This window comes from Prunus avium, chromosome 1, assembly GCF_965620075.1.
Source record: "Prunus avium chromosome 1, drPruAviu1.hap1.1, whole genome shotgun sequence".
Taxonomy (NCBI): domain Eukaryota; kingdom Viridiplantae; phylum Streptophyta; class Magnoliopsida; order Rosales; family Rosaceae; genus Prunus; species Prunus avium.
In genome coordinates, this window is record NC_142284.1 from 10,166,890 (window position 1) to 10,268,814 (window position 101,925).

The 101,925-nt window shown below is 35.6% G+C and overlaps 4 protein-coding genes and 3 long non-coding RNA genes across 7 annotated transcripts; 5 read left to right on the forward strand and 2 right to left on the reverse strand.

Annotated features, from left to right (window-relative positions):
* Positions 1 to 14,708: 14,708 nt before the first annotated feature.
* Positions 14,709 to 15,745, forward strand: LOC110771624 (uncharacterized). Its single transcript, XR_015833041.1, has 4 exons — positions 14,709 to 15,107; positions 15,250 to 15,299; positions 15,381 to 15,458; positions 15,603 to 15,745. It is a non-coding gene; the product is annotated as an uncharacterized LOC110771624 (long non-coding RNA).
* A 19,912-nt stretch (positions 15,746 to 35,657) lies between these two features.
* LOC110763915 (uncharacterized) lies at positions 35,658 to 36,450 on the forward strand. The gene is made up of 2 exons (XM_021966811.2): positions 35,658 to 35,960; positions 35,997 to 36,450. The coding sequence occupies exons 1-2, from the start codon at positions 35,718 to 35,720 to the stop codon at positions 36,279 to 36,281; spliced, it is 528 nt and encodes a 175-aa protein (XP_021822503.2). The 5' UTR covers positions 35,658 to 35,717; the 3' UTR covers positions 36,282 to 36,450.
* Positions 36,451 to 47,807: 11,357 nt separating this feature from the next.
* Positions 47,808 to 49,838, forward strand: LOC148297272 (uncharacterized). Its single transcript, XR_015836457.1, has 2 exons — positions 47,808 to 48,446; positions 49,131 to 49,838. It is a non-coding gene; the product is annotated as an uncharacterized LOC148297272 (long non-coding RNA).
* Positions 49,839 to 67,322: 17,484 nt separating this feature from the next.
* LOC110763927 (Glycosyl hydrolase superfamily protein) lies at positions 67,323 to 68,774 on the reverse strand. The gene is made up of 2 exons (XM_021966826.2): positions 68,634 to 68,774; positions 67,323 to 68,431 (listed from the first exon to the last, which is right to left on the reverse strand). The coding sequence occupies exons 1-2, from the start codon at positions 68,731 to 68,733 to the stop codon at positions 67,422 to 67,424; spliced, it is 1,110 nt and encodes a 369-aa protein (XP_021822518.2). The 5' UTR covers positions 68,734 to 68,774; the 3' UTR covers positions 67,323 to 67,421.
* A 1,752-nt stretch (positions 68,775 to 70,526) lies between these two features.
* Positions 70,527 to 71,048, forward strand: LOC148297273 (uncharacterized). The gene has a single exon (XM_088244868.1). The coding sequence runs from the start codon at positions 70,527 to 70,529 to the stop codon at positions 71,046 to 71,048; it is 522 nt and encodes a 173-aa protein (XP_088100994.1).
* Positions 71,049 to 74,560: 3,512 nt separating this feature from the next.
* On the forward strand, positions 74,561 to 75,374 carry LOC148297274 (uncharacterized). The gene is made up of 2 exons (XR_002529449.2): positions 74,561 to 74,788; positions 74,992 to 75,374. It is a non-coding gene; the product is annotated as an uncharacterized LOC148297274 (long non-coding RNA).
* Positions 75,375 to 83,253: 7,879 nt separating this feature from the next.
* LOC110763921 (shikimate O-hydroxycinnamoyltransferase) lies at positions 83,254 to 86,543 on the reverse strand. Its single transcript, XM_021966819.2, has 2 exons — positions 85,952 to 86,543; positions 83,254 to 84,336 (listed from the first exon to the last, which is right to left on the reverse strand). The coding sequence occupies exons 1-2, from the start codon at positions 86,510 to 86,512 to the stop codon at positions 83,434 to 83,436; spliced, it is 1,464 nt and encodes a 487-aa protein (XP_021822511.2). The 5' UTR covers positions 86,513 to 86,543; the 3' UTR covers positions 83,254 to 83,433.
* Between the last annotated feature and the right edge of the window lie 15,382 nt (positions 86,544 to 101,925).

Here is a 101,925-nt window from a genome sequence, read left to right on the forward strand (position 1 = left end):
AAGACTAGCCCACGACACAACACAAATCAAAGATAGACTATTTTTTCCCCCTCTCCAGTCAAACTCTCTGTCTGTGGCTCTTCTTCTAGTGACTCTTTTGCTCCTCTGGTTTGCAACACAAATTCCCTTTGATCTGCTCTGCCTTGCCTTTCCTTTTCTCTCTCTCTCTCTCTCTGTTTGTCCAAAATTAAAACTCACCCACCCATTACCATCGCAGTAACCCATCAACCCACCTCTCTCTCTCTCTCCCTCTCTCTCTCTGGGGACTTTCGTCGAGCACGTTCAGTGCATCCAAGGGGTCAACAAGCTGCTGGCCAAGGGGTCTACAACTACTCACCTGAGACCTCCACAGCCAAACGCCGGCATCCCAAGGGGTCAATTGAACCCTCTTGTCCCTTGGTGTGTTTGCCCCTGGAAGTATGTATCTAATATAATAAAGATTGGTTGACTATGACTATTGAATCTTCAATTTTTATTAAAGAAATCATTTTTCAGTGTATTTTTTTGTTAATAAAGTTTATAATTGATTTTCTAGTTAAAATCGTTGTATAGAATCATAGGAAAGAAAAAACTAAAATGTAGCAACCTGGGAGTTAACTTATTAGATGACGGATTGAAAGATAATAAAAGGTGGTTTTATTGTAAAAACAATAGTCTGTACATATAATCAACGACTATTTTTAACAAAATACCGTCATCTTTCTATATAATCAACGATGATTTTTAGCAAAATACCGTCATCTTTTAACAAACAACCGTCGTTTTCACAATAAATAATGACGGTTTTTTAAAACCCGTCTTGTTTACCCATAAATAACTATGCTTTTTAACAAAAACCCGTCATCTTTACATCAAAACAGTTTTTAGTAACACTGTCATCTTTACAAATAAACAACTACGGTGAAAAACCGTCTTAGTTTGACGTTCAGAAGATGTCGGTTGATTTAACAACGGTTTTCAAATCATCACAACAATGGTGGATCCGCATCGTCTATTTCGTATTTTGTAGTAGTGATCCCACCCACCCCACTCTCTCCCTCTCTTTCATCTCCCCTATCTTTCTCTCTCACCCAAACCCACCCCTCTGTTTCTCTCTCACCTAGTGTATTGTATCAAATTTAAACTTGAAGATCTAGAAAACATCAAGGCTCTCGAAAACTAGAGCGAGCATCTACCATCAACAACAAAAACCCTAGAACTAGAAAGAGAAAACAAAAGGAGAGATGAACTGGGCAATCAAAGCTACAAAAGTTAAGGAAGACATATTAAAGAATAATAACCCAAAGTAGCACGCTGAGGGCTTCTTCCACTAGTAAAAAAAACCCCTTGCGCGATCAAATTTAGTGCGACGAAACACAATTCATCACTCAAAGTGACTTTGTACGACGAAAATTAAACTTCGTCGCTCAAAGTTTTACGCGACTAAATTTTGTGCAACGAAACACAAATCGTCGCACAAAGTCACTTTGCGCGACAAACCTTTGCGCGCGACAAAGCATCGTCGCTCAAAGTAACTTTGCGCGACGAAACACTGAAATTCGTGCACAAAGTCTTGCGCGATGAAGTGTGGTTCGTCTCATACAGTCTTTACAAAAAGAGTGGTGCTAAATGAACCCTAAAATTAACTGAGTACACCCTACTATCAAACTATTTATTAAATTACTAATTTATCCTAATATAAAATTACCAAAAAGGATATTTTGAATTATGAAATAAATGTAATTTTAATAAGTACACCCTACTCACCATATTCAACTCTAATCAAACATAAACGAAAAACCCTACTCCAAAAACTATGTTATTTCCTTTTATTGACAATAAAAAGATTAAAAAACCTCCAAATACCAAGCGAGTTCATACGTGCTTACTTGGAATTGAAACTGGAATTCGGTAATTGTGTATTGAAATTCTAAAAAATTGAAGAAAAAACCCAATTCAATTTGGGTGAAAACTAAGAAAATAAAGATTGAAACTTTTGGGATTTGAGTTGAAGAATCTGCTTAACTGGGAAAAATAGATAGAAACCCTATTCCATTATGTGGTTGAGCAAGGTACATGTGCTAATTCATTCAAACTCGAATAAGGGAAAGTGATGTAGAGAGAATTCAAACTCGAATCCGGTAAACATCATTTATTCAATTAAAGAACCACATGGCAATGGCGAATAATAAATCACAGAGAAAACAAGGGGCTTTCTACTGCCTTTGAATCAAAGCTCAGCCATGATATCCGAATAATTTAGTATGCCACTTGACCTTGATGAATGCTGTTACCAGATTCGAATGGGTTTGCTGCTATGTAATAGAGTGGATTATGGTGTATCCGGGGTATTTTTGGTAATTAAATAGGGTGTACTTAGTTAATTTTACATTTTGATTTAAATATTAGGGTATACTTAGATCATAGGGTGTACTCAGTTAATTTTAGGGTTCGTTTAGCAGAACTCTTACAAAAATCAAGAAAATAAAAAATTATTTGTAAAAATCTTTGCATGACTTTGCGCGACGAAACAATAAAATTCGGTGCACAAAGTCTTGCGCGACAAAGTGTGTTTTGTCTCGTAAAGTCTTTACAAAAATAAAAAAAATAAAAAATTATTTTTAAAAATCTTTGCATGACTTTGCGCGACGAAACACAAATATTCGGTGCACAAAGTCTTGCGCGACAAAGTGTGTTTCGTCTCGCAAAGTCTTTAAAAAAATAAATAAAATAAATTTTTTTTATAAAAATATTTGCATGAATTTGTGCGACGAAATACTAAACTTCGTCTCACAAAGTCTTTACAAAAATAAATAAAATAAAAAATTTATTTTGTTAGAAAAATATAATATTGTAGTTCGGATTGGGTTTTTGTTAGAAAATATATATTTTAAATTGACGATCAGATTGGTTCATTGTATTCATATAGGGTCAAGGAGTGTAGCTGTAAAAAATCATCAAAATCGAAATTGAAATAACCGTTAAATCGTGATTTTTCGTTTATAACCGTCGAAAAGTTTTGTCTATTACTTGATCTCTGAATGTTTATTTTTTCCGATTTTTGGCGTATATGATCTCGAAGTATAAACAAACAAGTTTGATGGTTGGATCGTTGAAACTAGTTTCGTAGAATGCGTATGCCATCAAAACAATATATTCACTAACAATTAAGAATTTATTTATACTTTCATTAAATACAACATAAGATTTTGTGGTATCCACTAATGTAAATATTTTAAATTGAAGATCAAATTGAGTCATTGTATTCATATAGGTTCAAGGAGTGTAGCTGTAAAAAATCATCAAAATCGGAGTTAAAATAACCGTTAAATCGTGATTTTTGTTTATCACCATCGAAAAGTTTTGTCCTATTACTTAATCTCTGAATGTTTATTTTTTTCCGATTTTTGGCGTATATGATCTCGAAGTGTAAACAAACAAGTTTGACAGTTGGATCATTGAAACTAGTTTCGTAGAATGCGTATGCCATCAAAACAATATATTCACTAACAATTAAGAGTTTATTTATACTTTTATTAAATATAACATAAGATTTTGTGGTATCCACTAATGTAAATATTTTAAATTGACAATCGAATGCAGTCATTGTATTCATATAGGGTCAAGGAGTGTAGCTGTAAAAAATCATCAAAATCATAGTTGAAATAACCATTAAATCTTGATTTTTTGTTTATAACCGTCGAAATGTTTTGTCCCGTTACTTGATCTCTGAATTTTTTTTTTTCCGATTTTTGGCGTATATGATCTCGATGTGTAAACAAACAAGTTTGACGGTTGGATCGTTGAAACTAGTTTTGTAGAATGTGTATGCCATCAAAACAATATATTAACTAACAATTAAGAGTTTATTTATACTTTCATTAAATATAACATAAGATTTTGTGGTATCCACTAGTGTAAATATTTTAAATTGACGATTGAATGTAGTCATTCAATTCATATAGGGTCAAGGAGTGTAGCTGTAAAAAATCATCAAAATCAGAGTTGAAATAACCGTTAAATCTTGATTTTTCGTTTATAACCGTCGAAATGTTTTGTCCCGTTACTTGATTTATGATTTTTTTTTTTCTGATTTTTGGCGTATATGATCTCGATGTGTAAACAAACAAGTTTGACGGTTGGATCGTTGAGTAGCTTTAAATTTGTTTATTTTGTATGTATAACACTTAAGAAATTGAATAGTATATATATTTATTAGTAGCTTTAAATTTTTTTTAAGACTTTGCGCGACCAATATAATAATTCGTTGCGCAAAGTATACTCTAAAAATTTGGGCGGGTACCAAAAATGCGGATTGTTTTATAAAAAAAATTTACGACTTTGCACGACCATTATATAGTAGTTCGTCGCACAAAGTATACTCTAAAAATTTGGCGGGTACCAAAATTGGGAATTTTAAATAAATAAATAAAAATTACGACTTTGCGAGACCAATATATTGTCGTTCGTCGCGCAAAGTATACCCAAAAAATTTGGGTGGGTACCAAAAATGCGAATTGTTTTTAAAAAAAATTTTACGACTTTGCGCGACCATTATATAGTAGTTCGTCGCGCAAAGTATACTCTAAAAATTTGGCGGGTACCAAAAATGGGAATTTAAAATAATAAAAAAGTTACGACTTTGCGGGACCAATATATTGTCGTTCGTCGCGCAAAGTATACCCAAAAAATTTGGGTGGGTACCAAAAATGCGAATTTTTTATAAAATTTTTTTTTACGACTTTGCGCGACCATACTCTAAAAATTTGGGCGGATACCAAAAATGGGATGCGGGAATATTTTGGTCGCGCAAAACTTTGAGCGACCAAAAATTCATCGCGCACCAAAAATTGGAATTTAAAAAAAAAAAAAAATTCGAGACTTTGCGCGACCAATATATTATTTCATCGCGCAAAGTGATACGGCTTTTAAAACCAAAATAACTCCTCCACCATTTTCTCAATGTCTTCTACTCTTACCTCTCCTCTCTCTTTCCCTCTCCCCAAATCCTACCCTTTCTCCCACACTCACTCCTCTCACTTAATCTCTCATCTCTCTCTTCACTATCTCTCACGCTCACTCACTCTCTTATCTCTCTTTTCATCATCTCTCACTCTCACTCACTCTTTCATCTCTCTCACACTATCTTCTCTATTCTCTCACACTCACTTCTCCCTCTCATTCTCACTCACTCAAAATCTTGCCAAAAGGTATATTCTCTCCAAACTTTAAATTCTTTTTCATTAATATGTGTTTTTGGAGTTAGTTTTGAGTTTATGCCAATTTTTTGTTATTTTTTTGTTATTTGACAATATTTGTTTTTTTGTAGGGAATCGTCGAGACTTTGACGGCTAAAGTTGAGGATTTGGACGCTATCGAAACATATCCTCCGCCACTACCACCACAATAGGCTTGTAGATTTTATTATTGTACTTTGTTAAATTATGTGTACATTTTGAATATTATATATATTGGATAATTTGACCACTATTTTTCATATGTAATTTTATTTTGAATATGTCAATTTAAATTAAAGTAATTAAAAAAAATAAAATCATACAATTAAATTAAATTTAAAAAGTAAAAATTTGAAAAAATTAATATAATGAAATTGATATAAGAGAAATAATAAAACAAAATGTCAAAAACCTTGCGCGACAAAATATTTCATCGCGCAAACTATTAAACTAGTTTATTTTAATTAAAAAATTAAAAAAACAAAAATTAAAAAAAATTGAATATTTCGTCTCGCAAATATTTGCGCGACATTAGGATTCGTCGCGCAAAGTAATTAATATTCGTCGCGCAAAGTTGATAGTATTCGCCGCGCAAAGTAGTTAGAATTCGTCGCGCAAAGTGGTTAATTTTTATCGCACAAAGTAGCTTTGAGCGACGTTAGTATTCGTCACGCAAAGTTGTTATTGTTCGTCGCGCAAAGCCTTTCTTCACGATCTTTGTGCGACAGAACTTGCACGACCAAAATTTCGTCGTGCAAACTTTGCGCGACGAAATTGTACTTTGCGCAACAAAATTATTTCGTCACACAAAATGTTTTTTGTAGTAGTGTTCTTTACCGTCTATATACCCATCTCTTCCTCTCTATATCCCTCTCTTACTCCCCTAACTCACACCAACTGACACCCCCCCGTTCCCCCCGCGACGAAATTGTACTTTGCGCAACAAAATTATTTCGTCACGCAAAGTGTTTTTTTGTAGTATTATTCTTTACCGTCTATATACCCATCTCTTCCTCTCTATATCCCTCTCTTACTCCCCTAACTCACACCAACTGACACCCCCCCTTCCATCCAGTCTCTCCTTCTTTCCCTCACACACACACCACCTCCTTACAACGCCAACAATTGCTGCCTATCTTCTTCTTCTTCTTATTATTTTTTTCAATTATTTATTATTTATTTAAATTGATTTTCTAATTTAAATTTTGACAAAAATGGAGGTTGTGACAGAAAATTGGATGGAATTCCAGAAATTTAACGGTAAAGACGAAATTAAATATTTATAATGAGTTCGAGGACTTAAATTGGGGGACAATAATTGAGGGGATTAAGTATTAACGTGATAGTTCATAAAGTAAAAAAGCTGAAAATCAATTGTTGATATGATGGGAGAAAGATTCTAATCGGTATTGGGCACTTATAGTAGTAACTTCAATGAGGAATACATTAGACATGGATCTATCTTTTTCGAAAGTTGTCAACTTAATTATCCATATATATAATTCGAATTTAATATGTAAATATTATGATCAATATAGAATCTTTATTTTCCGAAAGTTATGTCAACTTCATTATCCTTTCGAATTCTATTAACTTGAATTTGATTTCAATTTATTTGAAATAAAACATGCAATATCATAAAAATAGATCATCTTGGAAGTTAAAGGAATTACCCTATAATAGAAAGCGTTGATATTCATTGAATGTAATTCCATAATCAAAATCATTTTAAACATTTTCGTATCACAGAGACCCACAAAATAGTAAATATATGTCTGGAAAACTTTAACCACAAGCATGCAGTTCCAGATTCCAATGCTTGTAAAACATAACCTAAGCATATTCATATAACCATCAATCACGCTAACTGGAGGTCTCTCCATCAAAGCTCATAATTAATTTGAAGAACCCTAATTTTAATTTCGAAAAAACCCTAATTTCGAAACATAGAGAGGATCGAAGAAGACAGAGAAGAAGAAGAGAAACGCAGAAAGAAAAAAAAAACAGCGAAACAAAGAAGGAAAGAAAGAGGAAGGAAGAAGAAAACTAGCCCAGAGGGGGAAAAAAAAGATAAAAGAAAGAGAAGATAACGAAAGAGGGAAAAGGAGAGAAAGAAGAAGATTAAAGGAAGATAGAGAGAGACTGATTCACGTGAAAAGATAAGGAAAGAAAAAGATTCGGACCAAAAGAAACATCACTTTAATAGTAGGGTAGAGTGCTGTTCGCCAACAATGGCTGCTTATCTTCCTTTCTTTTCTTTTTTCAAATTTTTTTATATACATTAGTTATTTTAATTTATTTTGTAATTTAAAATTTTGACAAAATTGGAGCTTATAACAACAACTTGGATGAAATTCCAAATATTTAACTGTAAAGACAAAATTAGATATTTATAATGAGTTCGAGGACTTAAATTGGGGGACAATAATTCATGGGGAGAGTTAAAATGCTGAAAATCAATTCCTAATATGATGAGAGAAGGCTTCTAATCGGTACTTGGGACCTACAATAGTAACTTGAATGAGGAATGCTTTAGTCATGGATCTATCTTTTCCGAAAATTCTCAACTTCATTATATATATATATATATATATTTCAAATTTAATATGTGAATATTATTATCAATATAGAATATTTGTCTTTTCCGAAAGCTATGTCAACTTTATTATCCGTATCAAATTCGATTAATACTGATTTGCTTTCAAGTTATTTGAAATGAAACATTCAATATTATAAGAATGGATCGTCGTCGAAGTTATTGGAATTACCCGAAATTACTAATTAGACTTCGCGCCATCCGTTTTCAAGTTATCAACCAAGTTGCTTTGCTCTCCTCACTTTTAGAAGAGCTTCATTCCCTCCTCCATTGATTGAAAAAAAACCAAAACCAAAACCAAAAAAAAAAAGCACCTTGAATTTCTTGTTAAACCTCAACTGATCCATTGTTGATGATGGAGAATCTACGCACAATAGTTACTTGAGTGAGGAATATTACAAATGGATGATGGATCTCTCCCTTTTGAAAAAGCAAACTTCAACTTCATTGTCCTTAGTAATGAATTTGTTCTGGATTAGTAAATTATATATATATATATATGTGAAGAATCTGATGATCAATATAGAATCTGTATTATGCTCAGGGTATCGGCCGTTATTAAATATTTTCTGCTTTTGCGCATGCCAACAACTATAAAAGGAGAACATGAGGCAATGAGCTGATCATCAAAGCAAACACACACATCCCAACTAAAAACCAATCAGCGAGACAATGACGAATCCAGGTCAAACCAACACCAACCAAGCTCAAAATCCTCCCAACCGCAAAGGTATTAGAGTCAAAGGGACAATAACTGTCAGCGAAAACACCGGCAACGCGAAGGGATTTTCCAACTTCAACAACAGCAGTGACACAAGCGGCGTTGATATCGACGCTGGTGATATTGTCGTCAAGCAGAACACGGGTCAGGCGGAAGCATTTACCAACTTCGGCAACCCCAAGTAAAGGAGGGACATTGAAGAAGGCCATAATAATATGTATATACTAAAATAAGAGCTGATGCAGTATCTGAGGCTCCTTCCTTGACTAGGCCTCCTTAACATGTATGTGTTATTAATATTATTCTAATAAATGAATGGAGCTTGACATTAAATATCAAATTCTACGTTTCACTTCTTAAATTTCTACCACAGTTGGGGTTGCCGAAGTGTAGTTGTGAGGTCCATTTAAATTTCTACCCCAATTTATTTAATACCACACTATATGATAAATGATGTATACAATCAACTTCCAGTGAAATGTACATATGTAAAGTACAAAATGTGGTATTTCTAAGAAACATTGGAAAAGGATAAAAAGGAATCCGGTCAAACACACGCGAAAGCTGAAAATGCTCTATCCTCTCACAAATTGGAACCACTTAACTCAACAACCTGTGCCTTCCGTTGGCTGTGAAGTTGTCAACATTTGGAAAGAACAAGTTTCTTATCTTGATGAAAAGTACCTTTTTTTTTTTTTTTTTTTTTAGCCAAACACTAGGGAGGGAGAGGGGTAGTAGCTAATTGAGGTTTTAAATTTGCAATCCTTGAGGTGCGAACCCTGGTGCCTAGGGGGGGAAGGGAAAGCTTCACCACTGAGGCAACCCCCACTGGCTCACGAAAATTCCTTAAAGCACTAAAAAATTTTGCTGGTAGTGAAACAATGAGGGGGAATGATAGTAACTTTAATGAGGGATAATATATGGATAATACTTGGGTCCAAGTTTGTTCATGTAAATGTTTCCTTTTATGGTCCAATGTTGTTGATTTTGTACTATACGGTCACACATGCTTCTATGAAATTAAGAGTGGGACTTTGCAGGGCCAGCCCCGAGATTTTCAATTCTCGGGCTGATGCCAAACAAAGATCCTATATATGTATACCACACAAGAAAACCTATGTGGGTATAGAATATTATAAACTGAAAGACATAATATCCTTTATTTTATATATATTTCTACATAAGAAAGGATCGAAGACGAAAAATAAAAAGCATTGGAGCACTAAAAAGAACCTACTTATCTTATACATTTCTCTATAAGAATTAATGAAAGACAAAAACAAGAGTGCCGCTAAACAAACCCTAAAATTAACTGAGTACACTCTATGATCTAAGTATACCCTAATATTTAAATCAAAACATAAAATTAACTAAGTAAACCCAATTTAACTATAAAAATACTCATGGTACACTTTAATACACTCTATCACACAACACCTTAATACCAATCCTAAACCAAGTTTCTCTTTCTACATGAATTTGTGCCCTCTTTTTAGATTTTGAGTCAGCATCAAAATCTTTAATTTCGTAAGCTCTGTGGGAGTAGATTAAGTATGATGAGATGGTCAATGTCTTATGGGACCTTGTCCAATGCATTGTTCAATACAAGGCATTGCACAAACCAATGGCACAATAATAGAACCGTAACACAACCGGGACAGAACATCTAAACTCAAACCAAGTCTAGAATAGAGTTCACACACCCAGTACAATAACATAAACAAACTCAAAATAAAACAACACACATAATGCAGTGGCCCACCCCAAATATAATCAGAGCCCAAAAATAAGCATACAGCCCAGTTCATACCCAAAACTAGAATTTTGGCAAACCCTAGCCTAAGCACGCAAAAGCCGCCGCCGCCGTTGACCAGAGAACAGGGAGCGCACCACCTCAGCAGAAAGTGAAAGGAGACTTCACCACCGCACAAAACAGCATAGCTGCACACAAAAGACCCACAAATCTGCCAACAAGACCAGAAGTTCCCTAAACCACGAAGCCATATCAACACAAAGAGATCCACCCATGAATCACCAACTCCACCAAGCTTGAACCTGCCTATGCCCCACAGAAAATGCAGCAACCGATCAAAGCAAGACCAAGGGAAGTGAAAAACCGAAGCCCAAAGTAACAAGAGAGTGGAAGGTGGTGGTGCAAGCACCAGAGCAAGAGCTCTATACACCTTCCGATGGGGACGCGAGAGATCGCGTTTTGGATTAGCTTCTACAACCCGCAAGAGAGGCCAGATCGAAGAGGGAGGAAAGGAATCCAAGGGGTAGATGGAAGATGCTTGGACAAAATTGGATTTAGAGAGAGGTTGATGGAGAATTGGGGACACCTATTTGGCGTTTAATGAAATGAGATATGATTTCGACCAAAAAAAAATAAAAATACAAGGCATTGTTCCCCATTCCACCCTTGTGCATCTAAGTTCATTAGATTTATCGAGACCTAGATGCTTGAGCTTCTTAAATCCTCCAGCTCCAAAGCAAAGTCTGTCTCCTTCAAACACCTCAGATAGTTCAAGATGTACTAGATTGGGCAAATACTGAAGGAATACAAGTGGATCATCCTTTAACCTACTCCATTTCAAATATAATTTTCCGAGGCTATGAAGAGAGGGTATCCAGTGAAAGCCCCAATTTTTGCTAACACCTTTTTTTTTTTGGTAACTATTTTTGCTAGCACCTTAAAACCATATTTTGAGTGAAAATTTTCATGAGGAACAAACTCATAACGATATACCAAGAGATGGTGCATATGTTGGAGTTTGAGGATTTCAACTGGAAGTTTAGTAACCCGAGAATTTTTCAGATCCAAAGTCTCCAGGTTTTGAAGCTTCCCCCAACCCAGTCTCTCCCTCTCTCCCTCTCTCCCTCGCACACACAACACAGCCTCCTCAATTTTCAGTTTTTTATTATTTATTTGTTATTTTAATTTAATATGTGGAACTTCAATAGTAACTTCAATGAGGAATACATTAGACACATGGATCTATCTTTTCCGAAAGCTGTCAACTTCATTATCCATATATATCAAATTCGAATTTAATTTGTGACTATTATGATCAATATAGAATCCGTATTTTCCAAAAGCTATGTCAACTTCATTATCCGTATCGAATTTGATTAATATTGATTTGCTTTCAACTTATTTGAAATGAAACATGCAATATCATAAGAATGGATCATCGTCCAAGTTATAGGAATTACTCGAAATTACTAATTAGACTTTCCACCATCACTTTTCAAGTTATCAACCAAGTTGCTTTGCTCTACTCACTTTTAGAAGAGCTTCATTCCCTCCTCCATTTATTGAAAATAATAATAATAATAAACCTTACGAAATAAGCCTTGAATTCCTTGTTAAACCTCAACTGACACATTGTTGATGATGGAGAATCTACGCACAATAGTTACTCGAGTGAGGAATATTACAAATGGATGATGGATATCACCCTTTTGAAAAAGCAAACATCAACTTCAAAGAAGTAATTAAAAAGATCCTCTAACAAGAAAGGGCACTACGGCCGTACTGTAGTAATATTATTCCAAGAAGATAAAATGTAAATTATATATATATATATATATATATATATATATATATATATTTATGTGAAGAAACTGATGATCAATATAGAATCGGCATTATCGGCCGTTATTAAATATTTTCTGCTTTTGCGCATGCCAACAACTATAAAAGGAGAACATGAGGCAATGAGCTGATCATCAAAGCAAACACACACATCCCAACTAAAAACCAATCAGCGAGACAATGACGAATCCATGTCAAACCAACTCCAACCAAGCTCAAAATCCTCCCAACCGCAAAGGTATTAGAGTCAAAGGGACAATAACTGTCAGCGACAACACCGGCAACGCGAAGGGATTTTCCAACTTCAACAACAGCAGTGACACGAGCGGCGTTGATATCGACGCTGGTGATATTGTCGTCAAGCAGAACACGGGTCAGGCGGAAGCATTTACCAACTTCGGCAACCCCAAGTAAAGGAGGGACCGAATCAATGGCAGTCTTTCGTTGCATGCATGCATGCAATTGAAGAAGGCCATAATAATATGCATGTACTAAAATAAGAGTTGATGCAATACCTGAGGCTCCTTCCTTGACTAGGCCTCCTTATCATGTTCGTGTTATTAATATTATTCTAATAAATGAATAAAGCTTGATATTAAATATCAAATTCTACGTTTCACTTCTTAGATTTTTATTTTTTTTCGGGGTAAATATTTAACGTTTTAGATTGTAATCAATGGAAAAGTTACCAAATACACTGTTAGTAAAGTTTACTCTTGTGACTTAATTATGCGACTCATGTACCGACATTGTCAGTTTCATGGACAATCATAACCATATGATACAGTAAATGGGTGAAGTGTTTGTCGGGTCCATTTAAATTTCTACTACAATTTCATACGAGTGCTGCTATTTCCACCCATTTGTTCTATTTTTCCACCCACTTTATCTTCTCACCCACTATGTAAATTTGAAAAATTAAAATCCTATATTTCCACCCACCATTATTCCTAAAATACCATTTAATTATTAATTCAACCAAACACCATCAACTCCAAGTTAAAAACATAAAAATTTTAACCAAAAAAAAAAAGAGAAAGCACTCTTCATCTTCTTCATGTCTTTTCAACTTCACGACGAGAAATCCCAATGAAACACCATTCCAGTCAACCCCTCAATCCTTTTGGAAGAACTACTCAAATTTACCCTACCATATCAATATTCTCATCAGCCCTTAGCAGTACTGGTGGAAAAATTAAAACAAGGTGTGTAGGAAAATACGACAGATAGTGGAAATAATAGCACTCTTTAATACATATGTAAAGCACAAAATGTGGTATTTCTAAGAAACATTGGAAAAGGATAAGAAGGAATCCGGTCAAACACACGCGAAAGCTGAAAATGCTCTATCCTCTCACAAATTGAATTACCACTTAACTCAACAACCTGTGCCTTCCGTTGGCTGTGAATTTTTCAACATTCGGAAAGAACAAGGTTCTTATCTTGACGAAAAGTACTTTTTTTTTTGGGCCAAACACTAGGGAGGGGGAGGGGGAGTAGCTAATTGAGGTTTTAAATGTGCCATCCTTGAGGTAAGAACCCTGGTGCCTAGGGGGGAAGGGAAAGCCTCACCACGGAGGCAACCCCCACTGGCACACGAAAATTCCTTAATGAGGGGGAATGATCATTAATAAGGGATAATATATGGATAATACTTGGGTCCAAGTTTGTTCACGTAAATATTTCCTTTTATGGTCCAATGTTGTTGATTTTGTACTCTCTGGTCACACATGCTTCTATGAAATTAAGAGTGGGACTTTGCAAGCCCTGAGATTTTCAATGCTCGGGCTGATGCCAAAAACAGATCCTATATATGTATAACACACAAGAAAAACCTATGTGGGTATAGAATATTATAAACTGAAAGACATAATATCATTTATTTTATATATATTTCTACATAAGAAAGGATCGAAGACGAAAAATAAAAAGCATTGGAGTACTAAAAAGAACCTACTTATCTTATACATCTCTCTATAAGAATTAATGGAAGAAAAAAAAACAAGAGTGCTGCTAAACAAACCTTAAAATTAATTGAGTACACTCTATGATCTAAGTACACCCTAATATTTAAATCAAAACATATAATTAACTAAGTAAACCCTATTTAACTATAAAAAATACTCATGGTACACTTTAATACACTCTATCACACAACACCTTAATACCAATCCTAAACCAAGTTTCTCCTTCTACTTTACTTTGTGCTCTATTTTTAGATTTTGAGTCAGCATCAAAATCTTTAATTTCGTAAGCTCTATGGGAGTAGATTAAGTGTGATGAGATGTTCAATGTATTATGGGACCACTACTAGAAAAATGGCTACTAACCACTGATTATTTAGATACAAATTCATAAAAGTGCATTGTGATTTTTTTTTGGATACTAATTCTCCCACCATGCCTATTAAAGGTACTTGGGATAGATATTAGTGTGTAATACAAAAAAGTATTTTTCTTTATTTTTCCTTAATATTTGGGCATTTTTATCAGTCCCAACTTGTTATTATCAGTCCCAACTTATCAAAAGAAGCCGGCTCCATTCACAAATAATAACACAAACAAACTTGGCTGGCTCCCTTCACTCAAAAGCTTTGGCATTTGGCCTTAAATTGGATACTGATTGCTTTTGGTAGTTTCTTCCATTGGATATTTTCACACAGCCCAATGTTAAAACACATTTTTTATTTCTCAACTTCAAACACTTGGACATAAGCAAAAGAGAGAAAAAAGAATGATTTGTTTCACCTCTCTCTCTCTCTCTCTCTCTCTCTCTCTCTCTCTCTCTCTCTTATTCTTTTTGCGTGAATCACAAAGCCATCTGGTCACAAAATACTAGGCTGCGGCTTGAGATCCCGATCTGGAAATTGAAGAGTTGGAGCAGTGTGACTTGGTAAGATGCCTATCTGGAAGTTGATGAGAGAAAATCTGGGACAAATACCGTGATGGTTTCGTTATGGAAGAAGGCGCTGATGAACTGGTAATTGAAAAATCATAATATCATTCTTTTTCAGTGTGCCTTTACTTATTTTGGTTCCAGCATCTGATTTTGACTTTGGTCTGATATATATGGCTGTTACTGAATGCTTTTTGTCTTTTTCTTTTTTAATTTTTGAGGAAAGGCAATGGAGAGCTTGGAAAGCACATTGAACAGAGGAGCTTCAAAATCTTTGTAAGCAATTTTTTATATAATTATTTTGTATAAAATTTGGTTTTAGTTTAGTTACATTAACCTGTTCATTATTTTTTTCAGCTCCTTCACACGATTGGAGCAACCCTAGATCTTAAAGGAGAAAACGCCAGGATCACCTAATGATCCAAAGGAAATACTGTAAGGCTCATTTACAGTTGGATATAATATATATTTCTAATAAAGTTTAGGGTTTTTTTTTAATTTTTTGTCAAAAGAAAGTTTAGGGTTTTCGGTATATGATTCTCTGCTCATATGGGGATTTTCTGAATATATTTTCTTCAGGTTTGTGACTTCAAATGGTTGGTGATCCTCTAAGAAATGGTTGACTTCGAGGACGAGGAATTGTTGCATATATGGCTTGCAGTTTTTGTAGGAGTGATTCGAACCCAAAAATCCATCTTGAAAATTAGGAATTAATATTCAGAGAAATGGAATTGGGGATATATGGCTTGCAGTTGCTCGCATGCATATATTTGGACATATTTTTTTTTTTGGATATATGGAATTGGGGACTGATGGGTTTAATTGTATTATTAGTTAAACATATGTAATAAAGTAATGAGATACTGACATGTCATTAGTCCCTAATTTAGAAGATAGCCTCTCAAATATCATACCCTCTCCCAAGACCCCACGGCTTGGAAGAATTCAATATGGCTGGGCTTGGCTGATAATGTATTTGTTTATTTGAAAATATTGAAGGACTGACTCCCAAAATTGTACCTAATAAGCAATAGCAACCCCAAACTAGGATACTGAAACAAAAATAGTCGCTGCATAGTCTCTATTGCTTAATGGAGACAATTTATTGTCTCTAAAATCAACTTAGGAGACAAATTCATGTCAGTGGCTAGTGTGTGTTTTTTTAGTAGTGGACCTTGTCCAATGCATTGTTCAATACAAGGCATTGTTCCCCATTCCACCCTTGTGCATCTAAGAGCATCCGCAATGATGCTCTCTATTTCTTAGCTAAAATTTAGCTAAAAATATAAGAAAGCTATTTTAGGAGCTCTCTAAAAAATTTCAACTCCAACCATACTCCCTAATTTGGAGAGTCGTAAATGCTATAACTCTTTTTTGATTGGTTCATCTCTATTAAAAAATAAAATAAAAAATAGTTAGCAGTAAATAAAGGTTTGAAATACTCATTAAATAAGGCAGCCTTAAATTATAGGGAGCCACTAGGAGTCTTTTCTCTTTCCTCAGATTTAGGAGCTCCTAGAGGACTCCCTATTTTAGGAGGTGGATAGGGAGCATGGTTGGAGTTGCATTTTTACAATGCCTCCCTAAAATTTGTCTAAGGAGGTGATTTAGGGAGCCCATTGTAGATGCTCTAAGTTCATTAGATTTATCGAGACCTAGATGCTTGAGCTTCTTAAATCCTCCAGCTCCAAAGCAAAGTCTGTCTCTTTCAAACACCTCAGATAGTTCAAGATGTACTAGATTGGGCAAATACTGAAGGAATACAAGTGGATCATCCTTTAACCTACTCCATTTCAAATATAATTTTACGAGGCTATGAAGAGAAGGTATCCAGTGAAAGCCCCTATTTTTGCTAGCACCTTCTTTTTTGGGTAACTATTTTGCTAGCACCTTAAAACCATATTTTGAGTGAAAATTTTCATGAGGAACAAACTCATAACGATATACCAAGAGATGGCGCAGATGTTGGAGTTTGAGGATTTCAACTAGAAGTTCAATAACCCGAGAATTTTTCATATCCAAAGTCTCCAGGTTTTGAAGCTTCCCTATCCAGGTCGGAACTATTTTTACCATAGTATCTCTCAAGCTCATACATTTTAGAGACAACTTCAGGTGGGAAAACATTTGTAGTGTAAAGCCTGTGAGGAAGAAACTCCGCCAGTGCTCGCTTCATTGTTCATGACAGTGGGCACCAAGCAATACGAAAATTTCTCTACATTTGATTATAGTTGAATACGATGAGTAGGGTGTACTTATTAAAATTATATTTGTTTCACAATTCAATATATCCTTTTTGATTATTTTTATTAGGGTAAAATAATAATTTAATAAATAATTTGGTAGTATGATGTACTTAGTTAATTCTAGAGTTCGTTTAACGGCATCATTGAAAGGGATGTGAATTAAAAACCCGGCTTCATCATCGACGCTGTTGTTAGGTTATGACAATATAACTTTTCTTTTATTTATATACCCATTAAATATGACCTAGAAATGAAAAAAATAATAATTTGGGGCCCTCTTTTGAGCCAGGCCCAGGGTGGTCGCACTTTGTTAAGCATAATTCGTAAATAAAGTAAATTACATGGACACATTTGATCCCATATGGCATCTAATTCTTAAATTGAATTTTATTTAAAGATTTTGTTATTAGTACATTATGGTCTAGGGGTTTTGAATTGCATGGGCCTCTATTAATGTGACCCTAATAAAAAATCCCCAATCTCTCTACCTCTCACCCAGCGTATCGTATGAAATTTAAATATGAAGATATAGAAAACACCAAAGCTCTAAAACACTAGAGCGAGCACCCACAACAACAAAACTATAGAACTAGAAAGAGAAAGCGAAACGAGAGATGAACTGGGCAATTAAAGCTTCAAAACTTAAAGAAGACTGAGATTAAAGAATAATAACCCAAGTAGCTCGCTGAGGGCTACTTCCCCTAACTCACACCATCAGACACCCCCAACCCAGTCTCTCCCTCTCTCCCTCGCACACACAACATAACCTCCTTAACAATGGCTGCCTATCTTCCGTTTTTTTAAAATCAATTTTCAGTTTTTTTTATTATTTATTAGTTATTTTAATTTAATATGTGGAACTTCAATTGTAACTTCAATGAGGAATACATTAGACACATGGATCTATCTTTTCCAAAAGCTGTCAACTTCATTATCCGTATCGAATTCGAATTTAATATGTGAATATTATGATCAATATAGAATTTGTATTTTCCAAAAGCTATGTCAACTTCATTATCCGTATCGAATTCGATTAATATTGATTTGCTTTCAACTTATTTGAAATGAAACATGCAATATCATAAGAATGGATCGTCGCCGAAGTTATAGGAATTACCCGAAATTATTAATTAGACTTTCTGCCATCACTTTTCAAGTTATCAACCAAGTTGCTTTGCTCTACTCACTTTTAGAAGAGCTTCATTCCCTCCTCCATTTATTGAAAAAAATAATTATAATAAACCTTACGAAACAAACCTTGAATTCCTTGTTAAACCTAAACTGACCCGTTGTTGATGATGGAGAATCTACGCACTATAGTTACTTGAGTGAGGAATATATACAAATGGACGATGGATCTCTCCCTTTTGAAAAAGCAAACATCAACTTCATTGTCCTTAGTATTGAATTTGTTCTGGATTAGTTTTGTTGAACGAAATTTTTCGGACAAAATTTTTCGAACTTCAACTTCATTGTCCTTCATCATATCGGACGAAATTTTTCGAACTTGCAATTGAGCATCAAACCTGGCTAAGCAATTAGTTAATATTATATTGCTCGTATATGCATTGCCAAGAGTCAAAAAAGTTATTAAAAAGATCCTCTAACAATAAAGGCCACTACGGCCGCACTGTAGTATATTTATATGTGAAGAATCTGATTATCAATATAGAATCTGTATTATGCTCAGGGTATCGGCCGTTATTAAATATCTTCTGCTTTTGCGCATGCCAACAACTATAAAAGAAGACCACGAGGCAATGAATTGATCATCAAAGCAAACACACACATCCCAACTAAAAACTAATCCGCGAGACAATGGCGACTCAAAAATCCACCATCAAAGGTATTAGAGTTACAGGGAAAATATCTGTCAGCGACAACACCGGCAAGTCGAAGGCATTTTCCGACTTCAACAACGGCAGTGGCCCGGGCGGCGTTGATATCGAAGCTGGTAGTATTGATGTCATGAAGAACACGGGCGACTCGGAAGCATTTACCAACTACGGCAACCAGGGCAGCCAAAAGAAGTAGCCCCAAGCAAATGAGGTACAGATCAACTGATGATATGTATTGTACTAAAGTATCTACACTAAAATAAGAGCTTATGCAATATCTGAGGCTCCTTCTTTGGCTAGGCCTCCTTATCATGTATGTGTTATCAATAATATTCTAATAAATGAATGCAGCTTATCAAATTCTACGTTTAACTTCTTAGATTTTTATTTTTTATTTTGGTCGATATTTAACTTCTTATATTATAGCAATGGAGAATACACTGTTAGTAAAACTTTAATCTTGTGACTTAATTTTCCCATTCATGTACCCGCGCTGCCTGTCTCGTGGACAATCACAACCAAATTAGTTTATCTACTTAAGAGTTGTTAACAAAGAGATCGAGTAAAGCTTCATGATACAGTTAATGGTTGGAGTGTGGTTGTTAGTTAGGTCCATTTAAATTTGTACCACAATTTAATGGATTTGGAACCTTGCTTGGATTTTCTTTGCTATGATCTGCTTGACTTCTTTCCTCAAAACGCCACCTTATTAAATTTTAATCCAAGGAATTTAAAGTTGACATATCATCCTTAAGTAAAAATCTAATGCCCTCATAATTAAAAATGATTTTAAAAAGTCCCTAATTAACCTAACGTGAAACTTAACCTCTTGGAACCGTTTGCTCTTTTTTCTCCTTCATTTCTATGCAACGTCTGCCCCCAAAACTTCTTGCACAATCAATCCAAAAACTCAATCTTTCTCATCGAAAACTCATTGATGGCAATGTTGTTTTGAGTAATCTTCATGAGCAGTGTATTCTTATATATTTTATGTTTTCTATTGTAACTTGATTTTATTTATGTGGGTTTGTGGCTTTGGATTGGATTCAAAAAAAATTAAGAGCATAAAAAAAACATGAAATAAATAATAGGTTAGACAGAAAGAAAAACTATTTATCAAGAAGACCTTGGTGAGAGCTTTTTATGGTTTATCTCTCATTTTTATCTCTCATTTTTTAGAGTTTTATTTGTATTGTTATGACTTGGTTTTTTCAAGCTTTGTCTCTTTTTGATTATTATGAGTTTGCAATTTTTAGTTGGGATGCCTCTACCAAAGTTTCTTCGATCACGCGTGATCGTTAGTGGAGGCGCACAGATTGCCTTAATTTTGATGTTAGATTGCTCCGTTATTATAATGGCCTTTTGTAGCTAGTGGCTTTTTTGGCTGAATTAGGAATGCAATCCTAGAATTTCTCAACAAAAAAAAAGACCAGTTTTTATTTCAAGAAGAAAAAAAATAGCTACAGTCCATGTTCACCATCTGTAATTGGTATCTATAGTTGCAACACGGTTAGGAAGAGAACAGATCAGGGAAAGAGAAGATATCACGAGGTGGGGAGATTGATGTTGTAGAGGTTTTCAGGGGAAGAAAAAATTAGAGTTGAGGATCCAGATCCCAATTTAAAACCACACTACATGATTAATGATGGACACAATCAACATCCAATGACATCAAATGATGTACACAAGTTAATACCCCACTTCCTGAATCTCTCTCTCACATGTCCCTTCATTTTGTTAAAACCCCTTTCCCTCCCAAACCCCACATCACAGAATCAGACCAAACCAAACATCTAACCTCCAAACCCAAACACAGTCAAGTTCGATAAAGTGGGTAGGGAATTTTTGTCGTAGTTTTGTAAAAGAAATGAGAAGGTAGGTGAGCTAAAAGCGAAGAGGCTTGGAAGTTGGGGGGGTGCGGAATTGGGGGACAAATGGGGTAGTTGGAATTTTTCTGAATTATTATTTGTTTTAAAAATTATTAGTAGGGGCAGAAATGAGGCAGAGATGTTATTGGTCAAGATGCAGAGAGGGAGAGAGGTGGTGTTGTTGGAGCTATGCTATTGTATATATATAGCTTTCATTGACCGTATTTGAGGGACACTTTTGTAGGGCCCACTCCGAATTGTATTCTACTAATCCAAACCGCCTATTTTTTAGATAATTATAAAAAATAATCTCTACAAAAGATCACTTGAATCCAATATCATTTAATCACTCAATTGAGTTATTGAAATTTTAGTACTTTCTTGAAGCACTGTGTTCGTTGATTTTGTAGGACATAATTGGATGTCGAAACGGTTTCCGAGTTGTCTAATTTTTTGTAAGGATGATATATGAATATAGACTTAAAAAAACAGATGGTTTGGATCGTTGAAAAAAACTTTGAAGGTGACCCTAAAGGGTGTCCCTCAAATAAAATTATTTAAAGGATCCCTCAATCGAAGGGAACTGTATATATATATATATATATACAGAAATTCTCCTATGCAGACATCCGAACATTATTATCATGTGGAAGCTATGTATTTTGTATTACCTCTCCTTGCTTTCCTGCCTGTTTATAATAGCATTGGCACGATAATAATGTGCGAACATCCAGATAAGAGAATAACTGTATCCTTAATAAAAGGGGATTGTATATATATGCAAACATCCGAACATTATTATCATGCGGAAGTCATGTATTTTGTATTACCCCTCGTTGCTTTCCTGCTTGTTTACAATAGCATCAGCACGATAATAACGTTCAACGCTCTTATGTTTTTTTTTTTAAACTCCTGACCAAGACAACGTGTTTTGGCCAAAAAAGTTAAAAAAGAAAAAGGAAACTTGCCTTACCACGACTTATCACTTGAATTGAAGACGAGGCAATTACTAATTAGCCTTGCGTTGAAGAAACCCAACCCATACCTTGCGTTGAATTAATGAGAATTATTAAGTTAACTAAATTGATTATTATCGCTCAGTGAGGATACTCGAGGCTTGAATTATTAAGTTAACTAAGAGCTCCGACTCAACTCAAGGTCTAGTATTTTGTTTTCTTCTTTGCCATCACTGCCAGCGTTTCTTTTTTTTTCTTTTTTTTTCTTTTTTATTATTTTTTTCTTTTTTTGTTGGTTATTTATTTATAATATGTTTATTATTATAATAATGATAATTGTTTTTATTTTTACTCATTTGGCTCTCTCTGTATTTTGTATGATCAGTACAATAGCATATGACTCGATGATAAATTATGATTTATTTGTTTAATTGATAATTTGATATGCATTTCAATTAGATTAATTAAAATTGATTTTTTAAGATTAATTTTCATTAGATTCTAAAGGTATTTGGTTGTTTAATTATTTTTTATTTTTTTAGCTTTTAGTCTTTTATTTATTGCCCCTTCCCTGAAAAAGTTCTGGATCGGCCTTAGGGTCCCATACAAATTTTGTCTCAATGATCCAAGCCATCTATTTTTTAAGTCTATATTCATAGATCAACTTTGCAAAAAATTAGACAAATCGGAAACCGTTTAGACATCTAATTGTGTCATACAAAATCAATGTACACGGTACTTCAAGAAAGTACTAAAATTTCTATAATTCAATTAAGCGGCCAAATGATGTCAGATTCAAGTGATTTTTTTTTTTTTTTTTTTTTTGTAGAGATGATCTTTCAATGAATATCTACAAAATAGACAATTTGAATTAGTGAAATACAATGTGGAGTAAGCCCTATTTGAGGGATCCCTCAATTGAAGCTATATATAGTCCACTTCCTTTGAGGGACACCCTTTAGGGTATCCTACAAAAAAAAATTTCAACAATCCGAACTGTCTATTCATAGATCCTCCTTTGTAAAAAAATGGATAAATTGCCTTAATTGACAAGGACATTCGTGCCAATTGAGGTTTTTTTTTACTTTTCGTAACCAAGCTGAGTTCCGCTCCTTCAAACAAACTAAAATTGAGCTTTGTTCGACCAAAAACCTTAAGCTTTGTTCTGTTGGGCTTGTACTCAAAGAGCAATGGTGGACCTAGAAATTTTTGAAAGAAGGGGCAATATTCAAATCAACTAAAATTTATACCAAATAAAAATTAATCTAGCGAAAAATCAATATCAATTAATATAATTGAAATACATATCAAGTAAACAAGCAAATCATAATTATGATACAATTGTTTACTGTGTAGCCTATTCCTCTTCAAGTTTGCTACTTATCATACGAAATCAGAAAGAATGAAAACAGAAAAAAATAAAGACATATTATGAAAAAAGAAAAAGAAGAAATGAAACTAAAACCAAATATGTTTTTTTTTTTAAATTATTAGGACCAGATCTTGACTGAATTAAAAAATTATAATAAAACATATTAAGAAAAAAAAATTTGTTAGGTTTTGTTTAGCTATTGTTTTTAGTTTTCATTGACAAACTTGTAATACTATTTGTAATCATACAAGCTCAAAGAATTTAGGCTAGTTTAAGACTGCATTCAAGATTATTACATCATTTGAGATTAATCGTGTCATGGCTTAAATGCAATCAAGCTCAACCAAGCTCTCCAAAAGTAAATCATGCATTGCATGCATTAAAAAACACTAGGGTATGACTAGTCATTGTTGCCAGCGCATTAGCGGTTGTAGATTTTTGTCTTATTACTGCTCCAATCACTAGCAGCCAAGTATTCTTTTAACTGCCCAATTTTATCAAAAAGGCTAGGACTGTGAAATCCCGTTTTAAAAAAAAAAAAAAATATATATATATATATATATATATATATATTAAGTTATAAACTAAACTTATATATATTGTCTTGTGCACTTATAAATATTTATATCTTATTACATATATTATTCCATTATATATATTTATATCTTATTATATTATATTATATATGTGTGTATTACATAAATATCCTATTCTATTATATCAATACTTAGTCATGGTTAGTGTAGTACGTGTCAAAGAAAAACAATGCTTATTAAGCATAGCTATATACTAGCTTTGTCAATTCACCAAGAAAGTTTGGATAGGATTGGAGGAATTGGGAACTACTTTATCTGCAAGGCTAGAATATAACTTGGATGGTAAGTATTAGTAAACCGCCCAACACCATCCAATAGGAAGGGAGTCACTGCCGACATATTCCCTATATATATAGGACTTTATGTGCATAACAAATGAACCAAGAGAGAGGGAGAGAGAGAGAGGGCTTAGCTTGTATTTTCTTAAAATTGGAGAAATGCTTTGGAATCGAGGTAGGGGTTTCTTGGAGGCTTTTACGGGGATTGATATAATTAAATTTTGTGAGCACTATATTATGCTTGATATTATTATTTGATTATTATTGATATTGGGTGTTGAAGTGTTGTTAATTATATTATCTTATTAATATTGACATGATCATATGCAATTGGTGATGGCTAGAATTCTTGGGTTGATAAAGAAAGTATGGAAAAGAGGGTAACGGGAATGATCTTTTGTGTAGTTGAGTCTAACTCTTGGCAGGTACCAGGTCTCAGGGATCCCACAGTGCACATGGTTTGTATTGGGTGATTCGGGACTGGCGAAAGGGAGTTAGACAAGATGACTAATAAAATGGGAATTACGGGACGGTTGAAATGGGTGTTAGTTCATATAAATGGGCATTCGGGACCAAGTGGTATAAGCATGGTATGGGACGTGCAGGTCTGCTTGTCCAGTTATATGAATTAACGGGAGTAGAATTGAAGCTCATTCATGCATTAATATTATTAATATGATATTTCGTTGTGTGATTGCATGTCACTTAATTTAGTTATCTCAATCTATTGTGGTAAGGTCTCAAGGCTAGAATATAACTTGGATGGTAAGTATTAGTAAACCACCAAACACCATCCAATAGGAAGGGAGTCACTGCCGACATATTCCCTATATATATAGGACTTTATGTGCATAACAAATGAACCAAGAGAGAGAGAGAGAGAGAGAGAGAGAGAGAGAGAGAGAGAGAGAGAGAGAGAGAGAGAGAGAGAGAGAGAGAGAGAGAGAGAGAGAGAGAGAGAGAGAGAGAGAGAGGGCTTAGCTTGTATTTTCTTAAAATTGGAGAAATGCTTTGGAATCGAGGTAGGGGTTTCTTGGAGGCTTTTACGGGGATTGATATAATTAAATTTTGTGAGCACTATATTATGCTTGATATTATTATTTGATTATTATTGATATTGGGTGTTGAAGTGTTGTTAATTATATTATCTTATTAATATTGACATGATCATATGCTATTGGTGATGGCTAGAATTCTTGGGTTGATAAAGAAAGTATGGAAAAGAGGGTAACGGGAATGATCTTTTGTGTAGTTGAGTCTAACTCTTGGCAGGTACCTGTTGTGTAGATACAGCTGCACCAAAATGGATTCAGTTGCATCCTCAACTTGTGATACTCGCAAGTGCACGAGCCGTTTGGTAGTATAGCATATGTAAGTGAGAGGTCGATTCCACAGGGATTGGTGATTGAATGATCCAATTTAGTTTCCCTACACAAAATAGAAACAAAAACAAAGAACATAAAACAAGGAAGAAAGAAATAAGTAACTCAAGCAAATAAGTTCCCAAGTTCAATTTAGATTAATGGATTGATTCTAGCTAAAGTATGATTAAGCCATGGTGTGTGGTCATAACCTTGTGTTCCTAATTCCCTAATTTGATCATTTGTTGTCTAACCTAAAATTAAGCATTAGGAACCCATTAAGCATAGAAGAACATTTTAAACACCAAGTATGTATCTAATCCCTGTTGTCGAATGTCCATACATACTCTTCCTATTCATAGTTCAATTCAAATTAAAGCATGGTGTATACTCTTAATTCAAACCAAGATAGCTAACATGCAAGCCTAAATGGTGATCAATCATTCAAACTAGCATATTAACTTATAAGCATAATGAATAAGAACAAAAACCATAATTGAAACTTGGAAACTAATTCAACTTGAAAACTTAAGAAAAGAATTTACATAACAAGAAAAATAAATTACAACTAAGAAAACATTAAAGAAAGCTAGAATTGAGAACTAGAAAGCAAAACTAAGAGAATTTGAGGGAGAGAAGGGAAGGGAGCTCTAGAGAAGTGTTTGAGAGCTCCCCCCCTTGGGGTGTGTTTACAAGCTTAGAGAACCTCCCTATTTATAGGCCTAAGGAAGTGAAAAATCTGAATTCAATATGGCTAATGCATACAACACTTGTTTTATAAAATTTGAAATGGTTGATGCACTTGTATTAGAAAATTTGAATTGGTTGATGCACTTCACCAACAGATCCCACCAGCAGCCCTAGCTCATCTTCATGTCACCATGACCAAGCTTCCAACCAGAAATGATAGCTCATACCTAGCTCACCATGACCAAGCATCCAACCAGCACATGCTGAGGTCAGCATGACCAGCAACTTCAAGGGCTTACAACTTGGGCTTCTCTTAATCAAATTAGGACTTTAAGCACTCGAAATTGAAGTTCAGAATGTCTTCTTTCCAGCCATATATCATTTGGGCCAATCCAAGGTCGGAGGAGGAAGTTAAGGCCAAAACAAATTGCTAACTCATTTTGCGCGCTGATAAAATCCATCCTGAGCATGGCTCTATGTTTGCTAGGTAATAGACTCCATATTTATCCAATGGGGCTGAATGTTGGATATGTTATAGTACACACCCATTGGAACAACTTTCATGAAGAATGCTGCCTCATCCGAGCTGTGTAGGTTGCTGAAACAAAGCTTGCAATATGACCTACGGAACTGGACTGGCAGGGGGCTGTAGCCAAAATGAGTTTGTCTTTTAAGCTCTTCATCCATTCATCCAAATTATGCCTTAACATGCTTGAATTGCATGAATTATGCTCTCTTGCCCTATTTGCCTACAAAACACACAAAGGGAGGCAAATAACTTAGAAATCTAAGAAACTAAGCAAAAGAAGTAAGTAATTAGGGCATGTATATGTATGAAATTATGAGCTTAACAGTACCAGGTCTCAGGGATCCCACAGTGCACATGGTTTGTATTGGGTGATTCGGGACTGGCGAAAGGGAGTTAGACAAGATGACTAACAAAATGGAAATTACGGGACGGTTGAAATGGGTGTTAGTTCATATAAATGGGCATTCGGGACCAAGTGGTATAAGCATGGTATGGGACGTGCAGGTCTGCTTGTCCAGTTATATGAATTAACGGGAGTAGAATTGAAGCTCATTCATGCATTAATATTATTAATATGATATTTCGTTGTGTGATTGCATGTCACTTAATTTAGTTATCTCAATCTACTGTGGTAAGGTCTCAAGGCTAGAATATAACTTGGATGGTAAGTATTAGTAAACCGCCAAACACCATCCAATAGGAAGGGAGTCACTGCCGACATATTCCCTATATATATAGGACTTTATGTGCATAACAAATGAACCAAGAGAGAGAGAGAGAGAGAGAGAGAGAGAGGGCTTAGCTTGTATTTTCTTAAAATTGGAGAAATGCTTTGGAATCGAGGTAGGGGTTTCTTGGAGGCTTTTACGGGGATTGATATAATTAAATTTTGTGAGCACTATATTATGCTTGATATTATTATTTGATTATTATTGATATTGGGTGTTGAAGTGTTGTTAATTATATTATCTTATTAATATTGACATGATCATATGCTATTGGTGATGGCTAGAATTCTTGGGTTGATAAAGAAAGTATGGAAAAGAGGGTAACGGGAATGATCTTTTGTGTAGTTAAGTCTAACTCTTGGCAGGTACCAGGTCTCAGGGATCCCACAGTGCACATGGTTTGTATTGGGTGATTCGGGACTGGCGAAAGGGAGTTAGACAAGATGACTAACAAAATGGAAATTACGGGACGGTTGAAATGGGTGTTAGTTCATATAAATGGGCATTCGGGACCAAGTGGTATAAGCATGGTATGGGACGTGCAGGTCTGCTTGTCCAGTTATATGAATTAACGGGAGTAGAATTGAAGCTCATTCATGCATTAATATTATTAATATGATATTTCGTTGTGTGATTGCATGTCACTTAATTTAGTTATCTCAATCTACTGTGGTAAGGTCTCATGTCCCTACTGAGCGGTGGTTGCTCATCCCTCACCTTGTTTAATTTTTCAGATGAATTAGTGGGCAAGATAAGGACTAAACCAATTGAGGCTGAATTAGATGAGAGTGATAGAGCTTTATTTATTTATTGTAAAGTTGTAAGATTTTGGGATCTATTTTTATAAGAAAAGTTTTATTTTATGTTTTGTATTTCTTTGTATTTTATTTTATTTTTTTCTCACGCACCGGGCGCGGGATTTCCGCCTACCCCCGGGTCCGGGGCGTGACAAGGACTGGTCTGGACTCACCAACTCTCATTTTACATTTTAAGAGAGAGAGAGAGAGAGAGGGAGAGAGAGTTCTAATGAGAGATTGGACATGGGTTCTTGAATTCTTTTTGGGGCTTTCATTGAAATTTCATTTCTAAAATGTTTTCATCTCTCATCTATTTCATTTGCACCATTTTGGAAAACTTGGTTTTCTCTTTGAAACGTACTTCACTCATTGAGAATTTTTTAGAGTAAAACTTATACTCTGCATTCTCTACTTGGTAAGGTCTTAGTTTTCATTATGAGATTTTGAAAATTACTCTTTGAAATATGCTGTGTTTTTTAAAATCTGCACATGTATTCAGTTATGCCTAGTCATCTTCTTCAGTCTGCATTTGGGTTCATTATGAATAGTCATCTTCTTTAATCTAGATCAAATTCTTGGTTGATTTCTTCAAGAGTATGGTTTCTTGAAGGAATTGACCTTTTTATCTCAGAATCTATATTTCATTATGTATGTTCGATCTGAAGTTGAGTCGCTGGTGTCATGGAGTGAAGGAGCTAATGGACTAGGTGCCACTTACATGAAGGACTAGCTACTAATTCAACTAAGTTGGAGAATAAGGTTGCATAGGGAGGTAGTGCTCATTTCCTAAAGAAATTAATGACCACCAGTTTTTCCCAATGGTGGGTTTCATGGTGTACATTTCGGGTGTGTTGTTCTTAATTTCTTGACTAGTCATAATCTGCTTATTATCTATGCTTGGATTTGATGGATGTTCACACACTTTCCACTCTAGTTGCTGTTAACACTGGAGATGCCTAGATTATGGATCATTCTAAGTGCATAGGTTGTCACTAGTACTCTTATAGGTTTGCATGTGTTTATATTTGATCTGTGGTAAATCTGTGGATTGTTTACATATTCATAAGTCTATGACTAGTCATAGACTAGTCATATTGTCTCCAGGATTATTTGATCATTGTTGTCATAGACCTACTTTGTTAAAGTTTTAATTTATCCCCTTCACCTGAGTACCAATTTCAAAACCAAATTGGAATCATAGCTTGACTCAACACAAGGCTTCTTCAAGTATCAATCCAATGACTCCAAACCAAGTCGCTAAAATTCAAATTGGGAGCATCGTGATTCGTGATAGTGTAAGGATTCTTCAAACTATGAAGGATGGCAACTTGGAAATCTGTTTCATCAATGGCTTCATGTAGCTTACAGGGCTGCAAACAAAGAAGAATATGGTTGTGCCATTACTTATATAGTTGGTGAGCAGTCGAGTAGAGGGGCAAATCCAGCCTACATTAATTTCTTTTTACTTCACTTTTATAATAGTTCTTTTTCTGTATACTTAATTTTCCAAGTTGCATTCTAATTTTAGTTTTTTTTTTCCTTTAATCGAGTAAGAAATTAAGTATTTTTTCCCTTTAATACTAAAAATGGAGTGTAAGTTGGAAAATTAAGTATAAAGAAAAAGAAATAATATAAAAATGAAGAAAAAAAATTAAATATAGGGTAAGGATAGAATAGGAAAGAGAAATAAAAAAAATTGATTAAAAAGTATTAAAAAGTAAAAGGGAGTGTAAATGGAGAAAACGGGAGTGGGGAAATCAGCTCCCTTAAATAATAGTATCAAAGCATTATGTCCAAAAGTAAAAACTCAAAGCATTATGTTGATTTCCGCTCTGTATTCTTCTTAAATTAGCATGCTTGTGTCTTTCTATTTGAAGCTATATGTTGAAAATTTATTTTTTAAATGCTAAATATTAATGTCGTTTGCTGTTAATTTATTATGTTTCAATTTCTAATCAATATTTATGATTAACTCAAACAAAACCAAGCTCGACTATTTGTGATTAAATTATTGTAAATTGACTTGGTACAACTCAAGCTCGACTAGTTTTAGCTCGTTTGAGCTTGGCTTGTAAGAAAAACAAAAACAGAACTAAGCTGGAAATCGATAAGTTTTTAAACAAAGCCAAGCTTGATTACCATAATATACTAGGCTTGAATCCTATGCAACTATATATATATAATATATCAGTCCTCTTTTATTGAGAGATTCTTCAAATAATTTTATTTAAGGGACACCCTTTAGGGTCCCTTACAATACTTTTTCAATTATCCAAACTATCTATTTTTTAAGTCTACATTCATATAGATCATCCTTGCAAAAAAACTAGAAAAATTGGAAACCGTTTCGATATCCAGTTGTGTCCTACAAAATCAATGAACACGGTGGTAGAAAGTAATAAAATTTCAATAATTCAATTGAGTGGTGAAATGATATTAGATTCAAGTGATTTTTTTTTTTTAAGAGATGATCTTTGAATGAGTATCTACAAAATAGATAGTTTGGATTAATGAAATACAATACGAAGTGGGCCTATACAAGGGTGCCCCTCAAATACTTATTTGAGGGATCCCTCAACTGAAGCTCCCTATATATATATATATAGCTCCTTTACATTGAGGGATTCTTCAAATAATTTTATTTAAGGGACACCCTTTAGAGTCCCCTACAATACTTTTTCAATGATCCAAACCATCTATTTTTTAAGTCTACATTCATAGATCATCCTTGCAAAAAAATTAAACAAATCGGAAACCATTTCGATATCCAGTTGTATCCTACAAAATCAATGAACACGGTGCTAGAAAGTAATAAAATTTCAATAATTCAATTGAGTGGTCAAATGATATTAGATTCAAGTGATTTTTTGTAGAGATGATCTTTGAATGAGTATCTACAAAATAGATGGTTTGGATTAATGAAATACAATACGAAGTGGGCCTATACAAGGGTGTCCCTCAAATATATTATTTGAGGGATCCTTCAACTGAAGCTCCCTATATATATATCTCATTTATATTGAGGGATTCTTCAAATAATTTTATTTGAGGGACACCCTTTAGAGTCCCCTACAAAAAAAACAAAAAAAAATCAACGATCCAAACCTTCTATATTTCAAGTCTTCAATCATAGATCATCATTACAAAAAAATCAAGAAAATTGAAAATCATTTACGCATTTAATTGGAACCAACAAAATAGATGAACACGGTGCTTTAAAAAAGGACTATAATAGCAACAATCTAATTGAGTAGTCAAATGATTTCAGATTCATGTGATTTTTTGCATAGATGATCTTTAAGGGGATATCTAAAAATTAGATGGTTTAGATAATTGAAATATAATGCATGGTGGACCCTACAAGAGTGTCCTTCAAATAACCTTATTTGAAGAATCCCTCAACTCAAAGTCTATATATGTATGTATATATGCATGCATGATGCGAGGCAATGCTTGTGATAATGCAATCATGTATGTTGTAAAATTCAATGTGATAATGCATTGCTATTTGGTTAAAGAGGTTGTGAAAATTTAAGACTGTCGTTGTCTGGATTAGTTGAGCGAATATTTTACACTTTGAATAAAGTTAGTGGAATATTATTCTCCCTTATACAGGCATTCATTTTCAATCAATATAGCATCCTCCAATCTTATCGCCAGTTTCAGGCACAGAGAGTAGTTTGACAAGATAAGGGTACTTCAAAAGATTCCTCTCATCACATCATCTATACAAGGGATGTGACATATGCATATTTATGCTTATTCTCATAATATAAATATAATGCTAGCTAGCGGACAAGGCAAATTAACCTAAGTATCATGACAATGGAATTCCTCGAAGGTAAACTCGAGACTTACTAATTAAACTTGTCACCTCAGCTCTCATTAAATCACATTAGCATTAGGCTTAAATGTCGAAATGGTCCCTGTGTTTTACCTTATCGGCCAATTTAGTCCCCGTGTTATTAATTTGGCCAATTTAGTCCCTGTGTTTGTATTTGTTAACAAATTTGATCCTTCCGTCAAAATTATGTTAAAACCTGAAAAAAGAACATTTAAAATTAATTTAAAAATTTGTAATTAATTACAAAGATTTAAACTCAAATAATAATAATGCTAAAATGATTAAAGCCCACACAACCTTATCCTCCAATAGCCTCGATTCCTGTAGGGAAAAAAAAAAAAAAAGGTTCTTAGTCGAATTGATGCCTACTCTTTTCTTACTGCAATTTTTCTTCTCTCTTATGTTTTAGATTTTCTCATATTCCACCCTTCATCTCTCTCTCCTCTCCGATCCATTGGCCTGAATGTCATCGACTTTTGCTGCAGCGAGGATGATCAATTGGCGATAGAGCCATCAAGGTTACGGTGACCGGCTATGAAGATCTTCGTGATTTGTCATAGAGGAAGCCGAGAGAGAGAGAGAGAGAGAGAGAGAGAGAGAGAGAGAGAGAGAGAGAGAGAGAGAGAGAGAGAGAGAGAGAGAGAGTTGTTGTGGTTTAGGTGGGGTTGGAATGTTGGTGAGGGTGGCTATGGGTTTGGGGTTGGAGTGGTGGTGGTGAGGGTGGCTGGGTTTGGGAGGTGGTTGAGGTGTGAGCGTGAAATTTAAAAATATATATATATATATATTCCATTTTAAGATTGAATTTAAAATTTTATAATCAATTACAGTTTTTTAATTAATTTTAAATATTTTATATTTTATATTTTTAAGGGAATGAACCACATTGACTAATATATACAAACACAAGGACCAAATTGGCCAAATTGAAAACACAAGGACTAAATTGGCCTATGAGATAAAACACAGGGACCATTTTAACATTTAAGCCTTAGCATTATATTGACTGGAAATACCAAGAAGAATTAATTGAACCTAAGACTAACAAGATGTATGGTCTCAAAGCATCCACAATCTTACTCTTTATTTTTTAGTTAAAATTTAGCTAAAAACACTAGAAAGTTATTTTAGGAGTTCTTTATAAAATTTCAACTCCAACCATGCTCTTTAATTGTTGAGAGTATTTGTCCCACATTGAAAAGTTAAGGGACCTAGCCTAGGTTTATAAGGAGTTGGGCTACTCCCCCCATTGCCAATTAGTTTTGGGGTGGAACCTCAACTTCCTTCATGATATCAGAGCAAGGCTTCACTTGTTGGGCCTAATGGCTACATGTGCTCCCACGTCACCCAATATGTGTTGTCCACGTGTTAGGCTTGAAAGTTCACCACACGTGCGGGGGCGTGTTGAGAGTATTTGTCCCACATTGAAAAGTTAAGGGACCTAGCCTGGGTTTATAACGAGTTGGGTTACTCCCCCCATTGCCATTTGGTTTTGGGATGAAACCTCGACTCCCTAAACTAGAGAGCATGATTGGAGTTTAAATTTTATAGAGAGCTCCTAAAATAACTTTTATATGTTTTTAGCTAAAATTTAACTAAAAAATAGAGAGCATGATTGTGAATGCTCTAAGAGTCCTTTCTCTCTCTTTAGATTTAGGAGCTCCTAGAGGTCTCCCTATTTTAGGAGTTGGATATGAAGCATGATTTAAGGTGGGTTTTCTCACTTCCACCCTAATTTTTTTTTTTAAGGAGGTGGTTTAAGAGCATCCATAATCACGTTCTCTATTTTTTAGTTAAATTTTAGCTAAAAACATATAAAAATTATTTTAGGAGCTCTTTATAAAATTTAAACTCCAATCATGCTTTCTAGTTTAGGGAATCATAAATGCTATAACTATTTTTCAATTGTTCTATCTCTAATAAAAAATAATTATCATTAATTAAAGGTTTGAAATACTCATTAAATAAAGCAGCATTAAATTATAGAGAGCCACTAGGAGTTCTCTCTCTCTCTCTCTCTCTCTCCTCATATTAGGAGCTCCTAGAGGTCTCCTTATTTTAGGAGGTGGATGGGAGCGTTGGAGTTGTATTTTTCCAATTCATCTCTAAAATTTGTCTAAAGATGTGGTTTAGGGAGCCCATTGTAGATGCTCTTAGAAAGTTCATTGTGGATGCTCTCAACTCAAGCTATGAATCAAGAGTTATTGAGTCCAATTTTCCTATTACCAAATCCCATGTGCCCCTAAACATAAATTTAACACTGTTAACAATATTTAAATGCAATAATATTAAAAAACACACAAGTTCCTCCTTGTCATCTCTTTCGTTCACCACCGCCACCTCCAGGTCAGCCCAAATCATGTCGTCCATCTCTAGGACTGGTACCAAAACCATTCACCTTATCTTTTGTGCATCTCATTGTCATTCCTTGCTTTAGTACTTTTCTTATCTAATTTCCATTTGATTCTCAGAGTTGTGGCCAAATCTAAAGAAAAATTTGTTATATTGATTAAAAAAAACTCAATTATTCAAAGCCAAAATTCTCTCTCAAGCTTGGCCAATATTGCATCCATTCAAAATATTCACCATGAGCGACAAACAATAACCCAACAAGTGCTAGTTTGCATGTGGATTTTGGTGTGGTCTTTAATATCATTGAACCCCATGTGAAATTTCCAAGCTTTCCCTTGTGGGTTTTTCTGATTGATCAATTCTTGGTCTTTGCAGTGCTCGAGTGATATTTCCTTGGGCCAAATCTTTAATATGGAAGCACTTTCTCTATGTGGGTTTGAGGGTTTCTTGAAGCAAATTGACACGGTGAGGTGGCGGGTCTGATGAATGGGCGTGGTGGTGGAGATTAGATATAAATTGGGTGTCCCATCATCCTATGGAGGCATAAACAAACCCATGGCAGATCTGATGTACTTGGGGTTTGGAGGAGAAAGAACAAAGAGAAGGCTCCCTTTTTGCTGAACGAAATAGATGAGGCGAGGAAATGGTTTCTTTTTTTAAATAAATTTTATTATGTTGAAATCAACAGTGTTAAGTTTCTGTTAAGTTACAGAACACATGTCAAAAAAAATAAGGAGAAAACAGGGAGGCACATGGGATTTGATAACAGGAAAATTGGACTCAGAGTTTATGGCTCTACAAAAAGCCACAAACACTTTGAAAAGAAACAACTCCATTAAGCTTAGTGAATTTTATTCTGGATAAGTTTTGTTGAATTCATCATCTTACAATTATTCGAACTTACGTAACACGGTTGACGTATGCAATTGAGAATCAAACCTTGCTAATTGCTCATATAGCCAAGTCAAAGAAGGTAAATAGATATTTACCAAAAGGGAAATAAAAAAAAAGTTAAAAAGATCCTCTAACAAGAAAGACCACTACGCCCGTACAGTAGTATATTATTCCAAAGAAGATAGCTATTTATGAAGAATATTATTATCAATATATAGAATCTGTATTCTTATCGTTTGCAAATTGCATATGATATGCGCATGCCAACATCTATAAATGGAGACCATGAGGCAATAAGTAGTTCATCCAAGCAAACACACAAATTCCAACTTAAAACTAATCAGCAAGACAATGACGAGTAAACAAGTGAAAAATCAGGTGAGAGACACTTTTGAGGGAGGCTTCGACACCCTCCACAGGGTTGCCGATGTAGTGACTTTTCCTTTGGCCCCTCTGGACGGTGCCATCCATGGCACGGCCCGAGGGGTCCTCAACTGGCTCACAGATAACCATCCTGAAGATAGATCCAACTCCAAGCAAAAATGTCTTCCCAAACCACAACAACAATACAACAACGGCGGTGGCTACGGAGGCGGCTACGGAAACGGTGGTGGCTACGGAAACGGGAGTGGCTACGGAAACGGTGGTGGCTATGGCGGAGGAAACGGCGGAGGCTACGGGGGTGGTGGATATGGTGGAAATCCTGCTTCTGGAAATCCCAACCGCAGAACTTTCAATTTTAAAGGGAATGAGGTTAGCAACAACGAGGGCCCAGCTTATGGATTTAACAACTTTGGCAACAGGAGTGGCCGCGGCCCCTACAGTGGCGAATCTGAATTCGGCTTTGAGAACAATAAACTGAACGGGAACAAGAACGGCGCTAGGGGATTTAACGACTTTGGCAACGAGCAATGAATAGGAACAAGCTCTAAGCATGCAAGCATGCATGTAATGGAACAAGAATTCAGATTTGTCTAAAATAAGACCTGATCCAATATCTGAGGCTTGTGGCTAGGCCTCTTTTTTATGTGTAAGGCTAATATCAAAAAATAAATTAGACAAAAGTTCTGAAAGGTTAAATTAAGGCCCGGTTCGTTTAAGTTTTGAGAGCCCATTTTCATTTTGAGAGAACAAAAACAAACGAAAAACCTGTTCGGTGGGCAAAAACAGAAAACACGGAGAACGTTTTAAGAAAATAAGAACAACTTCACGTCTACTTGTAGAAAACAGAAAAAAGCTATTTTCATCCTCACAATAAACAAACACTGAAAACACGCTACTTCTCTCGCTCAAATCTTCTCTCCTCATCAGACCAAAACCACCGTCAAACGCTGCCAGCATAGAACCACACGCAGAGCTTGAACCACCACCATCACCCAATCAAAATCACCACCGCCCCATCGAACCTGATTGACATCACCTCCACTCAATCGAACCCAACATAATCTCTACACAATTGAATTGAACCACCATTGTTGAACAACTAATTGCCGAATCAATTTTCAGTCCAAGAAAAGGAAAAGGAGCTGGGAAGCTACTGGAAGGTGAGGTTGCAGTGAGAGAGAGACAGAGAGAGGGTGCGGCGGCATGAAGAGAAAGTGAAAAAGTGGGGGGTTGGTTTGATTCTTCAATTTGAGAGAGAGAGAGAGAGAGAGAGAGAGAGAGAGAATTGGGGTGGGTTTGCAGAGAGTGAAAGAGAAGGTTGAGTTGAGGTTTCATTTTAATTTTTTATAAAGATAATTTTAGTTTTATACTTTAGAATTTTATTCTATTTTTTAAATGATATTCTTTTAGACAATTAAAAAAATACTTTTGAAAAATAATATACATACAATTTTTTTTTTTTTTTGAAACTGACATCTTGATTACATAATGTTGTATTAAAAAAAATTAATGCATTTTAATTAAAGTTACAAATTCTTTGTTTTTGTTATTATCAAATTGTTCTACCAGACACATTTCCACTGTTTTTATTTTCTAAAAATGTTTTCCAATTAATCTACCAGACGCATTTTCGAATCTTGAAAATGCAAATTCATTTTCTTGTTTTCATTCTTAGCAAATATTCTCAGAAAACATTATTCGAAAATGTTACCGAACGGGCCCTAATAGTTTCCTTTGGTATTTTGTTTTAACCTGATAGCATCATAATCTAAAGACGAAAAGAAAGGAAGAAAGTTCAATCACTTCAACAGCTTTTTACAAAACACACTCTCGAAAAAGTATAAATATCCCGATATTTTCTTCGAAATTTCCATGTTTTTGAACTACCAATATTTTCGATACTATCGATATTTTAGACCTTGATCGTGATAGTGCAAGGATTCTTCAAACTGTGAGGGATAGCAACTTGGAAATCTGTTTCATCAATGGCTTCATGTAACTTACAAGGCTGCAAACAAAGAAGAATACGGTTGTGCCATTGACTTGTATAGTTGGTGAGCAGCAGAGTAGAGGAGCAAATCCAGCTCCTCCAAGGCCTTTTCCGACAAGGAAATTTGCAACTGCACCTCCTTGCACCTGAATGGGTCCGCAGTAGCTTGTTTAGAAGAGTTTTGCTTGGAATGAAAGATCTTTTAAATAATAGTATCAAAACATTATGTCCAAAAGTAAAAACTCAAAGCATTATTTTGATTTCCGCTCTGTATTCTTCTTAAATTATCATGCTTGTGTCTTTCTATTTGAAGCTATATGTTGAAAATTTATTTTTTAAATGCTAAATATTAATGTCGTTTGCTGTTAATTTATTATGTTTCAATTTCTAATCACTATTTATGATTAACTCAAACAAAACCAAGCTCGACTATTTGTGATTGTAAATTGACTTGGTACAACTCAAGCTCGACTAGTTTTAGCTCGTTTGAGCTTGGCTTGTAAAAGAAACAAAAACAGAACTAAGCTGGAACTTGATAAGTTTTTAAACAAAGCCAAGCTTGATTACCCATGTTTTACTCGGCTCAAATACTATGCAACCATATATATATAATATATTAGTCCCCTTTTATTGAGAGATTCCTCAAATAATTTTATTTAAGGGACATCCCTTAGGGTCCTCTACAAAAAAAAAAAAAAAAAAATCAATGATCCCAACCTTCTATGTTTCAAGTTTTCAATCATCGATCATCATTGCAAAAAATCAGGAAAATTGAAAATCATTTACGCTTCAAATTGGGACCAACAAAATAGACGAACACGGTGCTTCAAGAAAAGATTATAATAACAACAATCTAATTGAGTGGTCAAATGATTTCAGATTCATGTGATTTTTTGCAGATATGATCTTTAAGGTAATATCTAAAAATTAGATGGTTCAAATAATTGAAATACAATGTATGGTGGACCCTACAAGGCAGTGGCAGTTCTAGGATTCAAAAGCCGGTTGGGCAAAATTTACATACTAAACTCCACAGTACGATGAATTTCATTAATTAACATGAAAAGATACACCTAGTCGGGGGGACATAATGAGCCTTACCCTCAAATGCATCTCTATCTATAAATAAAAGTTCAACAAATACAAAAGCAAAAGTAAAAGTAAATACAATGCAATACAAAACAACACTATTCAAATTCGTTGTTCTCTTGGGATTCCGATTGTGATCCGACATAATAAAAGATAGCCTATGAATAATATGTAAAAAGAATTTTAATCAAACATACCAACAAAAAATCAAACAAATTCTCATAATAACATCTCAACAATACCAAACCAAAAATTATAATTCATCCATAGCTAAACCTAAAATACTCAATTTTAACAAAATCCCAAATCAAAGCCCTAGAATAATTCAGCCCTAAACCTATAATTAAAGATATATAGCAAAGGAGAGAATGAGAATAATACTTGTTGCTGACAAAAGGAGAGGAGAAGATGTTGCCAAGTTGCCCACCCAAGATAATAGAAGATTTAGCCAATAGCCAATAGAGGGAGAATTTGATCCAAAAAAAAAATAAGGGGGGAGAAACTTGCTGCGGTCGAGTAGCAAAGAGAGAGAGAGAGAGAGAGAGAGAGAGAGAGAGAGAGAGAAACAAGAAGTCTAATAGCCAAAAGAGAAGGAGAGAGAATATATGAGACCACCTGGATGGGCAACATATGTGTAGGGTACGCTTTTAATTTTTATTATTATTTTGAGATGGACTTATAACACATGTAGGTATTTTTTATTTTGAAAAAATTTGGGTTGGGCAGGCACCCAACCTGCCCTGTGCATAGCACCGCCCATGCTACAAGGTGTCCTTCAAATAAGCTTATTTGAAGGATTCCTTGACAGGACCCGCCCCGAATTCCTCGGAACCCGAGACGAGTACTGTGGAAATTCCCGACGTCATACCGATGCCGGGCCCATTTACTAAGAACTGAGACTTTCTGCCGAAATTTCGGCAGAGTCTCTCCTGAAAATTGGACTTTCCCCAAATTTCAACCTGTTAAAAAAAATTCACAATTTAATCCCAACTGGCAGCATGCTTAAGTTATCAACATGCAAACACATAATAGGCCTCCGACCTTCAGATAATTCGAAACAGCACCAACAATGTTCTTAAGTCATTTAATACATAAACCATGTAATTAATGACCTCAAACAACTTTACTAATACCACATAAAACATTAAACCGGATTCAAATCCAACAATCACATCGAAAACCACATATAATGCAAATACTTTATAACAATAAAGAATTCAACTAATAAATATAAAAAGAAATTAATTAACCCTTAAATTCAAACGCATAAGATCTCCATCACAAAACCATAAAAATAAACTCAAAGACCCCCCTATAATCAACATAAATCAATGACGGTCAAGACTCGTCCAAAAGGGTCGTCCTAGTACTTCTCGAAGAGTGGAACTACCTCGGAAGACTCACGGTCAACCGAGGGTCAAACTGCCCAAACTTGGTCAATCGGGCCCAAGGGGCCCACGACCTCCATTTTATGATCCGAAAGTTCCTATGGGTTCCACAAGGTCTAGGAAACATGTCCCACAAGTTTGGTTCAGATCGGATGGTTGGATCGCTCACGATTACACGATCGGACGGTTATCGTAAAACACAAACTTTAAGTTATTAAATCGGAACATCCGGGGCTCCGATTCATGATCCGTCGAATCCTACACGATCCTAGGAATACCCAGATCAACCTATATTAATTTGGAAGTGATCCAACGGTTCTAACATATCGAATCCGGAAATCACACAATATATAAAATCCGTTCGGGGTTCAAACGTTATCCGAATTGAGATCCGTAAAATCCTACGCGCTCGTGACAACCAGGGGATTGTATTGGGATAAAATTCCCCTCTGATACAGTGCCCACGCGCCACCACACGCGCTGGCAGCGCGTGGGTACCCAAAGCGATATCGCATCGCCGGAAAATCTTAGAATCTCGGGCCAAGACTCCTACCCTAGGTAATACACCTAATTTGGAGTCACTTTTGTTCTTGGGCATTACCCAAAAATTCGACGGAAGTGGCTAAAAACGGAGGTCGAAACTGGCAGATTTTTCAATCGCTTAATTAACTACCATAACGCAGAAATTTGTCAATTCCTACCCAACCATCAGCTAGAGCATGAAAAATAGGTGGAAAAGCATACCTTAATCGACCGGTGGCCGGAGGAGGGAGAAACCGCCAGCTAAAAATCTGTTAAAACTGGGTCAAAACCGATCGGATTTTTGCATTTTCCGGCCATCTCCGATGGTTCTAGCGGCAGAGATTAGTCGGAATAGGAAGAGGGAAGTGAGCTTGATGTTTTGGTACTAATATCATGCGATTTGGTGGTCGGTGGAGGTGGTGGCGAAGCAAAAACCGTTCGGATGAACAGTAACAACAAAGGGGGGGAGGGGGGGGGTTTCTACGCGCAGGGGAGAGAGAGAGAGAAAAGTTAGGGATTTTCTGATTATTGTAAGATCCCACATCGACCAACAGAGAGGAGGTTGATGTGCCTTATATGTACATGCCCGCATCCATCTAGCACGAGGCCTTTTGGGAGCTCACTGGCTTCGAAGTCGTAGGAACTCCGAAGTTAAGTGAGTTGGGGGCCAGAGCAATCCCAGGATGGGTGACCCACTGGGAAGTTGGTAGTGAACTCCTAGAAACAAAACCGTGAGGGCAGAGAGGGAGGCCCAAAGCGGACAATATCGTGCTAGGGGAGTTGGGTCGTGACATCCCTCAACTCAAGGTCTATATGTGTGTGTGTGTGTGTGTGTGTGTGTACATATATACAAAGAGCTTCTATTAAAGAATCCATCAAATTAGCTTATTTGAGCGATAGCTTTGTAGGGCCCACTTTGCATTGTATTTCACTAATCCAAATCGTTTATGTTTTAGATAATTATTGAAAAATCATCTCTACAAAAAATCACTTGAATCCGATATCGTTTGACCACTCAATTGTGTTATTGAAATTTTAATACTTTCTTAAAGCACCGTGTTCATTGATTTTGTAGGATACAATTGAATGTCGAAACATTTTCCGATTTGTCTAATTGTTTTCAAGGATGATCTATGAATGAAGACCTTAAAAATATATGGTTTGAATCGTTGAAAAACAATTCATAGGGTACCCTAAAAGACATCCCTCAAATAAAATTATTTGGAGGATCCCTCAATAGAAGGGGACTGTATATATATATATATATATATATATATATATATATATATATATATAAATTCTCCTATGTGGACATTCATACATTGTTATCGTGCGGACACCATGTATTTTGTACTACCTTATATATATATAAATTCTCCTATGTGGACATTCATACATTGTTATCGTGTGGACACCATGTATTTTGTACTACCTCTCATTGCTTTCCTGTTTATTTACAAAAGCATCCACACAATAATAACGTGCGGACATCCAAATCAGAGAATAACTATATATATATATATATATATATATATATATATACATGCATGCATAATGGAAGGCATTGCTTGAGATAATGCAATCATGTATGTTGTAAAATTCAATGTGATAATGCATTGCTATTTGGTTAAAGAGGTTGAGAAAATTTAAGACTGTCGCTGTCTGGATTAATAGAGCGAATATTTTATACTTTGAATAAAGTTAGTGGAATATTATTCTCTCTTATATAGGCATTCATTTTCAATCAATATAGCATCCTCCAATCTTGTCGCTACAGAGAGTAGCTTGGCAAGCAAGCTAGCAAGGGTACTTCAAAAGATTCCTCCACATCATCTATATAAGGGATGTGACATATGCGTATGCTTATTCTCATAATATAAATATAATGCTAGCTAGCAGACAAGGCAAATTAACTTAAGGCCCCGTTTGGTTCATGGGAAAGGAGGTTTGGGGTTGGAAAATGCTTTTTCATGTTTGGTAAGTCCAAGCATGGGAAATGGTTGCCTAGCACATGGGAAAGTAAAGGGGAAAGTGAAGCCCTCTTTTCCACTTGGGTTTTGTTTTCCCTCCTCATGAGAAAGTTTGGAAAAATGAGCCAACATTCAATGCACATTTTTCATGACCATTTTGTCCCTATGAATAATTTAGAATTATAATGTATCATTAAATGCATTCTTTTTTTATTTGATTTAATATGGGTATAATTGGAAAATTATACGAACTTTGTTTTCCATTCCTACTCAAAACAAACATGGGAAATGAAACAAAGTGAAATCTCCCAGATACTTTCCCGACATTATCAAATGTGGGAAAGAAATCTTTCATTTCTCATCCCTTAGGAAATGACATGGGAAGTGACTTCCCCTCAAATCCGTTCCGTGAACCAAACGGAGCCTAAGTATCATGACAATGGAATTCCTCAAAGGTAAACTCGAGACTTACTAATTAAACTTGTCACCTCATCTCTCATTAAGTCACATTAGCATTATATTGACTGGCAATACCAAGAAGAATTAATTGAACCTAAGACTTACAAGCAGTATGGTCTCAGAGCATCCACAATCATGCTCCTTATTTTTTAATTAAAATTTAGCTAAAAAAACTAGAAAGCTATTTTAGGAGTTCCTTATAAAATTTCAACTCCAACCATACTCTCTAATTTAGGGAATCATAAATTATTTCTTTCTTTTTTGTAGTTTAGCATAAATGCTCCGTATTCATATAAAATAATAATAAATAGTAATCATTAAATAAATACTTAAAATAACATTAAAGTAAAGCAGCGTTTAATTATAGAGAGCCACTAGGAGTGCTTTCTCTCTCCTCACATTTAGGAACTCCTAGAGGTCTCCCTATTTTAAGAGTTGGATATGTAGCATGGTTGGAGGTGAGTTTTCTCACTTCCTCTCTAAATTTTATTTAAGGACGTGGTTTAAGAGCATCCACAATCACGCTCTCTATTTTTTAGTTAAATTTTAGCTAAAAAGATATAAAAATTATTTTAGGAGCACTTTATGAAATTTAAACTCTAATCATGCTCCCTAGTTTAGAGAGTCATAAATGTTATAACTCTTTTTTATTTGGTCTATCTCAATTAAAAAATAATTACCATTAATTAAAGGTTTGAAATACTCATTAAATAAAGCAGCATTACATTATAGGGAGCTACTAGGAGTTCTCTCTCTCTCTCTCTCTCTCTCTCTCTCTAGATTTAGGAGCTCCTAGAGGTCTCCTTATTTTAGGAGGTGGGAGTGTTGGAGTTGTATTTTTCCAATTCCTTCCAAAAATTTGTCTAAAGAAGTGGTTTAAAGAGCCTATTGTGGATGCTCTTAGGGAGTCTATTGTGGATACTTTCAACTCAAGCTATGAATCAAGAGTTTATAGCTCTACAAACAGCCACAGACACTTTGAAAAGAAACAACTCCATTAAGCTTAGTGAATTTATTCTGGATAAGTTTTGTTGAATTCATCATCTTACAATTATTCGAACTTAACACAGTTGACGTATGCAATTGAGCATCAAACCTTGCTACTTGCTCATATATATATATATATATATATATATATATATATATATATATATATCCCGTAAATAGATACTTACCAAAAAGTTAAAAAGATCCTCTAACAAGAAAGACCACTACGCCCGTACTCAGGGCCAGCCCTTGGCCAGGGCAACTAGGGCCACCACCCGGGGCCCACGATTGAGAAGGGCACAAAAAAAATTTATATTAGCTTATATATATGTATATGATCAGACAAAAAAAAATTATATGTATATTCAAAATAAAATTATAAGTGCTCATAAAAAAATAAAATAACTAAAAGTAATGGGTATGGCTAAATTATATTGCCCCTTTGTTCAACTGGTGTACAGATTACCTTATTTCCATTTTCAACATTTAAGTAAATGTCTTTGTCCTTTTACTTTCATTTATTTTTATATTACTCCATTTACTTAAGTTTACAATGTAAATAAGGAAGTACCCCCCATTTGGATTCAAATAAAAATACTAGAAAATCAAATTCCCACCAAATAAAAATATGAAAAATCGGTTTTAGTGCAAAATACGATTTGTGCTAAAAATGATGGCTCATTAAGTCAATATATACTTCATACTAAAATCCCATAAAATCAAGTTTTCTTATTTGATGTGTAAGGAATAAAAGCCGCCAAAAATTATCTTAAGAAAATGATTATTCCGAAAAACCATTTTTCATACTTAGTCAATATTGCACCTCCGCTAAAACAATTCTGGGTCCACCAATGGTGGTAGGCATAAGAATTCTCTCTTTCTCTCTCTCTCTCTCTCTCTCTCTCTCTCTCTCTCTCTCTCACCCAAAGCACACATCTCCTCCCTGGGTTTCTCTAAACAATGATTTGCTTATTAGGCTTTTGGTTTTTGTCTCAAATGGTGAGGAAGGCTATTTCAATCGATTCTCATACTTGCAAATTGCAATACACTAGTTAATGAGTTTTGTCAAATTGGGTCGGTAATTATTTAGAATGAGTTATGGATAATTTGGTTTGATGGGGATTAGGTGTCTTGAGAGCTAGCTGGGCGGGTGGGTGTTGTTGGGCTTGTGGTAGATGATGGTTGCTAGGTGGCTGGTGGTGTTTGGGTGGTGGCTTGTTTGGTGCGGCCTGGGAAGGAAGTGATGAAGTTTTTAATATTTTTTTAATATTCTTAAATAATTTTTTAAAATTGTTAACATCCACGCTGGATTTACACTTAAGATGAGTTACATAAGTCCTTATAAGTTATTTTACAAAAAGATAAACTTGTCTTTAAAATTTTAAAGATATGGTGGGTGGGAAAATATGACAAGATGATGGAAATAGCAGCACTCAATTAATTATTTGATTAAAATAATAATAATTTATGAATAAAGGGCACACTCTTAGAGTTTTGCACTGGACCTTCAATCACCCAGGGCCGGCCCTGCCCGCACTGTAGTATATTATTCCAAAGAAGTTAGCTATTTATGAAGAATATTATTGTCAATATATAGAATCTGTATTATTATCGTTTGCAAATTGCATATGATATGCGCATGCCAACATCTATAAATGAAGACCATGAGGCAATAAGTTGATCATCCAAGCAAACACACAAATTCCAACTTAAAACTAATCAGCAAGACAATGACGAGTAAACAAGTGAAAAATCAGGTGAGAGACACTTTTGAGGGAGGCTTCGACACCCTCCACAGGGTTGCCGATGTAGTGACTTTTCCTTTGGCCCCTCTGGACGGTGCCATCCATGGCACGGCCCGAGGGGTCCTCAACTGGCTCACAGATAACCATCCTGAAGATAGATCCAACTCCAAGCAAAAATGTCTTCCCAAACCACAACAACAATACAACAACGGCGGTGGCTACGGAGGCGGCTACGGAAATGGGGGCGGCTACGGGAACGGGGGTGGCTACGGAAACGGTGGTGGCTATGGCGGAGGAAACGGCGGAGGCTATGGGGATGGTGGATATGGTGGAAATCCTGCTTCTGGAAATCCCAACCGCAGAACTTTCAATTTTAAAGGGAATGAGGTTAGCAACAACGAGGGCCCAGCTTATGGATTTAACAACTTTGGCAACCGGCGTGGCCGCGGCCCCTACAGTGGCGAATCTAAATTCGGCTTTGAGAACAATAAACTGAACGGGAACAAGAACCACGCTGAGGGATTTAACGACTTTGGCAACGAGTACTGAATAGGAACAAGCTCTAACCATGCAAGCATGCATGTAATGGGAACAAGAAATCAGATAATTGTCTAAAATAAGACCTGATTCAATATCTGAGTGGCTAGGCCTCTTTTTTATGTGTAATGCTAATATAAAAAAATAAATTAGACAAAAGTTCTGAAAGGTTAAATTAATAGTTTCCTTTGGTATTTTGTTATAACCTGATAGCATCATAATCAAAGACGAAAAGAAAAGAAGAAAGCTCAATCACTTCAACAGCTTTTTACAAAACACACTCTCGAAACAGTATAATTACCATATTTCTGGATCCAAACAAATATATCTGAGTTTAGTAATATTTCTGGATCCAAACAAATATATGAGTAGTATGTTAGTGCATCATTTGAGGATTACATATGATATAACAAAATGAAAGCCTACGTATGATAGGACATCCTTGCCCATTGACCATTGAAGTTTATATCGGCTCTGTGCTATTCATATATGTTTGCAGCTATAGGTTTAAAAAGTACTTTATAAATGTGAAATATCATTATCTTTTGTTGCTAATTCTGAAATATCATTTCTAATCACTATTTATCATTAAACTATGCTTAGCTTGAAGATTGGTTATAAAAAAAGGGACCAGCTTATGACTGTAAATTGACTTAACACAGCTCGAGCTCGAATTCTTTTTAGCTTGTTTGAGTTTGACTCGTAAAAGAAACCAACAAAACCAAGCTTAACTCGATAAATATTAAACAAAGTCGAGCTTTATTACCACATGATACTTCGCTCAGATCTTTTGCGTGTATATATATAAGAGCTTCTGTTGAGGGATATCAAATAAGCTTATTTGAGGGAAAGAAACAAACAAAATCAAAATTAACTCGATAACTATTAAACAGAGTCAAGCTTGATTACCATACGATACTCCGCTCAGATCCTTTGCATATATATACAAAAGAGAGCTTTAGTTGAGAGATCTCAACTTATTTGAGGGACATTCTTGTAAAATCAATCCACGTATTGTATTTGAGGGACACCCTTGTATCTCTTATGTAATCAATTAAGTTCAAGTAATTTAGACTAGGTTAAATCTGCACTCAAGATGATTATAGAAATTAAAATCAACCTTGTCATGGCTCAAATAGAATCAAAATCCAGGTAAAAAAATTATACATTACATTATGACTAGTCAACCTAAAGGACTAGTCATCTATTCTCATGCGAATTTGTTTTTACTGCCAATTGTAGCTCATCTGGCCTAATGTTTTTTTGTCTTATTGTGAAGCCAAACATTGGCTGCCAACTGGGAGACTTTAGGGTATACTTCTTTTTGGTAGAAAAGGAGGCTAGAACATTGTAGCCGTCGCTTTCTTAGCAAGAGAGATAGGTTTTTTTCAGAGCTTGATTTTTTTGGTTCTGCATCTCTCTCTTTTAGTGAGTGAGGTCTACATTTTGAGAGAGAGAGAGAGAGAGAGAGAATGTGGTATTTTTCTTCTTCTATGCATCAGCTGAGTGAGGATTGAGTTTTCAAATGAGTTTTTCAAATAGCTTTTGAAATATCTTTTTATTTTCGAAATCTACTCACCCATAGAGAATTTTTTAGAGTAAAACTTTTACTCTGCATTCTCTAAGGTTTTTCATGATGAGATTTTGAAAATGGTTTATAAAATATGTTGTTCTTTTAAAATATGCATCTGAGTTCGTGTTGACTAGTCATTTTCTTCAATCTAGATCAGATTCTTGGTTGATTTCGTCAAGAGTATGATTTGTTGAAGGAATTGACCATTTCATCTCAGAATTTATATTTCATTGTGTATGATCGATCTGGAGCTAAGTCGCAGTGCCATCGAATGAAAGAGCTGATGGACTAGCTACCACTTACATAAAGGACTAGCTTCTAGCTCATTTCCTAAATAGACCTAGGACTGCTTGGGCTTGTGATTACTATTTCCGTAAAAACCTTCTTGACTTAGTGGATTGCCTGGTAGGATGATAACCCCTGGTTATTCCCAATGGTGAGTTTCTGAATGAACATTTCTGGTGTTGATTCTGGATAATATGATTAGTCATACTTCTTCAATATATGTGTATGATTCTGATGAATGTTCACACACTCTTCATTGTAGTTGTTGTTAGCACTAGGGATGCCTAGATTGACGGATCCTTTTGAATGCCTAGGGTGTCACTTAGCTTTCTTCTAGGATTGCAGGTGTTGATAATTGATATGTTGTGAATCTAGGTTTTGAATTGCTTGTTCATTGATCTATGACTAGTAGTTGACTAGTCATATTGTTTACTAGGAACATTTAATCATTGTTGTCTTAGATCTATCCATTGGGGTTTTAATTTACCTCCTTCACTAAGTACCAATTTTAAGTGTCCTTCAAATAAAATTATTAGAGTGATCCTTCAATAAAAGGAGAATATATATATATATATATATGATGCAAGACATTCATCATGATGATGCAATCATGTATGTGGAAGATACAATCATGTATGTTGTAGAATCCAATGTAATAATGCAATGTTTGTTGGTTGAAAAAATAGTTGAGAAAAGTTGAGATGTGACGTTCGAAATAAAAGGTCGAATACTTTATACTTTGAATAAAGTTAGCGGAATTTTATTCTATAGTATAGACATTCATTTTCAATCAATATAGCATCCTTGAGAGAAAACGTGCATCGCCAATTTTCAGGTTCTTCTAAAGGCCGCATACATAGTAGCTTGGCAAGCAAGCTAAGGGTTACATCAAGAGATTCCTCCTCTTTCATCATCAATGTAAAAGGGATGTGACATGCATGCTTTTTATATTCTCATCATGTTTTAAGATAAAGCTAGCGGACAAGGCAAATTATCAACCTCTGTACTTCATTTTGAGTCTCCGATTAACCTCCAAACTGAGAGTACATAATGACAACTTGTTTCTGCTTTCCCAAAACTAACCCAGAAGAGACTTCCGAAACCAAAAGAAATGATCATGAGCCTGCTTCTAACACTAATTCTAATAGTCCCAAACGAAAAGGACCCAAAGCTTTCAACTTTCGCGGGAACGAAATCTGCGACAACAAAGGAGAAACGGTCGGAGTACTTAACTTCGGCAACAAGAAGACCGGGGGCTCCAACAGTACTGACAAGCAGGATGGCGGCTCCAATCTTGTTTTCAACTTTGAAGATATTAAAATTCAGAGGAACCAGGCCAAGAAAACTGTCGGATTTTGTGACTTCGGCAACGAGTATTGATCATTCAATATCCCACGCTTTCAGGCCTCTTTTGCTTTTTTTCTTTTTTCTTTTTTTGATGTATAAAACTATTTTATTTCTTATATGCATAGTAGTTTAACATCAATTGTTCCTGTCATGAGTAAATGAAAAAGTAAAAAATTAAAAACAATTGTTAATTTTATGTGCGGCGTGAATAGTAACAGCATTTACTTCCCTTTGCCTTCTGCCATGATAAATGGGTGGAAGAAGTGCTCTAATAGGTGGGCCATTATTCTTTTATGTAGTGAATTTAAAGATGAAAAGAGAAAGAAGAAAGCTCATTCACTTCAAACAGCTCAAACACATTCTCAAAATAGTATAATTACCTTTTTTTGAGGACTACATACATATGATAACAGAATGCAAGCTAACGTATGATAGGACTATATATGAGTTTATAATTTCTAATCACTATTTATCATTGAACTTTGCTTAGCTCGAAGATTGGTTATAAAAATGGACCAGCTTATGACTGTAAATTGACTTGACACAGCTAGAGCTCGACTGATATTTAGCTTGTTTGAGCTCAACTCGTAAAAGAAACAAACAAAACAAGCTTAGCTCGATAAATATATTAAACAAAGTCAAGCTTGATTACCATATTGAAATTGATACTTAGGTGATGAGGGGTAAATTTAACTAAATAAAGAAGACACAACAACTCAACAATCAAGAGAACACACAGAGTATGCCACAAGGTACCTGCAGTCCTAGAAGATTACTAGTGACAACCTAGGCACTCAGAAGGACCCATCAATCTAGGCATCCCCTGTGCTAGCAACAACTATGGTGAAAGTGTGTGAAGTCATCAATATCAAGTAAACAGTAAACAGCAAACAGCAGATATAGATGACTAGTCAACCACCAAGAACACAAACCCAGAAAAATTTACAGATATGCAAAACAGATTTTGTTTACCCAGAAACCCACCATTGGGAAAAACTGGGAGTCATCAACCGACTAGGCAATCCACTAAGTAGAAAAAGATTCTTACAAAGGAATACAAGCAAGATCAAGCAAAACCTAGATCTATTTAGGAAGATGAGCTTTACCTCCTTTGTGCAATCTTCTTCTCCAACTTATCTCCAACTTAGCAAAGCTTGAAGCTCAGTTCTTCATGGCAATGGCAGCTCCTTCTTCAGCTCGTTCATCCCATGGCACTAGCTTGCAAGCTCCAACTCAAACCGAAACCAAACTTTGGATTCAAGGGAGAAAGACCAATTTCTTCAAGAAACCATACTCTTGAAGAAATCAGTCACGAATCCGATCTAGATCTATATGAGAGAATGATTTAAATAGCTAGATGCATATTCATATTTCAAAAGCAGTGTTTCAAAAAGAAATCAATTAGAAAAACTCATAGATGAAATATATGGTTTACTCTTTGAGGAAGAAGAAGAGAAAGATGGCAAGCCAATCTTTCCAAAACTCCCACACAAAAGAGACGGCTTCCAAATGAGGAATTCTCTTGCTTTTACAGACAAAAGAATCCCTTAGGTCAGACTGACACATGGCAGCAGAGAGAGAAAATATAATAGGACAAAACAGATGGTTAACCAGCTGGAAATCGCACTGAGCAAGGATGACTAGTCATCTTTTATGAAAACAGTTTTAATGCATGATATGCAATGCATGATTTACCTTTGTCAAATTGCTTGAACCTCCATAGGATAGATGAGATTTAAGAACACTTAGAGATGCTATTCTTAATCTAACTTTGAGCTTGATAAATACATACAAAAGTCCTATTACAAAATTGTCAAGGGAAGCCAAAAGAATTAATCAAAAATTCATACATTAACAATCTCCCCCTTTTTGGCTTTCCTTGACAACACACTCTCTCATGAACACTCAATCCAAAACTAATCCTAAGAAGATGATTTAAATGAAGTACCTGCAAAAACAGTAACCAACCTTCCAGCACAAGACAAGCATATTATATCTCAGAATTTCAAATTTTAAACAAGATGCAATATGTGCAATAAGGGGGGTTGAGAGTGTTCTCCCCCTTGTTGAAAAGGAAAGAGCAAAAAGGCAAGGAAATAAAACAGCAAATAGAGGAAGGAAACAGAGGGCAGAAAATCAGATTTGAACACAAAGCATAGATTGAATACAAATCACATTACAGCTGTTCAAAAACAAGACAACAACAACTCCCCCAACAAGATGCACAGACTGTCCAAACAGAAACAAGGGAAAATAAAACACAATGTAATTACAAACAGAGACTTCCAATCTGCCCAAAATAGACTCCCCCTATCCAAGAGCACATGATCCCCACAATGTGAGAACAAAATAAACCATGCAATCAGTCCAAAGAGACTCCCCCTATCTAGGACACAACCGAATCAAAAACTCTAGCTAAAAAACCAGAGAATCAGCAGACTCATTAGATGCAGCAGAAGTATCAGAGGCATCAGAGGCAGGAGCCGGTTGAGGATCCACTTGAGCAGTAGCAGCAGCAGCAGCAGAGGAAGACGGAATGAGACTCATAAGGGGCTGTATGTGCCTCTCCTTGGCAGCAAGCTCAGCTCTGAGAGAGGTATTTGCGGAAGCGGATGACACAGAGGAGAGAAAGGAGCTTGAAACCTTCTGACTAAGGGCAAGGGAGGTCTTGCCAAAAGGAGCAATGGGAGGAGTCCATTGATCCGAGTCAAGAGAGGGTACCTTATGACGCTCACATACAAGCTGAATAAGACATGGGAAGACAAGAGTTCCCTTGTGTTTCGTTCCGTGACCGATAGTCTTGCCAAGAATAGCATGATAAATAATATCCCCAAGGGGAATTTTATCATGATTCACCATGGATATCATGCGTTGACATGCAGCTAAGGTGAGATTCGAATTGTTCCCAGTAGGGAGAACATTATGCCTAACAAAATCCCAAAGAAACTTGTAGAAAGGGGACAAATACGACTTAATAGGAAGGCCATTAGAGGTCAGAGGCATAGACTGATCTGGATAAGCCATGGTTTTAAACAATTCAATAGTATACTCAGAAGAGACAGCAGCAAATTTTTCAGAATTAAAACCAGGGAAAGACCGAAAACCTAAAAACCGATTGATTACACACGGTTTCAGAATAATAGGTACAGACCTAACCATAACCTGAAAGTTGGACCCCTTAGGATCAGCAGGAAAATTAGAGTAAAATTCCCTAACTACAGAGGAGTTAAACTTACCAGAGAGAGCATTGAGTGAGTGAAGACGATAATGCTCAAAAATCTGAGTAGCAGATTCTTGAGCAGCCAAAGGGAGAGCTTTAAACTGGTAAGAACGCTTGATCGGTGCATATTTACATATCATTTTGTACCCTTCTAGCTTATGATTTGGTTATGTTTTTGAGTTAAACTTGTGCTTTTAATCCTTTTTGTGTTTATCTTTCAGTTCATTGAGCTTTAGGTAATAATGAGGGCTTTGGATAGTAAATGATGCAATCCATGCATGTTAGGGCCTAATTTGGATGAATGGATGAAGAGCTTAAAGACAAACTCAATTTTGGCTACAGTCCCCTGCCAGCCCAGTTTCGTAGGTCATATTGCAAGCTTTGTTTCAGCAACCTACATAGCTCGGATGAGGCCACATTCTTCATGAAAGTTGTTCCAATGGGTGTGTAATATAACATATCCAAACTTCAGCCCCATTGGATAAATATGGAGTCTGTTACCTAGCAAACACAGAGCCATGCTCAGGATGGATTTTATCAGCGCGCAAAATGAGTTAGCAATTTGTTTTGGCCTTAACTTCCTCCTCCGACCTTGGATTGGCCCAAATGATATATGGCTGGAAAGAAGACATTCTGAACTTCAAGTTTGAGTGCTTAAAGTCTTAATTTGCTTAAGGGAAGCCCAATTCGTAAGCCCTTGAAGTTGCTGGTCATGCTGACCTCAGGATGAGCTATTATTTCTGGTTGGAAGCTTGGTCATGGTGACATGAAGATGAGCTAGGGCTGCTGGTGGGATTTGTTAGTGAAGTGCATCAACCATTTCAGATTTTATAATGGAAGTGTTGTATGCATTAGTGACGTGCATCAACCATTTCAGATTTTATAAAACAAGTGTTGCATGCATTAGCCATACTTAATTCAGATTTTCAGCTTCCTTAGGCCTATATATAGTGAGGTTTCCCAAGCTTGTAAACACACCCCAAGGGGGGGGAGCTCTCAAACACTTCTCTAGAACTCCCCTCCCTTCTCTCCCTCAAATTCTCTTAGTTTCATTTTCTAGTTTTCAATTGTTATAATGAAATATTTGTGCTGAAATTCTTCTTAAGTTTTCTTAGTTCCACTTAACTTTTCATTATGTAAATTCTTTTCTTTAGTTTCAAGTTTGATTAGTTTCCAAGTTTCAATTATGGTTCATGTTCTTATTCATTATGCTTATAAGTTAATATGCTAGTTTGAATGATTGATCACCATTTAGGCTTGCATGTTAGCTATCTTGGTTTGAATTAAGAGTATACACCATGCTTTAATTCGAATTGAACTATGAATAGGAAGAGTATGTATGGACATTCGACAACAGGGATTAGATACATGCTTGGTTGTTTAAATTGTTCTTCTATGCTTAATGGGTTCCTAATGCTTAATTTTAGGTTAGACAACAAATGATCAAATTAGGGAATTAGGAACACAAGGTTATGACCACACACCATGGCTTAATCATACTTTAGCTAGAATCAATCCATTAATATAATTGAACTTGGGAACTTATCTACTTGAGTTAGTTATTTTCTTTCTTTCTTGTTTTATTTATTTCCTTTCTTTTTTCGTTTCTGTTTTGTGTAGGGAAAATGAATTGGATCATTCAATCACCAATCCTCGTGGGATCGACCTCGCACTTACATATGCTATACTACCGAACGGCTCGTGCACTTGCGAGTATCACAAGTTGAGGATGCAACTGAATCCATTTTGGTGCAGCTGAAATCTACACAACAATGCTCAGGCACGAATTTCCTCTTAGAGACAACATCTTCAAAGAAAGAGGCAGCCTCTGGGGACACAAATGGAGAGGATTCCTCAACAGGAGTAGAGGAAGAAGAGCGGGTTCTAGGAACCCTAGGAACAGAAGGAATGAAATCCACTCTTTCAGTAGATTTCGATTTGGGGCGACGCTTGTAAGAGAGAAGGGGCTTCGAAGAAGACATGGGCACGCTGGAAAGGAAGAGAAGAAAACAGGGAAAATAAAAGCGAAGATGACATAGAGAGAAAAAGAATCGGAAGGAAAGAACCAAAATGAGGACCCAAAAACAGAGAAGAAGGCGACAGAAAGAGAAGGAAATCGAAGAAGAAGACACGAGGACTGAACAAGGGTTTCGTTCTGATTTTAGCGGCTGAAGGAGACAAACTGAAAATAAGAGGGAAAAGAAAACGAGGGGGAAAAAGACCTAAAAGGGAAAAGACAAAAAGAAACTGACCCAAAAAGGAAAAAAGAACCGCTCAAAAACAAAAACAAGGAACCGCTGAAAATAAAAAATAACCGCTAAAAACGACCGCTTAAAGGACTAATGACTGGTCAACCACAAGTATGATGACTAGTCAACGAAAGCACGAACAGGAAATGCGGCCAACCCAACACAACCAGATGACTAGGCAACTAGAAGCACAAATGACTAGTCAACTAAAGCAATAGCATGACAAGCACCATATTTAGAATCGACCCTGTGAAAGACATGTTTTTGGTTGAAAGACATGTTTTTGGTTGAAAAACACAAGCATGAACGAGCAAATAACTCAAGTGATCAAATATGCATCAGCAAAATATCGTAGACCAAGTCTTCAAGCACATGATTAAAAAAAAGAAACATACAAATCATATGCAAGGAACATAAGCAAACAGCGCTGAGAGGGAGAGTATGAAATGCAGCTAATGCTCAGAGACAGGGCACATTTTGGAATAGGGGGTTCAGAGCTAAGGGACACACAAGATGATGTCATATCTCTCTTGGAGAGACAAGTATACAATGAAAAGTTAAGACATGATCAGAGTAGGCTCAAACAGCAAGTAACATCACTCTCTAAAGACAAAATATTGTAAGATTTATTTTGATTCACTTGCACATCCCAAACATAAGTGCTTAAATGGCCCAATTTTACGGCTCTTTGCTCTAGATGCTTCAAACATAACACCTTATACCTTCCTAGAGCCGTGACTACATTGGTCACACTTCCTCTTTTTTTTTTTTAATTTATTTTTATGTGAAATATCTGAATAGAGTGACTAAGAGAGTGAGACAAGCTAAGAGACAATAACAATGATAGTCCAAAAGATAATCATAGACACTTGGCTCACCAAGAGGATAAGAGAGCACAATGTAAGTCTCAACTAAAAGCTCTAAACAAGAAAAGGGGTTGTGCACAAATCTCGAAAGCACAAGAAGCAGTCAAACTTCACACTAACAGAGAGGTGAGATATGAAACCATGACATATTCAATAAAACACATGTTGTTTGGTAAATTGAAATGTGCTGAAGACAAGGAAACAGACATGCTAATCAATCAATTGAGCAAAGGCCAATGGACTGTCTGAGTGTGACATGTTTCTGAAAGTCCAAGGCCTTGGTGAGTATATCTGCAAGTTGTTTTTCAGAAGGAACAAACTCTAAGGTTAAAATTTTGTCTTCCACAAGCTCTCTAATAAAATGATGCCTAATGTCTATATGCTTTGTTCTAGAGTGTTGAACAGGATTTTTAGAGATATCTATGGCACTCATGTTGTCACAATAGATTAGAAAGCAAGATTGAGCAAGACCATAGTCATCCAACATTTGTCTCATCTAAAGAAGTTGAGTGCAGCAACCCTCAGTTGCAACATACTCTGCTTCAGCAGTGGATAGTGAGACAGAGTTTTGTTTTTTGCTATGCCAAGCAACAAGGTTGTTGCCTACATAAAAGACCCCCCCGGAAGTGCTCTTCCTATCATCACTACAACCTGCCCAATCGGCATCACTATACCCAACAAGATTGACACAAGTGTCATAGGTATACCACAACCCAAACTCAACAGTCCCACTCACATATTTAATGATTCTCTTAACAGCAAACAAGTGAGACTCTTTTGGATCACTCTGAAATCTAGCGCACACACCAACACTATAAGAAATATTCCCTTATCACACTTAGAATCAAACTTAGCAAGATGCTCCCTATCTCTCAAAATGTAACATGTGCTACCAAAGACTCTAAAGTAAGACACTGATGAGCACATAATTATTACAAGTTTTATCCCTAAATATATATTTGTTAGTGCTGTAATTTATTTGATTTTGAGCTATTTAGGTTAAAGTTTGGTTTTTATAAATTTGGGCATTATGCTAATAAAAGTATTGGAATTTAAATAACTATTTTCTCTTAGTAGGTTCTTGGTCAGATTGCAAGAACAAGGAAAGAAGAATGGTGGAAGACATATTCAATTCATGCATGGAGTGGATGAAGCAACAAACAAGATGGTGGCTTGAAGATGTGGAATCATGAACTATATTAAAATTGTGAGTTAAGCAAATGAAATGAAGGATGATGATAAAAGGTGCAACACTTAACCAAAAGAATGGATTGAATAACAAAAGCAAGTAGAAGTGGAGCAACAATTGAAGAAAAGAAGAAATATTAAGATGAGGGTTACGGTTGTGCATTGAATGAGATGAGAATTTTAGATTTTAATATTTCCCTAGTTGTTGAGATTTAAGGCTATAAATAGGAAGCTCTACAAGCCTTCAAAACACACCCCGAAGCTCCACAACTCTTGAGCTTTCTCTCTTCCCTCCATCTTTCTAAGTTTTAATTTCTGTTTTTAGTTTTATTTTATTATGGGGAACTAACTCCCTAGCTAAGGCTAGGGGGAAAGCTTTTAATATAAGTGTGTAATTTTTATTAGTTTGATCCAAACTTAAGCTTTAATTTGAATTTGTAGTTTTTGTTCAAATGGAATTTGTAGTTTTCTTTTTAATTAATTGATGAATGTTTGATAATCTATTTCATGGGTTCAATCATGTTTTTCCCATTGTGTAGTAAAAACTTTCATGCTTTTAAAAGAGAAGAGAATTACTAAAGATTAATAGAATTTTGATGAAGATTATTTTTTGATAGTTTGTTGCCAATGGTACAAGTTATGCTTAGAATACTTCTAAAGGAAATTAAAAAGGGCTTTAATTATTTTGAACAACTACAAAGGAAATTATTTTGTAGATCAAATTATTAAGAGTTGCATGCTTATGTTAAAAGTGGAAACCCAATGCCTTAGTGTTTTAATCAATTAAATTTTCTCTAAATCAAATCTTGCATAAATCAACCTCTCAATCACACTTGTTCTTTTTCATCTCTGTTATTTTCTTTACACTGCTCTCTGTGGATACGACACTCGGACTTCCGAGCTACACTGCTATACGACACCTCCCTTGGGTTTTGCAAAGTGGTGCGAACAGACACATTAGGCTTCTTTCCTTTCCAAATCTCATAGGGAGTTTGTTTGGTACCAGACCTCAAAAACACCCTGTTTGAGATGTAACAAGCTGTATTGACAGCTTCAGCCCAAAAATGTTTAGCAAGATTTTTGCTATTTAGCATCACCCTAGCCATCTCAACAAGAACCCTATTCTTTCTCTCCACAACACCATTTTGATGAGGTGTAATAGGGGCAGAGAACTCATATTTAATTCCCATCTCTTCACAAAATTTAAGAAACTGAGAATTCTCAAATTCAGTTCCATGATCTGTTCTAATTCTAACAAGTGGCAGATGACTAGTCATTTTCTCTTTTTGCAAAAGATGACAAACAGACTTAAACCTTTGAAAGGTTTCAGATTTTTCACGTAAGAATGAGACCCAAGTGAACCTAGAGAAATCATCAACCATGACCAGAATATATTTCTTTCCACCAAGGGACAAGGTTTGGATAGGACCAACAAGGTCCATATGAACAAGTTCAAGACTTACATGTGTTTGAATGTGTTTGACCTTTTTGTGTGACACTCTAACTTGCTTACCCATTTGACATCCTTCACAAACATGCTGATCAGATTTGTCAAGCTTTGGTAGACCACTCACTAACTCTCTCTTGGACAAATTATGCAAGTCTCTAAAATTCACATGACCAAGTCTTTGATGCCACAAGACACTTGTTTCATTCACAACCTTGTTGCAAACTACTTCTTTTGCATCATTGACTCCATCAATGCAATAACAATTGTCCCTAAACCTTGACACACTCACAATCTCATTGCCACCTTTTCCAATGATTTTGCAGCCATGCTTGGAGTATCTAACCTCTATTATTCCATCATCACACAGCTGACTTACACTAATGAGATTGGATGTGAGACCCTCAACAAATCTAACATTCTTAAGCTCGGGTAAACCAGGGATACAAACAGTACATTTCCCCACAACTTGAGACTTGTGGCCTCCACCAAAAGTCACAGTGCCTCCATCAAAAGGACTGAGAGATGAGAAAACACTCCTATCACCAGACATGTGTTTGGAACAGCCACTATCAAAGTACCAAGAATTGATGTTTGAAGCAGCAAAAACATTTAGCACAACAAGACATTTGGCATGACTTTTTGTAATCCAAGTAGACCTAGGAACAATGGGTGAACTTATTTTAAGGGAGACAAGTTTGGCAATCTTAGTGACTTCATTTAGCAAATGATCAACCTGATCTTGCAAAGATCTGGGATTCCTTTTAGATTTTGAAGACTTTCTGGTCTTATCCTTTTTGTACATATGACAAACTGGTCTAATATGACCAGTCAACCCACACCTGTGACAAGTTGGAACAAACTTAGGTTTTTTGACTACCTGCTGAACATCAAGAGGTGCAATGGCTGGAGTTATTGGCTTGACAAACTTAGTGGTAGCCTGATTTTTATTTTTTTTATTTTTTTTATTTTTATTTTTTTTGCAAAAATGAAATATGAATGAATACTTAAAAAATAGACGGTTTGAATCGTTGAAAAACAATTCAATCATCATGCATGTGGAAGATACAACCATTTATAATGTGGAAGATACAATCATGTATGTTGTGGAATCCAATGTAATAATGCAACGTTGGTTGGTTAAAAAAAAAAAGTTGATAAAAGTTGAGGTGTGACGCTGTTTGAAATAATAGGGCGAATACTTTATACTTTGAATAAAGTTAGTGGAATTTTATTCTATGGTATAGGCTTTCATTTTCAATCAATATAGCATGCTCTAGAGAAAACTTGCATCGCCAATTTTCAGGTTCTGAAGGCAGCATAGATAGCTTGGCAAGCAAGCTAAGGGTTACTTCCAGAGATTCCTCCTCTTTCATCATCAATATAAAAGGGATGTGACATGCATACTTATTTATTATTCTCATCACGTTTTAAGACAAAGCTAGCGGACAAGGCAAATTATCAACCTTCGTACTTCATTTTGAGCCTCCGATTAACCTCCCACACGATTGAGACATAATGACAACTTGTTTCTGCTTTCCCAAAACTAATCCAGACGAGACTTCCGTAACCAAAAGAAATTATCGAGAGCCTGCTCCTAACATTAATTCTAATAGTTCCAAAGGAAAGGGACCCAAAGCTTTCAACTTTCGCGGAAATGATGTATGCGACAACAAAGGCGACACCGTCGGAGTATTCAACTTCGGCAACAAGAAGGCCGAGGGCTGCAGCGGTACTGACAAACAGGATGGCGGCTCCAATACTAATTCTACTTTCAACTTTGAGGATAACAAAATTCAGAGGAACCAAGCCAAGAAAATTGTCGGATTTTGTGACTTCGGCAACGAGTATTGATCATTCAATATCTGGCGCTCGCAGACGTCTTTTTCTTTTTCTTTTTCTTTTTTTAATAATGTATCATGCTATTTCAGTCCTTACAATATCCAATAATATTAATAATTATGGATTTTTGACTTAAATGTCTCTGAATTTACACTCACGTTTCAATTACGTTCTCAATAAAACAAAGGTCCTCAATTCATTCGTTCCACATATTTTATGTGATGCTTATATGAACTCCACATATTTCTTTTATTCCTTAATTTACTGCAACTAAAAATTGGGCGATCGTGCTTATAGAGACACCAGGAATGTTTCTATAAGCACCAGGAATGTTTCGGTAGAGCATTAACCGAGTCTATTATTCTATTCACATGTATATGTTTTAAAGTATTTTGAGAATTTTTTTTTCTAAGAGAAACTATGCTTTTGGATAACGTCTGTTAGGTACAGGGACAGACCCAGGATTTGAAAATGACGTGGGCTAAATTTACCTTACGTAAAACCTTATTGAAAACTCGATGGTTTGAATGAATTTCATTGATAACAAAAAAAATTCACAAGGGACATAATGAGCCTTACCCCTCAAAAACCCCATATCCGATACGCTATTAAAATAACATATATTTAAAATAATATATATTCAAAACAGTCATTTTCCAAATTAGCATAATTGTTACTAGAATTCCCCAAAAAACAATAGCCCAATACAAAGGTGGAGGAAAAAGACCTTTGTGGAGTTGAGAAGAAGAAGCCTTGGAACTGGTACAGCCGATCGATAAGAGTGTTGGATTTTTTTTGTTTGGTTGGCCAGCCTAGTGGGGATTAGTTAATAAGATTGGCCTAGGCTAGGGTATTATTTTAGTCTTTAATAAAAAAAGTCTCCTGGGCTATAGCCTAGCTAGGTTAGCTTGTTAGTAGTACCGTCCCTGGTTAGGTACCATTTGGGCTCCTTCTTTTGGGGCCCTTAAATATTTCACTTTTGTATCTTTTCTTATTAGAGATAAAGGGAAATTATATGGAGGAAAAGAGAATCAATAATGGTTGAGGAAAAGTGGTGAGAAGGAGGAAGAGAAATGAAGGAAAATGTATGAAACAAAAGTAGAAATTGTACAATATATGTATATTTTTCCTACATCCTTCTCACCACCCCTTTCAGATTTCGAGTCTCTACATAGATTCCACGCATTTATCTGCATTCCCCACTATTGTTCTCTTTACCCTTTGTGTTTCCCTTGAAAAAAAACCATTGAGCTTTCTTGTTTTGGGCTTAAGACCTCATTTACCCAAAAAATTAAATTAAATGAAATCATGAAAAGAGAAGATATATATGTACTCACAAGATGACACGTACATGATATTCATGATTAGCTTGGGAGTTAAGCAAAGGCTTCATATTTATTCCTTTCACTTTCCATATATATGAACTAGCATGCCTTAAACCGGATTGTAGGCAAAGCAATCTAGTTTCAAGCCTCCAGTTTGCCACAACCAAAAAACACAATTATCAATTCAAACTTACCCATCCCACTATGTACGAGCACTGTAGTCCAGAGTCAATGTTGTACATTACCAACTGTGTTAGTAGAACTAATCCTGGACTACCTTATCCTTATCCAGGTTATCCCCCTGCACCAGCTCCACATCAACATGTCGTTTATTCTCCAGTTCCTCCTGCCCCTCCATATCCATATCACGGTTATACTGCTCCAGTTCCTGGACATGGCTATCACTATCCAGCCCAGCTTGCTCCTCCTGCAAATGATCCTCCTCCTAAAGCCAAGCCCAACAAAAGCAAATCTGTCAAACAAACAACCTATAAAGTTTGCGGTAATCCAGTTATGCAAAACAAAGGGGATAACCACATGATTTTCAACATTCGCATCAGGTGCAGTCGACGGGATTTAAGTAATGAAGAGGATGACGAAGAAAAAGAAGAGGAAGTTGAATTCGAGTATTGTCGTCGTGACATGAAAAATGAAGAAGAAGAATGATGAATCAATGGATGAATTATGGCAATGCGTTCTGTATATTGATTTCAGCACTTCAAGTAGTTGTTCCGTGTGTTTTTCATATGTTTTTTTTAGGCGGTCAAAATGTGTTTTTCATATGCTAGATAAACGTTTTACGTGAACTTACATGTATAAGTAGATTAATTATGTCATCTGATAATTAAAAAAATTAGAAATTATTGTTTCTTGATTATACCTATGCATGAGTTGAGCTAGCATTGAAGTTTGATATCTAAAATTTGACAAATATCCAGAGAACAAAAACGGTTATACATATATATGAATTGGACCAAAACAAGTGGGTTAAGCAATGCCCCTTTTGTGTTAAGGATCCGACATTACATTGCCCAAGCAATAAACTCAAATAATTAGCGGATGAACTCCAAGATGCTTACGAAGCCCAGATTGGCTCTGTTTGGTTCTAGGAAAAGAATTCTTGGAAAATCAATCCCCACAAAAAAATTGATGTAATAATATACTCAACTCACACACACTACACGGATGCTAGGACTCAAACTCAAGATCTTACATGAGGGAGTAATTACTTGAAACTGCTACATTAGTGGGTCATTTACTAAATATTTATGGGTCATGACCATGAAAAGAAAACATAGTTTTGAGTTGTGGCGAAAGGGCTACAATTGTAACTTTACAATTAATTAGTGTAAAATGCATTTTTGCATGCACAAATTCTGATCTACCATGTCTATGCACTTGCACTGGCCGGCTGGATAATGATGATGAACCCACTAGCTAGTAGCTAGCACATGATTCTATACACATGCATGATAGAAATAAATGTTAGGAATATTCAAATTCTGAGTGTATAGCTTGGGAATTAAGCAAGCCCTCTATATTCCTACTTTCTCATCAACCCGTGCATGCTTATATAAAAGACTTAAAGAATGCTAATTTCAGTATTGCAAACCAAGTTTTGAGCCTGCAACTGACAAAATGTCGGACTTTGCTGCTGTTAATGGATATTCAGGTTATAATTATGGTCCTCCTCCAGTCCCTAATTATAATCCTGGATACTATAATAATAGCTATCCATTATTAGTACAGTCTGCTCCACCTGCTCATGCTCCATATCAAGTGCATGGATACCCTAATAATAACTATTATGCTCCTCAATCTCAGCCTCAGCCTCAGCCTCCATCTAATTATGGATACTATCCAGCACCGCAGCCTCAGCCTCAGCCTCCATCTAATTATGGATACTATCCAGCACCGCAGCCTCAACCTCAGCCTCCATCCCCTGTTGCTCGACGTCCCAAGGCCAAGAATGGAAGAACTGGCGGCAAACCAAGCAACAGTGAAGTTTACACCATCTCTGGGAATCGAATCAGTGGAAACAAAGGGGACCACCATGGAATTTTCAATGTTGGCAACAAGCATGGTCGTCGTGACATTGATGATGATGAAGAAGAAGAAGAACAGGAAGGAAATTGAATGCACGAGTTTAGGAAATATATATGCGTTAAATAATAATTAAGAGATGATGCACTACATTGTCCGATGTTTATAGACCTCCTTAAACTTAAAATAAGACTACTTATCTACTGTGTACTTCTAACGACAAATTCTTTAACTTGGCTGAGCAGCTTCACTTACTCCACCTGAATTACGGGTACCGTCACACCAAAAAATTAATCATCTCCCTCACTTAGTTAATTTCTAGATTGCTAGATGAAAATTAATTTCAATGAATTTGAATATATAAGATCAGAAATTTGAACTGGTGGATGTGCAAAAAGTCTGTGAAACTGACCTACTCTAAACAATCTATTTAACCACTACCTACCCAGGGACTTGATGTATAATCAAATCTAAAGTCACTAAACCAATTAACAACTGCAGAGAAGTGGCGCACCTATTAAGGCAAGCTCTTGTAGAAAAAACCATTGTAGGTGCTTCAAATTGCCCATCTACTCAGCCGGTAGTGGTGCACTCTAGGTTTTTGACAAAATGACTCAGCCTTCAAAGTAGGCAAAAAAGGCAAAAAAAAAAAAGGAGGAAACAAGATTGCAATGGGCCTTCAACAACATGCTTAGGCCTGCATTTCGTGGGCTTTAAAAAGACTTTAAACATGTTTTTCTTTCTTATTTAAACAAGGATTACAAAAGGATTTTAAAAAGAAGGAAATCAATTCGTTTGTTATTGCTGCGTTTTTATCCTTCTTCACCAAAAGTGAGTCTGCTGTGCTGCCCTTTTTTTTTCTTTCTTGACCAAAAGCCACTTCATTTCTTCTTCTTTTTTTCGTTTCTTTTTTTTTTCCCACTTTTTTTTGTAATCTGCTTCTTATTTTATTTTTTCTGATTTGGCTCTTTTGATCAGTATTCAGTAGCAAAGTCAAGGAGGAAGAGGCTACGTGACGCAGAACTCGAGGTATAATCAATTATAATTTTTTTTATTTGATTCAATTTTTCTTTATAAAGCTTTTAGTTTTCAAAATTGCACCTTCGTTAAAAACTTCATGGGTCCAGCAAACTCCATGATGAAAGTCGATAGCCAAAATTATTATTGTTAGGGTAAGGGGCTTATAGATTAATTAACTGGTCACTCGAAGTCATAGGGATGGATGGTGAGGGATTTTGGTCCTCCATGGATGGATGGTGAGGGATTTGATTTAATTAGATTTTTGAATAACTAATTCATTCACTATATATCTTTGAGAATTCAATTCTTACCATGTTATATAATTTTCAATTAAGTGGTATATAAGTCTTACCATATTATCTGATGTACACTGCTTATTATTTTTTAATAAAGCATTAAAAAAAAAAAACCCTAAAAAAGAAGTTAAAAGAGGAGTTCGTGCAAATCCACAGAATAAGTTCAAAGAAGTAATTTGAATCGAAGTTACTTTTGTAATTGACCAGCCAATTGCCTCACTCAATCGTTGCTGAGTCATCAGACCAGGATCGTCCTAAATCGAAAGTTGCTGAGTCAACGCGGACTTCTAGTGACTAATTATCATTGATTATTACTATTTTTTAATATTATTTTAAATAAATGTTTTACTATTGTAATTGTGTCAAAAAGATCTATCATTCCTAATAGGTAAAGTGGAATTTGACGAAGTTTTAGGGCATTGGTATAATTAAGCCTAAGTATTATCAAGCTTTTTGTGTGTTGCTATAAAAATATAAATATAAAATAAAATATAAATATAAAATCTTTTTAATAACGAGGAGGGAGGAGATTGGAATTTGCATATATGTGTTGACAATTGGCCATTTGGGTTGTATGTCTCAGTTTTAGAATGCAAACATCCAATTCAAAATCAATCAATAATAGGTGGAGATATTCAAAATCTATTAAGTATTGTTGCAAAACTTTCATCCTTAATGTGGAATATTTGAGCATCCATAATGGGGAGGTGTAAAGGATGATGTAAAACACAATGACACCCATAACCACCGGAAAATGCTGCAGTGCATGCAGATGTAAATATGCATTTTCAGCCGGAGATGGCTTTTTTATTACATCTATTTTTACATCTCTCCAACTGGGGTCCACACATGTAAAGGAGGAGGCAGAAGACCAAGTGGGTGCAGAAAAAATTGCTGAGAGGGAGTAAAGGCGGACCCCAACTAACGGCTGTTGCTTGCTGATGCAAGCGCACTACCTCTCTTCCTCCAACGGACGAATGTGATATTCTTTTGTTTGAAATTCAACGGCTATTATTTATTGATTGTTACAAGAAGCAAAAGAGGACCTAAAAATGCGAACAAAAAGACCTCAAAGTTCCGGGAAAAAATTCTCTATACAAACCCAACTAAAATAAATCAACAAAACTTGTTTAATCCTATGTTATTGGAATTTTAAAAAATTTAGGTCTATTTATTTAGAAAAATAAAATAAACTTAATATGCACACAATTAATTTTATAATATTAACACAAAAATGAATTAAGATAAGATAATCAAATATACATGTTTAAATTTAATTATATTTATATTTCCGAAAGTATAAAGGAGATATAAAAATGATTTTATACCTCCGAAAATATAACCTACCATTATGGATGCTGTTAGAAATATAACTCATATGCATTTCGATTGGGAATATCATAATATAGCTTGGCAATAACGCTGACACTTTGATATATTCCTCCACCGTAACCATCTCTATGCATGATGGTGTGTTTTAAAGTGGACCAGACGTGCGCTCTTCGGCTTCCAACAAACACAATGACATTGAGCCATATGTGGAAGGTGTTGTGCTTGCGCAACAACAACAACGAAACTCCAGAGCCATCTTCCAAATACAATCCCAACCCTCCAGCTCCTGCTGCTCCTACAAAACCAGCCCCATGCACTAATCCTGCAGCACATGATCATGATCAACCAGATGAGAGTGATGAGGGCTTAAAGCCAACACATGATAGTTCCTCCTCAAGTGCTGGGCTTCAAGATCAACCAGCTACAAGCCCCTCGGAGCCCAAGGGTGACAGAAAAAAGAAAGGGAAAAAAAAGGGGACTGGTGGGAGATCAGACTGTGATACTTTCGACGTTCGTGGGAATACCATTAACGGATGCAAAGGTGGTAAGATCGGAATTTTCGACTTTGGCAACACCTATACATGAATCAATCAAGGCTGAAAGAAAAGCTGTTGATTATATGAAGACGAAGATTAATTGATTTGTAGAATTAATCATGAGAGATTAATTAGTTAATTTGGATTTGGGTCTCTCTGTAATTTTGATAATCTTGTAAGTTGGGTTGGGTCTTTGTGGATATTGATGATCTTGTAGGGGCTGCTAGTATCGATATGAATTTTCTTTCGGTATTGCTGACCACATGTTCTACATACAAAGAAGAAATAGAACTCACTTACACATGCGATAAAAATATAAATAAAATAAAAATAAATAAATAAAGAGTTTGCTGCTCACTTCTTTTATTTTAATTTTTAAGAACAGCACTTGGGGATCGAAAGAAACCAACGGTAATTACTTGTCAGTTTTAAGGGTATTTGTAGTATTATACCCAGCCGAAGTACCGAAATTGAGGCTATACTTTGGCTCTTTAGTTGGGAAGAACACCCCAAAGTGTCTCTCTGTCTCTTCACCTAGTTTGTTATTCTCATCAAACATGGCAAACAAGTAAGTCTCTATGGATCTTTTAGGTCTCTTTGGGGTACCCTCTTTCACATGCCGAATCAAATTCGAGTAATAATTCCTCGCATTATCCGTTGATGCCCCAAACGCACCTGCCGAAGGCCACCCACTTTCCGACACCACAACCTCCAAAGAGCCTCCTCCAGCTCTCTCAACAGCCGAGTACAAAGCATCCAGCATTGCATCAAACAGGTTTTGGTACCCTTTATCACCATCCCATGCCATAACTGATGGTGAAGTGAACAAAGCATAAGGAAGAGAAATATCTCTAGGATTTCCAATATAACTAAAATATGTATAGATGTTAGCAAGTAGTGGTGATTTGGCATAAACCAAGAACCCTATAATTGGGTCCAAATAAGCTCTCACATCGCCCCGAAAAGCTCCCTGTGACGGAGGGTAGGAGTTGCCTATCAATCCCGTCTCTATGGCAGTTGAGACCTTGATTTGGTCTTGAAGGCCAGCTGATCTGATTGCATTGTATATGTTCTTCATTGCGGGGAGGACAAACTGAGCCAGCCTAGTAGTGTCTCCATAAACCGGGCTCACTTCGTTCCCAACCGCAATGTATTTGAATCTCACGCTTTGCCCAAATTTCAAGACATTTGTTTGTACCCATGTTTGCGCTTCGGAAGGGTTGGTTGCGAGGCGTTCAAGGTCTTGGTTTGGGACACCAAGCATGAGCTCGATGTCGGAGCCTCGAAGAGCTTGTAGAGCGGATTGGTTTGGATCGTAAATTCTCATCTGTTTGATGTTGTTTGATTTGTAAAGAGATATAACTTCTGCGTGGGATGGTAGATTGTTGCCCAGCATTCCATAACATACACCTACGGATTGTACACCTGCATATATAAATATACGTCTGGAAAATTTGTTATGTGCGTATACGTACATCAATACATTACTTATGTACACATATTATACATCAACAAAAAATTTAATTATAGGATATATATATGCATCTATTAATCAACATTAATTAGTATTTTTCTCTAATATGCCAAAGGAAATATATTGCAAATTGAATGAGGTATACGTTCAGACCTGTTATACCAAGGTTTGCCACCAGGAGCCCCAAAAGAAGCATTATAGTAGTGGTGAAGGGAATGGACGTATTGCTTGTTTTAGAGGTGGCCATGGCCATTGAGAAAAGAACTGCAAGGCAAATAATATTCCGCTTTCGGCTTTCAGCTGGCTAATTTGTGTTATGTTATCTCCATTTGGGTTTTATTTATAGATATCATGATGAAGCTAGCTTTCTCTAGCTAGCTAGCTAGCCTGAATATAAAATGCATCTGCATGCTTATCCTCCTCTGAATTTACTTTTCAAAATGGCCCATGGCGTCGTTTCCTTTTATTAGTTTGTGGTACACATTGACATTGTCTGCTGATAAGTCTTGGAAAGTACAAGGTTTTTCTAAGGTTTTTTTAGGTTAACCACATGACATATTTATTGACATTGTCTCCTAAGTCTTGGAAAGTAGAAGGTTTTTCTAAGGTTTTCTTAGATTAATCACATGATATATTTATTGACATGAGATATGTTGGCTACGTAGAGCAAAATAATATTAAAATACTCAATGTTAGTTAAAATTAGAGCATTGTGGATGAATACTCAATGTTGTTATGATTCTGGCATATCTATAGAGTGTAGTGTGTACATAGCTTGTGGATGAATAATGAGCTACTCTTTTTGTGGATTTTCGAGTAATTCTAACTTGTAAAATAATGTAAAATTTTTAAGATTTCAGATGTTGTTGTTTTTGTTGAATATTCTATGTGAAATATTTATTTTATTTATTTAAATGTTTCTTCACATTTTAGTTCTAGTTTTTATTAAATTCTATAATTAAGGTGTGGATCACGTCTTAACCCAAGGTTACTTAAATTCGTGGGTTGGGGCGTGACAAGTTGGTATCAGAGCATAGGTTTACAATTTCATTAAATTGTTTTGTTATTCACTGACTTGTTAAATTAATGTTTAGGATGCAACCCGATCAAAGTAATGATACATGGGGAGGGTTCCAAATGGGACCCAACGGCCTTATCCCTGTAGATGAAGAAGTGTTCCACAGCCGTCTATGCCACCAAGCTTATGTGGACGTAGTTAATGAAGTCATAGATACAGGAATAGAAGGATGTTTATACACCAGAAATGCAGAGACTGGTTGTTAGACGTCGGTTGCAGGCGAACAATATTAGGAGTTAGTATCAATTAAATATTGAAGCACACTCTTACAACTAGGTGTTAGAAGATGCTGCGATTATAGCTACTGATATGTGGCCACCACCAGGGATAGACTTACCTTATGTTCGTGCCTTAATGGAGGAACAAAGGATACTTAGTTCTAAAAGAATTTTTGAACCTAAGAATCCAAATGGGGGACAAAGCAGTAAATGCCAAAGATTTTTCCCCTCTCAATCCCGGTATCAAAATCCAAGATCATTTGAGGCAACTCAAAACTCAGGATTTTGTTATCATTGTCGGCAGATAGGACATTACCGGAGAGATTGTCCCCAGCTACAATCATATCAAATACCTGTTGCTCCACTACCACAACCACAGTTTCGTGCACCACAACAACAAATTCAAGCTCCACAAACACAATACCGTGCTCCGTACCAAGCCCCATACCAAACTTCACAGAATTAGTTTAGAGGTCCTGTTAATCAACAGGCACAACAAGAGGACAACTTACACAACAAAGGCCTAAGGCGCCAGGAGCGGCAAGAAAACCAGAACAACTCACTCATAGACGAGTATATGTTGTTGGACAAGTGGTGGAGCAGAATGAACCTACTGTGGTGGAAGGTACATTTCTAGTTTTCAACTCGTGGGCTAGAATATTATTTGACCCCGGTGCTACAAATTCATTCATATATGTGTCCTTTGCATCTATTTTTGGATTAGAATATGAATTTATGAAATCCTCATTGATGATTGGATCTCCATTGGGTAAATGTGTTGAAGTTAATAAGTTGTGTAGATCCTACATAACAAAGATATCAGATCATAAACTTGTTGTTGACTTGATGATATTGGAATTCATGGTGTATGATGTAATATTGGGGATGGACTTGCTTACCCAATTTAAAGCTATTCTTGATTGTGGTAGAAAGATGGTGACTATGACTCTCAGAGATGGGAAAACATTCAGTTTTTATGGAAATAAGAATAGTTGCAAGCCTGAATCTATCTTGGATAACAAAGATTGTAATTATTTGAAATTGATTGCTCATATGGCCAATAAGGATCTGGGTGATCCCAAACTTGAGCTTAATCCTATAGTGAAGAATTTCAATGAAGTTTTCCCAAAAGAGTTATCTGGATTACCCCCAGAACGTGAAGTGGAGTTTTTTTATAGATATCTATCCTGGCACATCACCTATCTCTATACCTCCACATCGGATGGCACCAGCAGAGTTGAAAGAACTCAAAACACAACTGCAAGAGCTTGAAAAAAAAGGTTTCATTCGTCCTAGTACCTCACCATGGGGTTTTCCTGCACTCCTTGTAAAAAAAAAGTGATCAAAGTCTGAGGATGTGTATTGAATATCGTCAATTGGAAAACTATGTCAACTTCATTATCTTTATCGAATTCAATTAATATAAATTTGTGTTGAACCGATTTGAAATTAAACATGCAATATCATAAGAATGAATATTTTTTTTAATCTATCAACCAAATTCCATTGCTCTTCTCATTAGAAGAGCTTCCTTCCCTCCATTGATTGAAAAAAGAAAAGAAAAAACTTACGAAACAAGCCCTGAATTCCTTGTTAAACATTCACTGACCCATTATTGAGGATTGAGAATCTACGCACAACAGTAACTTGAGTGAGGAATATTGCAAATGGATGAGTTCGTCCTTATAGTGATGAATTTGTTCTAGATTATAGTTTTGTTGAATTCAACTTCTCGGAATTATTCGATCTTGCGTAAAACAACTTACGTATGCAATGGAGCATGGACCCTAGCTAAGCAATTAACTAAAATTGTATGTATTGCCAACTGTAGAATATTATTCCAAGAAGATATTCTTGGAATAAGTGGATCATCAAAGCAAACAAGACACATCCCAACCATAACCTAAAATCTAATCAGCGTGAGCCAGAGAATGACGAGTCAAGGTCCAACCAACCAAGGCTATATGTTCATAAGAGCGACAACGCGATTGGATTTGCCAACTTGAACAACAGCTTTCATGCAATGGAGAACAACGTCGACAGGGGCTAGTTGACTATAGTATTGATACTGAATAGGAACTAATCCAAAATCTAAGAGGCTTCTAGCTAGGCCTCTTTTTCATATGTAATGTCAACTTATATAATAGATCATTTAATAGTTTCCTTTGTTGATGTTCTCTAATTAAACATGCAATATCATAAGAATGAATTCTTTTTATAGTAAATTGAGCTTAGACCCATAAAATTCATTTGTAATCATCTACAACCCTTTCCTTTATTTTTCTATTTAAAATACCCAATTTTTTCAACTAAAACCCGCTGACTAGGATCCAAGTAAGCAAATTACCTAATCTAGCTTAAAATCTGATTTATTCTATTTTCGGATTCCAAAACTACCCCTATTTACAAGTTAACATGTTATGTGGAGGTGTAACTAATGAAACACGTTGAATTTGGAAAGATCTTCAAATGGTTGTAATGGATGTAGGAATTAATTTAGAAACTTATTTGAAATTAAATATTAAATTCAACATTAACGTATTAGTAACGTTTTGGTTTATTTTATGACAAAAAAAAAACGTTTTGGTTTATTTAACAAATTTTTGTTGTTGTTTTCATTTTATGAATTATACTACTAGTAATCTATTTTATTATAATTTTATGAATAATAGTGTACATTGCAATTATGTTGAAAAATATTTTGATAATCTATTTATTGTTTGTTTTATGAAAAATATATACTTTTTTAAATGAACCTATTTTTTCTCTAAATAATGTACCTATTTTTTTTTCTCTAAATAAAGTACCTATTATTTGTTTTATGAAAAACAATTTTTTTAAATGAACCTATTTTCTCTCTCCAAATAATGTACCTATTTTTTTCCTCTAATAATATACCTAGTAAAACAATGTACGTATTTTTTTTAAATGAACCTATTTTTCCTCTCCAAATAATGACCTATACACATTTATAGGTATATTGTAAAATAATTTCCCTATGGTGGGTAAATAATGTACCTATATTTTCACTACTACAATTATGTTAAACTACGACACCCAAAAAACGACCCTTTATATAAAAACTGTCGTGGTATTTTAAAAGACGACCAATTTTATAACACCGCCCTGGTAAAGTACCTAATACACCAATATGTTAAGTTGATTTTTAAAATTACGACCATACCTTATCAGGACCGTCGTGTTTTTAGGAGGCGCTAAACAACAGTTCACTTTAAGTTCGCGAGCGCGGAGCTTTTCAGAAAACACTCGCTCTCTCAAACACTATGCTATCTCAAATTCTCTCACGAAACTTTCACAAAACCCTCGCTCTCTCAACTCTCTCTCACATCGATGAAGCACATCTCCCTCTCACCATCCACCGAGTTTGCAGAGATCGCCATCTCCATCGCGTCATTCAGTCCACCGAGCTCACCGCGTTCAGTCCACCGAACTCGCCTCGTTCGCCAAAATTTATTCTCTCCCTCTGAAAACGAACCAAGCTCAAGCACTAATTTGAAGGGAAAAACTCCAAGTAATCTCTCTCTCTCTCCCTCTCTCTCTCTCTCTGTTTTCTTCTTCTCCTTTTTTGATTTTTTTAATTTTAATGAGGGTTTTAATGTCAGATCTGGTTATGATTGGCTCGCGAACACTTTGCAATGGGTATGTTTATTATGTTTGGTTTATTATCGAAGAAACTGTGTATGTTTTATTTTGTTTGATTTAGGTTCTTCCATTAAAGATGCTGGTGAGTTGATTTAGGAATTAGGGCTTTGGGTATAAAAAGCTGGTAAGAAATCCACACCATCAACTGTTTTAGGGATTTGATATAGAATGATAGTTTTCCATAATTCTATATCACTATTCTGCAGGCAATTCTAACTGACATGCATGAACATTTATGGACACAGGGGAGCTCATGTCTGTTTTAATCTTAAAAAATATTACTTTCACATTTCAAGAAACCAGTCACTTTGTGGAGCTCTAGCTGGGTTTTTCATGGTACACGTTATTTGGTTTCTCTAATTCACCATAGAATCTAACAAGTCTATTTGCGATGGCTGAATGAACATATTAGTATTATGAGTGGTACCACTTGATGCCTCCTTGATGCATCCACAAGGAATTCATATGCCCCATGTGGAATGTTTATAGGCATCCATAGGAATCCCAGAATCTTTTATGTGTTATACAAGTGCCTTACTCTAATGGATTACTTTTGAGTTATTACCTACAGGCATGCTAGCTGCAGAAGCTACATTGAGTGTACTACATGAAGGCTTAAACATGGAAAAATATTGGGATGCTTTAAGGAGTTCATGGATATGGGAAGAACTTTACAAATCTCAGAACTTCCGACCTGTAAGTAGAAACATCCATTGTCTTTTCCTTTGTTTTTAGTTTCTATCTCCATTTTCCCACTATAGGTAAAAAAAAAAATTGGTCATCATTTTGGGACTGTACTACCTCCTTTTTTAGCCCTATACTAATGGATACATCCAGATAAATGTTACTCAACTAGTCACCTCTTGTCATGCAGTGTTTTGTGTATGTTTTGCTCCATTTCTCATTTCTCGTTTAACGAAATAGTAAGTTGAAACGAAAAAATATTTGTTGTTTTATGTTGCTGGATAATGCTGTGCAAATCGGAGAAGATAGCCAACTTTAAGCTTCTCCCTTAGGATTTTAATTATAGTTTACTATTACTAACCTTTTGTATAATTTTATCTTTTTAGGCATTCGAATACGGACTTATTCCTGGACTGGCCATAAGTGCTTTAGACGGTAAATTCGAGTAGTTTCTGTGAATAAAACAACCAAATGTTTGTTGTTTGGGAATTGAAAGACATGGATTGAAACATGTTGTGAAGTCTTATTATTTTTGTTTTTTTAAATTGTCTATGTACAAGGGCAAGTAGGACAAGGAGAAAAGAGAGAGGGTCCTCCTCCTTGTGTTGATTCAAAGATGAACTCAAGACCTCGTATCATTGCTCACTTTGTTGAGCCTTCTCTGTGTGAGTCTCTACTGATTTGCTACATTGACTTCCTATTTTCTTTTTCTTTATTTTTATTTATGAAAAGTTCCTATTTTCTTTTTCAAAACATAAGACTTAATTCCACCAAAAAAAAATAAAAATAAAGAAGTGCTGTATTATTAAAGTGTAGACCATAGTAGCTTTAGTTAAAATTTTGTTTTTGTTTTTCTGATTTGGTACAGGTTGCTGCTACAAGGAAGCTTACTCAGTGGTCAAGAAAGGTACTAGCATACAACTTTCTTTGCCTTGCTCCACTTGAGTTGTCAGTCTGTAACAAAGCTTCAAGCATGGCATTTCAAGTTTTTTGACCTATTGTTGCTGATATTGCTAGAGTGGAGGGGGGAATACAACAACTTGGAAAATGTGCAAGGAAGGCGGAGCTAACTCATACATCCAAGAACAAATTGATGAAGTTCGTATCAAATTAGTAGAATTTGTGAGCAACATGTAGCTCCTTTATTTCTAATTATAGGTAGGAAGTATGTATGTAATAGAATAAAGATTGGTTGACTATGTAATGACTATTGAATCTTCAAGTTTTATGAAAGAAATAATTTTTGAATCATTATAATCGGTTTCCTAGTTGAAATTGTTGTATGGAATCATAGAAAACAAAAAACTACAATGTAATAGCTTGGAAACTTATTAGACGACATATTTAAAGAAAATAAACGGTGGTTTTACCGTCGTCTGTACATAAAAACGATGATGATTTAAAACAAAATAATGTCTTCTTTATATACAATCAACGACGGTATTTAACAAAATACCGTCGTTTTTACCATATATAACGACGGTTTTCCAAAAAGCGTCGTCTTTACATAAAACCAACGACGGTTTTTAGGAAAAACCGTCGTCTTTATATTCAATAGACGACGGTTTTTTAGAAAAAGTGTCGTCTTTACATGTAATAGACGACAGTTTTTTTATAGAACCGTCGTCTTTACATTTAATAGACGACGGTTCTTTTAAAAACCGTCGTTTTTACATATAATAGACGACGGTTAATTACCGTCGTAGGTTGACTTTCAAAAAGACGACTGTCGATTTAACGACGATTTGAAAATGAAAAAGACGACAGTGTTTCCCCGTCGTCTATTTCAATTTTTGTAGTAGTGTTTCTATAAATTTGGGACTTTGATATCAGTGGGTTCATCATTTGGGACTTTGACAAAAAAGAAGAGACCATAATTTCGGACCATGAAATGAACGGGAACCATGGCAAGGCTCAGGGATTTAACGACATTGGCAACATATTGACCAAAAAGGAGAAAAAAAAACAAAAACAAAAAAAAAACATTTGGCAACTAGTACTGAATAGGAACAAGCTCCTTGCATGCAATGGAATAAGAAATTAGATAATAACCAAGGTGGTTGGTGTTAGTGGTTCGGCACTCTCATTCCTTAAGAGAGGTCAGGGGTTCGATCCCTGCTCTCGTACGGAGTCACCACTTTGGCCAACACTTTACCCCTTACGGGCCGATCCGGTGTGAGTGGGGATTAATCTGGGTTATGGTTAAGGCTTAAAGGTGCCACCCATAGTTGGGGCCCATCAGACCAAAAAAAATAAGAAATTAGATAATTGTTTCAAATAAGAGCTAATCCAAAATCTAAGGGGCTTCTAGCTAGGCCTCTTTTTTATATGTAATGTCAACTTATATAATAAATCATTTAATAGTTTCCTTTGGTGATGTTCTCTAATTAAACATGCAATATCATAAGATGAATTCTTTTTAAGCTATCAAAACCAAATTCCATTGCTTTTCTCATTAGAAGAGCTTCCTTCCCTCCTCCATTGATTGAAAAAAGAAAAGAAAAAACTTACGAAACAAGCCCTGAATTCCTTGTTAAACATTCACTGACCCATTATTGAGGATTGAGAATCTACGCACAATAGTAACTTGAGTGAGGAATATTGCAAATGGATGAGTTCATCCTTATAGTGATGAATTTGTTCTGGATTATAGTTTTGTTGAATTCAACATCTCGGAATTATTCGATCTTGCATAAAACAACTTACGTATGCAATGGAGCATGGACCATAGCTAAGCAATTAACTAAAATTGTATGTATTGGTATTGCCAACTGTAGAATATTATTCCAAGAAGATAAAATGTAAATTATATATATATATATAGTGGATCGACATTCTATTAAGAAGAAGCTTGATGCGGAAATATTAATAACGACAGTCTCTCTCTTGGCAAGTTGGTCATTGATGACATCTATACACCAACTTGAGGGGGAGTGTTAGCTAAAGCTACGTTTCCTTGTTTTATGGGAACATTGTTTCCATGTTTTATGGGAACATTGTTTCCATGTTTTATGGGAACATTGTTTCCATGTTTTATGGGAACATTGTTTCCTTGTTTCATGAAACATTGTTTTCTTGTTTGTAGTTGTAGGACTTGTATAAATATGTTGTAATCAATAAAAATTGATACAAGTTGAAAACCCAGAAAATTATCTGCTCTCATTTTCATATTCTCTTATATTTTCATATTCTAACTTCTCATGTTTTAGCATGGTATCAGAGCCTAATGGCTAATTCTTTAAGATCCTCTGCTAAATTGAGAGTCGTTGGCGTATCTTCATGTTACTGTAAATTCTCTTGTTTCTCCTCTCCTCTATAATCAACATTTTTTTCTTTCTACCTTAGCCTTTTTCGCAGCTTCTTTTATCACTACATTTTTCTTCATTTTCTTTCCCTTCCAGTATTAAAATAAAAATAAAAATTGTCACTACCTTGTTTCTGCTAAATTTCCTCTCTTTCATCTGTATGAGCAATAAGCCCCTGGGCCATGATGGCCTGATCTGTTTCCTTTGGGCAGTACGTCCCTTGATCACCATGATCCCTTTCCTCCGTGAGCTTCGTCACCGATCACCGAGCCGTCGCCTTCCTCCGCGAGCCTCGTCACTGCTCGCCGAGCCTTCTCCAGCCAGGCCTTTGTCTTTGTCCTGCCGTGCTTCTCTGTCGTTGGTCCCTTTGCACAATCGTTGGTCCCTTAACTGGTGTTGTTGCTCTCTTGCACATGTGCTGACTCTCTCCATGGACTCTCTTTGTATTGCCGACACTGTCCCGGCTCCTTAGCTTGCCTGTATCGCTCATGCGGCTCTTCTCAACTCTCTCTGTCTATCTCCTCATATCTTCCCTATCTCTGTCTCTCTGTATCTCTCCGTTTTTCTGAGCAGAATACTTGCTCTCTTCTCTGCTGCACACTTTGGATGCCTGCCTGCCTGCCCTCTGTTGCCACACGTGATGTTCCTTTTGGCACAATTTCTTTCACTTGTTTTTCGTTCCAAGTATGTCTTTTTTCCCACGTGATCTGTGTCTTCTCACTGCTCATCTATTCCGCTGTTTTCCCCATTTTTTCTCTGTGAGCCAGTCTCTCTATAATGACTTCTCTCTCTGACTCACGCACACCTTCACTTCCTCTCTTTTTCCTCTTATCTTTTGTTTATTTTTATTTTTTGTCTCTTGTTCCCCATACCTCCTCTTTCATTCCCTCTTCTCTCTCTACACATCCTTTATTCTACTCTTCTTTTATTTCTTGCTTTTCTCTCTCCTTGTGCACGTCTCTCTCTCTGGCTTTTTCCCACTTGATAAATGGGTTTCACTTCTCTTTATATTTTAAAATTGTTTTCTCACCACCGATCCCATACGTCTTATTTTATTCCCTTTTATTTCCTTAAATTATTTCTTCTCCCTTGTTGCCTTTCACTTTTCTCTGTGTTACCCACGTGAAGGGTGTTTTCTCCTCATCTCTTCGTTCTCATGCACACCACATTTGTGCCTAATGTTTTGGTGGGTATCAAAGTTTTCTGTCTACCTATTTCTCAATAAAAATATACATATGAAAAAAATTGCTACTTTTTCTCTTTCATGCCAATAAATTTGGCTTTCTTTCATTGTGTTGTTTTGCACAATCTGCCTTCTTTTTCAACACCACTAAACTTGTTAACACCTACTACCCTACCTATCCAACATTCATCCCTTTCTCTCCCTTTGTCATTATTTTCCTTCAATGACAACATTATTCTCTCCTTTTTCGGTTCTAGCACCTCCCTTTCTTCCACTAGTTTCAATTTTTAAATTTGTCACATGCCTTTCCCATGCTTTACTTTTTTAATATTTTTAGTTTCTTCCTCTTTAATCTTCCGATGTGGTTTCCTCTACTGCTATGCAGTCGGCCTCTTTTCATGTCCTCTTCATCCTCTGCTTCCTTCTTCCACCTGCAATTTACAACTACCTTCACATTCCTTCAGTCCCAATCCGCCATGGCAGCTCCATTGGCACCTCTAAACCTGTGCACAGTCTTCTTGTCCCTCCTTAGTCCTTTCCTTTGTGATCAGAACAAAGTCTCACTCGCTCTGTGATCTCCAACCTCTCTGTCATCCAAAGAATCGAATCGATATTGGAATACAGGGAATTGGGGGAGCTTCGTCTCTTTCACCCTTTTTTTTTATATTTACTCTCCACACCCATCTCTCTCTCCATCTCAAATATCTCACCATTTCTTCCCAAACTCAGTCCCCTTCTCAAGCTCATCACCCACGAAAACCCTTTTCTGGTTCTCTCATTGCTCACTTGAGCACCCTTTTCAAAGTTTTCCTTCATTTTTTCTCATCAGACAACTTTTTTGTCAGGCACAATTTTTCCTTCTTCCTTTTTCTTTATGGTCATGTTTTGTCTTTACCTTACTTTTTAATATTTGTTAGTCCTTCCCTGTTATGTGCTCCTGGCACCCTTCTATTTCTCTTCTTTATTTTTTCCCACGCTGTCTCTCTTTATTCACTCTCCACTACCCAACTCCTATTTCTTTTTCGGTGGGTCTCTCATTTGTTTTATTTTATTTTATTTTATTTTATCTCCTTTTTCAACAACCTAGCCACATGATGGTTGCTCCCTTTAATTATTTTTTATCCTATCTTCTTCCAATTTGTGTTGTTGCTCCTTTTAATTATTATTTTTTCCTTATCCTCTCTTCTTCCAATTTGATCTTCTTTTCTTTATTGATTTTATTTGCTTTTGCCAACTTATTGGCCCGTGGGTGTTTTCTTTTTTTTACCTTGTCTACCTTTTTCTCCTCTTCAATATGACTTCTCTCTCACGACAACATCTTGTGTTTTCTTATTCTTATTCTTTTTTATGGTTTCTTTTCTCACCAACAAAGTGCTATCTCTTGTGCTCTTATTCTTTTTCCTGTTTGTCTCACGCCCTTTTTTTTTCCTTTTTTTTCTTTTTTTTTTCTCTGTCTATTTTTCCACTGGTATCTTTTATCATCTTTTTTTCTATGTTGGCTCCCTTATATGCTTAACTGCATGCTCCTATTTATTTTCCTCTGATGCTTAATCGCATGCTCTCTCTCTCTGCACGCATGTATGGCCTTTTCCCATTTGATACTGTGTTTCACTTCCCTTTTATTTGTTCAAATTGTGTTCATCCTTTATGTTCCTTATATTATTGAAGGACACAATTTTCTTTCTCCGACTTTGTTCTCATCTCCACGTGCACTCTGTCTTCCATTTGTTTCACCTTATTTTTATTTTTATTTTTTGTTATCTTCTCTTCTTCACCCGTGTCTGCCTAGAGTCACCATGTCTTCTTACTCTCTATTTTTTTGGGTGTTACTTTCTCCAAATCTCGACTCTCATACATCGTCGGATTTGAGGGGGAGTGACACCGCTGCTCATATATTCCACTGCAATTTACCTACCTATCTGCAATGACTTATTGTCCGTGCATGTTTCTCAAGTACCACTGATCATATGGCTCCATCGACCCCTTCTCTTTAGGGGGAGAGGGGGAGTGAAGAGAAGTTGTCTATGATGTTGTTGCTGCCACAGTTGTTTGCACTGCCTTGCTCTTGCTGGTGCCAGTGCCCTGTGTTGCTCTTGCTGCGGACAGTGTTGATTACTGTTGATGATGCTTGTTATGTCTCTTGCTGGGGACAGTATTGTTGCTCCTGCCTGTTATGTCTCTTGCTGGGGACAATATTGTTGCTCATGCCTTTGCTGGTTTTCTGTGTCCTTTGCCGTGTTCACAGGGTTTCTGTGTCATTTGCCGTGTTCACAGGGTTTCTGTGTTCTTACCGTGTTCACAGGATTTCTGTGTTCTTTGCTTTGCCTTTATCCTGTTCGCATGGTTTATGTGATCTACCGACCAACCGGCTGCACTTGGATTTGGTGTTGCCACCGACAGACAGAAATGATTAACTTCGATGTGACCTTTGCTCCACGTGTGGCCCACTATGCAGTAGTCCCACGTGAGGGGGCATGTTGAAGTGGATCGACATTCTATTAAGAAGAAGCTTGACGCGGAAATATTAATAACGACAGTCTCTCTCTTGGCAAGTTGGTCATTGATGACATCTATGCACCAACTTGAGGGGGAGTGTTAGCTAAAGCTACGTTTCCTTGTTTTATGGGAACATTATTTCCATGTTTTATGGGAACATTGTTTCCTTGTTTCATGAAACCTTGTTTTCTTGTTTGTAGTTGTAGGACTTGTATAAATATGTTGTAATCAATAAAAACTGATACAAGTTGAAAACCCAGAAAATTATCTGCTCTCATTTTCATATTCTCTTATATGTGGACGAATCTGATGATCAATATAGAATCTGTATTATGCTCAGGGTATCGGCCATTATAAAATATCTTTTGCTTTTGCGCATGCCAACAACAACTATAAAAGGAGACCATGAGGCAATAAGCGGATCATCAAAAGCAAACAAGGCACATCCCAAACCCATAACCTAAAAACTCATCAGTGAGACAATGGCGAGTCGAGATCAAACCAACTCCAACCAAGGCTATGTTGAAAATCCCAATCGCCAAGCTATTAGTAACAACGACAACGCGATAGGATTTGGCAACTTCAACAACGATTTTGATCACAACAGCTTTTATGTGGACGACGCGCGCCTCCATGAAATCAAAGCTAAGGGAAACAACAACTGTAATTTCGAGGACCTGTGGGGATTTTTCGACAACTGGCAATGGCAAATTATCATCCGTCGGGGCAACAAGGGCAACAAAATATAGAAGTAATATGGCAGTCTCTCGTTGCATGCATGCAACTGAAGAAGGTCATAATCATATGTGTGTACTAAAATACCTACACTCAAATAAGAGCTGACGTAGTATCTGAGGCTCCTTCGTTGACTAGGCCTCCTTTTTATGTGTTATTAATGTTATTCTAATAAATTAATGGAGCTTGACATTAAATATCAAATTCTACTACCTAACTTTTTAGCTTCTGTCAATGAAATAGACACCAACAGCCTATGCGTTGGCTCAGTGGTCAGCGCTAATCAACCCTGTGTGTCTGAGGGCAGAAGTTCAATGCACTTGTACTTTCACCCATTTGTCATCGTAAAAGGTAACAAGAGGCAAGAATAGTTACTATTCGCATGAATATAATTGATTCTTAGTTGACGTGAGTCTCCTAATTAATTAAGGAGATTTATTTTCTTGATTAATTAAGGATGTACTTTCCTATTCTATATAGTTGACAAATCATTGTATAATTAGGAGATACTATCCTAATTGATTACTGTATCTATTTTCTTGTAAAGCACTCATGTAAACTCCTATATATACCTCCTTATGGAGAAGAATAAAACTAAACTCAAAGTATTCAAACCATATTCATATTTTAGCACTTATATGCTTCATATATTGATTGCACTATGTGAACTTTTTTGTTATACGAAATAATTTTGTTTTAAAAATCTTGCTATTTTTTGCTCATGGTTTTTCTTTTAACTTTTAATAGAATTTGTATATTTTTGCTTTATAACTTTTGGCCGCCCAAACTTCAAATCCTAGCTTTGCCCTTAGATGTCGTGACTTTCCCTTTGGCCCCTCTGGACAGTGCCATTGGCACAGGCCGAGGCAGGGGTGGAGCCACAGCAAGGCTTGCCATGACCCTGCCCCCATTTAATTATTAATCTCTTAGTAATATATTATAAAATATATGATATAGCTATACAATTACTGCAATTAGATTAGTGATGGCCCTTCCAGTTGAAGATGAAAAACCTAGTGTAAGTGATTTTGAAATTTTGGCCCCTCCATACTAAGAATCCTAGCTCCGCCACTGGACCGAGGGGTCCTCAACTGGCTCATAGATAACCATCCTGAAGATGAATCCAACTCCAAGCAAAAATGCCCTCCCAAACCACAACAAAGGTGGACAAAGGTGGTGGCTATGGAAACGGAGGTGGCTTGATACTGTAAATGGACCAGCTTATTACTGTAAATTGACTTGATACAACTCCAGCTCGACTATTTTCAGTTCATTTGAGCTTGGCTTGTAAAAGAAATAAACAAAGCCAAGCTTGATACTCGGCTGAAACCATGTATGTTGAAAATGCATGCAATCATGTATGTTGTAAAATTAAGCACCAATTTACTTTTTATCTCATCAGAAATAAGAGTCACAATAAAACACATATTCTTTTTATTATTGTGGATAACAAATCCACCAACTTTTGACACAAAGTTTTGCAATACTAAATCAAGCAACGTGCACAAACCAATACACCAACTTTAAAGATAAAGGGACTGACAGCTATTCGAATCAGGCATGACCAAATTTCTCCGGCGGATTCATTTCCTTATATGTCATACAACAACTTGGAAAATGATTCCATGTGCTCAGAGTTCAAAGAAATGCAGACCGATAAGCTCCTGTCATTAGTTGCACTTGGCAATATGGTACAATACCCGTCAACTGGAACTTCACCAGGCCCCATGAAAATGGGTCGACCCCAACCAAAATCAGCATCATGAATCGGCATACGAACCCAACTGTTTATCCAAAGGTTGGGGCTCCAGATAAATTGATTAGGTTTGGGAACACGAGAATTATGAAGCTCAAGATAGTCAAGGAATGATCTAAAATAATCATCGTCCATCCGCTCTAGAGTGCCGCGAACACAACTTGAAGCATACAACGTTGGTTTCGATTGGATATCCCCTGCTGCAGCAATTTGTACGGCTCTGCTAATAGCATTGCCAAAGAAATGGGGTGGGAGTGGGGGTTTCAATCTGGACCGTCCATCAATGCCCATAACTAGCATGATATCTTGATCATCAGGAAGTTTACGTGCCTTGCAAACACATTTCCAAATATGACCTGCCAAAATCTCAAATGTGGTATACTTGATTGTATTATTAATATTCCCGCCATCTTCCTCGAACTTGGCTTTCAAAATTTTGAGCTGCTCCTGCGTCAATCTAAAAATGGATGTTGTTGTAGTAGTGGTTGTACTTTGCGGATGATCTGGAGCTAACTTCACTTGTGGAAAAGGTTGTAATTCAATGTGGGGAAATGCAGGCTGAGGTGGGTCTCGGGCACGAAGTAAAGTCCTGTCCATGAAGGGTGGTTTAATATTTGAGAGATCACCACGAGCGATATCAGACCATGTATTTACAAAATGGAGATTAGAAGCTCCATCTACAATGCGGTGTTCCACGCCAACACCCAGTGACGCTCCACCACATTTGAAGTATGTGACCTGCATTTACATGCATATATATATGAGTCAGGATCGAAACACACATTTTTAACACAAAATATGACAGACACTTTTAACCACTTGATTAACATTCATTCAATGGCTGAGATTAAAACTCCATTTTCAAATAAATTTTTGGTTCTATATCATCGGGAATATCAATCTCATTATTTCTCCTCTCCCTCTCATCTCTCCTCACATTCGATTTGCTTCACAACATCTGCTGCAAATCTTCAAGCAAAAGCTACAACAAAATTTTGAGTTATCAGCTATTTCAGATTAACTTAATAGACAGGGCGTATGATTCACCAAAATCCTACTCTTTAAATGAAGAAAACCTTACTTAAAAACTGATCTTTCATTCTGGCCCCAACTAGTCCAACGGTTCTAAATTTGAGCTGGAAATCATTTTAGTAAGCACTCATCACATGAAACTCAAACTTCATGATATTCAGATTAAGTAAAAGAGAATAGCCAAGTGCTCTGCATTAAAAATAGGTTCATTATACTAGGTAAATTGTTTTAATAGGTACATTATTAGAGAAAAAATAGGTTCTTTTTTAAAAAAAAAATTGTTTTCATAAAACAAACAATAAAAAGATGATCAAATTATTTTTCATAAAACAAGTAATAGGTGCTTTATTTAGAGAAAAAAAAAAGGTACATTATTTAGAGAAAAAAATAGGTACATTATTTAGAGAAAAAATAGGTTCATTTATATTTAAAAAATGTTTTTCAAAAAACAAACAATAAATAGATTATCAAATTATTTTTCAACATAATTAGAATGTACACTATTATTCATAAAACTATAATAAAATAGATTACTAGTCTTATAATTCATAAATGCAAAACAACATAATTCTTTTATTAAATAAACCAAAACGTTAACCACCTATAGATTACTAATACTTTAATGTTGAATTTAATATTTAATTTCAAATCAGTTTCTAAATTAATTCCTACATCCATTATAACCATGTGGAGATATTTCCAAATTCAACATGTATCATTAGTTACACCCCTAATAACACATTAACTTATAAATATGGGTACTTTTGGAATTCAAAAAATACAATAAATCAAATTTTAAGTTATATTAGGTAACTTGCTTAGTTGGAGGCTAGTCATCGGGTATTATTTGAAAAAATTGGGTATTTTAAATATAAAAATAAAAGGAAGGGTTGTAGGTGATTTAAAATGAATTTTATGGGTGTAAGCTCAATTTACTAAACATTTAAAAGCTAAAAAAGTGCGGTTTTATGTGTGTCCCTCGATTTTGATCCTATAAATATTTCAACGTATTTCAAGAATTTCCCCAATTTCAGTTAGTTGAGTTCAAATTTGCATGGCTTGTAACTTAGAACCATTTAATTAACTATTTGGCTTGTGCATCCACTATACCAAATTGGAGCTTTTACGGCTTGATATTTACGGCACGTTTTTTGTGAATTTTAAATAATTTAAAATTCATAAAATTTAAAAAAGAAAACCAAAAGTTTATGAATTTTAAATTAAAAAATTAAAAAAATTCGCAGAGACCATTTGTGATAGGTGCGTGAACCTCAGAGATATTTTGTGACATATATATATGCCACGTCAGTCAAATAAATACCTGTAACACCAAAATGGGATATAAGGATATCTCAGAATAATCAACAGTGGGGATGAGCTTCTTGAAATCTGGAGTGGGCGCAAAATTGCCAAAATCATCAAGGGCAGAGCTGCTCTCCGCTACAACAAAGAGCACTCCCTCAGCATTGCAATCAATCTCCAGACGCTTGCTCTGGTCGTTGAGCTTCAAGCGACCAGCCAAGGGGTAGAAGGGCACAAGGGCCTTGCTGAGCGCCTGCTTGAGCACTCCCACGTCAAAAAAGTTGTACTCACCGCTTGGTCTGTAAAAGTAAACAGTTGACATGTGAAAGGGAGGAAACACTAGGTCTGCGTTGGAGAGCCACAGCGGGCTTCGAGGCGTCGACTCCTCTTCTGGCTTCACCATTGTTGACTCCCTTATGCTCACTGTCACCTTCTCTGCCATCTTCAATTCTTCTTCTGTTTTTTCTTTGGATTTTAACTTACAACACAAACCCGACTTCAACAAGAGGAAATCGAAATATAAGAAGAGAGTAAACCAAATCTTAGAAAAATTCTTAGAGAGACCCCAAAACATACACATACAGGTAAGTTGATATAACACCCGCAATTTATAATGGTGTTTGACGTTGCTATTGGGAATTTGGTTGATCCACACGCGGATTGTATTAGTTGGGAATTTGGTTGATCCACACGTGGATTGTATTGGTTGGGAATTTGGTTGACATAGAATGTTAGGTCGAAAGAGAGATGCCAATTATTGCAGATAATGATTAAAGAAAGACTGTACATAAAGCAAATGCCAATTATTGCAGATAATGATGAAAGAAAGGCTGTACATAAAGCAAATACCAATTATTGCTGATAATGATGAAAGGCTGGACATAAAGCAAATTTGAAAAGGAAAAAACCTAACACGATTGAGATGTGATGGCAAAGATTGTAACTATTTGATAATATAGTAAATTGAGCTTAGACCCATAAAATTCATTTGTAATCACCTACAACCCTTTCCTTAATTTTTCTATTTAAAATACCCAATTTTTTCAAGTAAAACCCGCTGACTAGGATCCAATTAAGCAAGTTACCTAATCTAGCTTAAAATTTGATTTATTCTATTTTTCGGATTCCAAAACTATCCGTATTTACAAGTTAACGTGTTATGTGGAGGTGTAACTAATGACACACGTTGAATTTGGAAAGATCTTAAAATGGTTGTAATGGTTGTAGGAATTAATTTAGAAACTTATTTGAAATTAAATATTAAATTCAACATTAACATATTAGAAACATTTTGGTTTATTTTATGACAAAAAAAAACGTTTTGGTTTATTAAATAAATTTGTGTTGTTGTTTTCCTTTTATGAATTATACTACTAGTAATCTATTTTATTATAGTTTTATGAATAATAGTGTACATTCTAATTATGTTGAAAAATATTTTGATAATCTATTTATTGTTTGTTTTATGAAAAACATTTTTTTAAAATGAACCTATTTTTTCTCTAAATAATGTACCTATTTTTTTTCTCTAAATTATGTACCCTTTTTTCTCTGAATAAAGTACCCATTATTTGTTTTATGAAAAACAATTTTTTTAAATGAACCTATTTTCTCTCTCCAAATAATGTACCTATTTTTTTCCTTTAATAATATACCTAGTAAAACAATGTACGTATTTTTTTAAATGAACCTATTTTTCCTCTCCAAATAATGTACCTATACACATTTATAGGTATATTGTAAAATAATTTACCTATGGGTAAATAATGTTCCTATATTTTCTATAAATTATTGTGTACCTATTTTTAATTTATGAAAAATGTACAGAAATTTCAATTACAAAGTAACTGACTTAGTTTTTTTTTTTTTTAAAAAAAAAATTTGGTAAATAATATACCTATATTTTATTTAAATAATATACCTATATGTTATATGTATATATTTATATTTATATTTTTTTATAGGTACATTATTGGATGTGTAATTTACAGATATTTTTTTTGGTTTGCAATTTTAGGGGACGGTATGTGAGAGGGAATGACAACCAAAAGAAAAGGGTTGATTGATATGCTATTAATAGGGAGTGTTAATTACAATTATGAAAGTTAATGAAATGCTTGAAATAAATTATAAATAAAATATGAAGTTTGGTGGCAACGATGTAAAAATATAGGAATACTACGACCTCTTATATCCTACTGGTCATTTAAATTTGAAATTGGGTTTTACACATAGATTTATAGAGTGATGGGTATATGTCTAGGAAATAGAAAATGTAGGGATCTATATTGGACAAGCCCTTGATAATATTAGTGAAGAGAAATATCATGAGAAGGGAAAGTATGCAGAAAAGGAAGGTAGGACTGCCAAAAGTTTGAGATATCATGAGCCATTCCTCCCCAACGTGTGTTTTTTTTTCTTTTTTTTCTTTCGACTCCTTTAACTCAAGTCTTTTGCTGGTTTTCTAGCTGTTTCTTTCTTTTCCCCTTCTTCTTCCTCTCTCCGGCTGTTTTTTCTTTCTTTCTTTTTTCCTTCTTATAATTTAAGAATTTTGGTAGGAAAAAAAAAACTTAATTTCTTACTCGATTAAAGGAAAAAAAAAACTGAAAATGGGGTGCAAGTTGGAAAATTTAGTATAAAGAAAAAGAACTAATATAAAAGTGAAGTAAAAAGAAATTAATGTAGGGATAACGGTAAAATAGGAAAAAGAAAGAACAAATTGATTAAAAAGTATTAAAAAGCAAAAGGGAGTGTAAGTGGAGAAAATGGGAGTGGGGAAATAAAACCAGCAAAAGACTTGAGTTAAAGGAGTTGAAAGAAAAATAAAACACGTGTTGTTTTGTAAAGAAGCCATGTTATAGCTGTTGAGGAGACATTGTCCTTTATACTACACATGTACAGACAAAGAATAGCAACAACTACTAGACTAGGAGGTGGCGTGTTTCATCCATGACCTCTTGTCGAGGAGAGAGACTTTCATGCAAAATGTGACTCCATGTGCTACTAAGGAAAATGTCACAATTGGCAATGAGGGGAGTAGCCCAACTCCTTATAAGCCCTTGCTAGGTTTCTTAACTTTCCAATGTGGGACATTTCATCTTCACAAAAGAGTAAGTCCGTCTCTAATAATCCCCGACCAATAGCGCAATGACACGAGGGAAAACTTTTCCACATGTCATTATATTATTGGTCGGGGAAAGCAAAATAATGTTATCCCCGTTACAAGAAAGTTTTTTTTTTTTTTTTTTCCTGCTTATTGAGATGTCCTTGATATTATTGGAATATCTAGGGTGTCTTGATCGGGTCTGTGGCTGCAGCTTGAGATTAGGGTTATTAATTAGGATAACTTTTATCTTACACGGCCTGCTATTCAAATTTTGGGTTTTCGATATGCAGGAAATTAATTCTAACAAATATTCTCCTACTGCCCATGCCAAGCAAAGACCAAGCCGCTCAAAATCATGCCAAGCTCACTCCTTGGATAGCATCAAAGCCCAAGCTTTCTCACCACAATGTTGGATACTCCACCACCGCAAGAGCCACAAGCTTCAAACTTCATAGCAATACATGCAAAAATATAAATATGGCATGGTAGCTCCGCATTTGATGTTGTTTTCCAGACGGCAACCATCATATGAACCACGTACAAGTTCCAACTTTAATGACATAAGCATGGTAGCTCCAAACTTTATTTTTTGTCGTCTTAATGTAAAGAGTTTTTTGGAGTGATACTTGTGGGTTTACACTTTCTTTCTTTCTTTTGGTTGTTTGTTTCATTGCATTAGTTGGACTATTTTAATTCTCATACACTTTCAAACATGCCTTGGACTTTTTTTTGGAGTTAATGTCTAAATCTGTTTTTTGGAGTCAATGTTTAAATCCTTTTCTTTTTTTTGGGTCAAAGATGCATTAGACTTTTTTTGGGGGGGGGGGGTTAAGACCTAGTTTACTTATGCTCCGCCTCACAACAATGCTTTCAAGATTTTGCCATTGATGCAAATAAGACACACGACGGTTAAAAAGCCGTTGTCCTTAAAAGATGGTCATTTTAACAACTAGATATATCAAGCATTTTGCACCACAATAGATGACAGTTTTAGAACAAATTGTCTTCTGGCAAAATAAGACAACAATGTTTAGGCAATTCGTCGTCTATTACAATTATTGTACTAGTGATTGATAACAATTCCTTATAAATGCATTAATGTGTGTGGATTGAGATTGTAGGCGCGGTAATGAAAAACTGAAATTTTAGATAAAGTTGACTCAAACACTATATGCATCTAAGGGTAGGCTGTTAGAAATATGTCCTTAAAGCCAACTAATTATGTAATAGTTAGAGTTAAGAACATCTTTAATAAAAGACATATTATGTTATCAATGGGCAAGAAATGTTGTTTTATACATTAAATCATCCTATGTTATCTTTCAATATGTAGAACAATCATAGTCCAAGGAATACATGAGTGAATATGAGAGCTATGTAATAAGATTGCATACATGGAGACTTGAAAGAAGAAGTCTTCAAATCTTACCAGGATAATCATCTAAAATGAATGATTCATTTTAGGATATTGACAATCGGATTCCATGATCTAATATGGGAATAAGGAGTATTGACATAAGAGAAGGATTCAATTGCACGGTCATTCCAATTTGAATAGGTTCTTTCACAACGTCTTATTTAGCTCGGATAATCGTGACTTGCTGCTAGGCGACAACCATGGTTTGTGGATGTCCTAAAAGGTTTCAATTAACCTCTATTAATATGAAGAATTAAATTTTGGAATTTAATGTGTATATCATCTCTAAGGAGTTGAGTCAACCCATTACCTTGCTAAAGGGAACCTACGGATCTGCACACCCAAAGAATGTGATTAGAGGTACAAATGAGGAGAAATGAAATGAGGAGACACAAGTCAATGGTTGATAATCAAATGTCAAAGTCAAAGGTCAAAAGTCAACATGTTGACCAGAGCAATTGATAATTTAACTTAAAAGATTAATTATGGAATTAATATTGACATAAAGAAATATTGGATTGGGCTTTTAAATATGATTTAAAAGGAAAGGGACAAAATAGCCCAAAAGGCGATTGGGCCCAAGGGATAAATGACATAAGATGACATGACCCATGGACCAAATGGAGCCCCAAATACCCACACATTGCCCTTTTGTGTTGTCCTATATAAGCTAAAAGTTGGAGAAAACCTAGCTAGTGTTTTTGGTTTTCCTACTTTGGTTCATGAGTGATCATCTTTATCTTCCATAAACCAAAAATTGGTCAAATCAAGAAGTAGAGTAGCATCCATACTTCTTGATTGCCTTGTCTTCATCTCTAGGAGCATTTGGTGTGGTGAGGTAGAGGACTCCAATCTTGGAGCCTTAAGGTGAATGAGTCAAAATCAAGAGAAACAAAAGGCCTTTCCAACAAAGGTGTTCATCCTTGAGAAATCAAGAAAATGTCATCAAGGGTAAAGATCTATTCCCTTTTTCCTTTTTCTATTTGTGTTCAAAGAGACTAGGCTAAGATGCTTGGTTTAAAATGAAAAAGGTTTAGCTCAACTAGTATAAACAAAATGAATTCGCCATTTAGAATGTTTTTGTTGTATAGGTTGTGGCTAAAGTTCATTTCCTAAGCATTGGATGCATGTTTCCTTCATGGGCATGGGTTGGGTTGGGTCGGTTTCGGTCCCAATCCATAACCCAACCTTATATATAGCAGTTTACGATTTCTTGAACCATAACCCAAGACCCACTCATTATTTGGCAAACCCAACTCAACTCAATCCTTTTGTGATCAAGTTGGACAGTTCGGTCTGTTTAGCTCAAAATTAAGCCCATTTTAAGTTTTGGTTTCAACCCGTAACCCAACCCGTATATGTTAGATTTAGGATTGTTAGAATTGGCTTCCTTGCCAAATGTATACTTTCATGTAATTTCTCTTAGCTCATCTTTAGAAATTAGGCATTGGGTATTTGCTACAAAGTTGAAGTAAATTGAAGAGCTTATGAGGCTACAAAACCAAGATAATTTGTGCATTCATTTATAATGGGCATCATTAGGAAAATCAGCATTTGCATCCATATACTTTGTCGAGATGACTAGTCATATTTCCAGCACGGGATTTTTAACCAAGGCACATGATTTTGCTTATTATAAGTCCAATCATTGGCTGCCAAGTGTCCTTTTAACCTACCAAAATGGCTTTGATTGGTCTGGACTCATTAACTCTTTTACATTTTTCTTATGGGTTTTAGAGACAGAGAGTTCTAGTGAGAGATTGTGCATAAATTAGGTTTTGATTTTTGGGATAAGAGTTCATGAGTTCTTGAATTCTTTTTGGGGCTTTCATTGAAATTTCATTTCCCAAACTTTTGTTCAGTGATACAAAGTTTTCATCACTCATCACTTTCATTTTCACCATTTTGGAAAACTTAGTTTTCTCTTTGGTTTGTTTGAGAGTGTTCATGGCATAGAAATGAGATTTCAAGATTTCATTTTGAAAGCTACTTCTTTTTTAGAAAATCTGACCATAGCTTTGCACATCAAAGTTTTCATCTCTCATCTCATTCATTTGCACTATTTTGGAAAACTTGGTTTTCTCTTTGGTTTGTGCGAGAGTGTTCATGGCTTTTGAAATGAGGTTTTCAAATTATTTTTGAAATCTACTTGTATCTTTGAAACCTACTTCACCCATTCAAAACTTCAAAATCAATCCTAACCAACCCAACCATCAGTTGGATCATGTTGAAAGGATGCGAAAGCATACTTCGATTGACAAAAATGGTGACCGGAATCGTCAGAATTGACAACGGAAAGTTTACGTAAAATCCGGTGATTTTTCGTGTTTTTCGGACGAAAATGGTGACGACAACGGCGAAGATTGGGTGGGACGAAGAGAGGAAGTCGAGGCAGTTGTTTTGGTAGCCGGAGGTGGTGGTTGCCGGCCAAAACGTGGGCGGCTGTGGGTGCTGGTCACGAGAGGAAGAGGGAGGTATCGGGGGGAGAGAGAGAGAGAAGAAAAATCTGGTTTTTAAAATTTCAACTTCGAGTTATTTACGGTTGTGCCACTGCACTTCCGTTGATCGTAACTTCTTCGTTATAACTCCGATTTGAGCCCACTACGTGTCTACGAACTCATATCGATGTGCTTTACACAATAGTTTATTTCATTTCCCCAAAATCTTACCAGATTAAAAAGTTACTAAAATAACCCTATCCTAAGGGGAAAATTGTAGTTTCACAATTAAATAATTTAAATGGATTTAATAAATTATTAAAATTTGGGTCAGGGGTGTCACAAATGGTGGGTTTCTGGGTGAACATTTCTGGTGTGTTGTTCTTGATTTTATGACTTGCCATACTGTATATATTATCTATGAAATGTTGATGAATGTTCACACACCCTTCACTCTAGTTGTTGCTAGCACAAGGGATGCCTAGATTGATGGATCCTTTTGAGTGCCTAGGTTGTCACGTTGCTATCTTTTAGGTTTGCAGGTTCTTATATTTGATTTGTGATGAATCTGTGATGGGCTTGTTTATTCATAGGTCTATGACTAGTAATTGACTAGTCATATTATTACTAACAACAATTAATCATTGTTGTCTTAGATCTGTTCATTGGGGTTTTAATTTACCCCCTTTACCTAAGTACCAATTTCAATATATAAGGGTTTATGATTTTTTGAACCCAAGACCCACTCATTATTGGGCCAACCCAACCCTCAAATGATTGAGTTGCGCGGTTCGGTCGCGTTGACCTGAAATTGTGCCCACCCTATGCACCTACGGTTTGACAAATTTTGAATGCTAAAGGAAATTTGAGGAATATTCCAAAAAAATGAAAAAAAAAATGAAACCAAATTAAATGTCCCAAAAACATGGGTTTCATGGCATGGTTTGTAAATTAATCATAATAGATGGATAACTATTGTGTTACATTCAATTCAAAATTGGGTTTTACTTAAATGTTGAAAAGTATGTGGGTCATTGTATATAGTTTTTAAGTTGAAAGGGCCTATTGCTTAAGCCCATTTCCAACCCAGCAGACCAAACCCAAAATGGTATATAAAAACTTGTTAGGAGAGTGCTCACAAAGCACTCTACCAAGCCAACGCAAAAGGCTATTTGGGAGTCTAGGAACTTATAGAATGATTAAGTGGCACAATATTAAGCTTCTTCTAACCGACTCTAGTATACTATAAATAGGTCTACTCAATAGTTCATTGATCATAGGTACTTCAAGTGTGTTAGCCTCCTAAAAATCCTAGACGGAAGAAAGAAAGAGTGAAGTGAGGAGAGGTTTTGAAGAAATTCAAGGTATTTGAGCTTACAATTGGGAGTTATACAATAGCTTTGGATTTGAGGTAGGGGTTCTTTCTTGGGGAGGTTTTGCATAAATTGATTTAATTAAATATTGTGAACACTATATTATGCTTGGTAATATTGTTTGATTATTATCCTTGATATTGGGTGTTTACATGATTGTCAATTATCATTATAATTTGATTAATATTGACATGTTCATATGTTGTCAGTGGTGTTTGAAATTCTTGGGTTGACAAAGAAATTATGGAAAAGAGGGTAATGGGAAGGTTCTTTTGTGTAGTTGAGTCTGACCATTGTAGGGACCAAGTTCAGGCGAGCCCGTGTGCACAGTAGATTAGGAAATCGGCGGTATAATTGTCGATTGGGTGATTTGGGCTTGGAGATCAATGGTATGGACAAGATGACTAGCAAAAGGGGAATTATGGGATGATTGAAATGGGTGTTAGTTTATATAATGGGGCATTCGGAATCACAGTGGTAAAATGCATGGTATGGGACATGCAGGTTTGCTTGCCCTATTATATAGATTAACGGGTTGGGTAGAATTGAAGTTCATTCATACATTGCATAAATTGTACATTAAAAATCTCACTAATCATATAGGACCCCTACTGAGCATGTAATGCTCACCCCTTAATGAATTTATTGCAGGTTTTGAATCTGAAGTTTAGTTGTGACAAGGAAACAAGAAGAATGAGTTGTAGATAATTTTGGATGTTTTGTTAAGAGTCTGTATTTACTGAAATTTTGCTTGTAAAATTACAATGTAAATTACTTTGGTTTAAATAGAAGTTTATGTTCAGTTCTCTTGTTTCTTGCTATCTAAATTTTTTAGTTTTAGTTTTTCTTTCACCTCACACTCCCAATAAATAAATAATTAAATAAGTAAATAAATTGGGGTGTGACAATTCCTCTCCCAAAAAATCCAACTATTGCTTGGACTTGAATTTTTTTTTTTGTGTGGAGCCCACTGAGCCATGACACAGCCCATGTGCAAGGAGGAAACAATTGGGCTCGCCATTGCTATCCTACAGAAGCTGTCGCGCCATGTGTTGGAAGCTGGTGATGTTGCCATTGGAATCCAACGGCACAATTCAAACATATCCTCAGTTAAGATGGGGCTATTGGCACCAATCAAGCAAGCGACACATTTTGGCAGCGTGCATATGAAAAGTTTCTGGAAAATTTTCCAGGCATCAGTGGACCCAAGTGATGAACATACCAACCCATTGCTTCTTGGTTCAAGACTATCAACCAACAATGTTCTCTTTGGAAGGTATGTTTGACTAAGGCCAATAAGAACCCACAAAGTGGCTCAAATCTACATGATGTGGTAAGTACTCATTCTTATTAAAGCTTTAAATTTTTATTTGAACTTATTTTTTGTTTTTACTCATGCGTAGGACGTGTACGCGAAAAGGTTCTTTCTTAATGATAATAAGCCTCCGAATAGGCCTTTCAAGTTGTACCATGTTTGGGAAATCTTAAAAGATTACCCAAAGTAGAATGATATAAATGAGCCTCCCACACAACGTTCGTCTGGAGCTAGTGCAAGTATGGTGAATTTGGATAACGACGCATCAATCCCATTCTCTTGGACCACAGGAGTCCAAGAGACTTGTGGTCACCCACCCTTAGATTTAATCCAAGGGCTGAGAAAAATTTACTTTAAGATATCTTTTTTATTTTACCTTTTAAATTTCACTTAACAAAAAGGAAAAACATTAAAATTAAAAACCCAAAATCTATTCTTCTTCCTCACGTTGCTACCCCCATGTTCTGCTTCCTCCCATCGCTGCAGCCACAACAACTCCGACTCCGGCGTAGCCAACGAAAATCCAGAGCGACTCATTCTCTATTACCATGTTTTTATTTTCTGCCAACCACAGCAAAGCCTGTAATTGCTTGGTTTGAATTGGTTGAATTCCTATAGCTAGATAATATGATAAACAACTGCCTAGAATTGGTTGAATTAGGTTAATTCGAAGGTCATTTACAATTGAAATCATGAACCCATATTTGAGAATTTCAATTGAGTTTGTGTTATTTTTTATTTCAGAACTACCGGAACAAACATGAATCTCAATATATTCGAGTTTTTCCTTTGTCAAACATGAATCTTAATATGGGGTTCTTGCAACTATGCTGTTTGTTACTGATTAAATGTGAAAATCTTTTTTTTGTTTTTTTCCAGACCTTCATTTATTTATTTCTTCCATTCGAGTTTTTCCTTTGTTTATTACATATGTTTGTACTAATTTTCTTATGATACATTTAAGTGCAGGAGTGATGGCAAATGCATTAGATGAATGAATGTCTTCTAAAGATGAATTTTATATCCCTCAAGTTAGAGATGATAAAAAACCGAAAGCAGGGCTGACATTCAAGTCATTGGATGAAACATATGAGTTCTACAATGATTACGCAAAGGATGTCGGATTTAGTGTCAGAATTAGTAAGGAGAAGAAAAAGAAAGAAACAAGTGAGGTTGTTTGGAAACGATATGTTTGTTTTAAGGAAGGTGAAACAGATGAGACGTGGAGAAAAAAAAGAAAAAGATAGTGAGTCTACACAAATAGAAAGAGAACGAGGTAATGTTCGTGAAAATTGCAAAGCAAAGTTAACAGTAGTTTATGATGGGTTCAATTTTGTAGTTAAGACTTTCATTGAGGAACATACTCATCCACTTGCAACACCATCTAGAGTACACTTGTTAAGATCTCATTGTGGTGTATCAGATACAAAAATTAAGTTGGTAAAAAAGTTTTCCAATGTGAACATTCCATTATATCAACAATTTAAACTCTTGGAGACACAAGCTGGTGGACATGAAAGTGTTGGGTTTATAGAAAGAGATTTAAGAAATTTTGAGCGAGATGAAAGGGAGAAAATAAAGGGTCATGATGCAGAAATGTTATATGAGTACTTCAAATCAGAGGAAGATAAGGATTCCGATTTCTTTTTTAAGTTTGAGACAGATAATCATAATAAGATGACTAGATGTTTCTGGGTTGACTCTGTTGCAAGGAAAGCTTACACACATTTTGGTGATGTGGTTGTATTTGATACAACCTACAATACAAATCGTTATGCAATGATATTTGCTCCTCTTGTAGGTGTTAACCACCATCGGCAAACTACCATTTTTGGTTGTGGATTTTTGAGTAATGAGACTTTTGACTCATTTGTTTGGCTATTAGAAACATGGTTAGAAGCAATGAAAGTTCCCCCTATAGTTATAATCACTGATCAAGATCAAGCAATGACTAAGGCTATAGCTCAAGTTTTGCCAAACACGTTCCACAGATATTGCGTGTGGCATATTTTGAACAAATTTCAAGAAAAGATGGATTATTTTGCTCATCATAATTACTATGCACTTTTCAAGACAACCATATGAAAATCTGAGACTGTAGAAGAATTTGAAAAGAGTTGGTATGAAGCTTTGGAGATAAGTCAGCCAAGTAGTAAGGAGTGGTTCGAAGAAATGTATAAATTACGTGGTACATGGATTCCTGCCTATGTCAAGCAATACTTTTCTGCCGAGATGTCTAGCAGTCAAAGAGCAGAATCCATGCATGCATTCTTCAAGCGCTATTGTTCCAAAAGCAACTCTTTGATGGATTTTGTGACTCGTTTTAATAGGGCACTAGCTCATTTGAGACATGAAGAATTGGTTGCAGACCATGGGGATTTGAACGAGAAACCTAATATTAAATTAGGGATGCTGATGGAGAACCAAATGGTTGTTATGTACACTAAGAAATACTTTTACAAATTTCAAAAAGAGCTTCTGGAAAGTAATAGTTACATGGTGAATGTCACAGGTGAAGATGAAAAGTGTTGGATTTACAAAATCCAAAAGTTTGATGCAAACTCTAGAGTACGAACCCTTGTGCATGATAAAATATCAAATCTACTGAAGTGCAGTTGTAGGTTATTTGATTTTGAAGGTATTTCGTGCAAGCATATGTTAGCATTTTTTCGAGTGAAACCAATTATGCAATTGCCAAAGGAGTATATTATGCGTAGATGAACAAAGTTTTCAAGAATTGGCAATGAAAAGTTCAAAGTGCAAGATGGTGCAGATAACTCACTAATATTGAGACACACAAGTTTGTTTCAACTTGCATCAAAGTTGATTGATGGCACTACAATATCAGAAGAAGGGACGCAACTTGTAGAAAAGTCATTCGAAGGACTTGTTGATCAAATTAAAAATATGAATTTGAGTTTGGTTGGTGAACCATCTAGTGTGAACAACTGCTACATAGGCAATACTGAAAAATAAAATTTGTAGATCCTCTCCATGTTAGAGCGAAAGGCTGTGGAAAACGATTAAAATCTTGGAGAGAAAAAATAAAAGGAAAATCTAGGCGGTGTTCCTTGTGTGGTAAGGTTGGCCAACATAATAAAAGGAAATGTCCATTACTTAATAGGTATGTGTTTGTATTTTCTACATCTTTTTGCAATTTTAAATTTTTTGGATTCGGTTGTATTTATGCAGTATGTCTACTAAAGAAAATCTTGTTAATGAGACATTTGTGGAAAGGAGTACAACTGATGAATAATAGCTTGTGGATGCTACTGGGTAGGTAGGTTGTTGTTTGGCTTGAGTTTTTCTTTGTATTTTTTTAAATAAACTTTGATGTGTATGTAATTTTTCCAGGGACATCACGCTTCGCAGATATGCTGTTTGGTACTTGACGTCAAGTTGTGTTCATAATAGCCGGATCAACAGTTCTCTAGATTTTATACTCTTGTTAATTTTTTATGTACTGGACTAGGCCATATTATATTTTTCTTCTTTCAGTCTTGCACAAATCTAGTTATGTCTATCAATTTGGTCATAATTTGGTATCCTTAGTGTCATGAGTAGCCGTTTAGATTAGAACATTTGTGCTTCTTCTTTTTTGCAATGTATTCCACATTCATGTGGAAAAATATATTTTACTAAAATCAAATAAGAACATTCAAGAATAGTACAAAACTCTCAATGATGAAGTGTTACATAATTTACATTCAAGAATAGTACAAAACTCTAGAATCTTCACCTACAAATGTAGTATTCTTATGTACAAACAATAACGAACGAACTCCGAAACTATAGAAATGTAATACAACGAAGGCAATTTAAGGAATGACAAGTGAACCAACAAATCCTTTCTCCATGCTTCTGATTTATCAATTGATGGCAAAGGTGTACATAACAGCAAAACTGAACAAATTTGCACTTAACACCAGCTTCGGCAGCTCAGCTAGGCTTGCTTTTACGCCTACTCCCATTTTGTCAGAATCTGACAGAATCTGTAGAGTCATCCAGGCTTGATTTTCTTTCAAAGTTTTTATCCCCTCTGACTGATTTCATATTTCCTTTGACCATGAGAGGACCTATTCCATTTCCTTTCCTTCTCTATTGCTAGAAATACACAGAGTTCATTCATTTACAGACTTCTAGAATGCAACAAGATCAGTTAACTATTAGTAAAAACAAAATTCATTTATAACATTCAGTTATCAATTACATACATATGAACACCACAACCAATATCATAGTTGTAAAGTAATCAACTTCTCTCTTGTAAAGGAGCTTCGAATTAACCAAATTCAACCAATTATAGGCAGTTGTCTATCATATTATCTACCTATAGGAATCCAACCAATTCAAACCAACCAATTACACGCTTTGCTATGGTTGGGAGAAAATAAAAAACTGGTAACAGAGAAGGAACACAAGTCTCTCAGAAACTACAGGACGATTCACTAGAGTGAAAACTTGACTTGGACATTTTCTGAGCCAGAGAATTGAAAGTAACCAATCATATGTTAAGATGCATACAAGGGTTTATTCTTTTCCCAATTCATTCCCAATTTCTAGAAATCAAAGGGTTTATTCTTTTCCCAACTAGAGACTGATATTTGTTCATATGCGTACAAGGAATAGTTATAGTAGTTCCAAAATAAAAAATAACACAAACCCAATTGAAATTCCCAGGTATGGGTTCATGATTTCAAATCCGAAAATTGAATGAAAAAACTGAAGAAGAATAAGAAACTGACCTTGTTGCAGATGCGTACAAGGAATAGTTACAGTAGTTCCAAAATAAAAAAATAACACAAACCCAATTGAAATTCCCAAATATGGGTTCATGATTTCAAATCCGAAAATTGAGTGAAAAAACTGAAGAAGAATAAGAAACTGACCTTGTTGAAGTGCGAGGGAATGAGTCACTCTGGATTTTCGCTCGCTACGCCGGAGTCGGAGTTGTTGTGGTTGCAGCGATGGGAGGAAGCAGAACGTGGGGGCAGCAGCGTGAGGAAGAAAAACAGATTTTGGGTTTTTAATTTTTAGTTTTTAGTTTTTTCCTTTTTTGTTAAGTGAAATTTAAAAGTTAAAAGAAAAAATATATCTTAACGTAAATTTTTCTCAGCCCTTGGATTAAATCTAAGGGTGGGTGACCACAAGTCTTTTTGACTCCTGTACGACGCAGCATACGATGTCGCCATGCCTAGTCCAAGGCATGAGGGGAGAGATAAACAAAAGATTGCCAAAAAAAAAAAAGGGAAGATGGCTTACACTTCTCAACAAACAAGGGATAAGTACTTGGAATCATTGGTTGAGCAAGGCATTGCTTTTGAGGATAGGAGACGGAAGCTTAACATATTGGACAAGTTTGTCCAAGATCAAGCTTATGCTTATGCCTATCAGAAGCAACAAGATAAGGAAGCCCAAGAACAAAAAAAATGGCCATGGACTTGTCCAAATTTACTCCAAGAAAGAAGAAGTATTGGGGGGATAAACAAGATGAAATTATGCAAGAACATGCACAAGGTCAACACTTTGCCATTAATCCTGAGGACAACTCATGGGACTATTATCCAAGCCCCCACGATGCTGGTTATTAGTTTATTCCTATTAGATTTTATATGTGTATGTTTGAAGTATTGTGTGTTTTTTTTTTTGGAATAAAATTATATTTGTGGAATTTCAATTTTTTTAAGTCAAATTGTTCAAAAAATTAAATTATGAAGTTATTTAAAAAGATTAAATGAAGAAAAGTTATCCATTTATAAATAAAACAATAGACTTAAACCACTCTTAAACAATTCAATAAAGTTGCAGATTTAAAGTTGCAGACTTAATTTTACTTAAATGTTGAAAAGTAGGTGGCATTCAATTCAAAATTGGGTTTTGTTTAAAAGTTAAAAAGTAGGTGAGTCTAACACACATAAGTTTATATAAAAAAAATTGTGACACAGTAAGAAGGGCCTAGTTCTTTACTTTCGCCCTGAGCTCTCAAAAACTTAAGGCCAACCCTAATGACACTATGATTAAGGGTGGTTTAGTGTAGATTATGAACTTGGGCTTGGTTTTTGTCAATATAACACAAATTTCCATCTTTGATGGGGCATAAATTAAGAGTTTTTATGGGCTTAAATTAAGTTTAATAAGAGTGATTTTACATACACGTAAACTCGAACTTCTAATTTATGTCATTTGCTAAAAGATTGTATGGTGAGGATGTCATAAATGGACCATAGATGTAGACCTTCATATTAGCCACATAATTCATCTAAATAGTAATTTCATTTAAGTTTAATAAAATGATCATGTGATTAATATGGAAGTCCACATAATGAGTCCATATATGGCATTCT

Coding starts and splice junctions, on each gene's coding strand:
- LOC110763915 (XM_021966811.2), top strand. CDS start 35,718: ATGACGAGTAAACAAGTGAAAAATCAGGTGAGAGACACTTTTGAGGGA. Junction 35,961..35,996: donor ACGGCGGTGGCTACGGAGGC/GGCTACGGAAAC, acceptor GGAAACGGGAGT/GGCTACGGAAACGGTGGTGG.
- LOC110763927 (XM_021966826.2), bottom strand. CDS start 68,733: ATGGCCATGGCCACCTCTAAAACAAGCAATACGTCCATTCCCTTCACC. Junction 68,432..68,633: donor GGCAAACCTTGGTATAACAG/GTCTGAACGTAT, acceptor TTATATATGCAG/GTGTACAATCCGTAGGTGTA.
- LOC148297273 (XM_088244868.1), top strand. CDS start 70,527: ATGATTGGATCTCCATTGGGTAAATGTGTTGAAGTTAATAAGTTGTGT.
- LOC110763921 (XM_021966819.2), bottom strand. CDS start 86,512: ATGTGTATGTTTTGGGGTCTCTCTAAGAATTTTTCTAAGATTTGGTTT. Junction 84,337..85,951: donor ATCCCATTTTGGTGTTACAG/GTATTTATTTGA, acceptor ATGTAAATGCAG/GTCACATACTTCAAATGTGG.